Consider the following 144,179-nt stretch of genomic DNA (forward strand, 5'->3'; position numbering starts at 1 on the left):
GGCAGGCGTTCCCATGGGAACGCCTCCGTTTGGGCAGCCCCGCCCCCGGCACGCCCACCAAAGGGGGCGTGCTGTCACTCACCATCGACAGCACGCCCCTTTGGTGCGAGACCCATAACGACGGCTTGGCCGTCGTTATTTGGGTCTCGCGCATGCACACGACGGAGCCGCCTCCGTCGTGCGCATGCGCACTTGGCCAACATCAACCCGCTTGCTAGCGGGTCTGAATTAGGCCCAGATTACACATACCAAATACTGCAAGTATCCACCTAAATGAATCCAAGTGACTAGCAACATTTTTACATTTATATGTTACTGTGCAATATTGTGAATTATTTGTTCTGTTGCTGCCTTTATGTATTGCTTTATATTTTAATATATATATTTTTTTCTCATGGCAACATCTTATTTTAGTGGTTAATAAACATTTCTACTTTTCATTTACATTCATATATATTTTATATTATTATTATTCTATATATTTTTGTTGTCTGATAATATAGAGGTAGTGCGAACTATCAATTTTTTACATTGTTTCTGTAGTACATATTTACACAGAGTTTGTTTTTGTCTGCTGCAACCCTATATTACATCTAAACTAGATTGTCTATGGGCACAGGTGCCAGAATTAGTTTTTACTAGGGGTGTGCACCGCCCGCTTTTCGTGTTTTGTGTTTTGGTTTTGGATCTGGATCTTTCTTCGTGTTTTGGATCTGGATTGGTTTTGCCAAAACCACCCTTCCATGTTTTGGGTTCTGGGTTTTGTGTTTTGGATCTGTATTTTTTTTTAAAAAAAGCATAAAAACAGCTAAAATCACAGAATGTGTTGGTTTTTCTGCTCCTATGCTATTATTAACCTCAATAACCTTAATTTCCACTAATTTCCAGTCTATTCTGAACACCTCATACCTCACAATAGTGTTTTTATGTCCAAAAGGTTGCACCGAGGTAGCTGGATGACTGTGCTAAGCGACACAAACACGTGACCCATCTAGGAGTGATACTGCAGTGGCAGACAGGATGGCAGTTTGAAAAACTAGGCTCCAAACTGTACATAATGCAAAGAAAAAAAAGGGGTGCAAGATGGAATTGTCCTTGGGCCCTCCCACCCACCCTTATGTTGTATAAACAGGACATGCACACTTTAACAAAGCAATCATGTCAGCGCCAGGGTCTACCACACGACTGTGGCTGAAATGATTGGTTCGTTTGGGCCCCCACAAAACAAGCTGGCAATTAATTTGTCCCTGCACAAACTGGCTCTACGGAGGCAAGATGTCGTCCTCATCCTCCTCATCCACCAATTCCTCACCCTCTTCAGTGTTGTGTACATCCTCATCCTCACAGAGTATTAACTCGTCCCCACTGGAATCCACCACCACAGGTCCCTCTGTACGTTCTGGAGGCTGGTCTCCCTGGAAGAGTTGATAATTCATTTTTATGAACATCATCTTCTCCACATTTTGTGGAAGCAACCTCCTATGCCTTTCGCTGACAAGGTTCCCGGCTGCACTAAACACTCGTTCGGAGTACACACTGGAGGGGGGGAAACTCAGGTAAAATAGAGCCAGTTTGTACAGGGGCCTCCAAATTGCCTCTTTTTCCTGCCAGTACAGGTCTGGACTGTCTGACAAGCCTACTTGGATGCTGTCACCGATGTAATCCTCCACCATTCTATCAATGGTGACAGTATCATATGTAGTGACAGTAGACACGTCAGAAATTGTTGCCAGGTCCTTCAGTCTGGACCAGATGTCAAAACTTGGTCCTGCCTGCCCTGCATCACCGCCAGCGGGTTGCTTAGGATACCTAAGTTTTTTCCTGGCAGCCCCAGTTGCGGGAGAAAATGAAGAAGGAGCTGTTGACGTGTCACGTTCCGCTTCAGCTGACAGTGTGTTCACCAGCAGGTCTTTCCACCTCTGCAGGCTTGTGTCGGCCGGAAAGAGAGACACCACATAGGCTTTAAACCTAGGATCGAGCACGGTGGCCAAAATGTAGTGGTCTGATTTCAACAGATTGACCACCCTGGAATCCTGGCAAAGCGAATGAAGGGCTTCATCCACAAGTCCCACATGCCGAGCGGAATCGCTCCGTCTTAGCTCCTCCTTCACTTTCTCCAGCTGCTTCTGCAAAAGCCTGATGAGGGGAATGACCTGACTCAAGCTGGCAGTGTCTGAACTGACTTCACGTGTGGCAAGTTCGAAGGGCTGGAGAACCTTGCACAACACGGAAATCATTATCCACTGCGCTTGAGTCAGGTGCATACCCCCTCCTTTGCCTATGTCATAGGTGGATGTATAGGCTTGAATGACCTTTTGCTGCTCCTCCATCCTCTGAAGCATATAGAGGGTTGAGTTCCACCGCATCACAACCTCTTGCTTCAGGTGATGGCGGGGCAGGTTCAAGAGTGTTTGTTGGTGCTCCAGTTTTCGGCTCGCAGTCGCTGAATGGCGAAAGTGGCCAGAAATTTTTCGGGCCACCCAAAGCGTCTCCTGCACGCCCCTGTCGCTTTTCAGAAAATTCTGCACCACCAAGTTTATTGTGTGAGCAAAACATGGGACGTGCTGGAATTTGGCCAGATGTAATGTCCGCACAATATTGGTGGCGTTGTCAGATATCACAAATCCCCAGGAGAGTCTAAGTGGGGTAAGCCACTGGGCGATGATTTCCCTCAGTTTCTCTAAGAGGTTGTCGGCGGTGTGCCTCTTACTGAAACCGGTGATAAGCAGCGTAGCCTGCCTTGGAACGAGCTGGCGTTTCTGAGATGCTGCTACTGGTGATGCTGCTGCTGTTGCTGCGTAAGGTGATACATCTACCCAGTGGGCTGTCACAGTCATATAGTCCTTAGTCTGCCCTGTTCCACTTGTCCACATGTCCGTGGTTAAGTGGACATTGGGTACAACTGCATTTTTCAGGACACTGAGGACACTTTTTCTGATGTTTCTGTACAGTCTTGGTATCGCCTGCCTAGTGAAGTGGAATCTAGACGGGATTTGGAACCGGGGACACACTACCTCCATCAATTGTCTAAATCCCACTGCACTAATGGCGGATACCAGACGCACGTCTAACACCAACATAGCAGTCAAGGCCTCAGTTATACGTTTTGCTTCAGGATGACTGCTGTCGTACTTCATCCTCCTCGCTAAGGACTGTTGGAGGCTCAATTGTTTAGTAAAAGTAGTGGTGTTCCTACTTCCTCTCTGGGATGATGAACGACTCCCAGCAGCAGCAACAGCAGCAACGGCAGCAGTAGGCGTAGCAATGCAGGATCCTCCGAAGGAATCCTGGATAGGAGAGTCAGTCATGCCAGTGACATGGCCTGCAGGACTACTTCCGATCCTGACTAAGAAGGAAATTGACGAGGAGGGAGTTGACGGTGTGGTTTGCAGGCGCTTGGATACAACAGGACAACGGGATTTAGGTGTCCCTGGACTGCTTACGGTCAAAGTTTCTGATCTTGACAGTAACTTTTTATGAACGCGCTGCAGGTGCCGTATAAGGGAGGATGTTCCTAAGTGGTTAACGTCCCTACCCCTACTTATTCCACCTTTACATATGGTACATATGGCAAGACAGTTGTTATCCGGATTTGGATAGAAATATTGCCAGACCAAAGTTTGGTCTTCTGCCCAGGCATGACCGTGATGGGCTTTTTCATCCCACGGACAACAACTGTCTCCCCCGGAGCCTGATTTAAACAAACCACATCACCATCAGAATCCTCCTCGCCAACTTCCTCCTCAGCGCCAGCTACACCAATATCCTCATCCTGTTGTACTTCAACAGTGACATCTTCAATTTGCATATCAGCAAGTGGACTGTGGGTGCTCCTTTCAGCACTTGCAGGGGGCGTGCAAATGGTGGAAAGAGCCACCTCTTCCCGTCCAGTGCTGGGAAGGTTAGGCATCGCAACCACCACCACACTTGGACTCTCCTTGGGGATTTGTGATATCTTCTTAGAATGCACAGTTCTTCGCTGTGCTTTTGCCAGCTTAACTCGTTTGATTTTTTTAGTGGGAGGAGGGCTTCCATCGTCATGTGAAGCTGAACCACTAGTCATGAACATAGGGAAAGACCTTAGCCATTCCTTGCCACTCCGAGTCATAAATGGCATATTGGCAAGTTTACGTTTCTCTTCAGATGATTTAAATGTTTTTTTCAAGGTCATTTTCCTGAACTTTGTCATTTGGGATTGTATGTGCCCTCTACTATGACATTGGGCAACGGCTTAGGCAGACGACGTTGATGGCATGTTATCGTCTATGTCATGACTAGTGGCAGCAGCTTCAGCACTAGGAGGAAGTGGTTCTTGATCTTTCCCTATTTTATTTTTATCGGAGAAAGTTTGGTCCTCCATTTATGTTATATTGATATATACGTGCGGCTAAGGCGCACACAAACACAGAAAATAATTTTTTATTTTTGTTGGAGACTAGTGCACTTTGTGGGTTATACCACCCTTTAAGAAATGAGCCAGCCGGCCCTTTACTTATGGGACACAGGCGCACGCTTGGCGCTGCTCCTTTGTTGATGCACGTGCAGCCACAGTGCACACAATTCACAAACACAGAAATTTATTTTTAATTTTGTTTGGACTGTACTTTGGGGGTTACAGCACCCTTTAACGGTCAAGCCAGCCCGCCCTTTACTTATGACACAGGCGCACGCTTGGCACTACTTTGTTGATGCACGTGCGGCTACTGCGCACACAATTCACAAACAGAAAATATTTTTTTATTTTGTTTGGAGTGTACTTTGGGGGTTACAGCACCCTTTAACGGTCAAGCCAGCTGGCCCTTTACTTATGACACAGGCGCACGCTTGGCACTACTTTGTTGATGCATGTGCGGCTACTGCGCACACAATTCACAAACACAAAAAAAAATATTTTTTTATTTTGTTTGGAGTGCCCTTTGGGGGTTACAGCACCCTTTAACGGACAAGCCAGCCGGCCTTTTACTTATGGGACACAGGTGCAGGCTTGGTGCTGCTCCATCGTTGATGCACGTGCAGCCACAGTGCACACAATTCACAAACACAGAAATTTTTTTCAAATTTTGTTTGGAGTGCCCTTTGGGGGTTACAGCACCCTTTAGCGGTCAATCCTGCCGGCCCTTTACTCATGACACAGGCACACGCTTGGCACTACTTTGTTGATGCACGTGCGGCTACTGTGCACACAATTCACAAACACAAAAAAATATAGTTTTTTATTTTGTTTGGAGTGCCCTTTGGGGGTTACAGCACCCTTTAACAGACAAGCCAGCCGGCCTTTTACTTATGGGACACAGGCGCACGCTTGGTACTACTTTGTTGATGCACGTGCGGCTACTGCGCACACAATTCACAAACACAGAAAATATTTTTTTATTTTGTTTGGAGTGTACTTTGGGGGTTACAGCACCCTTTAACGGACAAGCCAGCCGGCCCTTTACTTATGACACAGGTGCACGCTTGGCACTACTTTGTTGATGCACGTGCGGCTACTGCGCACACAATTCACAAACACAGAAAATATTTTTTTAGTTTGTTTGGAGTGTACTTTGGGGGTTACAGCACCCTTTAACGGTCAAGCCAGCTGGCCCTTTACTCATGACACAGGCACACGCTTGGCACTACTTTGTTGATGCACGTGCGGCTACTGTGCACACAATTCACAAACACAAAAAAATATATTTTTTTATTTTGTTTGGAGTGCCCTTTGGGGGTTACAGCACCCTTTAACGGACAAGCCAGCCAGCCTTTTACTTATGGGACACAGGCGCACGCTTGGTACTACTTTGTTGATGCACGTGCGGCTACTGCGCACACAATTCACAAACACAAAAAAATATATATTTTTATTTTGTTTGGAGTGCCCTTTGGGGGTTACAGCACCCTTTAACGGACAAGCCAGCCAGCCCTTTACTTATGACACAGGTGCACGCTTGGCACTACTTTGTTGATGTACGTGCGGCTACTGCGCACACAATTCACAAACACAGAATATATTTTTTTATTTTGTTTGGAGTGTACTTTGGGGGTTACAGCACCCTTTAACGGTCAAGCCAGCTGGCCCTTTACTTATGACACAGGCACACGCTTGGCACTACTTTGTTGATGCACGTGCGGCTACTGTGCACACAATTCACAAACACAAAAAAATTATATTTTTTTATTTTGTTTGGAGTGCCCTTTGGGGGTTACAGCACCCTTTAACGGACAAGCCAACCGGCCTTTTACTTATGGGACACAGGCGCACGCTTGGTACTACTTTGTTGATGCACGTGCGGCTACTGCGCACACAATTCACAAACACAAAAAAATATATATTTTTATTTTGTTTGGAGTGCCCTTTGGGGGTTACAGCACCCTTTAACGGACAAGCCAGCCAGCCCTTTACTTATGACACAGGTGCACGCTTGGCACTACTTTGTTGATGTACGTGCGGCTACTGCGCACACAATTCACAAACACACAAAAAAATATTTTTTTATTTTGTTTGGAGTGCCCTTTGGGGGTTACAGCACCCTTTAACAGATAAGCCAGCCGGCTTTATACTTATGGGACACAGGCGCACGCTTGGCGCTGCTCCTTTGTTTATGCACGTGCAGCCACAGTTCACACAATTTACAAACACAGAAAATATATATATATTTTTAGCACTTGGGGGGAGCACCCCTGACGGACAGAGCAGCCCCTGGACAACACTACAGCACCCCTTTAGGATTGGGACACTGCACAGGACTTTGGAGTGGACACAGCCCCTATGGACAACTGACTGCACAACACAGTCCAGCCAGCCCCTATGGACTTTGAAGTAGTGGACACAGCCCCTATGGACAACAGCAGCACAGCACAGCACTACACTACACTGCACTACACTACAACACTACACTACACTACACAGCCCAGCCAGCCCTAACTCCCACCCTCCCTCTTCGCTGTCCACAGCCGAGTGAGAAAATGGTGCCGACGCAGGTACCTTATATAGGATCCAAAACCCGCGAGACCCGAAAGGCGGGATGATGATGTTTTGCCTCGATTTCAGATCCGAGTCAGGCGGGAAAAGTCGAGCCTGACTCGGATCGGGGGGGCTCGGGGGGGGGGTTCGGATTTCAGAAATTCGAACCCGCTCACCCCTAGTTTTTACTATTAAGTGCCTCCACCCAAGCTTTATTCTACCTTTCAGTGTAGATTTGGGAATGCTGGGGAAACCCAATGTCAATGTAATATTATACCACTGTCTACAACGTGTGAGTTTGATATATATATTATATAATGGTCAGTAATACTATTCTCTTTATCTTCCTTACAGATCTGTACGGTGTCATAGGCCACCGAAGGGGAGATGGGGGGGGGGGATTGCCTTCTAAGTATCACAAATGAAATGATTAGCACCACCTGTGGATCTTTTAACATGTGTCAGCCAGTAATAAATGCACCTGTGCACCAGCTAGAAGATCTGGAAAACATGCACTGTTGGGGGTGCACTGCTATAGACCATCAATAGGGTTAATAATTAATGCCATATAATAATGCATTATCCAGTGCATGATGAGACCAATATGTACATATATGTCCAGGGCAGTGCTAGGTTCTTCTACTGCTCCCCCAGACTTGCTCCAGTGCTCTGGAATGGAGCCCACATCTGAAACAATAACATTCAGCTCAGGCAGGATGGCCCGCTACTGCCGTATTTAATGGCTTACTGTGATCACTGGTCTTGTATACGCTGGAATTACACTTATACTTTGTATGACGCATATTAAAGCTGGTTAAGTGCTAATTTTGCCCTCTTCATGGACTGGCCGCACTCGCTCTAAAATCAAGCATTTGGAAACCCCCTCTAGAAATCCTGCGGTTGCCACTGGGTTTTATAGTGAATCTTTATTCCCCAACGTTAAGGTAATTATACACTTAAGTCACAAAAAGACAACACTGGCGCTCAACCTAACAGATAAATGATATTAGTCTAATATATTAAGACTGCAGCCTAAGAAACCAATGTGGAAATTCTACCTCCCCCACTATACCAGCAAATTAAAAAAACAAGTATTCAAGGCGCTGTCAATTAATACACATTTAATTAGCATATACTAGTAATCAGTGGTGTAACTAGGGTATTTGGAGCCCAGGGCAAGTAAAAAAACGAAGCCCCCCAACAAGTAGATGTGCACCACAAGTACTGATCCCCCCTATGCAGTGCCCCCAGTAGTAGTCCCCCTCTATGCAGTGACCCCAGTAGTGGTCCCCCCTATGCAGTGCCCCCAGCAGTAGTCCCCCCTATGCAGTGCCCCTAGTAGTGGTCCCCCCTATGCAGTGCCCCCAGTAGTAGTCCCCCCTATGCAGCGCCCCCAGTAGTAGTCCCCCTATGCAGTGCTCCTTATATAATGCTCCCAGTAGTAGTTCCTCCTATGCAATGCCCCCAGTAGTGGTCTCCCATATGCAGTGCCCCTTATACAAGTAAAAAAAAAACAACACTTACCTGAATCCCGCTCCTTTTTCTGTGCCCGCCGTCGTCGTTCGCTCCTCCGTCCTCCTGGGCTGGCCCGCTCTGCATTATGGGAAAGACGTCATGACGTCTCTCCCATCACCCACTGTGGGAGCCGGAAGATGGAGCTCATGAGTGACCTCCAGCCCGGCTCCGGCAGTGGGTGCCGCAGGCAATGAGAGTCTATCTGATTCTCATTGGCTGGCTGCCAAAACAAACACACTGCCACCGGGTAGTATGAGTGTACTACCTGGTGGCTGTGATTGTTACTGTGTAGCGTGGACTGCACTCCGTGCGGTCCGCACTACACTGACCACCCGTGTCCTGGACCTGAAGATGAGAAATTACGGCTTTTACATGTCCATTGGGCTTTTTCAAATTTTTACGAATGCCACAGATGTCAGTGGGGCTCCTGCCACTTTCTAGAGAAGTATGGAGAGGACTGTAGGGGACATGAACCTCCGGGAAGTGGTAGTATATCTGGACTTGATCGCTGGATGGAGCATGGGTTTAAGCTTTTTCTTGAAAAGTGTAAGCTATGCCAAAAGTCTGTGAAGTACATTGGATACATAGTTAGAATGGGATTTAGGCTGATGCCTCAAAAGTTGAGGCCGTAAAGGGATGGCCCAGACAAAAAATTAAAGGAGTTGCGCTCTTTTCTGGGTTTCTGTGATTACTATAGGCGGTTTCCCAAATTGCTAAACTACTTAACAAACTTACAAAGGGGTACCCCCCTTCCAAAAAGGTGATGCAAACTATGCCTACCGTAAATTCACAGAGCTGTAGAGAAAGGGTGGGGATGTCCACCACTAAGTAGAGGTAATATTAAAGCCGGGTTTCTCTGCAGAAAGTACCAAAGATTATGTACAAAGGCTGGGATTTTATACAGGAAAGCTACAAATAAGATTGGTAAGAATAGATTACAAATGGTCTTGCCTGAAAAATTCCACTTCACAGTCCATAAGTTTTTTCATGATGATCATGGCCTTTTTGGGTTTGATAAAACTGTTGGTCTGATTTCTGATCAGTTTTACTGGCCTAGAATGGCAGAGGAATTGCATACTAAGGAAGACTTTACCCAGTAAGGGTGCTCCTTTGAAGAACATCTACACCAATGGACCAATAGAACTGTTGTGTGTAGATTTCCTTAGCATTGATTCAGAAGAAGGGAGAAAGCAAAACATTTTGGTGGTCACTGACCATTTTACTCGTTACTCTCAGGCCTTTTTGACCCGAGATCAGAGAGCTATCACTGTTAATCAGTTAAATCAGGAACTGTGTGAGGTTTGTGATATTCAAAAATCATGGGCAGCCCTTACCATCCACAAGGGGACCCACAGCCTGAAAGATTCAACCATACACTCCTTGGTATGCTGGGCACTTTGGACCCTGTACATAAGGCTCAATGGGGTCGGTACATCTGTAGTTTAGTCCATGTGTAGAATTGTGCAAAAAAATTAGTCCAAGGGATTCTCCCCTTACTTCCTGATGTTTGGTAGAGAAGCTTGGCTACCCATAGATATCAGTATGGGTCTAACATTGCCAGATTCTAATTATATCCCTCATTCCAAGTATGTAGAACAATTACGTACTGACCTTCATACAGCTCATCAACTGGCCAAAGCAACGACTGGGAGAAAAAAAATACAGCCAGATATGATATAAAGGTAAGCGACCACATGCTACTTCTTGGAGACAAAGTGTTTGTCTGAAATTTAGGGCCTCCGCAATGATATAAATTAAGTAACAGATGGAAACCTGAGCTCTTTGTAGTAGTGGAACAGCTTCCTGGAATCCCCCTTATAAAATTAAACCAGAAGGAGCACCAGGTCCTATTAAGATCTACCACCGACAACACCTACTTCATTTAGGAAGAGAAATTAGGATTCCTCCTGGATCTCGGACTGTAGAATCCCCTAAAGGTAGAGCTCAAGGAAAGTCGAAAGAGAACCAAATTTCGAAGGGTGAGAGGGTGGTTTTAACAGCCAGGGACAAGTCATATAACAAGTTAAGAACCAAGAGGCATCAAACAGCAAAAGTTTGCTCAGGATGAATATGGAGGGGGATGTTACTTCTGAGAGACTTTGGCATCTGATGGCACAATTATTGGAGAGGGTTTAGGGCAGGGTTTTCCAACCATGGTCCTCACGGTACACTAACAGTCCAGGTTTTAATGATAGCCATACTTGAGCACATGTGACTTAATTAGTACCTCAGTTATGATTTAACCATCTGTGCTTAAGCATGGATATCACTAAACCAGGACTGTTAGTGTGCCTTCAGGACCAAGGTTGGGAATCACTGGTTTAGTTTGGAAATTAAATTGAGGATAACATAATAGAAAGTATTATAAGTCCTGAGTTGTCTACTCGTGAGTTTAGCGAACAATATGAGAATTTCATAGAAAAAAATCCCAGACCAAGAATGAATATCAGACCGCCACCCCATACTAACTTATAATCCTCCAGGGGAACCCACTGACAAACTGCGACTAATTCATCCCGATATAGTATTTTCTTGACCTTATTTTGGGTGGGTTCCTGGGGATTGAGAGGCCATTATGGTGTGGAAAAATATTGTAAAGCAGGGAAACTATTAGTTACAGTGGCAAGGGTTTTCCTTTTCCCTTTAAGCCCTCTGCCTGTACACCAGGGGGGGAGTGTAACCCCTGGTTATTGCTAAGGTAACAATAGTAGACTTTTCTAGAAGCCCCTTGTGCTTCAGGATACATATAGGGCTGCAGTGGCATGAGAGCAGGAGAGGACAGATCCAGAACACTGGAAGGCACCACATAACTGTCAGCCCCATACTCCCTGTCAGAGTAGAGTCAACTGAGAGTGGCCAAGGTACCTGTCATTGACAGCTGTGGAGAGAGCTGCATCATTACCTAAGAACCCTGCTGAGCTCCATTTTCACCCAGCTCCCTAGGTGTGAAGAATCCCTGCTGCTGTGTATGTGAGAGCTGCAGCCATGAGGGTGGTGGACCCTGCCTTCAACAGAGCTGCCATGATCTGAATCCCGCCTCCTTCATGAGGTCACCACTGACAGAGGAGGGAGGACGACCCTGTAGGCTGAACATCTCTCTGAGAGACAGCTGGGGGTGTGTAATCAGGCAGCTGCAGTGATTGGAGAAACCCTGCTGGAAGCCTGTAAGTACCAGAGGTAAAGTCAGCACAGCATACCCCACACACAGAGCAAAACGGAGTGATCAGTTATAGCACAGGCAGTAATAGTTATACCAATAGCCTATCTACAGTATCAGAACTGTACAAAAAAATGTCACTTCAGCAACTAAAGCTATAGAAGCCTCACAGCTCTCCACACAAAGCCCCTTCTATTAAACCTTACTATAGACTACTACATAAGAGGTGCTGGAGAGGGTCCTATCCTTACCAGGGGATCTAAACAAATTAAACTACAGACAGTATTACAAAGTAGACCAGCTCAGTCTTACTACTTCAAGTGGCGGTCAGATAAGGAGCGGGATATCGCAGCGCAGGAGCTTATATTTAGTGCGCTCAAGTAAATGTGCAGTTTCTTCAGCCAGAAGCTAACTGAGGGCCTGATACAGCACGGAACGCAAGTGAGAGAACGCATGCTCTCGGCCGATGTTTTTGTTCTGCGCATGCGTGAACTAGCCAGTGCGATGGGGTAAGCGTACGCAGACTACACGCAGCGTGTATGCAGACCCCTTCCAATAATGATTGACAGGAAGTGCCGTTTGTGGGGGGTGACGGGGGGGGTTGTCTGGCAAACGCAGGCGTGCCTATGCATTGGGACGCCATTTTAGGGGCATCCATAATTAAGCCAGTGCGGCGCCGGACGCAGCGATGAGACTCTGTGCACACAGGAAGTTGCCAAGATCCCGTGCGAGGTCTGGCCACCCACTATTATGCAAATGTGGTCGATGGTTATCGATGTTTACGCTAGCTTGCATACTGATCAGGCTGTGAGTAAATGGGGGATGGGCGGCTTACTATGGGGCTGGGCTTCTACATCTTGTGCTGCGGTCTCCGTGCGTATGTATTGATTAGCATATTCTCGCAGCGGCCGGGTGCGTGCGTTCTCTCCTGTGCTTTCCTTGCTGAATCAGGCCCTGAGTGATTACTTATATTTATTTTAAACTGCAGCCTGTCACTTTGGTGATATTAACCCTTTCCGGAGCATAACTTTCTTGGAACCCACTAAACAAGCAGTAAGTGCAAATAAACCAAAACAGCTGATAGTAATAACAAATAAAGCAGACTAAAAGCAGGATTTCAACCACTATGTTCAGTGCTGTTGTTGTTACAAGTCTAAGGGGTCTATTTACTAAGCAGTGTTAGGAGACAGAGTGAAAAGTGATAAGAAAGTGATAAGGTGCCAGCCAATCAGCTGCCATCTGTCATTTTTCAAGCACAGCCTGTGAGATGACAGTTGGGAGCTGATTGGCTGGCACCTTATCACATCACTTTTCACGCTGTCTCTTATCACTGCTTAGTACATAGGGCTCTATTTACTACAATCCGCATATTGAATGCGGATTGTAGTGTGATATTACCGAGTGAATTCGCATTGCGAATTCAGGCAATATCACAGGGATTTACTATAAATCCCTTGCAGGGACAGAGCTTGCGATAAAGCTCTGTCCCTGCGGATCCCATCCGCACTCTAGTCGCAGTATTTTCGGAAAAAATACCGCGACTTAGAGCCCGCGCATGCGCCGACCCACCGTCACTGCTACCCCCCCAATGACGCTAAGCCCCGCCCCCTGGCACTAAGCCCCGCCCCTCCCTTCATTACACTTACCTGCATCCTCCTGGCCTCCAGTGATCTTCTCCGGGCTTCCCGATCAGGTGATCTCCCATACTGCACTGGGGCCCGATCACCTGATGACCGGGCAGCAGTGCACTGTGGGAGACCAGCTGACCGGAGAGGAGCCATCACCGGAGGCCCGATCACCGGTCCCTGGATTCAGGTAAGTAAAAAAAAATGTTTCATTTTTTTTTTCTTTTTTTTTACAGCAATCAGCTTGCGGTCTATTTAGACCACATAGCTGATTACAGGGACCGACTCCCGCCTCTGCTCTCCCCGTTAGAGCAGAGTGGGAGCCCGGTAACCGGGGGAGACCCTGGATAACGCCACCTCCAGGTGGCGTTATTATCACAGGGCTTCCCCGGGTATTTTTTTACAATTTATTTTTAGTAACTATGGTCGGATCACATTTCCTATTACAATTATGGGAAATGCTATCTGCTTTACTAAAAATAAGTGATAATTAGGGGTTGGAGTATTATTTTACTAATTCTACTCCAATTGCCCTATAGTAACTACAGGTGAAACTAAAATAATGTGAAAAGTGTGTGAAAACACCCTTTTTCACTTTATTTTAGTAAAAATAATGTTAATAAATAGAGCCCATAGACCCCTTAAACTCTAAATCGTCCAGGATTCCAGGGGCTTATACTGCAGTATAAGAAGTGGTTTAGGGAGTAACCTATTTAAATGCACGTAGCTTCATAAATCCCAAAAGGATATTCAGCCTGCAACGAGCCTGAGGCAACCAGTTATTGGGTATAGGGGAAGTGAAGGATATTTTCATTGTATATTGGTAATTGAATGCATATCTTTAAACATCCTGCGATGAATGGAACAGTGAACTCTATTATTTCCTGTGAAATAAATATTGTTTTGTAGCCAGAGTGTCGTTTATTGGTAAACTAATTTGCATGTCCTAACTGGAGTGACCTATATAGTCTGGGGGTTACTGCAATAGTCATGGCTTACACAAGCAAACCCGCAACAAGATACATCTCCAACACAGCTGGGGTGGAGGCACTAATTAGCATATCCCAACGTGACCCACCTGGATGAGAGAGTAAAGGTGGGCTACACAAGAGCATGCGCAGATATACAAAGCTTGGTCGGCAGGATGGACGTGTGTACTCCTCTGTACCAGCCACGCGGTATATGGCTATCACAGTACCTAATGCAATATCGGTTTAAGTACATATATGCACGCAGGGGCATGCATAAATTAGCTACTGCGATGCCGTATGCAGTCTGAGGACTCACAGCGTGCAAAGAAGTTAGCAATTTTTGAGTAAGGTCTGACCTCGCGCAAGTGTGATTGTACCGATGGTTTTGCAGTCTTGCTAAACATTACGGCTGTGTGTAAGGTAAAATGGGGGTTCTTATGTAGTCTGCGATGGCATAGTGATCGCAATGGATTAGCATACTATCGCAGTTGCGTAATCGCTTTTGCAAACGCAGTTGCGTTCCGTCATGAATCAGGCCCAGTATCTTCTATAACAGAGTCTGGTTGTAAACACATCTTCTTTCTACCTTCTTCTTTCATCTAACGTTATCCATACTTGCCGATTTTTGGGCTGCAGCTCTGGACGGGGAGAGTTGAATGCTCTTCCAGGCAGCCGAGAGCACCGCCTGAGATTTGGGAGCCTCACGGCTGTTCCTGGAGACTAGGCGAGTATGACTTTATCAGCAGATGAACACTGACGGGAAGCAATCGGGAAGCCATCGGGAAGCCAACTGCCTAAATACCGGCAGCCGGCTTCCCGACTGTCATTTCCCGGCAAGGGTGAAATGCCGGGCGTCTAGATGTAGACGCCCGCATTTCCCCGACGCCGGGAGACCAGCGCCCGTCATCCCGATCGTAGTGATGCCGGGTGCCGCGAGCGGACAGCCATGGGGGGGGGAGGGTTAGGTTTAGGGCTCCCGGGGGGGACTTAGGGTTAGGCACCCCCCCGGGAGGGTTAGGGTTAGGCTAGGGGGAGGGAGGGTTAGGGTTAGGCATCCCCAGGGGGGACTTAGGGTTAGGCACCCCCCCGGGGGACTTAGGTTTAGGCAGTGGGGAAGGGGGTGGTTAGGGTTAGGCTCTTGGGGGGGAAGTTAGGGTTAGGCACCCCTAAGGAGGGTTAGGGGGGTTAGGTTAGAAGATACTTACCTTAGGGACGATCGGAATTTCCAGCGCTGTTGGGCTTCCGCTGCTTCGAACTCTGCTCCTGTCGGGCTGCCGCTGACGGGAATCGAACCGCCGACCAAGCGGCCGGTGGTATTTCATACCCATTCCACACTGACGACATCTGCATGTACAATAATAATAATAATAATAATAATAATCACAGCTGAGAACGGTGGTTGCAATTATAATGGTACATGTCAAACAATGTTATGTAACCTTAATAAAAGTGTCACTGGGTCTCTTGAGATTTATCATGTGCATTTACCAATCACAGGGAAACTCCTGGGAACTGGAGAAAAATTCTTCATCGAAGTATCAGATGTAAAACATTTAAAAAAGTATAAAAGAGCCATAAAGAATATCACATATATGGCTAATGGTGCATACACACGGTCAGATTTGACAGTTGAACGATTGAACAATTTTACAAATGATTTGAACGATTTTTTACTGCATTAAAATGACTGAAATCGACCAAAACTGACTGCAAACACATCAAATGTCAGATATCGTTATCTGACCATCGGGAACGCGCATCGTTCATCGTTGAAGGCTCACATGTCAGATTTTCCTTCAGATATGAATGATTGAACGATTTTTAAAATCGTTATCGTTCAGATCTGAAGGAAAATCTGACCGTGTGTATGCACCGTAAGGCAGAACTCTGACAACCCATCGCTTTTGTTTTTGGAACAAGTAAAATGTGATTCTCGCTGGGAGGAGATCTCTGTACCATATGACACAGATCGATTGCACTGTCACATTTATGACAGTATTAGCAAACCCCCAGATAAAACAGGATAAAATCCACACATGACTAACCTGTCACCTGTAGTAATCTCTGTAACTGGAAACAGAGGGGAAACTATTCTCTCCTAAATATCTCCAATGCTACATTTAATCAGCTTCTAGATTGGAAAGGAAACGTCCGCAGATGCTCTGGTGCAGACCTGCATGTATCTGACACTCAGGTCACAATGGGGGAGGGAAGGGGCAGTCTGTCGCCGACTAAAGGAATATTTATGCAAATGCTGCTCCTGTAGACTCAGACATCAATATAATAAGCGAGAAAGCATGTCTCTCTGTCTGTCCGTCTGTTTGTCCGTTATGCACGGCCAGTGTTTTGGACCTAGCTCCGCCAAATTTGGCATGGTGGTGTAGTTTGACCAGGATTAGGTTTCTGCCTAAGTTTGAATATTGTCAGGGCCAGACACTGTCACACAATCCCCAAAAATGAGAACATTATAAATATACACAAGTCACGGGGATGGCTCCAGTGGAAATTGGCAGTCTGCAAAAACCTGTGGGAAGGCTACATAAGCATAATTTTAACCAGTGGTGGCTCTGGCTGCAGCGCATTTCAGGATGAATGGAATGGGGTTATAAGTGAGGACCATGTAAACAAACAAAGGCTGCAGGTGTACTTCAGGGTCCAGTCTTCAACCCAGGCAACGTTGGGTATCCCAGCTAGTACTATATACGTATGATCGGAGGAATGTCTATAGTATGTTGCAAATACATGATGATGATGATTTGTGTAAACCATGCACATGTGCTGCTTGATGTGTAGGCAGGCACATTTTTTGGTGGATCTGCATATGTGAGGAAATTTTTTAGTTTTTTTTTTTTTTATTGTATAAAAATTTGCACCCAACTCTGCAGCTGCCCCTCTGTGTCTAACCATCTAACCAAAAAGTTACTGATATAACTAACTTGTCATATGGGAAAGAGAACAGATAAAGTAAAAAAAAATTTTTTTTTTTTTACTTTGATACAGCACTGTATGTGTGGGTAACAAGATCTGGCCTTGGAAGTGTATTTAACACATACTGATTCTGTTGAATTTGTGTGTACTATTTAGTGATGATAATAGGATACACCAGCTGGTCCACTGTCACCAAACAGTCCAGTGCTTAACCAGCAGTATGGTTTATTGAGCAGTGGAATGTCTGTACAGCTGTACTCACTGTTACATACACTCAGTATCTGGAAAATGAAGCGGAGATTGAAGGGAATATACAGAACACCAGCCAGTAATGTTTGAGGATAGCCGTGCATATGCAAGAGGTAGCAGAATGCAGCAGTAACATGTATCTCAGGATGACGTTGGGTCTTTGAGAGCTAAGTGGAACACATAGGGGTCCCCCTCTCCAGGGAACCCCAGGCCTGGGTTGACTAGCGGTCAGGGCTAATGCTTTGGCCGGGGGACCCAGTGAAAGGGTTCCCGTGGCTGTGGCATTGCCAGGGCCGGATTGAGGGCAACATGGGCCTGGAGCTGAAAATGACCAAGGGCCTAGTATGAGAAGCAGAGGAGGTGTAACCAGTGCTGTGTGGCTGTGGCCAGTGCCATGTGGGCTTGTACATCCCTATACTCTCGGCCCCAATGTCTCCCTAAATATGTAAAGGAAAAACAATGCTTAATTTTGTGAGGTAAACATAAATACCATTTCACTACTTATGATTTATGTGGAGAGCAGATGGCCAGTCATCATCATGTTGTCATGACAATGGGCCTATTTTTATGTGGAGGCCTGGAGCTGTAGCTCCATCCGCCCCATTGTTAATCTGGCCCTGGGCATTGCCCCCCCTCCCCTGCTAGAAAGAGTCTGGTGCTGGTTATGGTAAATACAAGTGACCTGTACTAATTTTGTCCCCTGTATTTCCAAAACCAGGACGGCTCGCTGATCCCAGTGCTGGTTGTGCTAAATACAGGGGACCCCTATGTCTTTTGTCCACTGTATTTTTACAACCAGGACTGGCTCTGAAACGTCCAGGGGCTGGATATGCGCTAGGGGGGCCACGTCAGGTTTTTTATTTTTTATTTACTTGACATTAATTTTTTAATACACAGATGCATACACAGATCTCACTGATCTGTGCATGCATCTGTGTCATTAGGGAAATGCCTGTCAAGTGATGTCGGTGTTCAGGTCATAACCACATATCGTTAGTGCCTAAACACTGAACGAAATGCCGCGACCCGTGTATGAGATTGCCAGATCTTACCTACTGTAGGTAAGATCTGAGGATACGGTGGATGACCCGCAGGTACGTGCATCGGCATCGCTGTCGTTCATGGACACTACACGATTTGCACATATTTGCGCAATATGTCGGTCCGATGCATCGAAATCGGCCAAATCATGCATGCACCTTTAAGAGATGTTAAAAATAAATATGTGTACATTTGTATATTATACTCTAGTACGCAGTCATATTTATTCCAGAACAACGTGTTGTTAAAAAAAAAGAGCAATTTTTAGATGCTTGCACAGCATTAAATTCGAATTGTGAATGCCGAGACTAAATATTATATCAGCAGCACCTACTCCAAATGTGAGATTGAGTAAAGCCAAAATGGAACCTCATAATAAAAAAATAAAAATAAAACACAAGATGGCGCTGGAAAAAAAGGAATTAATACTGTCCAGAAATTGATGGTTTGGATCTTAACTTCCAAAATGGAACCTAATGAGTTAACTAGAAAGGTCTAATTAACCAATGGAAAAAGAACTCTGCTATTTAACCTGACTCGGAAAAATAGGAGCAATCCAGCTTGAAAAAAGCCATTGCCGAAACGCGTTGCTGCTCCTACGACTGACTAAAGGGTCCGGAGGTGTTACACCTATCTATAGGACTTATATCGCTACCGATTGCAAAAGCCGCTTTGCTTCTTATAGGAAATCCGGCCAGCAGATTCTGCATTCCAGTGGCTGCTACTACTAGCAGAGAGAACACAGCTAAAAGTCCTCTAGCCCGGAGATTTGCAGCCAGCTACTCCTCCCAAGTAAGAAATCTGGGAATCCGCTGCACCGCTAATCAATTGTTGTGTCAGTTTGCACCAACCAACTGCATACCCAGTCCAGAGTCTTACATATGAGAGACGGACTGGATTACTACTGGTGACAGCTTGTGGGTAATTATAGCCACCAATTTATGGAGATATTGAATTGCTGGTTTATTAAACCATTGACTGCATACTCGACTGTAATATACTGTAGCTGCTCCATGTGTGATATTTATTTTTTACATCAATCCAGGTACTAAAAATATGGTCACTCTCGTATAATAGAGCGTGCTAACTGGATTCATTAAAGCAACATAGTATACTTACCGGAGAGTTACAATTATTGACTACCAGTTCATTGCAATACTTGGATTATCAGTCTGCTATCTGTAATCTATGGTTTATTATCATATAATGAAATACAAACTCTGCTGATTTTTTTAACGTATACATGTTTGCTCTAATAAATATGTCTATTCGTTTGTGAAAGTTGCATTGTTCTGACTAAGGCCGGGATGTACTAAGGTTGCGGTGACCATTCCGCCAGTCACTGCAACCTTGCTAATCGCATATGTACTAACATTTGCAATTAGTATCGCAAAGGACAGCTCTTGCGATAAGAGCTGCCCTTTACGAACCCGACGCCGGATGAGGGGGTCTCAGTGGGACCCCGCCTCCTCCTACCCCCAGGAACTTCCTGTTGGTGACCTGTGCAGGAAGTTCCGGGCTCCTTCTCCTCTTCCCTGCACCCGGAAGAAGATTAGGAGGAGAAGGAGGCGGAGGACCCAGGAGGAGCGCGGGCCGGTGACCAGGACACTAAGGCGTTACTGAATTTGACTTGGTAATTGGTAATGTAATCAATTAAAAATTGGTAAAGGATTTTTCACTCACTCGAGATAGCTTTTTTTTTAAACATGTTTTATTGATGTTAATGAGAAAATCTGGATTAGCTGGAAACAAACTGTGAATAATAATTAAATTTTCTTTTCTGTTTACATACATTAACATAACTATCATGTATATTTAAAGCTCTTGTTATCCAAATACTCCACCTTGAGTACTTTCCTCTGGACACTATGTTATCCGTCTCTCAGCACAACCATAGAGAAGGGGGGGGGGGAACTTATACACACCTGGGCCGGCTCAATGGCCATTCAAGTAGAGTGGCCAAACGCCCAAGATCCTTGAATGTGACATCACTGACTGTAAGCCGAGAGCTGTGCTCCTGTACCTATGGCAGTATGTCATCAGAGGCTGAAGCAATAGAGGTGAGGCACAGTGTGGCATATTGGGGGCACTGTGTGGCATAGTTAGGGGGCACATTGTGGCATGGTAATGGGGCACTGTGGTGGCCAATATGTGTTTTTTTGTTACTGTTGGGAATGGGTGTAGTTGGTTGGGGGGGGGGCTCCAACAATTCTCACACAGGGTGCTAGCAGACCTGGGGTCGGTCCTGATACACACTTTGTAAGGGCAGGGTATGAAATAGAGCCTCACTTTTCCAGAACTCCTTAAATATGATGGCAACTTAACCAATAACATCTGTTGACACTTTGACAGACCTATATGAGGATTCCATTTACATAATAACGACACATATATTTAAACTGCATCTTAAACACTATTTCTAAAGCTTTACTGAAATCACCATGATTGAATTTACTTTATTCAGGTAGAGAAAGGAAATGTCACAGCCAGAGAGCTCATTTGTAACTTGTTCTGTGTCTCATGGACTGAACAGGACAGAAAAGCGACAATGCAGCCAATGATAAAAGCAATCAGATTCCACCTCTCTGGACTTCTCTGTCCGATTTCACTTTTAAGAGCCATACTGTACGTATATAGTAACCAAGGTGCAGCCCACAATATTACCACTGATCGCAGTACACGGCTCCTGGAACGTGGCTGAGATATGTTACACGCATGGTACATTAAACCTTTCTTGCTGCCCCGCACTCCGCTGACAATTATAATTTATTATATTATACAGTATGGTCTAAGACAAAGATGCCAAACTCCTCCCATTTCTCAGCGGCTCTTGTCTTGCTGTATTGTCCATAATCACAATATATAGCAAATTCTGCAATGAAGGCAGCTGTTTCTTCTTTCTACTCGGTCCTGAAATATACCATATACATATTATGGAGTCACATAATATAATGTGTTTGGATTATATGTCCGTGAATGTGGCTGCATTCTTAGAGGCAGAGCTCCAACCACAGAGACCAGGTTCAGAGCAGATTCAGAAGGAGCCTGTCAGATCTTGGTGGGTTTGTGTCACAGATGAGGTGGGGGTAGCAGTGGGGTAGTCTCTAGCAGATGGGGGTAAACGAGGAGGTGGTATATAGTTTCTCCTCATGTACTAGCTGTGTGTATGGAGTATGAATTAGAAACTGGACATCACGGGTAGCAGGTGAGTATGGAACCAGGATACGAGATATTAGATGCTGTTAGGATCAGGTGAGTATAAGAGCTGTAGAGTATCCTACAGTAGATGGAGAAGTTCTCTAGATTCACTGCATGTTTGACAAAGTGTTGTACTAGATATGATGCTGGAATGTGGAGCTTTACCAGCTATACAGGGTGTGCTGGGTTGTGGAACAAAACCAGCTATACAGGATATGCCTGGATGTGGAGTAAAACCAGCTATTCGGGATGTGCTGGGATGCAGAACCAGCTATACAGGATGTAACCAGACTGAACGTGAACAGCAGGGGTAAACAATAGGATCAACAACACTGGCAAAAGGAGGACCGCAACTCAACCTTGTACTGGCAGAGCACAACACCAACAACCACGGGGCACTAGGACAGAACTAACAACTGCAGCAGGTAGCACAGTAACAAGCAGCTTACAGGAGTAGTGACTTGTTGCACTGGCAATTCCACACTGGGCCAGACTGGCTTTATAGGCATAGCAGCGCACTGATTGGCCCAGGAACTCTCTCTGGCTGACCATTGGATTACTGATAGTCAGCTGATGATCTCCAACATGGCGGCACCCACTATGCAGACACACAGGTACACACACACACCAAACTACCCCCGATTTCCAGCCACTGATACACCAGCCAGTGCTGCCAGCCGTCATGGTCGAGATCTCTGCTGTCTCACCTGCCCTTATACTGCCCCTACAGGTGCACCTCTGAATCAGGCCCATTATGATTCACTAGTATACTGTAATTAATAAAATACCATGGAATAGGACAAATAGTACAAGTAACTGGATATCTCCCTTTATTTATTCACTTTACATTGCAACTGTTGTATAATATCAGAGTGCTCTGCTTGGCAATGGTTTTCCTTATCTCTTATTGTGAGCGCAGCATGCAGCTGATTTTGTCAGTGATTGGGGGAATTGTCAGCCCCACAGACGGTCTCACGTAGAAGTGAGTGACATTGGGTGGAGGGTGAAACGTGAATCTCTGCATAAGGCTGGTAAAGAACAGGAACAGCTCCATCTTTGCAAGTGTCTCTCCGATACAGACCCGCTTTCCTGAGGGGAAAAGGAGAACAAGGTAAGGACTCAATCAAGTTTATGTACTGTCATATTTAATGAAGCACAAACCAAAGCTAATATTGAAATTGGTAAATGAGGGTTTATTAAGCATAGGTGAAACTTGCATTACTTTATTTTTCACTAAATAAAATATTGTGTATTGTAGATTATAAGACTGGAGTTAATAAAGGATTTTATATTATCCTGCATACACACCTATGCAGCTATCATCTAACTCTCCTACATACACACCTATGCAATAATCATGTAACGTTCCTACATACACACCTATGCAATTATCATATAATGCTCCTACATACACATCTATCCAATTATCATGTAACTCTCTTACATACACACCTATCCAATTATCATGTAACTCTCCTACATACACACCTATGCAATAATCAGGTAACTCTCCTACATACACACCTACGCAATAATCAGGTAACTCTTCTACATACACACCTATGCAACTATCATCTAACTCTCCTACATACACACCTATGCAATAATCAGGTAACTCTCCTACATACACACCTATCCAGCTATCATGTAACTCTCCTACATACACACCTATGCAACTATCATCTAACTCTCCTACATACACACCTATGCAATAATCAGGTAACTCTCCTACATAAACACCTATGCAATAATCAGGTAACTCACCTTCATACACACCTATCATGTAACGCTCCTACATACACACCTATGCAACTATCATCTAACTCTCCAACATACACACCTATGCAATAATCAGGTAACTCTCCTACATAAACACCTATGCAATAATCAGGTAACTCTCCTACATACACACCTATCCAGCTATCATGTAACTCTCCTACATACACACCTATGCAACTATCATCTAACTCTCCTACATACACACCTATGCAATAATCAGGTAACTCTCCTACATAAACACCTATGCAATAATCAGGTAAATCACCTTTATACACACCTATGCAACTATCATGTAACTCTTCTGCATACACACCTATTAAATAATCAGGTAACTCTCCTACATACACACCTATGCAATAATCAGGTAACTCTCCTACATAAACACCTATGCAATAATCAGGTAACTCACCTTTATACACACCTATGCAACTATCATGTAACTCTTCTGCATACACACCTATTGAATAATCAGGTAACTCTCCTACATACACACCTATGCAATTATCAGGTAACTGTCCTACATACACACCTATGCAATAATCAGCTAACCGTCCTACATACACACCTATGCAATTATCAGGTAACTCTCCTACATACACACCTATGCAATTATCAGGTAACTCTCCTACATACACACCTACGCAACTATCATCTAACTCTCCTACATACACACCTATGCAATAATCAGGTAACTCACCTTCATACACACCTATGCAACTATCATGTAACTCTTCTGCATACACACCTATTGAATAATCAGGTAACTCTCCTACATACACACCTATGCAATTATCAGGTAACTGTCCTACATACACACCTATGCAATAATCAGCTAACTCTCCTACATACACACCTATGCAATTATCAGGAAACTGTCCTACATACACACCTATGCAATAATCAGGTAACTCTTCTACATACACACCTATGCAACTATCATCTAACTCTCCTACATACACACCTATGCAATAATCATATAACTCACCTTCATACACACCTATGCAACTATCATGTAACTCTTCTGCATACACACCTATTGAATAATCAGGTAACTCTCCTACATACACACCTATGCAATTATCAGGTAACTGTCCTTCATACACACCTATGCAATAATCAGCTAACTTACCTACATACACACCTATGCAATTATCAGGTAACTGTCCTACATACACACCTACGCAATAATCAGGTAACTCTTCTACATACACACCTACGCAATAATCAGGTAACTCTCCTACATACACACCTATGCAACTATCATCTAACTCTCCTACATACACACCTATGCAATAATCATATAACTCACCTTCATACACACCTATGCAACTATCATGTAACTCTTCTGCATACACACCTATTGAATAATCAGGTAACTCTCCTACATACACACCTATGCAATTATCAGGTAACTGTCCTTCATACACACCTATGCAATAATCAGCTAACTTACCTACATACACACCTATGCAATTATCAGGTAACTCTCCTACATACACACCTACGCAATAATCAGGTAACTCTTCTACATACACACCTACGCAATAATCAGGTAACTCTTCTACATACACACCTATGCAATTATCATCTAACTCTCCTACATACACACCTATGCAATAATCAGGTAACTCTCCTACATACACACCTATGCAACTATCATCTAACTCTCCTACTTACACACCTATGCAATAATCAGGTAACTCTCCTACATAAACACCTATGCAATAAACAGGTAACTCACCTTCATACACACCTATCATGTAACTCTCCTACATACACACCTATGCAACTATCATCTAACTCTCCTACATACACACCTATGCAATTATCAGGTAACTCTCCTACATAAACACCTATGCAATAATCAGGTAACTCACCTTCATACACACCTATCATGTAACTCTCCTACATACACACCTATGCAACTATCATGTAACTCTTCTGCATACACACCTATTGAATAATCAGGTAACTCTCCTACATACACACCTATGCAATTATCAGGTAACTGTCCTACATACACACCTATGCAATAATCAGCCACCTCTCCTACATACACACCTATGCAATTATCAGGTAACTGTCCTACATACACACCTATGCAATAATCAGCTAACTCTCCTACATACACACCTATGCAACTATCATCTAACTCTCCTACATACACACCTATGCAACTATCATCTAACTCTCCTACATACACACCTATGCAATAATCAGGTAACTCTCCTGCATACACACCTATGCAACTATCATGTAACGCTCCTACATACACACCTATGCAACTATCATCTAACTCTCCTGCATACACACCTATGCAATAATCAGGTAACTCTCCTGCATACACACCTATGCAACTATCATGTAACGCTCCTACATACACACCTATGCAATAATCAGGTAACTCTCCTACATAAACACCTATGCAATAATCAGGTAACTCACCTTCATACACACCTATCATGTAACTCTCCTACATACACACCTATGCAATTATCATCTAACTCTCCTACATACACACCTATGCAATAATCAGGTAACTCTCCTACATAAACACCTATGCAATAATCAGGTAACTTACCTTCAAACACACCTATCATGTAACTCTCCTACATACACACCTATGCAACTATCATGTAACTCTTCTGCATACACACCTATTGAATAATGAGGTAACTCTCCTACATACACACCTATGCAATTATCAGGTAACTGTCCTACATACACACCTATGCAATAATCAGGTAACTCTCCTACATACACACCTATGCAATTATCAGGTAACTGTCCTACATACACACCTATGCAATAATCAGCTAACTCTCCTACATACACACCTATGCAATTATCAGCTAACTCTCCTACATACACACCTATGCAATTATCATGTAACGCTCCTACATACACACCTATGCAACTATCATGTAACGCTCCTACATACACACCTATCCAGCTATCTTGTAACTCTTCTACATACACACCTATGCAACTATCATCTAACTCTCCTACATACACACCTATGCAATAATCAGGTAACTCTCCTGCATACACACCTATGCAACTATCATGTAACGCTCCTACATACACACCTATGCAACTATCATGTAACTCTTCTGCATACACACCTATTGAATAATCAGGTAACTCTCCTACATACACACCTATGCAATTATCAGGTAACTGTCCTTCATACACACCTATGCAATAATCAGCTAACTTACCTACATACACACCTATGCAATTATCAGGTAACTCTCCTACATACACACCTACGCAATAATCAGGTAACTCTTCTACATACACACCTACGCAATAATCAGGTAACTCTTCTACATACACACCTATGCAATTATCATCTAACTCTCCTACATACACACCTATGCAATAATCAGATAACTCTCCTACATAAACACCTATGCAATAATCAGGTAACTCACCTTCATACACACCTATCATGTAACTCTCCTACATACACACCTATTGAATAATCAGGTAACTCTCCTACATACACACCTATTGAATAATCAGGTAACTCACCTTCATACACACCTATCATGTAACTCTCCTACATACACACCTATGCAATGATCAGGTAACTCTCCTACATTTATACCTATGCAAAAATCAGGTAACTCTCCTGCATACACACCTATGTAGATATAAGACTGGAGTTAATAAAATATTTTATATTATCCTACATACACACCTATGCAACTATCATCTAACTCTCCTACATACACACCTATGCAATAATCAGGTAACTCTCCTACATACACACCTATGCAATAATCAGGTAACTCTCCTACATACACACCTATGCAATTATCATCTAACTCTCCTACATACACACCTATGCAATAATCAGATAACTCTCCTACATAAACACCTATGCAATAATCAGGTAACTCACCTTCATACACACCTATCATGTAACTCTCCTACATACACACCTATTGAATAATCAGGTAACTCTCCTACATACACACCTATTGAATAATCAGGTAACTCACCTTCATACACACCTATCATGTAACTCTCCTACATACACACCTATGCAATAATCAGGTAACTCTCCTACATAAACACCTATGCAATAATCAGGTAACTCACCTTCATACACACCTATCATGTAACTCTCCTACATACACACCTATGCAACTATCATGTAACTCTCCTACATACACACCTATTGGATAATCAGGTAACTGTCCTACATACACACCTATGCAATTATCAGGTAACTGTCCTACATACAAACCTATGCAATAATCAGGTAACTCTCCTGCATACACACCTATGCAATAATCAGGTAACTCACCTTCATACACACCTATCATGTAACTCTCCTACATACACACCTATTGAATAATCAGGTAACTCTCCTACATACACACCTATGCAACTATCATGTAACTCTTCTGCATACACACCTATTGAATAATCAGGTAACTGTCCTACATACACACCTATGCAACTATCATCTAACTCTCCTACATACACACCTATGCAACTATCATGTAACTCTTCTGCATACACACCTATTGAATAATCAGGTAACTGTCCTACATCCACACCTATGCAACTATCATGTAACTCTCCTACATACACACCTATGCAATAATCAGGTAACTCTCCTACATACACACCTATGCAATAATCAGGTAACTCTCCTACATACACACCTATGCAATAATCAGGTAACTCACCTTTATACACACCTATGCAACTATCATGTAACTCTCCTACATACACACCTATGCAATAATCAGGTAACTCTCCTACATTCACACCTATGCAATAATCAGGTAACTCTCCTGCATACACACCTATGCAACTATCATGTAACTCTTCTACATACACACCTATGCAATAATCAGGTAACTCACCTTCATACACACCTATTATGTAACTCTCCTACATACACACCTATGCAATGATCAGGTAACTCTCCTACATTTATACTAGGGGTGTGCACCGGCCACTTTTCGTGTTTTGTGTTTTGGTTTTGGATCTGGATCTTTCTTCGTGTTTTGGATCTGGATTGGTTTTGCCAAAGCCACCCTTCCGTGTTTTGGGTTCTGGGTTTTGTGTTTTGGATCTGTATTTTTTTTTTAAAAAGCATAAAAACAGCTAAAATCACAGAATTTGTTGGTTTCTCTGCTCCTATGCTATTATTAACCTCAATAACCTTAATTTCCACTCATTTCCAGTCTATTCTGAACACCTCACACCTCACAATAGTGTTTTCATGTCCAAAAGGTTGCACCGAGGTAGCTGGATGACTATGCTAAGCGACACGAGTGGGCGGCACAAACACGTGACCCATCTAGGAGTGACACTGCAGTGGCAGACAGGATGGCAGTTAGAAAAACTAGGCCCCAAACTGTACATAATGCAAAGAAAAAAAAGAAGTGCAAGATGGAATTGTCCTTGGGCCCTCCCACCTACCCTTATGTTGTATAAACAGGACATGCACACTTTAACTAATCAATCATTTCAGCGCCAGGGTCTGCCACACAACTGTGGCTGAAATGATTGGTTCGTTTGGGCCCCCACAAAACAAGCTGGCAATTAATGTGTCCCTGCACAAACTGGCTCTACGGAGGCAAGATGTCATCCTCATCCTCCTCATCCACCGATTCCTCACCCTCTTCAGTGTGTACATCCTCATCCTCACAAAGTATTAACTCGTCCCCACTTGAATCCACCACCACAGGTCCCTCTGTACCTTCTGGAGGCTGGTCTCCCTGGAAGAGCTGATAATTCATTTTGATGAACATCATCTTCTCCACATTCTGTGGAAGCAACCTCCTACGCCTTTCGCTGACAAGGTTCCCGGCTGCACTAAACACTCTTTTGGAGTACACACTGGAGGGGGGGCAACTCAGGTAAAATAGAGCCAGCTTGTACAGGGGCCTCCAAATTGCCTCTTTTTCCTGCCAGTACAGGTATGGACTGTCTGACATGCCTACTTGGATGCTGTCACCGATGTAATCCTCCACCATTCTGTCAATGGTGACAGTATCATATGCAGTGACAGTAGACATGTCAGAAATTGTTGCCAGGTCCTTCAGTCCGGACCAGATGTCCAAACTTGGTCCTGCCTGCCCTGCATCACCGCCAGCGGGTTGCTTAGGATACCTAAGTTTTTTCCTGGCAGCCCCAGTTGCGGGAGAAAATGAAGAAGGAGCCGTTGACGTGTCACGTTCCGCTTCAGCTGACAGTGTGTTCACCAGCAGGTCTTTGCACCTCTGCAGGCTTGTGTCGGCCGGAAAGAGAGACACCACATAGGCTTTAAACCTAGGATCAAGCACGGTGGCCAAAATGTAGTGGTCTGATTTCAACAGATTGACCACCCTGGAATCCTGGCAAAGCGAATGAAGGGCTTCATCCACAAGTCCCACATGCCGAGCGGAATCGCTACGTCTTAGCTCCTCCTTCACTTTCTCCAGCTGCTTCTGCAAAAGCCTGATGAGGGGAATGACCTGACTCAAGCTGGCTGTGTCTGAACTGACTTCACGTGTGGCAAGTTCGAAGGGCTGGAGAACCTTGCACAACACGGAAATCATTCTCCACTGCGCTTGAGTCAGGTGCATACCCCCTCCTTTGCCTATGTCATAGGTGGATGTATAGGCTTGTATGGCCTTTTGCTGCTCCTCCATCCTCTGAAGCATATAGAGGGTTGAGTTCCACCGCGTCACAACCTCTTGCTTCAGGTGATGGCGGGGCAGGTTCAAGAGTGTTTGCTGGCGCTCCAGTCTTCGGCACGCAGTCGCTGAATGGCGAAAGTGGCCAGAAATTTTTCGGGCCACCCAAAGCGTCTCCTGCACGCCCCTGTCGCTTTTCAGAAAATTCTGCACCACCAAGTTTATTGTGTGAGCAAAACATGGGACGTGCTGGAATTTGCCCAGATGTAATGCCCGCACAATATTGGTGGCGTTGTCAGATATCACAAATCCCCAGGAGAGTCTAAGTGGGGTAAGCCACTGGGCGATGATTTCCCTCAGTTTCTCTAAGAGGTTGTCGGCGGTGTGCCTCTTACTGAAACCGGTGATACACAGCGTAGCCTGCCTTGTAACGAGCTGGCGTTTCTGAGATGCTGCTACTGGTGACGCTGCTGCTGTTGCTGCGTAAGGTGATACATCTACCCAGTGGGCTGTCACAGTCATATAGTCCTTAGTCTGCCCTGTTCCACTTGTCCACATGTCCGTGGTTAAGTGGACATTGTGTACAACGGCATTTTTCAGGACACTGAGGACACTTTTTCTGACGTTTCTGTACAGTCTCGGTATCGCCTGCCTAGTGAAGTGGAATCTAGATGGGATTTGGAACCGGGGACACACTACCTCCATCAATTGTCTAAATCCCACTGCACTAATGGCGGATACCGGACGCATGTCTAACACCAACATAGCAGTCAAGGCCTCAGTTATACGTTTTGCTTCAGGATGACTGCTGTCGTACTTCATCCTCCTCGCTAAGGACTGTTGGAGGGTCAATTGTTTAGTAAAAGTAGTGGTGTTCCTACTTCCTCTCTGGGATGATGAACAACTCCCAGCAGCAGCAACAGCAGCAGCGGCAGCAGTAGGCGTAGCAATGCAGGATCCTCCAGAGGAATCCCGGATAGGAGAGTCAGTCATGCCAGTGACATGGCCTGCAGGACTACTTCTGATCCTGACTAAGGAGGAAATTGACGAGGAGGGAGTTGACGGTGTGGTTTGCAGGCGCTTGGATACAACAGGACAATGGGATTTAGGTGTCCCTGGACTGCTTACGGTCTTAGCCAAAGTTTCTGAACTTGACAGTAACTTTTTATGAACGCGCTGCAGGTGCCGTATAAGGGAGGATGTTCCTAGGTGGTTGACGTCCCTACCCCTACTTATTTCACCTTTACATATGGTACATATGGCAAGACAGTTGTTGTCCGGATTTGGATAGAAATATTGCCAGACCAAAGAGGTGGAATGTTTGGTCTTCTGCCCAGGCATGACCGTGATGGGCTTTTTCATCCCACGGACAACAACTGTCTCCCCCGGAGCCTGATTTAAACAAACCACATCACCATCAGAATCCTCCTCGCCAACTTCCTCCTCAGCGCCAGCTACACCAGTATCCTCATCCTGTTGTACTTCAACAGTGACATCTTCAATTTGCATATCAGCAAGTGGACTGTGGGTGCTCCTTTCAGCACTTGCAGGGGGCGTGCAAATGGTGGAAAGAGCCACCTCTTCCCGTCCAGTGCTGGGAAGGTCAGGCATCGCAACCACCACCACACTTGGACTCTCCTTGGGGATTTGTGATATCTTCTTAGAAAGCACAGTTCTTCGCTGTGCTTTTGCCAGCTTAACTCTTTTGATTTTTTTAGTGGGAGGAGGGCTTCCATCGTCATGTGAAGCTGAACCACTAGTCATGAACATACTAGGGATCGACCTTAGCCGTTCCTTGCCACTCCGTGTCGTAAATGGCATATTGGCAAGTTTACGTTTCTCTTCAGCTGATTTAAATGTCTTTTTCAAGGTCATTTTCCTGAACTTTGCCATTTGGGATTGTATGTGCCCTCTACTATGACATTGGGCATCGGCCTTGGCAGACGACGTTGATGGCATGTTATCGTCTATGTCATGACTAGTGGCAGCAGCTTCAGCACTAGGAGGAAGTGGTTCTTGATCTTTCTCTATTTTATTTTTATCGGAGAAAGTTTGGTCCTCCATTTATGTTATATCGATTTGATATATACGTGCGGCTAAACACAGAAAAAAATTTTTTTTTTGGTTTGGACTGGAGTGTACTTTGTGGATTACAGCACCCTTTAACGGTCAAGCCAGCCGGCCCTTTACTTATGACACAGGCGCACTCTTGGCACTACTTTGTTGATGCACGTGCGGCTACTGCGCACACAAGTCACAAGCACAGAAAATAATTTTTTTTTGGTTTGGACTGGAGTGTACTTTCGGGGGTTACAGCACCCTTTAACGGTCAAGCCAGCCGGCCCTTTACTTATGACACAGGCGCACGCTTGGCACTACTTTGTTGATGCACGTGCGGCTACTGCGCACACAATTCACAAACACAGAAAATAATTTTTTTTGGGTTTGGACTGGAGTGTACTTTCGGGGGTTACAGCACCCTTTAACGGTCAAGCCAGCCGGCCCTTTACTTATGACACAGGCGCACGCTTGGCACTACTTTGTTGATGCACGTGCGGCTACTGCGCACACAATTCACAAACACAGAAAATAATTTTTTTTTGGTTTGGACTGGAGTGTACTTTCGGGGGTTACAGCACCCTTTAACGGTCAAGCCAGCCGGCCCTTTACTTATGACACAGGCGCACGCTTGGCACTACTTTGTTGATGCACGTGTGGCTACTGTGCACACAATTTACAAACACAGAAAATATATAATTTTTTTAGCACTTGGGGGGAGCACCCCTGATGGACAGAGCACCCCCTGGACAACACTACAGCACTCCTTTAGGACTGGGACACTGCACAGGACTTTGGAGTGGACACAGCCCCTATGGAGAACTGACTGCACAACACAGTCCAGCCAGCCTCTATGGACTTTGAAGTAGTGGACACAGCCCCTATTAACAACAGCAGCACAGCACAACACAGCCAGCCCCTATGGACTTTGAAGTAGTGGACAACAGCAGCACTACACTACACTACACAGCCCTAACTCCCACCCTCCCTCTTCACTGTCCACAGCCGAGTGAGAAAATGGCGCCGACGCGGGTACCTTATATAGGATCCAAAACCCGCGAGACTCGGAAGGCGGGATGATGACGTTTTGCCTCGATGTCAGATCCGAGTCAGGCGGGAAAAGTCGAGCCTGACTCGGATCGGACTCGGATCGGGGGGGCTCGGGGGGGTTCGGATTTCAGAAATCCGAACCCGCTCACCCCTAATTTATACCTATGCAAAAATCAGGTAACTCTCCTGCATACACACCTATGTAGATATAAGACTGGAGTTAATAAAATATTTTATATTATCCTACATACACACCTATGCAACTATCATCTAACTCTCCTACATACACACCTATGCAATAATCTCCTACATACACACCTATGCAATAATCAGGTAACTCTCCTACATACACACCTATGCAATAATCAGGTAACTCACCTTTATACACACCTATGCAACTATCATGTAACTCTCCTACATACACACCTATGCAATAATCAGGTAACTCTCCTACATACACACCTATGCAATAATCAGGTAACTCTCCTGCATACACACCTATGCAACTATCATGTAACTCTTCTACATACACACCTATGCAATAATCAGGTAACTCACCTTCATACACACCTATTATGTAACTCTCCTACATACACACCTATGCAATGATCAGGTAACTCTCCTACATTTATACTAGGGGTGTGCACCGGCCACTTTTCGTGTTTTGTGTTTTGGTTTTGGATCTGGATCTTTCTGCGTTTTTTGTATCTGGATTGGTTTTGCCAAAACCACCCTTCCGTGTTTTGGGTTCTGGGTTTTGTGTTTTGGATCTGTATTTTTTTGAAAAAAAGCATAAAAACAGCTAAAATCACAGAATTTGTAGGTTTTTCTGCTCCTATGCTATTATTAACCTCAATAACCTTAATTTCCACTCATTTCCAGTCTATTCTGAACACCTCACACCTCACAATAGTGTTTTTATGTCCAAAAGGTTGCACCGAGGTAGCTGGATGACTATGCTAAGCGACACGAGTGGGCGGCACAAACACGTGACCCATCTAGGAGTGACACTGCAGTGGCAGGCAGGATGGCAGTTAGAAAAACTAGGCCCCAAACTGTACATAATGCAAAGAAAAAAAGAGGTGCAAGATGGAATTGTCCTTGGGCCCTCCCACCCACCCTTATGTTGTATAAACAGGACATGCACACTTTAACAAATCAATCATTTCAGCGCCAGGGTCTGCCACACAACTGTGGCTGAAATGATTGGTTCGTTTGGGCCCCCACAAAACAAGCTGGCAATTAATGTGTCCCTGCACAAACTGGCTCTACGGAGGCAAGATGTCATCCTCATCCTCCTCATCCACCGATTCCTCACCCTCTTCAGTGTGTACATCCTCATCCTCACAAAGTATTAACTCGTCCCCACTTGAATCCACCACCACAGGTCCCTCTGTACCTTCTGGAGGCTGGTCTCCCTGGAAGAGCTGATAATTCATTTTGATGAACATCATCTTCTCCACATTCTGTGGAAGCAACCTCCTACGCCTTTCGCTGACAAGGTTCCCGGCTGCACTAAACACTCTTTCGGAGTACACACTGGAGGGGGGGCAACTCAGGTAAAATAGAGCCAGTTTGTACAGGGGCCTCCAAATTGCCTCTTTTTCCTGCCAGTACAGGTATGGACTGTCTGACATGCCTACTTGGATGCTGTCACCGATGTAATCCTCCACCATTCTGTCAATGGTGACAGTATCATATGCAGTGACAGTAGACATGTCAGAAATTGTTGCCAGGTCCTTCAGTCCGGACCAGATGTCCAAACTTGGTCCTGCCTGCCCTGCATCACCGCCAGCGGGTTGCTTAGGATACCTAAGTTTTTTCCTGGCAGCCCCAGTTGCGGGAGAAAATGAAGAAGGAGCCGTTGACGTGTCACGTTCCGCTTCAGCTGACAGTGTGTTCACCAGCAGGTCTTTGCACCTCTGCAGGCTTGTGTCGGCCGGAAAGAGAGACACCACATAGGCTTTAAACCTAGGATCGAGCACGGTGGCCAAAATGTAGTGGTCTGATTTCAACAGATTGACCACCCTGGAATCCTGGCAAAGCGAATGAAGGGCTTCATCCACAAGTCCCACATGCCGAGCGGAATCGCTCCGTCTTAGCTCCTCCTTCACTTTCTCCAGCTGCTTCTGCAAAAGCCTGATGAGGGGAATGACCTGACTCAAGCTGGCAGTGTCTGAACTGACTTCACGTGTGGCAAGTTCGAAGGGCTGAAGAACCTTGCACAACACGGAAATCATTCTCCACTGCGCTTGAGTCAGGTGCATACCCCCTCCTTTGCCTATGTCATAGGTGGATGTATAGGCTTGTATGGCCTTTTGCTGCTCCTCCATCCTCTGAAGCATATAGAGGGTTGAGTTCCACCGCGTCACAACCTCTTGCTTCAGGTGATGGCGGGGCAGGTTCAAGAGTGTTTGCTGGCGCTCCAGTCTTCGGCACGCAGTCGCTGAATGGCGAAAGTGGCCAGAAATTTTTCGGGCCACCCAAAGCGTCTCCTGCACGCCCCTGTCGCTTTTCAGAAAATTCTGCACCACCAAGTTTATTGTGTGAGCAAAACATGGGACGTGCTGGAATTTGCCCAGATGTAATGCCCGCACAATATTGGTGGCGTTGTCAGATATCACAAATCCCCAGGAGAGTCTAAGTGGGGTAAGCCACTGGGCGATGATTTCCCTCAGTTTCTCTAAGAGGTTGTCGGCGGTGTGCCTCTTACTGAAACCGGTGATACACAGCGTAGCCTGCCTTGTAACGAGCTGGCGTTTCTGAGATGCTGCTACTGGTGACGCTGCTGCTGTTGCTGCGTAAGGTGATACATCTACCCAGTGGGCTGTCACAGTCATATAGTCCTTAGTCTGCCCTGTTCCACTTGTCCACATGTCCGTGGTTAAGTGGACATTGTGTACAATGGCATTTTTCAGGACACTGAGGACACTTTTTCTGACGTTTCTGTACAGTCTCGGTATCGCCTGCCTAGTGAAGTGGAATCTAGACGGGATTTGGAACCGGGGACACACTACCTCCATCAATTGTCTAAATCCCACTGCACTAATGGCGGATACCGGACGCACGTCTAACACCAACATAACAGTCAAGGCCTCAGTTATACGTTTTGCTTCAGGATGACTGCTGTCGTACTTCATCCTCCTCGCTAAGGACTGTTGGAGGGTCAATTGTTTAGTAAAAGTAGTGGTGTTCCTACTTCCTCTCTGGGATGATGAACGACTCCCAGCAGCAGCAGCAACAGCAGCAGCGGCAGCAGTAGGCGTAGCAATGCAGGATCCTCCGGAGGAATCCCGGATAGGAGAGTCAGTCATGCCAGTGATATGGCCTGCAGGACTACTTCCGATCCTGACTAAGGAGGAAATTGACGAGGAGGGAGTTGACGGTGTGGTTTGCAGGCGCTTGGATACAACAGGACAACGGGATTTAGGTGTCCCTGGACTGCTTACGGTCTGAGCCAAAGTTTCTGAACTTGACAGTAACTTTTTATGAACGCGCTGCAGGTGCCGTATAAGGGAGGATGTTCCTAGGTGGTTGACGTCCCTACCCCTACTTATTTCACCTTTACATATGGTACATATGGCAAGACAGTTGTTGTCCGGATTTGGATAGAAATATTGCCAGACCAAAGAGGTGGAATGTTTGGTCTTCTGCCCAGGCATGACCGTGATGGGCTTTTTCATCCCACGGACAACAACTGTCTCCCCCGGAGCCTGATTTAAACAAACCACATCACCATCAGAATCCTCCTCGCCAACTTCCTCCTCAGCGCCAGCTACACCAGTATCCTCATCCTGTTGTACTTCAACAGTGACATCTTCAATTTGCATATCAGCAAGTGGACTGTGGGTGCTCCTTTCAGCACTTGCAGGGGGCGTGCAAATGGTGGAAAGAGCCACCTCTTCCCGTCCAGTGCTGGGAAGGTCAGGCATCGCAACCACCACCACACTTGGACTCTCTTTGGGGATTTGTGATATCTTCTTAGAAAGCACAGTTCTTCGCTGTGCTTTTGCCAGCTTAACTCTTTTGATTTTTTTAGTGGGAGGAGTGCTTCCATCGTCATGTGAAGCTGAACCACTAGTCATGAACATACTAGGGATCGACCTTAGCCGTTCCTTGCCACTCCGTGTCGTAAATGGCATATTGGCAAGTTTACGTTTCTCTTCAGCTGATTTAAATGTCTTTTTCAAGGTCATTTTCCTGAACTTTGCCATTTGGGATTGTATGTGCCCTCTACTATGACATTGGGCATCGGCCTTGGCAGACGACGTTGATGGCATGTTATCGTCTATGTCATGACTAGTGGCAGCAGCTTCAGCACTAGGAGGAAGTGGTTCTTGATCTTTCTCTATTTTATTTTTATCGGAGAAAGTTTGGTCCTCCATTTATGTTATATCGATTTGATATATACGTGCGGCTAAACACAGAAAATAATTTTTTTTTTGGTTTGGACTGGAGTGTACTTTGTGGGTTACAGCACCCTTTAACGGTCAAGCCAGCCGGCCCTTTACTTATGACACAGGCGCACGCTTGGCACTACTTTGTTGATGCACGTGCGGCTACTGCGCACACAATTCACAAACACAGAAAATAATTTTTTTGGGGTTTGGACTGGAGTGTACTTTCGGGGGTTACAGCACCCTTAACGGTCAAGCCAGCCGGCCCTTTACTTATGACACAGGTGCACGCTTGGCACTACTTTGTTGATGCACGTGCGGCTACTGCGCACACAATTCACAAACACAGAAAATAATTTTTTTGGGGTTTGGACTGGAGTGTACTTTCGGGGGTTACAGCACCCTTTAACGGTCAAGCCAGCCGGCCCTTTACTTATGACACAGGCGCACGCTTGGCACTACTTTGTTGATGCACGTGCGGCTACTGCGCACACAATTCACAAACACAGAAAATAATTTTTTTTTAGGTTTGGACTGGAGTGTACTTTCGGGGGTTACAGCACCCTTAACGGTCAAGCCAGCCGGCCCTTTACTTATGACACAGGCGCACGCTTGGCACTACTTTGTTGATGCACGTGCGGCTACTGCGCACACAATTCACAAACACAGAAAATAATTTTTTTTTTGGTTTGGACTGGAGTGTACTTTCGGGGGTTACAGCACCCTTAACGGTCAAGCCAGCCGGCCCATTACTTATGACACAGGCGCACGCTTGGCACTACTTTGTTGATGCACGTGCGGCTACTGCGCACACAATTCACAAACACAGAAAATCATTTTTTTTTTGGTTTGGACTGGAGTGTACTTTCGGGAGTTACAGCACCCTTAACGGTCAAGCCAGCCGGCCCTTTACTTATGACACAGGCGCACGCTTGGCACTACTTTGTTGATGCACGTGCGGCTACTGCGCACACAATTCACAAACACAGAAAATAATTTTTTTTTGGTTTGGACTGGAGTGTACTTTCAGGGGTTACAGCACCCTTTAACGGTCAAGCCAGCCGGCCCTTTACTTATGACACAGGCGCACGCTTGGCACTACTTTGTTGATGCACGTGCGGCTACTGCGCACACAATTCACAAACACAGAAAATAATTTTTTTTTGGTTTGGACTGGAGTGTACTTTCGGGGGTTACAGCACCCTTTAACGGTCAAGCCAGCCGGCCCTTTACTTATGACACAGGCGCACTCTTGGCACTACTTTGTTGATGCACGTGCGGCTACTGCGCACACAATTCACAAACACAGAAAATAATTTTTTTTTAGGTTTGGACTGGAGTGTACTTTCAGGGGTTACAGCACCCTTAACGGTCAAGCCAGCCGGCCCTTTACTTATGACACAGGCGCACGCTTGGCACTACTTTGTTGATGCACGTGCGGCTACTGCGCACACAATTCACAACCACAGAAAATAATTTTTTTTTGGTTTGGACTGGAGTGTACTTTCGGGGGTTACAGCACCCTTTAACGGTCAAGCCAGCCGGCCCTTTACTTATGACACAGGCGCACGCTTGGCACTACTTTGTTGATGCACGTGCGGCTACTGCGCACACAATTCACAAACACAGAAAATAATTTTTTTTTAGGTTTGGACTGGAGTGTACTTTCGGGGGTTACAGCACCCTTAACGGTCAAGCCAGCCGGCCCTTTACTTATGACACAGGCGCACGCTTGGCACTACTTTGTTGATGCACGTGCGGCTACTGCGCACACAATTCACAAACACAGAAAATAATTTTTTTTTTGGTTTGGACTGGAGTGTACTTTCGGGGGTTACAGCACCCTTAACGGTCAAGCCAGCCGGCCCTTTACTTATGACACAGGCGAACGCTTGACACTACTTTGTTGATGCACGTGCGGCTACTGCGCACACAATTCACAAACACAGAAAATAATTTTTTTTTGGTTTGGACTGGAGTGTACTTTCAGGGGTTACAGCACCCTTTAACGGTCAAGCCAGCCGGCCCTTTACTTATGACACAGGCGCACGCTTGGCACTACTTTGTTGATGCACGTGCGGCTACTGCGCACACAATTCACAAACACAGAAAATAATTTTTTTTTGGTTTGGACTGGAGTGTACTTTCGGGGGTTACAGCACCCTTTAACGGTCAAGCCAGCCGGCCCTTTACTTATGACACAGGGGCACTCTTGGCACTACTTTGTTGATGCACGTGCGGCTACTGCGCACACAATTCACAAACACAGAAAATAATTTTTTTTTAGGTTTGGACTGGAGTGTACTTTCGGGGGTTACAGCACCCTTAACGGTCAAGCCAGCCGGCCCTTTACTTATGACACAGGCGCACGCTTGGCACTACTTTGTTGATGCACGTGCGGCTACTGCGCACACAATTCACAAACACAGAAAATATTTTTTTTTTGGTTTGGACTGGAGTGTACTTTCGGGGGTTACAGCACCCTTTAACGGTCAAGCCAGCCGGCCCTTTACTTATGACACAGGCGCACGCTTGGCACTACTTTGTTGATGCACGTGCGGCTACTGCGCACACAATTCACAAACACAGAAAATAATTTTTTTTTAGGTTTGGACTGGAGTGTACTTTCGGGGGTTACAGCACCCTTAACGGTCAAGCCAGCCGGCCCTTTACTTATGACACAGGCGCACGCTTGGCACTACTTTGTTGATGCACGTGCGGCTACTGCGCACACAATTCACAAACACAGAAAATAATTTTTTTTTTGGTTTGGACTGGAGTGTACTTTCGGGGGTTACAGCACCCTTAACGGTCAAGCCAGCCGGCCCTTTACTTATGACACAGGCGCACGCTTGGCACTACTTTGTTGATGCACGTGCGGCTACTGCGCACACAATTCACAAACACAGAAAATATATTATTTTTTTAGCACTTGGGGGGAGCACCCCTGATGGACAGAGCACCCCCTGGACAACACTACAGCACCCCTTTAGGACTGGGACACTGCACAGGACTTTGGAACTGACTGCACAACACAGTCCAGCCAGCCCCTATGGACTTTGAAGTAGTGGACACAGCCCCTATTAACAACAGCAGCACAGCACAACACAGCCAGCCCCTATGGACTTTGAAGTAGTGGACAACAGCAGCACTACACTACACTACACTACACAGCACTAACTCCCACCCTCCCTCTTCACTGTCCACAGCCGAGTGAGAAAATGGCGCCGACGCGGGTACCTTATATAGGATCCAAAACCCGCGAGACTCGGAAGGCGGGATGATGACGTTTTGCCTTGATGTCAGATCCGAGTCAGGCGGGAAAAGTCGAGCCTGACTCGGATCGGACTCGGATCGGGGGGGCTCGGGGGGGTTCGGATTTCAGAAATCCGAACCCGCTCACCCCTAATTTATACCTATGCAAAAATCAGGTAACTCTCCTGCATACACACTTATGTAGATATAAGACTGGAGTTAATAAAATATTTTATATTATCCTACATACACACCTATGCAACTATCATCTAACTCTCCTACATACACACCTATGCAATAATCAGGTAACTCTCCTACATACACACCTATGCAATAATCAGGTAACTCTCCTACATACACACCTATGCAATAATCAGGTAACTCTCCTACATACACACCTATGCAATAATCAGGTAACTCTCCTACATAAAAACCTATGCAATTATCAGGTAACGTTCCTGCACACACATAGGCAAACGCAGGGGGGGTTTCCTTCTGTCCGTCTTCCAGCCCACACCATGACCATAATAGAAATAGTAATATAATGGAATTTTACTTCCGTTGCGTTCTTCTCAGTATCATAAATGAAATAATTAGCACCACCTGTTGATCTGTTAACAAGTATCTGCCAGTAATAAATAACCTGTGCACCAATTAGGGGATTTGGAAAACATGCACTGTTAGAGATGCACTGCTATAGAGCCCAATATGTACATATATGTACAGGGTAGTGCTAGGTTCTTCTGCTGCTCCCCCAGACTCCCGGATTTGCTCCAATAGTCTGGAATGGAGCCCACATCTATAATAAAAACATTCAGCTCAGGCAGGATGGCCTACTGCCGCATCTAATGGCTTACTGTGATCTCTGGTCCTGTATATGCTGGAATTATGACACACAATACACTTTGTATGACCCATATTAAAGCTGGATAAGTGGTAATTATTATGCCCTCTTCATGGACTGGCCACACTCACTCTAAAATCAAGCATTTGGAAACCCCCCTCTAGAAATCCTGCGTTTGCCATTGACACACACCTACTATATACACATTTATTGGCTAATGCTCCTGCATACACACCTATGCAATTATCAGTTTGATCGGCTGATAGAACTGATAATTGCAGAGGTGTGTATTTGCAGGAACAGTACCCAATATACGGGTACAGATGTTCCTGCAAGGGTCAGATCAAGAGGTCGGGATTTTTAGTCCTGCTTAAAAATTGTCATACCCGAAATCTCAATCCCCTTGAAGGAAGCTCACCCTGAGCTAAACATATTTAGTGGGTACAGAGTGCACACTGACTGGATTATCACTCTGTGGATCGAAGCATTTATCCAATCTGCATAGTGATCTGTACTGTTTGTACCCAGATTTGGGGGTATACTTATTCATTTATTCACTAAAATAATGTGAAAACAGGTGTTTTCATACCTTCTTCACATTATTTAAGTGTCACTTCACTTTCTATGAAAGAGCTTTTGGAGGAAAGTTTACAAAATTTTCTCCTTTATGCCCTAAAATTTGCATAGTTTAAGTATGCAGATGGCATTTCCTATACCGGTAACGGGTAATGTGATCTGTTCAGATGTACTTAAGAAAACTTGTAAAAAAAATACAGAAGTGAGCCTCACGAAATTAACGCCATATGTAGGTGGCGTTATAGAGGCTTCCCTCCATTCAGCAGGGTAGAGAGGGATGAGTTTCAGTGGTCTTTGTCAAAGCAAGATTCTTTGACAAAGACTACTGGAAGGTTGAAATGTGTCAACAGCTGAGTGTGTGTACTAGAGTTGACCAGACGTGATCCTGGAATTCTAAGTATTGGGAAAGATCTAAATATTCAGGGAACTAGGTCCAGGAACTGTAAGTGGAGCTATAGAAAAGCAATTATACTTAAATGTTATATATAAATATATATAGTATATAGAAAAGAAGGAACTTAATAAGGGCCTTTAAACTAAAACTTATCTAATGGAAAATACATTTTGGCTGAGGACAATTTGTCATAGTTAATGAGAGTTTCAGGAACGGAGTTCCTGCTGAAGAATAATACAGGTTGAGTCTCCCATATCTAAAATGCTTGGGACCAGGGATATTTTGGATAACGGAATATTCCGTATTTTGGAATATTTGCATATCATAATGAGATATCTTGGGAATGGGACCCCAATATACACACAATGCATTTATGTGTCATATACACCTTATACACACAGCCTGCAGGTCATTTTATACAATATATTCAATAATTTTGTGGCTCAAGCAAAGTTTGTGTACAGAAATGAAATTCATTTGTTTCATATACACAGCGCTTGAAGGTAATGTTAAACAATATTTTTAATAATTTGTGCCTTAGACAAAGTTTGTGCACATTGAACCATCAAAAATCAAAAGGTTTCATTATCTCAGTCATGCCAAAATTATTCCGTATTTCGGAATATTTGGATATGGGAGACTCAACCTGTACTGTTTAAGGGTAACATATATATATATATTTTTTAAAATTTATTTTAGGTTTGTAACATGGGGTGTAGAAATGAGGACTCTAGACATGCAGGTACTTGGTGAAGCTGTGTCTTTTTAATGGCAGCAAACACTGCACCTTAGCATATGTGAGCATAGGCCTGGATACACACAGGCACATAACAGAAAATAAGCAAATAAACATAAAAGTAAAGGTCTCGGCACTCCTTGTGCTTAACATTCAGCAGTTACATTATCTGTGGACCTTCCAGGTCCTGGCACCCTAATGCTAACCACCAACCTTGGCCTATCACCTGGCCAGCTTGTCCGGCATCAGGAGCAAGGAGCATCAGGTGTGTGAGAGTTTTTAAACCCTTCTTGTGCTCCAGTGATTATTCCAGCTGGGTCTGTGTAAATGTGAAAACCTGGAATTCCACACCTCTACTGCTAATGCAGAACGCACAGGTTTCACTCCAGCCTCCCCTGAAGTGAGATGATCCCACAGGAATGTGGGCAGTTCAGGTGAGAGACAACTCCTCTCACCACACATTTCTAAAGTGGGAGGTGTATGTACACGTGTAGGTGATTTTAGATAACAAGCCAGTTTACACAAATAAATATATCTCTTTCAGCAAAGCAGCTGTTATTCAAGTTTAACACAGAAAAAGAAAACACTGCATTTTCTTTTCCTTCAGCAATACAGGGGTTATACAGAACACAGACAAAAACAAACAGTTTGTTCCCTTTTCAGGAATGCAGTATGTGTGCTTTGCTCTGCTCAGTCAACAGGTGGAGTTAATTACACAGCTTGAACACTAGCTGGTGAACACACAAATCAACATTTTGATATGTCTTAGCACCTTAGTAAAAAAAAAAGTAACTTGGTTCTTTCAGGACACACACAACTTTTCTTTCAGTGCACAGCAAGTTACACAATGTCCTTAAAATAACCTGGAATTCCACACCTCTACTGCTAATGCAGAACACACAGGTTTCACTCTAGCCTCCCATGGTGTGAGCCAGGGCCGGACTGGGACTAAAAATCAGCCCTGGCATTGAAGCACACAGGCCCATCTGATGTGGACTTTATGCACAAAAAACATGCCGGTGCTAGTAAAAAGTGGGCTATCACTAGTGTTCACTCTAGGGCCGGCAGCAGGCAGGGCGCCAGACCTAGAGACAAGGCACTTCTGCGCGCTTCTAAAAAGGGGGCGTGACCAAAGAAAAAGGGGCGTGTCTTTATGACAGGCCCCCTTTTCATCTACTGGGGGTGTGCCCGGCACTTACGGACGTGCCGGGCAGCCCCCAAGCGCTGCGGTCACTGTGAATGGATGCCGGGCGCATGCACCCTGTGTGCGTGATTTATTTAAAGAGCACATATTTTATTACTCAGTCATGTTAGGGGGGTGTTATATTTAAAGAGCATATATTTTATCACTCTGCCATGTTAAATTATTTAACATGGCAGAGTGATAAAATATATGCTCTTTAAATATATCACCCCCCTTACATGACAGAATGATAAGTGGCAGGAGGAATATGGAAGACAATGAAGGTGCTGGGCGCCAGAACTAAAGGGGCTCCTCCTCAAATCGCCTACAATATATTCACCCCACTTAGGGCTGTAAATATGGGGGATGGGGAGGCACCAAATGCGGGCATCTGTGATGAACTAACGCCACTGGTGGGAGAAGCAGGGGACAGGAAGAGGCTGAAAGAGAGAGGCAGTGGGTGACATAGAGGATGACGGGGAGAGGCAGTGGGTAACATAGAGGATGACGGGGAGAGGCAGTGGGTGACATAGAGGATGACGGGGAGAGGCAGTGGGTGACATAGAAGATGACGGGGAGAGGCAGTGGGTGACATAGAGGATGACGGGGAGAGGCAGTGGGTGACATAGAGGATGAAGGGGAGAGGCAGTGGGTGACAGAGGATGATGGGGAGAGGCAGCGGGTGACATAGCGTATGACGGGGAGAGGCACTGGGTGACATAGCAGATGACGGGGAGAGGCAGTGGGTGACATAGAGGATGACGGGGAGAGGCAGTGGGTGACATAGAGGATGACGGGGAGAGGCAGTGGGTGACATAGAGGATGACGGGGAGAGGCAGTGGGTGACAGAGTATGACGGGGAGAGGCAGTGGGTGACATAGAGGATGACGGGGAGAGGCAGTGGGTGACATAGCAGATGACGGGGAGAGGCAGTGGGTGACATAGAGGATGACGGGGAGAGGCAGTGGGTGACATAGAGGATGACGGGGAGAGGCAGTGGGTGACAGAGTATGACGGGGAGAGGCAGTGGGTGACATAGAGGATGACGGGGAGAGGCAGTGGGTGACATAGCAGATGACGGGGAGAGGCAGTGGGTGACATAGAGGATGACGGGGAGAGGCAGTGGGTGACATAGAGGATGACGGGGATAGGCATTGGGTGACAGAGTATGACGTGGAGAGGCAGTGGGTGACAGAAGATGACGGGGAGAGGCAGTGGGTGACATAGAAGATGAAGGGGGGAAAGGCAGTGGGTGACATAGCGGATGACGGGGAGAGGCAGTGGGTGACATAGAGGATGACGGGGAGAGGCAGTGGGTGACATAGAGGATGACGGGGAGAGGCAGTGGGTGACATAGCGGATGACGGGGAGAGGCAGTGGGTGACATAGAGGATGACGGGGAGAGGCAGTGGGTGACATAGAGGATGACGGGGAGAGGCAGTGGGTGACATAGAGGATGACGGGGAGAGGCAGTGGGTGACATAGAGGATGACGGGGAGAGGCAGTGGGTGACATAGCGGATGACAGGGAGAGGCAGTGGGTGACATAGCGGATGACGGGGAGAGGCAGTGGGTGACAGGGAGAAGGTAACGGGTAGAGGCAGTGGTCGCTGTGGGGAGAGGCAAAGGGTGACAGGAAGAAGGTGATGGAGAGAGGCAATGGGCGACACCTTGGAGAGGCAGTGGGCGACAAAATGAAATGGGTGACAGAGGGGCGGCAATAGGTGACAGAGTATGATGGTGAAAGGCAGTGTGTGACAGGGAGCAGTAGTGGGTGATGCCTGGTAGAGGGTGAAAGGCTGTGGGTGATGGGGAAAGGCTGTGGGTGATATATAGGAGGGCACTGGGCTAGATGGAAAGGGGGCAGTGAGATGGTGGTGGTAAGAGGGGGACACTAGGCTGGAAAAGGGGGTACAGTGGACTGAATGAGGATGGGGGCACTGACTGGACTGTTTGGGTATTCTTGCTGAGGGGCAGTTAGATGGGACGGTGGGCTGATTGGGGAGCGAAGGGAAGAGACACTGGACTGGCAGGGTGGCAGTCACTGCAATGAGGTGTCAGTGAGATAGTGGGGAACACTGGGCTGGATGGGGGGTCACTGTGGATAGGTGGACAGGGCAGGATGGGAAAGGGCAGGAAGATGAGGTTGGTAGGTGGGAACACAAGGCTGAATGAGGGGGGGGTCACTGTGACTGGCTTGGGGGTTCTATGTTGGGGGCAGTGAGATGGGTGCAGTGGGATGGTTGGGGAGGGAATGTGGGAGACACTGGGATGGGGGGGTCAGTAATGGTTGGGAACACTTGGTTGGAGAAGGGGTAAACACTGGGATGGGAGCACTGACCTGCTGCTGTTCCATTTCTGCTGGCCCCGCACATTTGCTGTAGCACCGATCACTCACACAGCAGCCTCCTGAGCAGCCCTTCAGCTCCAGCCCCTGCTGCTGGGATGTGGGAGACTGGATCTCACCTGGAGTGCCCATGGCTTCCTTTCCCTTGCGGTGCGGTACATCCTCCCGCCGAGTACAGTGACAGAGGGGAGCTAATGGCGTTGATAACCCCAGGCCATGAGCCCCGTCCCTGCCGCGCATCCTCAAACCCGGCAGCCGCAGCGTCTAATAACGTCATAACGTCATTAAGGGGACAGCGTGATGACGTCCCCGCACATAGCACCGGGCAGTGTAGCAAGTTGCCAGCTCACAGGAGCTGGCTAAATAGCCACCAGCCGCACAGGTTCACATGACCGCATGCCGCGTAATGACATCATTACGCAGTGATGCAGCCGCGGTGAATGTGAAAACCGCAGTGCCGGCTGTAAGCCTGCACTCTGCCGCATCGGTCCATCTGCCCGTCGGCCCTTCTGGCATTTGCCAGAAGTGCCCGATGGCCAGTCCGGCCCTGGTGTGAGCTGATCCCTCAGGAATGTTTACATATTAAAATCCTGTTTTAATACCAAAATTATCAATTGTTCATAGAATTGTTACAAAACATACTGACCTATAAGAATAGAGAAAAGACGTACATTGTATATATCATCCCATGTCTTTACATCACTTTCACATAGCGCCAGGGAGGTTACCTATCTACTCTATTCTGCATATCACATTATAGTCCTTAGGTGATAGCACTGTGGTACCCGAAAGCTGCTTTGTCTGGCTATTTGCTCCCTAATTATCCCGACTCCTCCTTTTTACATTTGCCCAAAAGAACTTCAATCAAGGTCACTTGATGAAACACCTGCTGCCTTAGGCAAAAAAAAGGGGGATGTAAGACCCCTTTAAATAGGAACAGATACCTGGAAAATGATGCCGGGCGCTGGTGTGTCAAACAGGAAAACTTTGACATAGTATAAATATAACAATATATATATATATGTTACCTGCTGAAAAGGGCATGAAAGCTGCACTTTTAAGGAACCCTCCGTTTGAGTCGAGGAAATGTTCTGGATAAAAGGATTTTGGCCTTTGAAATTGGGTTTTATCATGTAAGACTGATTGCAGCAATGGGATGATGTAAGTTCCCTAAAAAAGATGAACATACTACTTAACAAGATTATTATTATTAGCATCTATTTACTATATATAGCGCACACATATTCCGCAGCGCGTTACCTAGAATATGTTGCCATTCATTCCAGTCCCTGCCCAAATGGAGCTTACAATGTATATTCCGCATGTTCACAAACACACACACACACACACACACACACACACACACACACACATGCACACTAGGGTTAATTTTTGTTGGGAGCCAATTAACCTACCTGTATATTTTTGGCATGTGGGAGGAAACCGGAGCACCCGGAGAAAATCACTGCAAGCTCGGGGAGAACATACAAACACAGGGTCTGATTCAGAGCCGGACGCTCTGAAAGAGCGCTCGCTCTGAATCAGTGCGTTTTTTGTTTTTGGTGCGGCCTCCGGGCTGCTCGCATAGCTGTGGGTGACCATCGTGGCTTGCGACGAGACCCTTGCGGTAGGGTCTCATTCCCGCAAGCCCCAGTGAGCTTCTGGCTCTTAATAGAGCCGGAAGCTCACCACTGACACACTCGTGATGTCAGTGGGGCCGCGCCCAAACGGCAGGCGTTCCGTCGGGAACGCCTCCATTTAGCCAGCCACCCCCCCTGCCCGCCTCCAAAACGGTGCGAGCTGTCGATCAAAATTGACCGCGGCCTCTCTTGGTGCGAGACCCGGAGCGACGGAGCGCCCGTCGCTAGCCGGGTCTCGCGCATGCCCACGTCGTAGCCGGCTCAGGCGTGCGCATGCGCAGTGGCCAAACATCGACCCGCTCGCGAGAGCATAGTGCTTGCGAGCGGGTCTGAATCAGGCCCACAGTTAGGACTATGGTGGGGATTGAACCCAAGACCTCAGTGCTGTGAGGCAGTAATGATAAACATTACACCATCAGTGTATTATTTATTATTATTTATTATTATTATTATTATTATTATTCATACATCTGTAATTCTCTCTCGTTTGAAGCATTAGTGCTCAGTCACATACTTGTTTAGGTGAGACTGCTTGGGGTAAGAATAGAAGGTAATTTCACAAAGTTTTGGGTAAAACTGCCCTTAGCAAAACTTAGCTGGCAGGCGATGAACACCTGCACGAAAGAGTCCCTTAACATAAAAATACTTTTAATACCATGTGTACGAAGCCGGACACACCTGAATATGTGTAGCGCTCTTCACCAGCAACATATACACCAGTTTTATGCCAGGAGTAACAAAAGTGAAAAGTTTTGTCTAGTAGTGTAGTCATCATAGGCAAATGCAGGGGGATTTCCAGTTGCCCAGATCTCCCCCTCCAGACCAACGTCTGAATTCAGGACCAGAACAGTTATATTGTATAATATGATTTTACTATAGCTGCGGCTACAACATGCAATATAAGGAACTGTGTGGAACTGAGCACACTATGGGCCCGATTCAGAGCCGCTCGTAAGCGCTGTGCACTCGCAAGCGGCCCGTTGTTAATGAACTGCGCATGCGCACGCTGGAGCGAGCCCCGCTGAATGACTGAAGTTCAGTCGCTACGGGGCTTGCAACAAGACGGGGCGGCTCTCGATGGTGATTGACAGCTCACCCCGTTTTGTGGGCGGTTGGGGGGGGTGCTGCACAAACGCAAGCGTTCTCTTAGGAACGCCTGGCATTTGTAGGGCGGACTAACTGACATCACTACTGAGCATCACTATCAGAGCAGGAAGTCCACTCGGCCTTGTGGAAGCTAGAACCTACCCCAGGGTCTCGTCGCAGGCCCGATGGTCTCGATTATCGTGACAGTCTCCTGGCTGCTTGCACAAGCTGTGGGTGGGCTCCCACAGCTTTGCAAGCGGCTGGAGAAAAAAAAAAACACATACAGTACGCCCACATTCCCTGCGACCGGCCGCCAGCAGCGAGCGGCTCTGAATCAGGGCCTCTGAACGCACCAGACCAGACTATAGCTCATTAAGTGCTCATTGTGCCCCCTCCATGGGTTGGCCACACTATAAATTATAGGATTCCCACATTATAAAATGAAACAAATAGAAACCCCCTCAAGAAATCCTGTGTTTGCCCCTGGTCATATTATTCAATTTGCACACAACATAACACTGTACTAATGTATCATAATAGGCTAGTATAATGTACAGTGCCAACTACAATGTATTACAGATACAAAATAAATTTTATTAGATACAAACATTCATTGCCTTCTCCTTTAGAGGTCTATTCAATATGTTAATTATCAGGGTCCACGATAATTAACGTTCCTTCTCGACGCGAGCGCTGGAGAAATTCATCATTGCTCTAGCGTGGAGACAGCTGATCCAAAAATCTCTTCACTGCTCCTTTTGGACCAGTGAGACAAGTGTGCAAGCATGACCTGCAGGTCACGCATGTGCACAAGAGCTCCGACATCTGGCGGAAGGAGCCTGACAGAGGCTGAAGGATCCGAAAGGATCCCTTTCTACGACCCAGGACTCCTTCCCATAGGGAAGGAGCGGGGAGCTGGAGCACTTGCCATCTGAAGATGACGAATGCTCCCGCAATCAAGCTCTAAAATATTGTATTTTTGAAGTTTGATGAATTCTGACCCCATACTAGTGTATGGGGACAACGGGATTATCTGTGATACCTCCTACTTTACACCTATGATAAATGGCTCGAAAACTTCAATTCTACAATTGCAGGTGAAAATGTTCATTGATGAATAGATCCCTTAGAAATTAAATGGGAATCTCCCTCTTGCCGCGGTCCAAATGCAAATTTCATATTATATAGCAGCCACACTAATGATCTATATACTATCAGTTAGAGTAGTCAAGGCACAGTCAGCCAATCAGAAGCAGCTGCTGATAATCATACTTATTGCACCGGGAATGGTGCACCTACAATACATAATCCTCATGACAGCCATTCCTGAGTCAAAATTGGCCATTGCTTGCCAGCCCCTTCCCCTACTCTGTTCCATCTCTCTAAACATGTTTCCTCATCCCTCATTTCTAGCTGCCCAGACAGACCATGTTTTCCAGAAACCCATCTAACTGACTTGCTAAGTAGCTGGTGCCACATATGCTCATACAGGGACAGCATTAGAACATGATCTGTTGAGGGTTGATGGAGAAGTGCTGAACAAGTGAGAGAAAAGTGACACTTCAAGCTCTCCAATATGTCAAATGTCCCCTTTATACTCCAAGCCAAACATAGGCCGTCATTCAGAGGTGATCGTTAGATGCAAGCGGTCGCACTGAATCAGGGCCGCCTCCTTGTCGATTGTTAAGCTGTGGGTTACCACCCACAGCTTAATGACCGACCAGGTTGATGGTCGTGATGGTGATCACCATCGTGATCATCGGGGCTTATGACCAGACCCTTAGGTTGGGTCTGGGCACTCGTAAGCCTCAGGAAGCTTTCTGCTCTGATGGAGCAGGAAGCTCCCCACTGACATCACTGATGATGTCAGTGCGGCCGCCCACAAAGCGATAAGCGTTCGTAAAGGAATGCCTCCGTTTTGGAAACCACCCCCCTGGCCCGTCCACCAAACAGGGGCAGCTGTCGATCAACATCGACAGCCGCCCCTTTGGTAGCGAGCTCCGGAGCAACAGAGTTTATCTGTCGCGCCGGGGCTTGCGCACGCGCAGGCCTAACCATCGAGTCGGTTACGAGCGCTCGCGACCGGCTCTGAATATGGTCCATAGTACCTTTAGGCCTGATTCAAATTTGGGAATAGAGTGAACCTGGCCATATACTAGACCAACTTTTATCTAACCATCCAACTAGTTGGTTGGTTGGAATGAAAATCTGGTAATGTATGGGGGCACATGACAATCAGCAATTTGCTCCCAAACACCAGAAAACAGACTAAAATGGTTGTTCAGACGAGTTGGTTAAATCCGTTTGATAAAACAATAACTTGTCTGATTGACAGTTGTTGTCCTTTTTGGGGGGTTTGGGAGCAAATGGCTGATTGTCATTTTCTCCCATACATTACCCGATTTTCATTCCAATCAACCAACTAGTTGGACGGTTGGATAAAAGTTGGTCTAATGTATGGCTAGTCTAAGACAGAGCAAGTAACTGTAATGGTGCGTATCCACTACACGATTAAACAGGACGATTGAGCGATAACGACATTGTTATTGTTCAATCGCTTGTTAATCGTCCACAAATCGGCCATGCAAATGTCAAAAACGACCAGCGATGCGCGCGCCCACAGGTCATTTTTTACATCTATCATCGCCTGAACATGCTGGTCAACCTGACGACGACGTCAGGTTGACCATGTTCGGGGATGATTGATGTGCCTACACTGCGATGTGTTCAGTGAAACACATCGCAGACTGTGAAATTGCTGCACGATTACAATGTCATAATCGTGCACTTGTTTCACAGTCGTCAGGTGGATACGCACCTTAACTGGGTACCTGGACAAACCACGTTGCAGTGCAAGGGGTGCAAATATCTTACGGTATTGCCAAATCTGCATCGGACCCATAGTACTAAAAGTAAATAACACATGGATAGAGGACTGTGGGTAAATGCCACGCAGAGGCAACTTTATTTGTATTGGCCGTAGCTACAGACAGTCCAACTAACAAAATGTCTGGCGCTAATTGCCTGTTGACTCCTATTGGGCAAAGAGCTTATGATTGGAGTTGCAGTTCTGAGACCATGGACCCCTAACTAAAGGCCCCTATACATCAGAGATTGATTGCAGCAATCGTGCAATTTGCAATCGATTGTGTAAAAAATCTTTCCCTTTTTCAATCGATTGCAGATTGCAGAATTGCCACAATCGATTGAAAAAGGGAAAGATTTTTATACACAATCGATTGCAAATTGCACGATTGCTGCAATCAATCTCTGATGTATGGGGGCCTTGAGACATTAATTGATACAAAGCCAACTGAAGACCAGATGGCAGGCAACTGTGACCTGCTGCCATATTCCTTAAGGGATGGATTGCAGGTCTCCTTCCTCAGCCCCAAACCAGCCAATAACACGTGTACTCTGACCATAGACCGTCGGTAGAAGATGTCCTGCGCTGGGCTCCACTCAGGGAGAGCACTTTGCTCACCTCTCTGCACAGCTTCATCTGCTGGCTCTTCCAATACTGAGACAGACATGGCAGCCCAGCGGTTATATAATGAAGGCCGCTGCCTAGGAACTATAAGGCGGTGTGAGGGCAGGGTGGATGTGCCTGCCCCCTATGTTGCCATGACAACCATGTCTAATTAATTCATCCATGAATATGTGGGAGCGTTTTACATATACTATATCATACAAAATGGGCATTATAAATAGAACACCACGTCTCCCAAATTTACTCCTAAGAGCCGTATTCAATTTGAAAGTAGGCGAAAACGGGACCCGGCGAAACCTAAACAGGCGGAAAGTCATGTCAGATTTGGGGAAATTAGCCTGACACCCCTAAATGATGCTCTGACATGGGGGTTAGCTATGGTACCCCCGATTTGGCTTGCTGAAGGTATTTGCTGTTTTTAAACGGGCTCAATAGCTGCTAAATAGCGTTTTTCTATACGTGGTGCAGAATAGTATTCAGGAGGTTTTTTTGCAGAAAATAACTTATCCCAGCAAATTTGGGGTCCTTGAAAATGGGGACCAGCATATTTTAAAGTTGCTAAAGTTAAGTTGAAAAAATCGTGAAAAATCCACCTGCCGCAAGCCCCTGTAATGAAAAAAACACCTGGGGCATACTTGGGGACCCCCCAGAGTCAAGTTCGCTAGTTTTTAACTTTGTCCCCCTACATTTTTCTTTGCGCCCCCAAATTCAAAGTGATTTTTTTGGGTGTCTTTAAGTGTGTTTATTTTTATTTTTGACGCAGTTTACCTTTGGGGGACTGTCTGAAGGCTGAAAGGGGGGTTCCCGCAATGTTGCACCCCAAAACCCCAATTCTGCACTTTTTTCCGCCTCCCATTCATAGGCGAAACTTTTCCCCCTATTACATTGCATTGACTTTCCGCCTAGGCAAAAAGTCTTCCAAATTGAATACGGAGGAAAGTCAAAACAGGTGAGAATTATGTCATCGGCGAAAAGTGTCCGCCAAAAACACGGAAAAATTGAATACGGCCTATATCTAAAACCTGCTAAAGGCCATAACAATAACAACCTTTGGTAGATAGTAGCCCTGGAATATAACATCTTTTGTAGTCTCCCGTGGCAGGTTCATGGGCAAAATATTGGCTAATCTCTGCGTCTCATGGATGACGGCGTTGGTGTACGGCATATCCTTACGGTGCTCGATGCGCGGCTGCGCTGAGCCAATCACTTTATCAATTTCTTCATGGACCCGTTCTAGCAGACATTGAAGGGAAAACAAAAAGAAAATCACTAGGGCATTTGGTTTTTCTATATAGAATGTGTACATTTATATACAATAATACATTCTACATAACATGATATACTGTACTGTATTGCGGTAATGAAATAGCCTATCCACTCATCTGTATAGGCTAATAATATTGATTTAGATTGTCTTCCACTCCGGAAATAAATTCAGCAGCTGCTGGAGAAACTTTTATGTTGCAGTCAGCAGAAATTCCGATATGTGTAACTAGGGCAGGGCCACCGGGGCTCATGCACTGGGCGGCGTGGGACCGGTGGCGCAGGGGGGGTAGGCGCTGCCAGCCATGGTACAGGCCCATCCTGGTTAGCCAGTGTAGAGCAGACCGCAGTGAGTTCGGTAGCACTACACATTTACACACATCGCTGCCGGCGCGGCGGCGATGTGTGGGTTTCAGCAGCCAATGAGTGTCAGACAGACTCTCATTGGCTGCTGCTGCGCCAACTGCAAGAGCCGGGCTGGAGCTCACTCATGAGCTCCATCTTCCGGCTCCTGCGGTGGGTGATGGGAGAGACGTCATGACGTCTTTCCCATAGAACCAAGCGCGATGACTGAGAAGGAGGAGTATCGGCAGGCACAGCAGGAGCGGGGATTCAGGTAAGTGTTTTTGTTTTGTGTGTTATCACTACCGGGGGCCTGCATAAGGCGGACCACTACTGGTGGGGGGGCACTATTAGGGGTCTGCATAACAGGGACCACTAATGACGGCCTGCATAACGGGGACCACTATTTGGGGGGGCACTGTATAAGGGGCACTAATGGAGGCTTGCATAAAGTGGACCACTACTGGGGGCACTGCATAGGGGGAACTGTATAAGGGGCACTGCATTAAGGTGCATATGGACTGGAAAAGAATGTTCCCAGAGTGACGAAAAAGGGCTGTGTGTCATGTTGACACGCCCCATTTTTCAGTGACCACACCCCTTATGGCATATTGCCACGCCCATTTTTCAGAGCATGCACATAGCAGGGAGGGGGCGGCTCCTTTTTTCATTTTGCCCTGGGCTCCAAATACCCTAGTTACACCACTGCTGAGTAGGTTGGAGTTCCACCCCCAAAATTACAATGACCACCCACAGCTATAGTGAGTGGCCAAAAAGATGGTCACGATGGTCAAGACCATCGCGACCATCTGGCTTGCGATGAGACCCTGCGGTAGGGTCTCGCTGCCGCAAGCCCAGGAGTGCTTTTGGCTCTATCAGAGCCAAAAGCACTCCCACTGACATCACTAGTGATGTCAGTGGGGCCGGCCCCAGACGGTAGGCGTTCCCAAGGGAATGCCTCCCTCTGGGCAGCAACGCCCCCGGCACGCCCACCAAAGGGGGCGTGCTGTCACTAACCATCGACAGCATGCCCCCTTTGGTGCGAGACCCATAGCGACAGCTTGGCTTTCGCTATGCGGGTCTCGTGCATGCGCACGACAGAGCTCCCTCCGTCGTGTGCATGCGCACTAGGGCACCATCGACCCGCTTGTGAGCGCTCAGCGCTCGCGAGCGGGTCTGAATTAGGCCCGTAGTCATTAAATACACATTAATAACTTCACACGTGACAATTGATGTAGAAATAATTTTTTTAGCATAATATTTTGTATATTATACACACAGAAATGGATATTTATATAGCCAGAATTTCAGAGCTGGTGCTGTTGGGGCACCATGGGTTAGCATTTCACAACTGGTTACATTCACTGTATCATTAAGATTGTAGGTTCTTTTTGCAACAATTATAAACTTTGCTAAATATTTCAAATTCTACAAAATATCCCTTATCGGGCTTAGGGGGGCGATTCAGACCCAGTCGCAATGCAGCGCAGTTTCGCAGCCATCAGCGGCAAGGTATGCAAATTCCACAATCGCCCTCTATGTCTTAGAGAGCGACGGCAGAGCGATCACACGCCGGTGTAATGACGCCCACTTTTCTTACTTAGCACACGTCATCTCCAGGAACTGTATGATTTCTCAGTAACATCGAGAGCCATCGGAGCTGCTCGCAGCCCTTGAGGTTGACCCTACCCTGCCGCAAACACTGCGTTCACTGCAGGCTGAAATACAAACAGGTGACGTGTACAATGACGCTTCCATGCAAATTATGCACACCCATAAAATGCTATTTTGACGCTCAGACACGTCTGCGTTCGCTCATCCACTTTCCATTTTCCTGGACCTTCCGCTGTTACCACCCACAAACGGCACTGTCACTCAAAGTGACAGTCTGTGTATTATGAGCGCACTATTCCCGATCGCAGTGATTGGTTCGCGCACACGCATACCCATACGCATGCACAGAATGCGAAAATCGGCCAGCTACGAACGAACGCAGCCTAGCGAGCGGGTCTGAATCAGCCCCTTAGTTCGTTCTCTTGCTTATTCCTAACAATATACAGTATATATAAAATCACATTATACTAACAACCCTAATTCAGAATATAAGTCAATTATTTCAATAACCTCCATTAGGGAGTTTACGCTTTATGGCCAAAGATTCTTGCATTGGTGCAGATATGTAGGTAGTTCATTTACCCGGGTTTATATTCCTGTAGTTCTCAGTCATTGGTGATAACTGTATACTAATGATGTTTCTTTTTAAAGTTTTACAGATGAAACTACATGAGGGATAATCACTGTCAAAATATGTATATACTTAGGTTTACTGCTCCACAATTCTGCCAGAAGCAGCCTAGCTTGTTATAAATGGTGCTGTTGGGTTCATTTATTTCTTAACTATGGATCTGATTCAGACCCGGACGCTATTTGCGGACGGTCATTCCAAAAAGGGGCCGGCTATTTAAATTGAGCGCTCACTCTTTGCGGTTTGTTGACGCCTCTATGTCTGAGCGAGGGAACGAAAAATGCGCTCGCTATTTTGTAAAGAAGCCCCTTTGCCGTTCGATTCACACGTCATCTCCGGTATTTATTCGATTAATCGGGAACATCGAAAGGCATCATAACTGCTCGCAGTGGTTGTGGTAGGATTTTCTTACCGCAATCACTGCGAGCGGTTCAGGCTAAAAGACAACCAAGTGACGTGGTCGATGACGCTCCTTTACTAATTATGCACTCCCATTAAACTCCCTTCTTACCGTTAGGCACGCCTGCGTTCGGATCTCCACTCCCCCGTTTTCAAGCACCTTCCCCTGTTACCACCCACAAACGGTACATTTTGACAATCAAATTAGCAGCCCCTCGCTGTTTTGCGAGCGCACGATTTCCGACCGCAATGACTGGTTTGCGCATGCGCATTATGACCCAAACGCATGCGCAGTTGTGCGAACATCGCTTAGAGCGAACGAGCGGCCGCTTACGAGCGGCTCTGAATCAGGCCCTATGTGCACAATAGTTACCATATTATGGGCTCTATGTACTACAATCCGCATTTGTAATGCAGATTGTAGTGTGATATTATCGACTGAATTCAGGCAATATCACAGGGATTTACTACAAATCCCTTGCAGGGACAGAGCTTGCGAGAAAGCTCTGTCCTTGTGAATCCCCTCCGCACTCTAGTCACGATATTTTCGCAAAAAAATACTGTGACTAGAGCCCTGCGCATGCGCCGACCGGCCACCGCTGCTACCCCCCCTGGTGCTAAGCCCCGCCCGACAGTAAGACCCGCCCCTGCGGACCCCCCCGCAACCCCCCCTCCCTTAATGGCTGATATCCCATACTGCACTGGGACCCGATCACCTGATGACCGGGCCGCAGTGCAGCATGGGAGACCAGCTGACCGGAGAGGAGTCATCACCGGAGCCCCGACCACCGGTCCATGGAGCCAGGTAAGTAAATTTTTTTTTTGACTATTTTTTTTTTACAGTAATCAGCTTGCGGTCTGTTTAGACCACACAGCTGATTACAGGGACCGACTCCCGGCTCTGCTCTCCCCGTTAGAGCAGGCCAGGAGTCCGGTAACCGGGGAGACCCTGGATAACTCCACCTCCAGGTGGCGTTATTATCACAGGGCTTTCCCCGGTATTTTTTTCACATTTTATTTTTAGTAACTTTGGGCCTGATTCAGACCCACTCGCGAGCGGCTGTCCGCTCGCAAGTGGGTCGATGGTCTGCACTGAGCATGCGCACGACGGAGGGAGCTCCGTCGTGCGCATGCGCCAGACACGACGAGCGAAGGACTTTCCTTCGCTCGTTGTGTCCGATCAAAGGGGGCGTGCTGTCAATGTTGATTGACAGCACGCCCCCTTTGGTGGGCGTGCCGGGGGCGTGCCTCCCTGACGGGGGCGTTCCCACGGGAACGCCTCCCGTCAGAAGCCGGCCCACTGACATCACTAGTGATGTCAGTGGGAGTGATTTTGGCTCTGATAGAGCCAAAATCACTCCGGAGCTTGCAGTTGAAAACCTCAACCGCAGGCTCCGGCTCGCAATTTCGATGGTCGCGATGGTCACGACCATCGCGGCCATCAAAATGCACGCTCGTATAGCCTGTGGGTGGTGACCCACAGCTATACGAGCGTCCAGGAGGACGCTCCATGAAAATGGAGCCCGGCCCTCATGCAGAGCGTACGCTCTGCTCAGAGCGTACGGCTCTGAATGAGGGCCTTTGGCCAGATCACATTTCCCATTACAGTTATGGGAAATGTGATCTGATTACTAAAAATAAGTGATACTTAGGGGTTGGAGTAGAATTTTACGAATTCTACTCCAATTGCCCTTTAGTAACTGTAGGTGATACTAAAATAATGTGAAAAGAGTGTGAAAACACAAAACAGCCATTATCACTTTATTTTAGTAAAAATAATGGCCCTCATTCAGAGCCACTCGCTAGCGGCAGTACGCTCGTTCCGAGCGATGTTCGCACAACTGCGCATGCGTACGGTTTTTAGTACGCATGCGCGAACCAGTCAGTGCGGCCGAAAATCATTTGTACGCAATATAGCGAGTGCCTGCTATTTTGAGTGACAGAATGAGGCGTATGTGGGTGGTAACAGGGGAAGGTGCTTGAAAACGGGGAGTGGAGATCCGTTCGCAGGCGTGCTTAAAGGTCAAAACGGGCGTTTTATGGGTGTGCATAATTAATATAGCAGCGTCAATGACCACGTCACTTGGTTTTTTTTAACTCAGAACTGCTCGCAAAATAGTGGTTGAAAAAACCAACCACAAGAATAGCGAGCAGTTCATATCCTGTTCGATGTACTCGATTAATCTAATAAATAGCGGACATGACGTATGGTGCGAGCGGCCAGGGGGTGTTTTTAAGAAATAAAAGAGCGTATGTTTTGCTCGCTCGTTCAGACTTAGAGGTGTGAACAGACTGCAATGTGCGAACGAATCATTTGCATAGCCACCCCTTGTTTTTGAACGAACGAACGCAAATAGCGAACGGCTCTGAATGAGGGCCTATGTCCCTAATAAACACAGTTCTTTCCCGATCCTTTCTGATCAAGGGTGTAAGTCTCTATATGCTGATGTGTAATGAACTCAGGAATGATGGACTTTCACTCGGCTTCTCCTGACATAGCGATTTCCTCTCTGTACTCTTTTTAGCTCAGCTGGTGTCAGTCTAACAGCGTCATCCGAGGGGCTTTATGTAATGTGTATTGCTACTCTCTGTTCTGCCTCTTCCTCAATGATAGGAGTCTTTATTTTACTCAAGGGTTAGGCTAGGGGAAGAGAGGGTTAGGGTTAGGCACCCATGGGGGAAGGTTAGGGTTAGGCAATTACCCCGGGAGACTTAGGGTTAGGCTGCGGGGAAGAGTGGGGTTAGGTTTAGGCACTTAGAAGGGGGTTAGGGTTAGGCACGAGGGGGGAGGTTAGGGTTAGGCACCCCTAAGGGAGGGTTAGAGGAAGGAATTAGGTTAGCAGTACTTACCTTAATTAACGATTGGGATCTTCACTCCATCGGGCTTCTGCTGCCGGGATTTGAACCGCCGCCCATGTGGCCGGCGGTAATACCTACTACACCCGTGTTTGTATATACTGTATCTGAGCATAGGTCTGTAGTGTGGATTGTTGGCGTGTACTCACTCAGGGCCTGATTCAGAGCTGCTCATAAGTGGCCGCTCATTCGCTCTGAGCGATGTTCGCACAACTGCGCATGCGCATGGGTCATAATGCGCATGCACCAACCAGTCATTGCGGTCAGAAATCTTGCGCTCGCAAAACAGCGAGGGGCTGCTAATTTGATTGTCAGAATGTACCATTTGTAGGTGGTAACAGGGGAAGGTGGTTGAAAACGGGGAAGTGGAGATCCGAACGCAGGCGTGCCTAACAGTCAAAAGGGTGTTTAATGGGAGTGCATAATTAGTAAAGGAGCGTCATCGACCACGTCACTTGGTTGTCTTTTAGCCTGAACTGCTCGCAGTGATAGCGGTAAGAAAAACCTACCACAAGCACTGCGAGCAGTTCTGATGCGCAGAAAGCAAACACTGATCGATGGCGTGCGTCTTTGCAACTGCGATCCAAGCTGAATCAGTCCCAGAGTTCAATAATCACCTTCTCCCGGGCCTTGTCTTTAGCTGCATATCTTCTCTAGATGTTAATCTAAAATGCTCTGCTACCTCCCCTGACCATTCTGCTCTGCTTCTCCGTAGGTCCCTATAGAGATGGAGCGCATTTGTTTGAGACAAAGGGTCTGGTTCAGATGGGGCGCTAATGAAGCTGCGATTTTGCTTTGTGCCACAGCGTGACTGTGTCTTTATGCCAAAGACGCAGCCAATGGGATGCAGAGACTCCCACCAGCTATGGTTCTAAATCATCGCTGTGCATATTATCGGCCACACCCCTAAACATTGCACCAGCCCTACAGACGCGCAGATTATGCGTCTGAACGTGGCTGCCGAAGTCAGTACAGCTGCACCAAAAGACGCAGTCGCTGATCTTGGCGTCTCGCTATCCACCCCCCCTATTAGTCATTAGCATATCTTCGCAAGTCCGCCGCATACGACGAACATTGCATGCACCTCTGAACCAGGCCCTCTGTGTCTAAATTCATTGTGCGGCTTTTGGCGGTAACTATTGAGACCAGGCTTGCCGACTCCGGGGCTGCCAATTCTGGGAGGGTGCAGCCAGGACGGCGCTGCGTGGAGCATGACATCGGCAATGATGGGTGGTGCAGGGGGCGTGGCAGCATAGTCATTTCATTGCCGCCCTATCCCCTGCTATACAATGCCAGAATTTCTGCCATTGTAAAGCAGGGGGCGGGGCTACAATGACGCATTATCAGACCCCTACGGGCCGACCACTTTGACAGGCAAGTGCAGGGGGAGGGGTACGGGAGGAAGTGGGGGGTTGCGGGGAGAAGTGGCTGTTTATATTATTATTATCATCATCTTTTATTGATAAGGTGTCAAAAGTATCCAGAGCGCCATACAAGTTGGGTAAACATAAAAATAACCAATGCAGTGCATTGGCGTATGTATAATGAAATGAAGGGGGTCCCACATCGCACCCATTGACATACCTCCCAACATGACCCTCTTCAGGAGGGACACAATGCTCTGGTCCTGGACTTCCCTGGTAAGAGGCGGGGCTGCAGCACAGTTCAAAATTCAAATAGGGGAGTTACACCAACTGTCATGTCACACACTGCCCAACATCACTGGCTGGGACTCACTGGCAGTTGGTGTGACTCCCCTATTTGAATTTTGGACTGTGCTGCAGCCCCACCTCTGGAGCCTCCACCAATCATAAATTACCAGGGAAGTCCAGGACCAGAGTATTGTGTCCCTCCTGGAGAGGGTCATGTTGGGAGGTATGTATTGAATTTACTCACCTTGTGGACACGACTGAAGAAATAATTTTCCCAGAGATATGCACAGTACACCCTGGCACAATGTCTGAGTCTTCACTGTTCATGTGTCAAGGCGGGAGGGGGAGGGGAAGGGGGCACACTTGCCTACTTTTGGAAAAGCATTTCAACGAGATTGTGAAAGCAGCACCTATGAGCGCGGCGGTAAAGTGGGCGTGTACTGCTACATCTGAGCGGCGTGTCCTAAATGTGATGGGCGTGTACTGCTACATCTGAGGGGCGTGTCCTACATGAGATGGGCGTGTACTGCTACATCTGAGGGGCGTGTCATAAAATTGCCTTCCATCCAAATGTAAGAGAGCCCCAAAGCAGTTAGTAAGATCTACTGTACTTGTATTGTGTTTTACTTGTGGTTCCATACAAGTGGCCTGAGAAATCTTATATGAAAATGCATGTAGCTGTAGGGATCACAGTGCCTTATAACCAATGCAGGGTAATCGCACTGATTATACCATTTGAATGTATATATCTCTGATTTCTTTTTTCCTCAAGTATATAACAGCTACATAATGGGTGTAAGGTGTAAGCATCAGGGAGATTGCTATACTCTTCAGGGAGTCAGGGAGATTGCTGCTATATCAGAGAGTCTCGCTGACAATTGGGGAGTGTTGGCAAGTATGGGGGGAAGCTGCATGGAGATTTCCCATGGGCACCCTCCACAGATAAAACACCTTAGAACTTAGCAGTTATGCCGAATAAGATGAAAGGATTCTTACTCTGAATTTCCGGGTTCTGTATCATGTACGTGATGGCCCAGCGTATAGTGACCGACGTTGTTTCTGTTCCAGCCATAAACAGACTCGTCACAACAGTCAGAAGATTAGTGTCATGAAAGTATGTCCCGGGATCAGATTTTTCCTAAAAAATAAAAGATATTGAGCCTAAAATTATTGTTTTACTTAAAATTTAAAAAAAAAATACAGAAATGTTTTCTTTATAGAGTGATGTATACAGTATACAGTATTTGGGGGAAATGAAAGATCTCTGTGATACTTTACCAGTTACGATATGCAAATTATAATAGATCAAGGCCAACAAAACCCAAATTCTAATTGTTTGTGAAGTTGTAGATCTCCTCTAATTACACTCACAGCTGTAACTAAATTTCAAATTTACTTTGTGCCAGTTTGGTATCGGCAGCATATAACGTTGTGTTTCTGTTAGCTACATTTCGCAGAAACACCGCCGTTCCGCGTCCCCAATGGCAATAGCGATCTTATGTCATTTCATTCAGCCTCAAATGCAGATCATGACAATATCCAGCTAAGGAAGAAGAGTATTAATGAATTCTAAGCCAATACTTATTGGTCGATACTAAAAAGGTCAACACGCAATAGATTGATGCCAGATGGTCGACAGTCAATAGGGGCAAAAGGTCGACAGATACAAATTGTCGACACACTAAGGTCAACATGGGTGTAGACCAATGGCTACAAACGGTCAACAAGAACAAAACGTCGACAAGGGAATGGGCGACACAAAAATGGTTGGCAAATGCTTTTTGTTTTTATTTAGGTTTAGGGTTAGGCACTAGGAGGCACCAAGGGGAGGGTTAGGGCTTGGCACTAGGAAAGACTGTTGGGGATAGGCACTGAGGGATGGTTAGGGTTAGGCATCAAGGGGAGGTGAAGATTAGGGTTACAGAAAAAATCAATGTGTCGAGTATTTTTGTGTTGACCATTCCCATGTTGACCTTTTGTCCCAGTTGACCATTTGAACCTGTCGACCTACATCCATGTTGACCTTTTGTGTGTTAACCTTTTGACCTTGTCGACCTATTGACTGTCGACCTATTGCTTGTCAACCTTTTTTACTGTCGATCTATTAATCCACACCCATACTTATCAGAGCCATTGCATGTAGTCTTAACACAAAGATGTCATTATTTAGTATTTGTATATTCTCATTACCTCCTGCTGCCTGACAAGAAACGCATCCAGAAAACCTCGCTGGTCATCTCTGTCCAGTCCCTTAAGATGATTCTGGATCTCAGAGGAGAGGAGAGCGTGCAATTCAGCGACGTTCTGCTTGATCTTAGTGTGTGCACCGGGCAGGTACCGGAAGATAGGAAGTACATTGTACATCTAAGCGAGAGAATAATAATTGTTAGTAGCTCATCTGCAGCTAATTAGCCATCCTCATACCATCACCCAGCCAGTCGTGTCCCCAGTCCTCAGGACACAATTGCAGTGCATGTTTTCCAGGTCTCCTTACTGGAGCACACAAATGTATTCATTACTGACTGAGACATTTTAAAAGATCCAAAGGTGGTTCTAATTATTTCACTTGCGACTCTGTGAGGACACCTGGAAAACATGCACTGTTAGTGGAGTGGATTTGAGAGGCGCTGCATTAGATGACAGCAATATTTACATTGTTTGATAATTTCCTGAAGTTATTTCATGTCTGCCTACTTGCTCGTGGCTTCTTCTGCAAGGTGTTCTGGAAAATGCTGAAAACCTCATTAATAACGATTATGAGCACAGACATGGTGCAAGCAAATGGTGCTGGGGACAAACCGCAAACGTGGAATCAGTGTTAGTAAATGTATCGCTATAGTTTGTGCGATACAGGTAAGATTGCTGCAAAAATTACCATACTGAGCAATCCTCCCAATATTGTGGTGTGTGTGGTCGTGGAATTCAGGAAGATCTGATGGATCAGCAGCTCATTATTGGGGAAGCTGGGAAATGTGGTCTTGCCATAATATCACTTTAATAGGGGACACATGAATTATACAGGTTATGTGGCTGGCTAAATTGAAGCCTGGATTTCACCTGGTTTTAATCAACCACAGAACCTGAGTAAATCATAGGTGTCCCGTATTAAAGTCTAACTAATACCCCTTTTCCACCAAAATCCCGGGTCTGACACGGGATTTGGAACAAGGGGGTCAATTCAGACCTGCTCGCAAAGCTGCATTCGCACGCAGCCATCAGCTGGTAATATATGCATAGGAAACAATCGCATGGCCAGGCAAGAGAAAGCCCACTAACAGGGGTATTCAACATGGGAGCGAAAAGTCCGTGCTGGACTTTTCGCTCCACATCGGAGATTTTCCTGGGATAAAGTATCCGAGTTGGCTCAGTTCCGAGTTGGCTCAGGTTTTCCCGCCTGACTCGGATCTCAAATCAAGGCAAAACATCAGCATCCCGCTGTCGGATTCTCGCGGGTTTTGGATTGTATTAAAGGTCCCGCGATCGCCGCCTATTTCATTCTAGCTTTGGAGAGTGAAGTGGGAGGGAGCTGGGAGCTGTGCTGTGCATAGGGGCTGGCTACAGTTGTGTTGTCATTGACAGTCACTCAGGGGCTGACTGCTTACTGTCCATAGAGGCTGGCTGGCCCATAATCCATATAGGGGCTGGCTGTTGTCCTGTCCATAGGGGCTGGCTGGCTGTTGTCCATAGGGGCTCGCTGGCTGTTCTGCTGTGTTGTCCAGGTGGTGCTCTGTCCATCAGGGGTGCTCTTCACCCCCAGTGAGAAAAAATTAAAATAAATTTTTTAATTTCTGTCTGTGCATTAGCCACACTTATTATCAGCAATGTAGGTGCGCTGCCTGTGTCATTTATCAAAGGGCTACTGCCTAATTCAGGGGACCTCTCCTTCCCCAAGTGACCCAAAAAATAAAAATAATAATAATTGTTCTTTCTGTGTGTGTGCGTGTTAACAATCCGCACTTATACGCAATGTAGCCGCACTAAGGGTGTTGCCTGTGTCATTTATCAAGGGGCTGCTGCATCTTTCAGGGGTGCTCTTCACCCCCAGTGTGAAAAAAATAAGATGTCATCATCCCGCTGTTGGATTCTCGCGGGTTTTGGAGTGTATAAAAGGTCCCGTGATCGCTGCCATTTTTTATTCCGGCTGTGGAGAGTGATGAGGGAGGGGGCTGTGAATGTGCTGTTGCTGATGCTGTGCATAAGGGCTGGCTACTATTGTCATTGTCACTCAGGGGCTGGCTGTTTATGTCCATAGGGTGCGGGGCTGCCTGTTGTCCATATATAGGGGCTGGCTGGCTGTTGTCCTGTCCACTCCATAGGGGCTGGCTGGCTGTTGTCCATATAGCGGCTGGCTGGCTGTTGTCCTGTCCATAGGGGCTGGCTGGCTGTTGTCCATAGGGGCTGGCTGGCTGTGCTGCTGTGTTGTCCAGGGAGTGCTCTGTCCATCAGGGGTGCTCTTCACCAGGGCAGTTTCTAGGGTCTGAGGCTCCCAGTGCGAGCAGTCAAAATGCGCCCCCCCCCCCTCGAAGCAGTAATATTGTGGAGTGGGCATGGCGTCATCGTGAAGGGGTGTGGTATCACTGTAAGGGAGTGTGATCTCGAAAGACCACAGAATGACAGCCACTGTGACTACTGAGTACAGGGGTGTCTAACCTGTCAGAGGCAAAGCACTGAAAAATATATGTAGCCAAACAAAAGACAGACAGCATGCGCGAGCCTGAGGCGCGGGCTCAAAAATGGGGTGTGGCCTAGCTGTCACAAGCTCACGCCGCATTTCTGTGTGCATGCCTTTGGTGTGACATTTGCATGACCTTGTATCACACCCGGTTTTAGTCGCGTTGGGTGCGAGCCCAGCACATTGAAAATACAAGCCAGATCCACATAAAATACACTGCAACAAACCACTTCCACATAAAATATATTGGAAAAGCCAGAGGCACATAAACTACGTTTTAAAACCACATCCACCTCAAACACACTATTAAATCCAGAACCACATAAAACACATTGAAAAAACATGATTCACATAATACACACTTCATTCCAGCCCCCTCCCTTGCCATTCCATCCTGACAGGTCTTAGGCTTCCCCCCCACTGGCTCTCAGGCAAAAGTGCCCATTATGCAGTGCCCCCTGTAGTTGTCCCCATATGCAGTGTCCCCTGTATTTATGCCCCTTATGCAGTGCCCACAGTGGTAGTGTAACTTATGCAGAGTCCCCATTAGTAGTGCCCCCTGTAGTCATGTCCCCTGTAGTCATGACCCCAATAGTAATGGTCCATGTTGTAGTGCCCCAGTAGTAGTGTCCCCAGTTGTATTGCCCACAATAGTAATGCCCCCTGTAGTAGTGTCCCCTTTATAAATTCCCCAGTATTAATGCCCCTGTATTAGTGCCCCCAATAGTAATGCTCCCTGGCCCCTGAGTAATGCACCCAGTAGTGGTGCCTCCTAAGCAATGACCCCAGCAGAAGTGCCCCCCTTATAATGTCCCTAGTAGTAGTGCCCGGTTGCCCCCAGTAGTAGTGTCTCCCCAGTAGAAGTGCCCCCCTTGTAATGTCCCTAGTAGCTTTGCCCAGGTGCCCCCAGTAGTGGTGGCTCCCCCAGCAGAAGTGCCCCCAGAGTAATGTCCCCAGTAGTAGTGCCCGGGTGCCCCCAGTGGTAGTGCCTCCCCCCAAGTATTGTCCAGGCTGCCTGCACACAAAAAAAACAAAAAAACAAAACAGTAATACTTACCTTCAGCCCCGCTCTGGCGTCCGCTCCGCTCGGCTGCTCCTCTCTCTGCACTATGGGAAAGACGTCATGACGTCCTCCCATAGTGCACATTGTGGGAGCCGGAGCCGGAAGCAGGAGCCTCCGTCTCCATCTCCGTCTCCGGCTGCTCTGTTCTGCCGGGCGCCCGCTGGTAATTGAATCTCAGCGGGCGCCCGGCAGTTAACAGACTGTTTCTGAGCAGGGGTAGGAGGCGGCGCGCCCCGTGCGATTGCACGGGTCGCCTGCCCTTAGAAACGGCCCTGCTCTTCACCCCCAGTGTGAAAAAATATTTTATTTCTGTGTATGTGTGCGTGTTAGCCACACTTATCAGCAATGTAGGGGTCCTGCCTGTGTCAATAATCAAGTGGTTGGTGCCTCATTCAGGGGTGCCCCCCCAGTGTGAAAAAAATAATAATATTTTGTGTGTGCATGTTAGCCACACTTATCAGCAACGTAGGTGCGCAGGGGTGCTGTGCTGCCTGCCTCATTTATCAAGGGGCTTCTGCCTCATTCAGGGGTGCCCCCCCAGTGTGAAAAAAATAATAATATTTTGTGTGTGCATGTTAGCCACACTTATCAGCAACGTAGGTGCGCAGGGGTGCTGTGCTGCCTGCCTCATTTATCAAGGGGCTGCTGCCTCATTCAGGGGTGCTCTCCCCCAGTGTGAAAAAATAAAACCAATTTTTTGTATGTGTGGTTGGCTGTGTGCATTAGCTGCAAATCATCTGCACTATAATTGCTTGGTGACACTGCTGTAAGACCGCAGTAAGTATGGTGGACAGTTACATGACAGGAGAGCAGGATCCACATACCAGTCTTATAGCTGCCGAAAGCAGTCATGATGACGATGCAAGGCCGTCAACATCATCTATGAAGGCCGATGCACCAGGGCTTAAGTCAGGCTATCAAGTTTTACCCTGTTAAAGAAAAAAAATCTAAAGCTAAGTTGGCTTTAGAGAAACAAAAAAATTTTAATATGCCATTCATTACACGAAGTGGCAAGGAAAGGATAAGGCCTTGGCCTTTATTTATGACCGGTGGTTCTAGTGATGATTTAAGCCCATCTGCTTGTAGGAGAGGTACAAAAAAAATTTAAATTGTTAAGACGAGTAAGACACCGGAACCAACTGTGTGCTCTGAAAAATCACAAATCCCAGAGGAGAGTCCAAGTGTGTCCGCGGTTGCCATCTGTGTGCCTGACCTTTCTAATACTGTACTTGAAGAGGATCCTCCTTCCAACATTTGTGTTGCCTCTGAAAATGTGGGGATGAGCAGCACAAGTCAACATGCTGACTTAGAAATCGAGGATGCTTCTGTGGAATTGCACGAGGAGGATGAGGAGGATATTTATGTTTATGTAGTTGGCGATAACAACAAGGATGATGAGGATGTTGATGCCAAGGATGTTTGTGTAAAAACTGTAAATCAATCAACAGTTGCTGCCCATGGTGGTAAAAAAATCCCATTGTTGGCATGCCTGGGCAAAGGACCAAAAAATCCACATCTGATGTGTGGAATAATTTTCACCCAAATCTGGAAAACCTTTGCCAAGTCATTTGTAACTGTTGCCATGTAACAGTGAATAGAGGTAAGGCCCTTAACCATCTTGGAACCTCCTCCCTGTTACGTCACTTGCAGCACATATTGGAAAGGGTATTGAAACTTGGGGACACAATACTGAACAACAATCAGTCCAGCATCACCTAGCTGCTCCCTTCTATCTGGATCAAAGCGCCTGCAATATCCACCACCAACACCTGCATCATCATCAACATCCTCATTCGTGTTAGAAAAGTAGTCCTACATCCAATATCATAAGGACTGACTCCTCTCCTATCTGTTGTTCAACAGAAGGATCCTTGATAGTTATGCCTGCTGCTGCTGCTGCTGCTTTTGCTATGAGTGGATCTTCATCCCAGAAGGGGACCAGGAAGAAGACTAATTTTAGTAGTTCAAGTTCAACCAAACAATTGATTGTCACACAATCCTTTACATTGGCGAACAAGTATGACAGCAAACACCCAGTTGCACAGCGTATTACTGATGCCATAACAGCTATGCTGGTATTAGATGTGCGTCCAGTATCCGCCATTAATTCAGTGGTTTTACACAGTTGAGGTCCTGTGTCCCCGCGACCCTGTCCCTTCTAGATTCCACTTCTCTAGAATAGCAATTCCCAATCTGTACAAGGACATGTCCTCCAAAATGCTGTTGTACCCACTGTCCACTAAAACACAGATATGTGGACAAGTGGGACAGTGGGACAGGGCAAACTAAAGATTACATGACTGTGACAGCCCACTGGGTAGGTGTATTGCCTCCAACAGTGCAAACAGCAGCAGCATCTAACACATGCCAGCTCATTCAGAGGCAGGCTACTCTGTGTATCACCGGTTTCACTAAGAGGCATACTGCTGAGAATCACTTAGAAAAACTCAGGGAAATCATTGCAAAATGGCTTACCCCACTTGGACTCTCCTTGGGATTTGTGATTTATGACAATGCCAGCAATATATTATATGTGGGCAAATTGGAACACATCCCATGTTTTCCTCACACAATTAATCTGGTGGTGCAACATTTTAAAAAAAATTACAGTGGCGTGCAGGAGATGCTCTCGGTGGCCTGAAAGATTTCTGGACATTTTCGACATTCAGCAGCTGCATGTCGAAGATTGCAGCACCAGCAAGAACTGTTGAATTTGCCCTGCCATCAGCTGAAGTAAGAGGTAGTAACTAGGTGGAATTCTACCCTTTATATGCTTCAGCGGATGGAGGAGCAGAAAAAGGCCGTCCAAGGCTACACTATGGCCTATGACATAGGGAAAGGAGCGGGAATGCACCTTAGTCAAGTGCAGTGGAGAATAATTCTGTGTTGTGCAAGGTTCTCAAACCCTTTGAACTTGCCACATGTGAACTTAGTTCAGACACTGCCAGCTTGAGTCAGGTCATTCGCCTAATCAGACTTTTGCAAAAGCAGCTGGAGAAACTGAAAGAGGAGCTAAAATGGAGTGATTCCACTAAGTATGTCGAACTTGTAGAACTAGCCCTTCATTCGCTTCGACAGGATCCAAGGGTCGTCAATCTCTTGAAATCAGATCACTATATTTTGGCGAGCATACTTGATCCTAGGTTTAAGTCATACCTTGTGTCTTCAAACGGGCATAAATCTGAAAAGATGCAAAGAGCTGGTGGTGAAAAAATTGTCAGCTCAAGTGGAATGTGACACGGCAGCATCTCCTCCTTCATTTTCTACAGCTGCCAGGAAAAGACTAAATTTTCCTAAGAGACCCACTGCTGGTAGTGATGCAGATCAGTCAGCAAAACCTAATGACATCTGGTTGGGTCTGAAAGAACTGGCTACAATGAGTGACCTGTCTACCGTGACTTTGTCTGATATGGTCACCATTCAGAGAATGGTGGATGATTATTTTAGGGATAGCATCCAAATAGGCATGTCAGACAGTCTGTTTCACTACTGTCAGAAAAAGAGGCAATTTGGAGTCCCTTACACAAACTGGCTTTGCTGTACTTAAGTTGCCCATCCTCCAGTGTGTACTCTGAAAGAGTTTTCAGCGCAGCCGGGAACCTTGTCAGTGATTGTTGTAGGAGGTTACTTCCCCAAAATGTGGAAAAGATGATGTTCATCAAAATGAATTACAAATTCCACGAGAAAGACCTTTACCAGCACTTAAGTCCAAAAAATACAGAAGCATTTGTAATGGTGGATTCCAGCGGGGACGAATTCATATTGTGTGAAGAAGAGGAGGATGCACACACTGATGGGGTTGATGATGACGACATCTAATCTAATGTATTGTAAAGCCATTATGTATATGGGATCATTGCCACCAATGTCCACTGCGCATTGGCAGCTTGTTTGGTGGGGGGTCCAAACAAACCAATCATTTCAGCCAAGTGGCAGTCCCTGTCGCTGAAGTGATTGGTTTGTTAAACTGTGAATGTCCTCTTTCATATATACAACATAAGGGTGGGTTGGAGGGCCCAAAGACAATTCCATCTTGCACCTTTTTCCTTTCCATTATGTGCTGTTTGGGGCACTGCTGCCTGACATTTTTAATGTTATGGTTTATGAATGTCCAGTAATTGTAATGGCCACAGACAGCATCTCCTGCATGCCCCTTTCATTTTTTTTAAAGAAAATTCTGAACTAACTGCTGCTTGTTTTGTCAACCCGGCAGCACAAGTTGCACAGCAGTGACATTCTGCCAAGGGTTCGCAGCCCTCAAGGCTGCTACATGGGACAAAAGGCCGCATCCTGCTTCACGGCCCAAAGGCAACCTGTCGTCACTCCTCACCAGCCCTCAAGGCTGTAACGGCCACAACTTGCCAAAAGTTCCAGCCCTCAAGGCTGTTGCAGGACTGGTTCCTTCCTAATCATAGCCTGTATTCCACTACTACTCAGCCCGGAGGCTGCATCAACAATTAACTATCAACTACAGATGTGTCCACATACACCTTTCCTAAAATCGAGCAGTGTCACCAAATTTGCCATGCCTTTTAATCTGTGTATTATCCATGTCTTGTGATTTTTCTTAAAATTTGCTACTTTATCTGATAGTTTATTTGAGTACTTTTGCAGGAAAAAAAAAAATTGGGATCCATCTAATTGCTACTCGTCGTGGTGCATCTTAGCCATGACGGCATCTTGTGCTAAATGAAGAAAAAAAGGAAAGGTGTATGAGGACACATCTGTATCAATTCTTCAGCCGGTGGCTGCCCAAATAATCAAGTATCAACTATTCTTACTTCAGCCAGTGTCTGCACCAATTATCAAGTATCAACTATTCTTACTTCAGCCAGTGTCTGCGCCAACTATCAATTCTTCAGCCAGTGGCTGCACCAATTATCAAGTATCAACTCTTCTTACTTCAGCCAGTGGCTGTGCCAACTATCAACTATCAATTCTTCAATCCTCAAGGGGTACCCCAACCATCATCTTTGCACAGTCCTCAACTCTATTTATCACTCAGTTTTGAGTCAGCTAGCTGGATGAAACCTTTTGGCCCTTAACTAAATTAAAAAATCAATATTGCTAGCTGTGAGGTGGTCAAAATTGACTGGAAATGAGTGGAAATAAAAGTTATTGAGGTTAATAATACTGTAGGAACAAAAACAGGCCAATTTTATGTGATTTTTGCTGCTTTTATGTTTTTTTAAGAAAAAATCCACATCCACAACCAAAACCGAAAAACAAAACACAGAGGTGAGGTTTTGGCAAAACCAATCCAGATCTAAAACCAGGGGAGATCCAGATCCAAAACCAAAACATGGCGGTCGGCGCACATCTCAAGTTTCCAGTCAATTTTGACCACCTCGCAGCTCGCAATATTGTTTTCATCCAGTTTAGGCCTAAAATTTGCACCAAGCTAGCTGGCTGACTAAGCTAAGCGGCAGCAGTGGGCGGCACAAACACATGGCAGTTCAACTTCCAACATGGCACATAAGGAAACATATTTTTTCATTAATCAAGAGGCCTGAGGTAGTTGGAGTATGTATGTAGTTTAAGGCAGGGACAGGAAAGGTTGATTGGTAGTAAATGTATTTCATTTTTTGATTCAGAAGCAAATTTATCAGGGAGGAGGGTAGAGCATGGGTGAACAATATGTCCCATGTTTTGCCCACAAAATCAACTTGGTGGTTCAGAATATTTTTTACAATTACAAGGGGCATGCAGGAGATGTTGTCTGTGGCCATACACATTTATGGACATATTTGGCATTCAGCAACTGCATGCCAAAGATTGCAGCAGCAGTGGCAGTTCAACTTCCAACATGTCATGTTAGTAAACAAATGTTTTTATTATTCAAGAGGCCTGATGGAGTTGGAGTATGTATGTAGTTGAAGGCAGGGAAAGCAAGATTTGATTAGTAGTAAATTAAATTTTTTGATTCCGAAGCAAATTTATGAGGGAGGAAGGGAAGCATTTACAAAAATATTTTACTCATTCACATCAGTCCTTGCCCCAGAAGTATCCTTGAGTGCTATGCCTGCTGCTACTGGGAGTGGAAGAAGGGGACTAGGAAGACTACTGGTAGTACTTTAAAAAACAATTGACTGTTGAACAAACAGCAGTCAACCAGTTGCATAGCGGCTCACTGACGCCATAACATCTATGCTGGTATTAGATGTGCATCCAATATCCATCAATAATGCAGTGGGTTTTAGACAGTTAATTGAGGTCCTGTGTCCCCACTACCAAATCCCATCAAGATTCCACTTCACTAGAAAAGCAATTCCCAACCTGTACAGTGAGATTAAAAAAAACTTCATTAGTGGCCTCCAAAATGCAGTTGTACCCACTGTCCGCTTAACCAGCGATGGCTTCTCCTTCAGTTTCTCCAGCAAGTGCATGTGCCAAGAAAAAGTAAAACTTTCCCAAAAGACCCACTGGTGATGCAGATGAGTCAACACAAAAACTTTTTGGATGAATGCGCTGCAGGTTACGTACAGTAACATGGAGGAGATTCCTATATGGTTAAGGTTCCTATCTCTACTTACTCTGGCTTTACAAAGGGTACAGATGACTTGACAACTGTTGTCCGGATATGGGTAGAAATTACTCCACACAAAAGAAGTGGATATTTTTGTCTTATGCCCAGGCATGATGATGGGTTTTTCCTTATCATGGGCTATAACTGTTTCTTCCACTGGTGCCTGATTTACACAAACAACATCCTCATCAACAACATCCTTATTAGTGTCAGCTACACAAATATCCTGCGCATCCTGGTGCACTTCCACAGAAGCATCCTCGATTTCTATTTCAGAATGTTCACTTGTGCTTACATCATCATAAGATAACCACCAGTCATAAATAATAATATCATAGTCATAAAAAATATGCATTTCCTTACCACATCATGTGGTGAAAGGCATATTGACAATGTTATGTCTTTCTTCAGCTAACTTTCCCTTTGATGTTTTTTTCTTTACCACTGTATTGATTGGTTCTTGATTTTAGATGCCCTGACTTAAGCACTGTATGCCCTTGGGCATGGGCTTTAGTAGATGATGTAGATGGACTAGTATCATCATGACTGGTGGCACTGGCAGTAGCTCCAGCACTAGTATGTGGTTCCTGCTCTCCTCTTAACTGATCGTTCTCCATATCAATGAAGTGGGGTACAGCACACATGTCAATTTGTACCAATTTTAAATATTACACTGCGGTATCAATGACCTACAGTGTCACAAGCTTATTCATGAATAAGAAAAGAATAACACACTGCGCTGCCACTTACATTGTCACAAGATTTTTTATGAATAAGAAAAGAATAACACACTGCGCTACGACTCAGTGTCACAGGATTATTTATGAATAAGAATAACATCACGCTACCACTTAGTATCACAAGAACACCCCGGAATGAGGCAGCAGCCCCCTTGATGAACAACACAGACAGCACACCTTTTTTATGGACAACAAAGCACCCCTGCAGAGTGCGGACAGACCACCTGCAGAGTCACAAATCATAGACGATAAACTGCGGCAGTGTCACCGAACAATAATAGAGCAGCTAAGTTGCTAACGCACACACATACACACACAAAAAAAGCACTTTTATTTTTTTTTTTTACACTGGGGAAGAGCATGTCTAATTGACAGAGCACCCCCCCTGGACAACACAGAACCCCTTTATGGACTGCATCCCTAGCCTAATAGATAGGACAACAACACAGCAGCAGCCACAGGTAATTGACAGGACAAGTGACACAGCAGCTGCAGGACCCACTGAAGGAAGCCCCCTTTTATATACTGTAGCCTAAGCCCCTTTATGGACAACACAGCAGAAGCCTTCAGCCCAAGACCCCGACTGGACACACACTGAGTGACTGACAGTGACTGACTTCACATCTGTTAGCTTCTCTCTCTACAGCCAGAGTGAAAATGGCGCCGGTCGCGGGGACCTTTATATAATCCAAAGACCGCGAGAATCCGACAGCAGGTGATGATGCGTTTTCCCTCGTTTTCGGATCCGAGTAAGGTGGGAAACCCCGAGCCAGCCTCGGATTTCGCCTCGGAACACGAAGTTCGGGTGGGTCCGGTTCTTGGAGAATTGGAACAGCTCATCTCTACTAAATTGCAGTGTAAAAATAAAGCTGGGCTACATGCAACAGAAGCCAGTATTTACCCTGCACGCAAAAACAATAAATTTAAATATTTGCACCCCTTGCATAGCAACATGGTTTATTCCAGATACAAAGGTACATTGCTTTGCCTCCACCTCAATATCAGACCCATAATCTGTTCATCCACATCCAAAATATCAAACAATATAACTGTTTTTTTTATGGTAGGTTTTAATGTTAGCATATATAGTAGTGAAATTAATTTGATGCATTTTTTAACTATAATACAGATAAACAAAATGTATATTTTTTCTTGAAACTGTAAAATATTACCGCAGTTGAAGGACTCCCAAAAAGTCTAAAATTTTCATCTACAAGCGTCATGATTTTGAGTAAAAGCGGATGTTTGTAATCCAAACGTTGTCCCCAAACAATGGATATAATTATATTTCCGATTGCAAAGTTTGTGCTCAATGTCAGGTCAGCTGGTTCACCTGTTGAAGAATAAAAGTGTGAAACAGTGTGAGTAGTATAGGTGGGAGTAGGGTAGCTGTGAGAGTGTACAGTGTCAGTAATATATTTGGAAGTAGGGTAGGTGTGAGGGTGTACAGTGTCAGTAATATAGGCGGGAGTAGGGTAGGTGTGAGAGTGTACAGTGTCAGTAATATAGGTGGGAGTAGGGTAGGTGTGAGGGTGTATCCAGTGGCATCACAAGGGGGGTGCGGGGGTTGCGGGCCAAAACCAGGTGTCACCCGCCAAGGGGCAGGTTCCCCCTTAGTGACAGGAGCTGGGTGCTGCAATGTAGCATTAAGTGCAGAACTCTGCTCCTGTCACAGTGAGGGAGCCTGCACTGACCTCACCTCCGCCTCCCCCCACCACCCCATAGATAACCACGGGCCGGGGACCATGTTTGGGTCGCAAGACCACGCCCCTTCCTGAGGCCACGCCCCATCTCTGAGGCCACACCCCCTTTTCGCACAAGGCATCCCTCCCCACAACGAGTTTCACAGAGGGAGGGACTCCACTGGGTGTATCAATGTGAGTAATATACTGTAGGTGGGAGTAGGATAGGTGTGAGGAAGTATTAGTGTGGGTAGTACAAGTGGGAATAGGGTAGGTATGAGGGTGTACCAGTGTGAGTAGTATAGGTAGGAGTAGGGTAGGTTTGAGGGTGTACCAGTGTGAGCAGTACAGGTGGGAGTAGGGTAGGTGTGAGGGTGTACCAGTGTCAGTAGTATAGGTGGGAGTAGGGTAGGTGTGAGGGTGTACCAGTGTGAGCAGTATAGGTGGGAGTAGGATAGGTGTGAGGGTGTACCAGTGTGAGCAGTACAGGTGGGAGTAGGGTAGGTGTGAGGTGTGTACCAGTATGAGCAGTAGAGGTGGGAGTAGGGTAGGTGTGAGGGTGTACCAGTGTGAGTAATATAGGTGGGAGTAGGGTATGTGAGCAGACTACAGAAATTGTGATATCATTGAAGGTAAGGATGATATGAGCTCTCTGGTGTGAGATCTCTCTTTTTCTGTTTTATACATGTTGATAGTCATGTAGAGTAGCATTGGGGCATTCATTTAGTAGTAGCAGAGAGACTGTTGGTCACACAGGTAGTATAGAAGGAATGATGTCACCGGGGTAGAGGTCGATTTCTGTGAATTCAGTACTGATCGTGTAATGAGCAAATCAACCCACCAAGAGAAAATGTGTATAGTAAGTTAGCAGAAGGCCAAGGACACACTTCCAGTAGGTAATGGGAGCATTGGATGTGTCAAAGGTACTGTAGGGACAATGAAAGTGAGGCTGGACAGGTAGGAGGTGACACACAAGAAATGCAACATCTGAAAACCTTAGTGCTGCCAACTTAGCTGTTGGTCCACTCAGCCATCTGTTCCATTTGTTTTGCTCTGCGATTTCTCTCTCTCTCTCTTTCTCTCTCTCTCTCTATATATATATATATTGTGGCAGGGACAGCAGGATTTCACTGGTTTAAATGTGGAACAGCTGTTGAACATCGATTCAGTCCAAATTCAGTCAGAGATGAACTGCAGCTAGGCTTATTAGTAGCACCTGTTAGCTAGCTTTAAAAATGTTGTTTGTGCACTGGGATGATGATCCAGATGGTGAATTAGTCGCCCAGGTTATAGGCCCAGGGGTGACTAGTGTTAGGGATCCTGGATCTGTGAGTCCACTAAAGAACTGTATTGCTGTTTGGAAGGTCCTGTGTACCAGCCTGTAACATCTTGCCTATGAACACTGCACTGTCATGTATACCTGCCTGTGGTGAGAAAATAAACGTCTGTTAGATTTTATACAGTCTATGTGATTCTTGTCACATTTGGTGCCTGAACAGGGACCTTGCTGGATACTACTACGCAGCAAGAGCCTAGATACAGTGACTGGATCCACCCACAGAGGCAGTCAGACGCATTGCAGGATGCTACCCACTGCGCAGCAGCATGGTGAGTCTGAGTAGCATTAGTACCAGCTAGATAGGTGAGTGTGGCAGGCCAGCCATATAACAGCTGTTCACAGCATATAACAGTTGTTCACAGTGATAATCTGACCATGGGTATATTCAAATTGTGCACAATATAAAACTGCTTAGTTCCTGTGTATAGGGCTGGGAGCCCAGGGAATTCTATGCAACTTTGGGCATACTGCTGCACGTTTAAAATGGCCTGAGGAGGAGTGGGCTGCCAGACTTGCTCCCTGTCTCACAGGGGAACCTCAGAGAGCATATGTTGATTTAAATGTGATTCAGGCAAGCTCCTATACTCACTTGAAAAAGGCCATACTCAACAGGGTTGGACTGGCTCCAGCAAAGCTCGAGAGTTTCAAGAATGATGGCTGAACTTGTCTGAGCCTCCAAGGGTCCAGCTGGTCAAATTAGCCAGGCTGACTAAGGCATGGTTGTAGCCAGATAAAAACTCTGCTCAGCGTATAGTAGAGGTGGTGGCTTGGACAATGCTGTGCATGTACTAGGCCGTATGGTGCAACATTGGGTCTTACCGGCTGATCCTCAAATGTTTGAGGAGTTAAGGGTAGTGATTGAATTGTTCCTGACTCTTGGAAATTTGAACAAACTCAAGCAGGGGTTCCAGCCAGTACCCAAGCCTAGAACCCAAGTCTCAGTCGTTAAAGCCAACAACTTACCTCCAGCTGTGTGTTTTGACTGCAGCTAGCCCGGTCATTTGCACCAGGACTGCCCAAAGCAGGGCGAGCTGATGGACTGCAGTGCTGGAAAAACAACTTGACCAGTGGTCAGCATGGCTGCTGGAAGCACTTCTCCAGTGCAAACCACCTTGTTTCATTTGATGGTGCAAGTGGAAGGCCAGGAGGTCTGGGCCTTAGTGGATACTAGCAGTGAATTAACCATTATCTCTGCCAACCTGGTTCCAACTGGGGCTGATCAGGTGCAACCTCTGGTAAAGATTATATGTGTACATGGGGATGTAGAAGAATGCCCCCGAGTGCACCTCCCTATAGTGATTAAAGGGCGATCTCTGAAGGTGGTAGCTGCAGTAGCCGCCAGACCACCCGACCCTTTCATCCTAGGTCAGGACTTTCCATTATTACAAGAGGTGGTTATATGGCATGATGATAGCAGATGGTCTATGTCAGAGGTGTCCAAAGAGCCAAGCTCTGCTGTGTCCCCAAGTTTGGTGGCTGTAACACCCTCCTTAGCCAGTGAGCAGCAGGAGGGGAGTGAGATTGAGGCACAGTAGTTTCCCATTGGCAAGGAAGTACTTTGGCCAAGACCAACAGAATGATGGGAACTTGATAAATGCATTTGAAAATATTGTACAGATAAATGGTAGAATACTCACGGCTTTACCAGCAGAAGGTGTACCATACTTTGCATTGAAAAATTATTTGTTATATCGTGTAACATAATTGCAGGGTAAGAGAGTAGACCAATTGTTGATTCCCCAGAAACATGAGCAGTTGGTGTTGAGTGCGACTCATACACACCTGTGGGGTGGCCATTTGTTGGAGGAGAAAACTCTCCAGCGTATTCAGTTATGATTCTTCTGGCCCGGCATTCATGCAGCAGTAAAAAAGTATTGTCAGGAATGTCCAGTGTGTCAGAAGACAGCACCCCGGCCTGGGTTTCGGCCACGCTTGGTTCCCCTCCCTGTCATTTCTGTACCTTTTGAGAGAATTGGTATGGATCTGATAGGGCCGGTGGAAAAATCTGCTTGTGGGCATCAATACCTATTAGTGGTAGTAGATTATGCCACAAGGTACTCGGAGGCCATCCCGCTACGCAACATGAAATATAGCGCTATTGCCCGGGGAGTTATTGATGCTATATACCCATCTGGGAATACCAAAAGAGGTTCTGACAGATGAAGGTACCCCTTTTGTATCTAAATTGATGAAAGATTTGTGCTGACTGTTAAGGGTAGATAGGATTACTACCTCAGTTCATCACCCGCAAATGGATGGCCTAGTGGAATGCCTTAACCAGACCCTTAAACAGATAATAAAGAGGGAGGTGTCACAAGAAAAGCGAGATTGGGATCTACTCCTGCCTTATTTGATGTTTGTAGTTTGTGAGGTGCCCCAATCCTCCACGGGGTTCAGTCCCTTCGAACTTCTCTATGGGAGGCAACCTAGAGGTATTTTAGATGAGTTAAAAGAAGGGTGGGAGCAACAGCCATGCCAATATCCTAATATCATTCAGTTTGTGTCCCAATTGTATGGCCGGTTAAGGCAGATTGCACCACTGCTGAATGAACATATGGACAGAGGTCAACAGCGTCAGAAACGCAATTATGACGTTACCACAGTTGACCAATCTTTCAAACCAGGAGACAAGGTACTAGTGCTTGTGCGCAGTACTGAAAGCAAACTGTATGCTCAATGGCGAGGCCCTTATGAGATTGTAGAGGCGGTGGGACCTGTCAACTACAGAGTCCGACAGGAGGGTAGAAGGAAGGAGGCACAAATTTATCATGTAAATCTAGTAAAACCTTGGAAAGAAAGTGCCAGTCAGCCCTCTTTAGTGGCAAAGAAAACCCCAGACTGTCACGTACCCATGGAAGTCTCCCTCAGTCTTAGCCAAAAACAGGAAGTGGTGATCTTAGTAGCTCGAAACCAAGATGTGTTCTCTGCTATTGCGGAAAAGACCCAAATCGTACAGCATGATATTGTTGCTCCTCCCGGGGTGATAATAAAGCAGAGATCCTATCGCATAAACGAGGCAAAACGGGCAGCTGTAAAACGAGAGGTGGAGCAGATGCTGCACTTAGGGGTCATAGAGGAGTCAAACAGCGAATGGAATAACCCCATTGTCTTAGTGCCTAAGCCTTCAGGGGCTTTAAGATTCTGTAATGACTTTAGCAAGTTAAATAAAATTTCTCAGTTTGACTCCTACCCTATGCCCCGGGTTGATGAGCTGGTGAAGAATCTAGCAAAAATCCAGTATCTCACCACTATCGATTTGACAAAAAGGGTATTGGCAGATTCCTTTGACTGAAGCTGCTAAAGCAAGACCAGTCTTCTCTACCCCAGAGGGCTTGTACCAGTAGAAAATGCTGCCTTTTAGTTTACATGGAGCCTCAGCAACTTTCCAGAGGGCTATGCATAAGTTACTTTGGTCCCACAGGGAGTACGCAGCTGCATATTTAGACAACATCGTCATCTTTATTTCTGACTCTATGTCACACCTTCCAAAGGTAGAGGCAGTGTTACAGTCTTTACGGGCACATGGGTTTACCACTAACCCTGAGAAATGTGCCATTGGAATGGTGGAGGTGAAATACTTGGGATATATCGTAGGCAGAGGGCAGGTTAGATCTAAGCACAGTAAGGTGGAAGCAGTCCTCACCTAGCCTAAACCCAAATGTAAATCACAACTCAGAACATTCCTTGGTCTGGTGGGTTATTACCGCAGATTCATACATGATTTTGCCACCAGGATGGCTCAACTGACTGAGGTGCCTATTCATCAACACTAAAATAACGTTTGTAAGGACATTTTCCTTAAATATCATTATTTTAGTATTCATGAAGTATCTTAACACAGGAGATATTACTGATATCTCCTGGATAAGTCCTCCTGCATTAATTTCCACACACACCATACATTAGTACATTAGTATGGGAATGTGGAAATTATGGTATTCATCAAATTCCGAAAATTATTAGGACTAAGGCCCTCATTCAGAGCCGTACGCTCTGAGCAGAGCGCACGCTCTGAATGAGGGCCGCCCTCCATAAAAATGGAGCGTCCTCCTGGACGCTCGTATAGCTGTGGGTCACCACCCACAGCCTATACAAGCGTGCAGTTTGTTGGCCGCGATGGTCGTGACCATCGCGACCATCGAAACTGCGAGCCGGAGCCTGCGGTTGAGGTTTTCAACCGCAAGGCCCGGAGTGATTTTGGCTCTATCAGAGCCAAAATCACTCCCACTGACATCACTAGTGATGTCAGTGGGCCGGCTTCTGATGGTAGGCGTTCCCTTGGGAATGCCCCCGTCAGGGAGGCACGCCCCCGGCACGCCCACCAATGGGGGCGTGCTGTCAATCAACATCGATAGCACGCCACCTTTGATCAGACACAACGAGCGAAGGACTTTCCTTCGCTCGTCGCATCTGGCGCATGCGCACGACGGAGCTCCCTCCATCGTGTGCATGCTCAGTGCAGACCATCGACCCACTTGCGAGCGGACAGCCGCTTGCGAGTGGGTCTGAATCAGGGCCTAGGTTTCCTTGTAGGTTGCAGCTTGCAACTTATATTTTAGTTAAACTCAAAACAATACTATGGAATTGCTATCATCTACAATTTCAAACCATTTGCACTTTTACCACCCATAAATTTTGGAGTGGTTCCCAAAGTCATTTCTCAAGGCACCCTAATAGGCCAGCTTTTAAGGGTAACCATTAAGCAACCTGTACTCAAGCATTGATATCCTGTAAACCTGGACTGTTAGGGTGTTTTGAGGGGATGTAGTTATAATCCTGACGTGCAGCATCCCGGCTGAAGAAATCCCGGTGCTGGAATGCCACTACCCGGCTAGAACACCGGCGCCGGAACCCCGACAGTCAGGTTGCCGAACGTAAGTATAGCAGGGGTTAGGACTTAGCTGTGGGGGGGAGGGTTAGGTTTAGGCATTTAGGCATCATGGGGGGGTCAGGGTTAGGCTAGGGGAGGGGGAGGATAGGGTTAGGTACCCCCGGGGATCAGTTAGGCACCACTGGAAGTGGGCTAGAGGGTGGTTAGATTTAAGCAGTAAGTTGGGATGGTTAGGTATAGGCACCAAGGGGTGAGGGTTAGGTTTAGCACTAACGGGGCGGGTTAGGGTTAGGATTGGGTAGGGGGAGAGTTAGTGTTAGGATGTAGAAACAAGATTACATACCCATTCCATTTTGAGGAGTGAGTTTGGGAACCACTGAATTATGGTAATGCCTACTCACTAAATTTCTCAGATGGCTGCCCACATGCCAGGTACTGTAGATCAGGAGATGGATGCAGCGCAGGTGAGATAGTGAAAACAGCACTTTAATCATTTGTACCTTCCAGAGACTCCAATAGCTTAATCAGATATCCGCATTCCTCAATAATCCGGTCCTCTATTGTTCTCTTCCCCATGCCGAAGTCCCGTAATGTGGAGAGGGTGAATCTTCTCATGGCCTTCCAGTTCTCGCCGTGTGCAAATGGGAGTCCTATGACATAATGTAGAATACAATGACACATTCCACCAAACATTGTCCAATAATAATATCTGTTACATTATATGATTGTATTAGCAGCTAAAAATATTATTTATTATTAACAGTTATATAGCGCCAGCATATTTCATTGTGCTTTACAATTGAAAATCGATAACAAGACTGGGTAATAAGAGGCAGACATAGAGGTAAGAGGGCCCTGCTCAGCTTACACTCTAAAGGGAAACAGACATTGATACACAAGGGTAAGTGCTACCTATTGTCTAATGGCCCAGCCAGATTGCAGAGGTTATTGGTGGGCTGCATGATCCAGTCACACAGCAATGGTGGCCTAGTGCCAGGAGAGTGTAAAAGTGAAGAAATAGAAAATATGTAAAGTTATGTGTAGGCTCTATAGAGGGGATGTAATTTGGTAGGATAGCTTATGGATGTTGTGTGGGTGGTTCCAGAATTTTATAAGCTTGTTTGAAGAGGTGAGTTTTTAGGGAATGCTTAAAGGTTTGGAGACTAGAGGAAAGTCTTATTGTATGTGGGGAAGGGGGGGGGAAAGGATTTGGGACCTTGTTTGGGAACTTCTGGCTTATATAACAAAGAATATTATGGATTAGTCAACCATGTGAATTTCCGCTATAATAAAGGTTAAATTGTAAAAGTGGTAAATGAGAGAATTGAGCCGAGGACTTTGTTCAAGCTATTGCTGTGATCTGGCCCACTAGGCTATGGGACCAGTTGCGTAAAGGTGCCTACTCACTAGGTGATGTGCTCACGATGCGATATCGTGTCTGATTTCCCTTGGACTCTCCCCGGCAGTCCTGGACATGATTTGGTGCATCGTGTCCGATGTCCAATTCATGCGATCGTGCACTATAAATCATTGGCTTGCCAAACACCTCATGATGATCTGCAAGTATTCAACTAAATTTAAATAATGGGCGGGCTTAACTAGGGGGTATATAATGCAGGAGCCATTTTAGGTCTGTGCACTTCTGCTGTGTGACTAGTGAGGCTTGGTGTACACCTGCTGAATGCTATACATTGCTCTTGTGCTCTGCTTTGTTTTGCCTGGCTCAACAAAGTGTGTTTTACCTGCATTATATCCTGTATTTTATCCAGCATTCTATGCTGATGGATCCCTATCGGTATATTCTGCTCGCCTATGCTGGGGTTAAGGTGTTGAAGGAGAGGGTCCAGCAAAAGAGGAGAGCATGCTGGACCAAGGAGTGGGAGTGGCTGCTGCAGAGGGATACTAGCTCTCACACGTCCCTGCTGATGGAGAATCGGGAGAATAATCGGATGACTATCGCAACCGCCTGCGCATGGATGACGACACCTTCCAGGAGTTGCTGCGTCTGGTGATCCCCTACATCCGGAAGCAGGATAATAAGCTACGGGGGGCTATCCCTGCTGAGGAGAGGCTGGTGGCTACCCTGAGGTACCTGGCTACAGGAAGGTCACTGGAAGACCTGAAGTTTTGGACCCTCATATACCCTCAGGCTTTGGGGCGTCACCATCCCGGAGACCTGTACGGCTATTGTCAAAGTGCTGCAGTACCAGTTTTGTAAGGTAACAAAAAACTCTCCAAACATTTATTTCTTGTGAAAGAAATTTATTTTATTTTTTTTTTAAATGTAGAAAACTGCTGTATAAACACTTTAAAACAGTGTAAACATTTTCTGCCGATATGGCTGTAAGTAATAAAACTGTGCTGTGAGTAATAAAACTGTCTTTATGACAACAGTATAACATTTGCATTCCAAACATGTATTGAAAATTTTTTCTTTTTTTTTTAGTCTCCTATAGGCATTTATAATGTAAAACTGCATTTTCACCACATGGTATATGGTGGGTCAGACGCTGGATTGAATAGGCCAAGAAACACATGGCGCAAGTACAGATTGTGGTCCCGGCTTCCAGCAATCTGTCCTTGCGCGCCATGTGTGTAGTGACCGTGTCCAATCAGCGTCGTCAACACCATACACCACAGAGTAGGTATTGGGAGAGATATAATTTGGTGATACTTCAGGCAACAACAACAATAAAACTTTAGATGTCCTAAAACTCCGTAATATCCTCCTCTGCTTCTAAAAGGGCACTATATATAGCCGGGTTTGCGGTGGTCTGGTTAGTGTGTGGGGGAGTAGGCTAAAACTAGAATGGAGGCATCACAGAGGCGGTTGGGGCAGGTGGGCAGGGCAGATTGTCACCAATATAGGTCAATGGATGTAAATTATTACGCATTGCCCTGATGAGCAACTCATATACCAGGCGCTGGAATTCTGTTTGGGTTTCAGCATTCATTTGCCACATGATGCTATTTATATGAGAGGTGAAGTGTTCTAGGTGGTCTGGGTGCCTTTTTAAAACCTCTTTCACCTGCCGTAAAAAAATCGTCTACGGGCTCCGTGCTTTGGTGTTTTTTTCCTGGGTGCTTTCTCTTTCGCTGGGAAAGTGCGGTAGGTGCTGGGGGTGGTGCGGTTGGTGGTGGGCATGGGGAAATTGATACATCCCCCTCACTGTCACCAGGGATGCTAAAATCAGGCGTAGATGCTAATTCCAGTTCTTGGGTTGGAGTCTGTATTGAAAAAAATAAAATAAAATTAATGTTCATGTTTTAACCACTTTTTTATTTTTTTTTCTAGTTTCCACCAACTGTTGATGAGTGGAAAACCATCGCTGAAGACTATGAACGGCGTTGGAATTTCCCTAACTGCAGGGAAGCCATACTGTAGATGGGAAATATATCTGCATCACCCCACCTGCCAACAGCGGATCCTACTATTACAACTACAAGGGGTACTTCAGCATCTTTCTAATGGAGGTGGTGAATGCCAATTACAAGTTTGTCTTTGTGGATTTTGGCAAGAATGGCAATGCTTCGGATGGGGGGTCCTTCAAACAGACGGCATTCTACAAGAGGCTCACCTCCAAGACCCTCAACTTGTCCGTGTAGGAGACAAAGCACGGCCTAAAGTACGTTTTTGTGGCTGATGAGGCTTTCACGTTACACGAAAATGTGATGAAACCATATGCTCAAAGGGGCTTAACCAGAGAAAAGCGCATCTACAACTATCAGCTTTCTAGGGCATGCCGTATTGTGGAAAATGCATTTGGAATTCTGAGCAACCGGTTCCGCATTTTCCACACCACCATAAACCTGCATGTGGAAGACTGGGTCGTGTTGGCATGCTGTGTTCTGCATAACTTTCTACCGTGCAAAACAACCCAACAAAGGGCATCAGGCACAGCTATGCCAGAAGACCCAGATCATCCGGAGGAGATTGCACAGTTTTCATCAGTGGCGGCACCTCCAATGCAAACCACAGGGACTGCATGGGCCAAACAGGTGAGGGAGGAGTATATGGCCTATTTTAATGGCCCAGGTGCAGTGCCATGGCAGGAGGAGTGTTTGAGATAATTGACAATAAAGTGGACATTTGTGGAACATTATAAAAGGAATATTTAAAAAAAAAAACATATTGTGTATGCACTGTGGTCTTCATTCAGAGGCGGTTGCAAGAAGCGAGCGCTCGTTCTGAATGAGGGCGGCCGCGTGACTGTCCAAGTGCGGCCTCCTGGTTGCTAGATAAGCTGTGGGTTACCACCCACAGTTTTAGCGACCGACCAGGTTGATGGTCGCGATGGTCAAGACCATCGCGACCATCGGGGCTTGCGAAGAGACCCTAAGGTTGGGTCTCGGCAACTGCAAGCCCCAGGGAGCTTCCTGCTTTGATTGAGCAGGAAGCTCCCCACTGACATCACTGCTGATGTCAGTGCGGCCGCCCACAAAACGGTTTGTGAAACCACCGCCCCGCCACGCCTACAAAACGGGTTGAGCTGTCGATCAACATCGACAGCCGTCCCTTTTGTAGTGAGCTGCGGAGCGAGAGAATTTCTCTCTCGCTCCGGGGCTTGCAAACGCACAGTGCGGCCGCTGCGTGTGCTCAGGACCAAAACATCGACCCGGTTGCGAGCGCTCTGCGCTTGCGACCGGGTCTGAATGAGGGCCTGTGTCTCTACTTACCAAACCTGCCTCAGACGCTACACTGTGAAGTTCAGCCACCTCATCTTCTCCCTCTCGCTCGGCTGACTGATGCTGTGGTTTTTGGTCCATGATAAAGGACATAAGAGGATAGCACCAAAGGGTGGTCCGATACACGTCATCAGTGAACGCTCCTGAACGTTTCGTCTCCTCTCCACCTTCTTCCGTTCTTTGACAAAGACTGTACGGAGATTTGGGATTCTATTTCTCACCCATTTCACGGATGTATCACTACAGTATTGACGGCTATATTCCACCAATTCCAATAGTTTTTCTGGATTTATTGGATTAGTCGCGACAGCTGACCCTCCAGAGACACTCCTTTGCCTCCAAACGCTCCAGGAAGCCGTGATAAATTCACGGTCCTTATCCAAAGACATAGCTAAGGGGAAATAAAACATAATAAAAATATGGACGCATACAATGTTATCATAATTTTTAATAGTTTGGTTATTTTTAATGTTCATATGTTTGGTTGTTAGTAATGTTGTGTATAGTTTAAATAATTTTAAAGTTGCTTTTGGTTTGGTTCTTATAGTGTTTTAATGTTGAGGTTAATTTTAATACAGATTGCATTTTTCTAATTTTTTTTAGATTCATTCAATTATTTTATTATGTTCAAAATATGATTTAAATATATAACATATAGACACAGTACACTTGGGTGTTCAGTGGGTGGGTGGGTCATGCATTGTACACATAGGTGATCAGTGGGTGGGTGGGTGATGCTTTATACACATAGGTGGTCAGTGGGGGTGGCTGGGAGGGTCATGCATTGTACACATAGGTGGTCAGTGGGTGGGTGGGTCATGCACTGTACACATAGGTGGTCAGTGGGTGGGTGATGTTTTATACACATAGGTGGTCAGTGGGGGTGGGTGGGTCATGCATTGTACACATAGGTGGTCAGTGGGTGGGTGGCTCATGCATTGTACACATAGGTGGTCGGTGGGTGGGTCAAGCATTGTACACATAGGTGGTCAGTGGGTGGGTGGGTCATGCATTGTATACATAGGTGGTCAGAGGGTGGGTGGGTCATGCATTGTACACATAGGTGGTCAGTGGGTGGGTGGGTCATGTATTATACACATAGGTGGTCGGTGGGTGGGTGGGTCATACATTATACACATAGGTGGTCAGTGGGTCAGGCATATTCATTGGTGGACAGGGTTTGCATATACATTGTTGCTCAGCAGCACTATCATCATAAATACTCACCAAAAAATCGGTCAGGTCGGGGCGATCAGGTGTGCCAGCTGAAGGAATCGCGTCCGTCTTCATCCAAGTCATGATGCTGCACAAAATGGAAATTGGGCATGTACAGGGATATTTCAGTCAAGTGACGGAATGGACGATAGATCGTGAGTGCAAACACACGTATGATCTGTACCACATCGTGTCTGAGATTGGCAGATCTTACCGGCAGCAGGCAAGATCTGAAGATGCGATGTACGACCAGCGAGTACGCGGATTGACATTGTGAATATATATATATAGAATTTTTTTTTCCTTTTTATATACTCCTTATTATAATTATGTAGGGAAAACTATTATGACTAAAGGTAATGTTTACATGAACTTCATGAAATAGGGAGCTGGTACAGGTGCTACTAATTAATGAATTCACAGACTTTAACTTGGATTAGTTGCTGGAAATTTAAATACAGATCATTGTTTTATATCGCTTACTCTGCTCCTCAGTTTCTGCAAATACACTCTCTCATGAAGTGGCGTGGGAAGCTGATTTGGGTCCTCCTCCTAGTGAGGAATCATGGGAAATCATTAGAAGTAATGTGACAAAATCTTCCATCTCCACTCTGATAAAAGAGAACTCTTAGAAAATTTCTACGAGATGGTACTTGGTTCCCACTAGATTGTGTAAGATTTTCCCATCCTCTCCCCCACTGTGCTGGAGAGCAGGGTGCTTTTTATGCATATCTGGTGGACATGTCCCAAAATCACTAATTACTTGAATGAGATAAAATCCTTATTGAACAATGTGCTTCATATCTCGGTCCCTTTAAGCCTATGGACTGCCCTATTGGGGCTACCAGTATCTGGGCTGAATTCCCCCTCAAATAAACTAGTTCTCCAAGTATTACATGCTGCAAGGTGTACTTTGGCCAAGTCTTGGAAACAACCATCCGCCCCTGCACTACACTTAGTGCACTCCAGGATTTGGTTTATTGCTAATATGGAGAAAATCACCCTTGCTCATAGGGATCAGCCAGATTAATTTAATAAGATATGGGACCCATGATTTAATTACTCAACTACTACTGTCTCTAGGATTTGATGCCTTGTCTGTCCAAATAATATATTTTAGAATTGCTATGGTGGTACTATTTATATAGGATGAGTTCTAATGTGATATTATTATATATTGCCCCCCCCTATTTTTGTTTTCTTCTGAGTTTTTTTTTGTGTGTTTTTTTGTTTTATTTTATTTTATTCATTTAAAAATGTATATGAAAATGTAAGGTGAATATTTATGTTGTTTTATACGATATGGATATGACTTCAATTGTATTGATGGTCTTCTATATTTAACAATTTGTTGTGAATGTCATTGCATTCTCGTTTTCTTTGAATAAAAACTATGGTTAAAAAAAAAATACAGATCATTGTGACTCCCTTTTTTTATCCACTGATGAAACTGGCAATCCACAAGGACATGGAAACTAGTTAGGACTTTCAATATCCCTCTGGGACTCTGCTTTAGTAATTGCCCACCATGCCTTGATCGCTGGCTTCAAAAGTCTAATGGACTAGCTGGGTGTCTGTCCCATTACAAAGGGATCCAAGAAGTAGGACGGAGTGCATTTTATATTCAGGGAGGTAATTAAACACCCGAGCCTGTGGGTGTCGGCCTCTGGACAAGAAGGGGCTAGTTGTTTAGTGAGGTAGAGTTGTGGGGTGGGGTTAGGTTTGTTTACCCTATAGGATAGGGCAGGGGGTGGGGTTAGGTTTGGTTAGCCTATAGGATTGGCAGGGGGTGGGTCATTGCTATATCAGAGTTGCTGCTTGGCAGCCATTTCATAGAAATTTCTCTGGTTGGCTGTTTCCCGCCCTCCCTCCCTAATTCATTGAGTTGTTTGGTGTCGGCTTTTCTTGTGGCGGGAAAGAAAGGTAGCAGTCGCCATCTGTCTTTGGAGCTTGAGGTGCTCTCCCTTCCAATACATGGCTTAGGCTGATTCTACCCTACTGGAGTCAGCGGCAACCACCTAACCAGGTGGGCCTCACGTCGTGTCATTGGGGTGTGAGGTGGATACCTTGGGCGTGGTAATGGGCTGGCTGCTCGTCGCCCATGTAGAAGATTGATGTGAGTATGCAGTTGGTGATCTTGCATTGTGGGGCCGTTCTTTCTGCGCCACCATACTTTATCTGTCTTTCTTTATTCTTCTATTAGTTAGTTCAGTTATACATTAGATAGTTTAATTAGTTTAAAAATAAATAAAGATGACCTTCCTTTCCCCTTATACAGGTCTCTGTGTCGTTATTTCATTATGATTATGGCTGATGATTTACCCTGCACTGTTAGGAGGCAACACTCATCAAGCGATGGGGAGTTTAGCTGCTGGGGTAAGAGTATACTGTATGGTCTTCACCCATATGCTGCTTGTACTAATATCAAATGAATGGGATCAGTGAGGTTGAGCCATTTGCCAGCTACTGGTAACAATCTCCCTCTTTTTTTTTTTTCCCCAGCACCCATTCAGCTTGTACAGTATATACTAAGGAGCATTGTGACTAATGGGTATAACACAGTACTATTACATTGGAAATGAGTCTGTGCTCTCCCCTGCATGATCATCACCTGTACAACGACTTTCCAACCAGGCCATGACAATTGTTGTGGCGGAAATGTATTTCCAACAATCACAACCAGCTGTACCAACAAAAGTGTCTCTCAAAGCTATAAGAAAACCTGATGGTGCACAATTGTCAGCCTTCAAGTCACTGACTTTCAGTTATACTGTATCACTCCATTCAGCGATGATTAAATTCAAGACTTGTTTTAGTGGGCATTGTTCAACAGAGGTATTGGTTCTGAATCAGGGCCGTCCCTCCTTCTTTTTGGAGCGGCCTCCCGGCCGCTCGCATAGCTGTGGGTGACCACCCACAGCTATAGCGAGCGGCCAAAATGATGGTCGTGACGAGACCCTTGCGGTAGGGTCTCGCTGCCGCAAGCCCTGGAGTGCTTTTGGCTCTTTCAGAGCCAAAAGCACTCCCACTGACATCACTAGTGATGTCAGTGGGGCCGGCCCCAGATGGTAGGCGTTCCCATGGGAACGCCTCTGTCTGGCCAGCCACGCCCCCGGCACGCCCAACAAAGGGGGCGTGCTGTCAATCACCATTGACAGCACGGCTTGGCCGTTGTTATTCGGGTCTCGCGGACGATGGAGCCGCCTCTGTCGTGCGCATGCGCACTTGGGCAACATCGACCCGCATGCGAGCGCTCAGCGCTCGCGAGCGGGTCTGAATCAGGCCCTATATGCGCCAGTTATCTCTGCTGAATCAGACATTGCACATTGTAACTGCTTCTCTGATGCCTAACGAAGCATGCTAGTTTTCCCCTTAAACATAATAGCTGCATACAAAATTATATCGATGTATTATGGAAGTACCGCATCCAAAGTGAACGTCTTCAAATATAGGGACTTGAGGTCTTTCGCCAAACTCATCAGCGTAATCCACAAGAGCGCTCTTTACGGTCTCATATCCAGCCAGCACCACCATATTTACATTGCCCATTTTAACATTAAATACTGAGCCATATTGTTTCGAGAGCTGAAATACAGTAAAGAGAAGAAAAAATACAGAATTTTAAATACTATAACACATCACTGGTATTACTAACAGCAAAGATACAACCTTTTGGTATATAATATTTCTGTTTTAGTTATTTGTTTTCAAAGTCGCAAAAGAAATGACATAACCAAGTATGAAATCTGCAAAACAACCGATACCACATAGCGAAGATTTAGCTGTACCATCATTCAGTTCTTTGTGTGAAGTTGAATGTGATGATGTGGAAATGTTAATTTCTTTTCTTTTTTTTTTTTTTTTTTAAGTATTGTTTTTATTGAGCAAATCACAATAAAATAGAACAGACAAATATTCAAACATAGATTACAGCCCAAAATATGCATATGGAATATAAGCTGTAACTATATATAACAATAATATATTAATAACTTTTTTTAATTATAAAATAAAATATAGATGCAAGAAAAATATCTCACAGCAACGGTGTGGCAAACCGTCAAAAAGTAGTAGAGAAAAAAAAGAAGAGAAAAAGCTATAAAAAAAACAAAAGTAGATAAAAGGAGATAAGGGTGGGTGGATTCTAAACGGGAAGGCATTCCTACAATCTAGATGCAAAAGAGAGAAAAAAAAAGGCTTAAATATTGAATGGAGAGAGAATTTTTTGGTGTGTCAACCAAGAGCCCCACACCTTATTAAAAGATTTTGATGAGTTATGTAATATAGCAGTCATATATTCCATCTTGTAGATGTACCAAACCCGTGATAGTATTACCTGCATAGGAGAAGGATCAGGGTTTTTCCAATCTGCTGCTATCTGGCAGGTCATAGCGGACACTATGTGTCGGAATAACTTATTCTGATATCGTGGTAGGGAGGGCAGATATAAGGGGAGAAGAAAATGCTGAGGATCAGAGGGAATAGTGGTCTCAAAGAGGCACGAGAGAAGATCATGCAAAATAGAAAGTTATGTATATATGATTCTGCGCTTCTTATTTCCACATGTAAACCAATAATGGTAGTCCAAAGGAAGTCCTTCTTTATCAGTTAGTCCACCTTATAAGTGAAAAGTTTCCACTGTTCTTTAAATCCTAGGATCTGAAACAATAATAGTATCTCCCAATATTGGGTGGATACAAGAACAGAAAAAGAAGATAGTGCAAAACCTTATGGTAAAGGTAAATTTAATAGAAAAATTTGCACTTACAAGCTTGGCTTTTTGTGGCATTAAGAGATCATCGTTATTTCACCACCTTCTTCAATTGGAGAGAAACAGTCCGGACCTGTATCTATAACTCCAGCCTGTATGATATCAGGAGGATCGTGGAAGCGGTGCTGCTCGGCCACTAACAGATTCATGTTATATGCTGTTTAATTCATTTGATCTTGTAAGTGCAAATTTTTCTATTAAATTTACCTTTACCATAAGGTTTTGCACTATCTTCTTTTTCTGTTCTTGTATCCACCCAATATTGGGAGATACTATTATTGATTCAGATCCTAGGATTTAAAGAACAGTGGAAACTTTTCACTTATAAGGTGGACTAACTGGTAAAGAAGGACTTCCTTTGGACTACCATTATTGGTTTACATGTGGAAATAAGAAGCGCAGAATCATATATACATAACTTTCTATTTTGCATGTTTTTGTGGGTTGCGGATGTACATCCCGTTGTATATTGGCTGCTAGCAGATTTTATTTCCTTACAGCGCACTATTTATCAGCCATTTTATTTCCAATGAGAGAAGATCAACAACCCCCTGCTATATACTAGTGAGTTTGGGACAAGTCCACCAGATGTGCAAAAAAGTGCCCTCGCCACTACAGTTCCTCCAGCACCTATCCGAAACATCGGGAAACATTACTTGCAGGCGCGAAGGCACATAATACCATCGATACAGCAATTTATAGATATTTTCCTTAATTTGACGCAGATAGCACTGGCAGCGGCGTTGTCCCAAATTTCCGTCCAATCCTCAGCATCTATAGTGTGCCCCAGATCACGCTCCCACGCCAATTCATGAGAGTCCCGATCAGGACTGACCTCCTCCCCCAATAAAGAATAAATAGTAGAGATAAGACCCCTAGTGGAAGGACTTCTCCAACATATAGACTCAAAACAGGTCAAAGGTCTACTAATCAAAATTGAACTAATTTTAGAATGGAAGTGTCTAATTTGTAAAAAGTGAAAAAAATCTTTGGATGGAATAGCTACTCTATCTAGAATTTCAGAAAATTGTGGAAAATTATTATCTATAGTGATGTCATTTAAATAGTAAATATCACCCAATGACCAAGCAGTAAAGGATGATTTGTGTAAGCCTGGAGGGAAAATGGGATTGTGGAGTAATGGTATCAAAGGGGATGGGCTTGGAGCTAACTTAAACCGTCTGTTAACCAAGTCCCAAATTGCTAAAGAACGGGAAATTACAGGGTGGGAAGAAACTAACCGGGGGCGATGAATCCTAGATAGCCATAACAGGGAAGATACAGTGGTCAGTCCCAATTCCTCGGCTTCGATAGCAACCCAGACCTTCCTTGCATTAAAGTTACACCACTGAGCACAGTGAGAGAGCTGCGCAGCATAATAATATTTTTTAAAATCAGGAATGCCCAACCCTCCTCCCCTGGAGGGACGCTGAAGCAGCTTTAATCTGATCCGCGGGCGTTTCCGGTTCCATATGAAATATGAAGTCTGATACTGAAGGAATATGAAAACGTAGGGGGGAATATAAATCGGGAGGGTCTGAAATAAATACAAGAGTCGGGGAAGAACACTCATCTTAACAGAATGAATTCTGCCTATCCAAGAGATAAAATTATTGGACCAGTCATGCAAATCAGACTTAATACTATCTAGCAGGCGAGGAAAGTTTGCCTGAAATAGCTGATGATAGTGATCGGTTAAGAAAACACCAAGGTATTTGATCTTCTTTTTATGCCAGGTACAAGGGAGAATAGCTTCAAGGGTTTGTTTTAGGGTAGCAGGGATATAGAAATCGAGAACTTCAGTCTTGGAAACATTAATTTTATAACCCAAGTGTTGAGAATATAAATTTATTTCCTCTAGAAGTGAATTTAGGGATTGGGCTCGGTGAGTGAGAGAAACTAAGACATCATCGGCATATAATGCAATTTTATATTCAGAGGTGCCTGTGGATATTCCAGAAATAGAGCTATTACAACGGATCCTTGTAGCCAATGGTTCCATAACAAGTGCAAATATTAAGGGAGAGAGGGGGCAACCCTGCCGAGTACCGTTAGTGATCCCAAAACTAGAAGAGTAAACACCATTAACCGAGACCCGTGCCGTGGGGGAACGATAGAGCGCCGAGACACCATCTAAAAATTTGCCCGAGAAGCCCATTTTGTCTAGGACAGCAAATATAAAGGGCCAAGAAATGCGGTCGAAAGCCTTCTCCGCATCTAGAGCTAAAATCAAGGAGGAGAGTTTCCTCTTATGAATAGAGTGTATCAAATCGATAGCCCGTCTAGTGTTATCTGATGCCTGACATCCAGGTATAAAGCCAACCTGATCCGGATCTATCAAATAAGATAGGAATGGAGCTAACTACGTCGCTAAGATTTTAGCATAAATTTTCAGGTCAACGTTCAGTAATGAAATCGGCCTATAGTTAATACATTGAGTAGGATCACGATGCGGTTTGGGGATCACCACGATATCGGCCCGGGTCGTATCAGGAGCAAAAGAAGTGCCCTCTAAAACATCATTCAATAAAGATGTAAGATGTGGGGCAAGTTCCTTTGCAAATAGTTTATAATATTGGGCTGTAAACCCATCGGGTCCAGGGGCGGCAGAGGAACGCATTGATCTAATGGCAGCTACTGTCTCTTCATCTGAAATACGGTCATTAAGAATATTTAATTAGGATTCTAAAAGACTAGGCAGGGAGGTAGAGGACAAATATGAGCGTACCCCCTCGGCTCCAGCAGAAGTGGGAAGAGGAGAATCTAATAAATTATAAAGGGAGCTATAAAAGGTCAGAAATTCCTCAGCCATAACTTTGGGATCATAGGTAAGAGAATCAGAAGATGGGGAGTGCAGTTTGTCTATCGCACTCAATGCCTGCCTGCGACACAATTTATTGGCTAATAGTGAATCAATTTTGTCAGCTTTATCATAAAAGCATTGACAAAGTTTTTGCAAGATAAGCGCAGCGCGTCGAGACAGAAGGGCATTAAGCTGACCTCGTAGTTTCTCTATTTGGGTTAGCACAGAGGCGCTAGGGGATGTCTTATGTTGAATCAAAAGTACTGAGATTTGTGACTCAAGGGAATGAATTTCTTGTGCAGATGCTTTCCTGACCACTGAGGTTTTAGAGATAAGAAAATCACGTATAGTAGCCTTATGGGCTTCCCAAAGGATACTGGGAGTGATATCAGGAGAGGTAGCGGGTCACTGCCAATTTTATTTCTAGCAAAGCGGAGGGATGTTGTAAGAGGGAGTCATCAACGCGCCAATTATACTTCCTACGAGGAGAACGATATACATCTAAGAGAATATAGACACCTGCATGGTCTGTCCATGTAAAGGGGGAAATACCGGCTTATGTAACAAGGGAGGTAATAGAGGAGGAAATATGGATCATATCGTTCCTGGAATAATGTTGATGTGGAGCTGAAAAATGAGTATAGTCCTTGGCATGGGGATGTTTAACACGCCAGGTATCACAAAGGCCATAATGTTTAAGGGAGGCCAGTAGAGTGCGAGAAGCTCTAGGAAGAGACATCCCGGGGGAATTTGCAGGGGGATTAGATCTATCCAACAAGGGATCAAGAATGGTATTAAAATCCCCAGCCATAATAATATGGCCTTGTGCCACTCTACTAATATGCCGAAACAATGAGTCGAAAAATTGGGGCTGGTCTTGGTTAGGAGCGTAAACTGACACCAGAGTGAAAATCTCAGTACGGAGGGAACCAATCACTATAAGGAATCGACCCTCTGGGTCTATCACAGTTTTTATATGGACAAAAGGGACATTACGTCGAATTAAAATAGCCACCCCACCTTTTTTGCAGTTCGCTGAAGCAAAGAAGGTCTGGGCGAACCAACTACCTCGAAGCTGGGAATGCAGGCCTGTAAGATGCATCTCTTGTAAGAATACAATATCAGCTTTCTCTCTCCTACAAGCCCGCAAGAAAACAGTGCACTTCCTGGGAGAGTTAAGACCATTCACATTAATAGATAGCAATTTAAAAGACATGGAAAAAGATGTAAAGAGATGCTACACACATAACACATAGATGTAGTATATCAGAAATTCGGCCCAAATAGAGCCAACCTTGAGGACAGAAAAAAGGTGGGAAAAAAAATAAAAATAAATAAATAAATAAAAATAGGAGAGAAATACAGGATAGAGCCACGGACGGAAAAAAACATAGAAAAGCCACAGAAAAAAAATAACAAGAAGAAAAGAGAGAAACAGAAAACCCATTTGGGTAGAAACCCTGGTAAATTGGGTCCCAAATAAGAACCGCAATATAATCAATCAACAAAACATTTAGCAAAAATATTGAAGGGAGCATGGGGGTAGTGGAAAGACCGTCTAAAAGAGTCAGAACTGTCCGGACCATTGCCTATAAGATCGGCTATAACCAGATCGAACAAAGATCCCTGTATTACAGGGATCATAAACCTGTGTCAATATATAAAAAGAAAAATAAATGGGAGAAACATTGAGGGGAAGATGGGGAAAAAGAAAAGGAGAGGGATAAGTAAGGGCAGGGGGGAGAAGAAGAAGAAAAAAATTATAATATTATAACATAACATAACATATGGTCGCAAAGAACCAAAAAATGCGAGGACTATTCCTCCCAAGTAACCTGAAAAAATTACAGTGCAGTGGTATTAAACCCTATCATAAAGAAAGTGATCAATCATGGAGTAACCACACATTTCAAGTGATATCAGAGTCCTTAGGTTAATGACGAGAAACCCTTGTCCAATTCGGCAACGGAGGTTGAGAGCATTGTGGCTTGGGAGAGAGTGTAGTAGTTACTGGAAAAGAAGTTGGCGTCGGGAGGGGCTTAAGCTTGGCTAATAATTCTTGACCTTGAGTAAGAGTCTTAACATTATGCATAGAGTTATTTGCTGAAACCTGGAGCATAAAGGGGAATCCCCAGCGATAACAGATATGATGCTGTCGCAGAATCTTAGTAACTTAAACTTAAACTCTGTTATAGCTTTAGATAATTCTTGCTTAAATGCAGATTGGACTCCCTCCAACAAACCCGTCATAACTGCTTGAATTTGGGGATCAATACCTGCATCAGACAAGCATGGAGAGGAGGGAGACTCTGGAAGTCCCGAAGAATTCTGAGAGCTCTTGGACTTAGATCCGAAAAAATTTGCAGTGGACGGTGGAGGTTTTTTACCTCTCTGCGACATAGTGAAACAACAATAAAAATAAAAAAATACGCACAGCAAAAAAAAAAAAAGGGGAAAAGGATTCGGTGTGATGAAAAAAAGCACAGGGTTCTACATTATCGATCCAGGCAAACTGAATGGTAATACTAAGTGTACATCTTTAGCTTGTGCACCTAGGGAGGAGCGTTAGAGACAAAGAGAAAAAAAAAAATATATATGTATATTTATATATATATGGTGGCAGGTGCCTCTTTAAGAGCTTAATGTAATAATTGCCACGGGTCACAAGAGGGGGCCAGTGTGTAATAAGTTGCAGATACCAGTACCACAGTAAACAATATATCAGGGAGAAAACAAACAAAATAAGTGATATATATTAACCCTATGAAGCATATGTGAAAGGGCATGTACTGATAGATATGCTGGTTACCAGATGCTGAGAAAGGGTCAGCAGTTCTCAGTATCTGAATTCAGTACCAAGGCAGAGGAGGGCTGACAAAACAGGGCTATATAGAGAGGGGGGTAACACACTCTCTCCGCAGGGACTCACCACCCCTCTATCACTCCAGGCTCTCCAGAGTGTCCCACAACAAGGAGGCTCCGCTGTCAGCTTACAGGGCTCTGAGGCCAGTAGCCTGGCTGATACTTGCTAACAGCAGGGAAGAGATCCAAGATGGCCGCCGGATGCAGAAATGTCCGTCTGGGGCCGTCTCCGCAATTAGGATCTCCGGACCCGGTTCAGCAGCAGGGAGACAGGGATTGAAGCCAGTTAGCGGTGGTGAGCTGGGAGCGGTCAGCCGGATGCCCATGAGTGAGGCGTCTCCGACCAGACAACACCAGAGGTCCGCCGCGACCAGTCTCCAGACTACAGTCCCCAGCTCAGGGGGAGACAGGTAGGCTGCAATCCGCAGGTGCGCCTAGCGCACCCCGATTCTGCAGACCTGTACCCGCTTAGACGTTTTGAGGTGCAGGGGAGGGCAGTTAGCTGGTACTGCTGGCCGCAATAAGTATTTAGAGGCTCGCTGGGTCTATAAAGGGCTGGAGCTTGAGGAAGATGCGGCTGCTTCCATTGGCAGTCAGGCCACGCCCTGGAAATGTTAATTTCATTGAGTTTGAAGAAAGTTCATCTACTCCAAACACATTTTCTGAAACGGAACTAAATGATTTAATTTGTGACTTGAATTTATCGAAAAAAGGAGCTGAGCTTTTAGCATCCAGACTTCAAGAAAAGCACGGTCTTGAGCCGGATGTTACAATAACGTCATATCGAAATAGAGAGCAAGCCATACTGCAGTTCTTTAGCCTTGATAACAATCCTGTATATTGCAACAATATTCTGGAACTTCTCCAGATGATGGGCTTACCAGAATATTGAGCAGAAGACTGGCGGCTCTTTTTGTATAGTTCTAATAGGAGCTTAAAATGCGTATTACTGCACAATAGGAATAAAGTTACATCGATTCCTATTGGTCATTCAACAAAACTTAAAGAACAGTATGAAAATATCAAGTTAGTCTTAGAAAAAAATGCTTATTCTCAGCATCAATGGTCTTTTTGTTTCGATGTAAAAATGGTAAACTTTCTTCTTGGACAGCAAAACGAATATACAAAGTATCCTTGTCACATATGCTTATGGGATAGTCGTGCAAAACAAAAGCACTGGCAGCAAACCGTATGGCCTCCAAGAGAAGTTATAACTGTAGGAGAAGCCAACATCATTCATGAGCCCTTAATCGACAGGAAAAAAATCCTACTGTCGCCTCTCCATATCAAACTGGGTTTAATAAAACAATTTCTAAAAGAATTGGACAAGTCAGGCGATTGCTTCACGTATATTTGTAGAACATTTCCATCTCTTAGTACTGAAAAATTAAAGGCAGGAATTTTTGACGGCTCACAGATACGGAAACTGGTGAAGGTTCCAAATTTTACCACATCTATGACTAAAACAGAATCTGAAGCATGGCTGAGTTATGTGTCTGTCATTCAAAATTTTTTAGGCAATCGTAGCAGACAACTATCATGAATTAGTCCACAACATGCTAAAATGTTTTGCGAAAGTAGGTGCCAACATGAGTATTAAAGTACATTTTTTGTACAGCCATTTAGACCACTTCCCGTTCAATCTAGGAGATTTAAATGAAGAACAGGGTGAACGGTTCCACCAGGATATTCAGGTAATGGAAGAAATATATCAAGGAAGGTGGGATCGTCACATGTTGGCCGATTCCTGTTGGAGTCTGCAGAGGGACTGCCCGCAACAAGAATACAAAAGAAAATCCTACAAAAAACGGTTCTCATAGCTTCCTAACACTTATGTACAGTATGTAATTATCCTGTCTTTTTATTAAAAATTTTTACGAATCAAATTTAATCAGAATAAAAAAAATATCTCAAACTATTTTTAACATGGTTTAATTTAGTGTTTCATAAATATTAAAGACATACGCATATCTCAAAAACTAGAGCCAGTTGAAAAATAAGCATGGCATATTCATGACCAGGAGCACAACATTTATCGAAATCGACTCTTAAATTCCTGGCAACAGATTAAATGTTCCCCAGTGTAATAGAATGATACATTTATATTGGTTTGGTGTTACAATAGAAATAAAGGGGGACTGCACACCCTAATTCTGAACATAAGAGGTGCTGCCATGCTAAGACTCTTAGGTGTGCCAGCTCTTAGGTGTTTTATTTTAGTACTGTATGGGTCCTTGCATTTCAAACTACACATTGAAATGGGCTCTATTAAAGGTAAGTTCTAGATAAATTGACGTGGCAGGTGGGCATGCATTTGGCCAAACGTGCTAAGAAATCTCATTTATACTCCATGAAACTTGTAGAGTTTATTATAATTGTTTTGATCATCTGTATTCTTAGTGCTATGAGTGTGCACCTGCATTTTCTTTTTTTCTGCATTATTACAATAATCAATGAATATTGAACGCTTAATAAATTGTTATTGCCCCATAATTAATAAGACAATGTATACTGTCTAATCAGAGCCGGACTTAGGACTGTGGGGGCCCTTCAGAACAGGAGCAACGTGAACTGACTTGATGCAGAAAGAGGAATGTTACTCATTACACGTGTTTTGTCACCCGGAATGTGTTTTGTCATCCAGATAGAATTGAGAAAAGGAGAAATTATTGACTTTGATCATTTGTTATCTCTTGAATGTTGCATTAATTTGTAGATATTATTCATTTGTAAAAAGAATTTAAAAAGGAGACTATTTATTTATGAATAGTTCTCTATTTCTACTACAGCCCCCTAATCATGCCCCATTATACTGTATGCCACTCAGAGCCCCCTAATATGCCATGATCCGTGCCTCCTTGTCATGCCTCTTATATACCAGAGGCAGTGCCCCTTCATATGTCATCATCAGCCCCCTCATCATGCCCCCTTATACTGAATGCCACTCACAGCCCCCTAATATGCCATGATCCGTGCCTTCTTGTCATGCCTCTTATATACCAGAGGCAGTGCCCCTTCATATGTCATCATCAGCCCCCTCATCATGCCCCCTTATACTGTATGCCACTCAGAGCCCCCTAATATGCCATGATCCTAGCCTCCTTGTCATGCTTCTTATATATTAGAGGGCTCTGAGTGGCATACAGTATAAGGGGGCATGATGAGGGGACTGATGATGACATATGAAGGGGCTCTGCCTCTGGTATATAAGAGGCATGACAAGGAGGCTCTGATCATGGCATATTAGGGGGCTCTGAGTGGCATACAGTATAAGGGGGCATGATGAGGGGACTGATGATGACATATGAAGGGGCTCTGCCTCTGGTATATAAGAGGCATGACAAGGAGGCACGGATCATGGCATATTAGGGGGCTGTGAGTGGCATACAGTATAAGGTGGCATGATGAGGGGACTGATGATGACATATGAAGGGGCTCTGCCTCTGGTATATAAGAGGCATGACAAGGAGGCATGGATCATGGCATATATCAGTCCCCTCAACATGCCCCTTTATATTATATGCCACTCAGAACCCCCTAATATGCCATGATCAGAGCCTCCTTGTCATGCCTCTTAGAAAGGACGGCCCTTCGGACCAGGAGCAACGTGAACTGACTGGATGCAGAAAGAGGAATGTTACTCATTACACGTGTTTTGTCACCCAGAATGTGTTTTGTCACCCAGATAGAATTGAGAAAAGGAGAAATTATTGACTTTGATCATTTGTTATCTCTTGAATGTTGCATTAATTTGTAGATATTATTCATTTGTAAAAAGAATTTAAAAAGGAGACTATTTATTTATGAATAGTTCTCTATTTCTACTACAGTCCCCTAATCATGCCCCATTATACTGTATGCCACTCAGAGACCCCTAACATGCCATGATCAGAGCCTCCTTGTCATGCCTCTTATATACCAGAGGCAGTGCCCCTTCATATGTCATCATCAGCCCCCTCATCATGCCCCCTTATACTGTATGCCACTCAGAGCCCCCTAATATGCCATGATCAGAGCCTCCTTGTCATGCCTCTTATATACCAGAGGCAGAGCCCCTTCATAAGTCATCATCAGCCCCCTCATCATGCCCCCTTACACTGTATGCCACTCACAGCCCCCTAATATGCCATGATCCGTGCCTCCTTGTCATTCCTCTTATATACCAGAGGCAGAGCCCCTTTATATGTCACCATCAGTCCCCTTGTCATGCCCCCTTGAGCTGAAGACATGTGCAGAATAAGAGGCGTGTGCCCTCATGAAGATGGGGCATTGCCTTGCATCACGCCTCCATTTCTGCTACTCTGGGTTCATGCCCAGTGTTCCCCGAGCTTCACCCCCGCACTGTTTAGATGGTGCAGGTAGGCACAGGGCATTTATCATTCACTGCTCTTCAGTGCAGAGCAACAAACCAACTCCAGCGGGACACTGCAGCCAGCTGGTGGGGCGGTGGGACAGTGCCCAAAAAGTGGGATAGTTGGGGGGGTATGAAACCAATTCCTTTTCTTTTTAAATAATAGTGCAGATTGCATAAAATAAAAAAATATATAATATGGAACGATAGCTTCTGACTAGTAGATAAAAATGTACTAGCCAATCAGTTCCTGTCACTTTACAAGCTGTGTTTGAAAAAGATGACAGGAGCTGATTGCTTGGTACTTTATCTCTCCAAGCTTTGATACCTCTTCCTCATTGCCCTCAACTGACTCCGCTAATCACCAAATAGGTCTGCACCCTAAAGGCCTGAGAAGTTGCCGTATTGTACAGTATGAATGACTTTGTGTTAAGCTGTGTACAAACTAGACGACATATTGGCCGATTTGTTATTTTGAGGCAAATCAGAACGACAAATCGGCCACATCGTCTAGCGTGTACGCAGTACTACGCGCTCCCGTGCATTGCTCGTCGCATCTTCAGATCTCTCAAGATCCGCCAAATGACACCATGCTTCAGGATGTAGCAGGGGAACGATATATCGGGTGTGCGTACACCAGATCGCGCAGTGTGTACGTCACTGGGTACACACATCGTCTAGTTTGTACCCATCACAAGAGTCCTACAAGTAGCCACAACTGGTAACACATACAAAACAGTAATGCACAATTCAACCGTTGCGTTACAGTATTGCATTTTAAAAATGTAACTTGGGAACGACATGAGTACTGTAGTTCAAATAACGACGAGTCAGTTGCTATTTAAGGCTTGCTACTATATATTTGAAGGAAAATAGCTATTTAATGACTGTACCCCATAGAAGAAGAATATATAACCTCGATTAGGTAAAATAAAATATTAGCCATGACAACAAATTTAACAAAGTTCCATTAGCGGCAAAATTATCATAGAAAATATACGAACATCATTTGACAAATTACGTTACCTTCATATACGTTTCATTAGGTCTCTTGAGATTTACGGCGTGGAGGTTTCCGATTACTGGCAAGCCGCGGGGACCTGGCGGGAAATTCTTCATTGAAACATTTGATGTAAAACGTTTAGCAATGTACAGAAGCACCAGAAATAAAAACCCGTATAGTGTGAACGAAGAGAACTGAAGATCCATTACTGTTAATTTTTTGGTGGGGGAAATGTTAGAGATTTAAAGAAAAAATTACTCTCGCTGTCTGCTGTCTGCTTTATTATAGTACCGACAAGCCTACTGGACAGATAAAGCAAAAGGGACTCCACAAATAACTAAGCTGTGTTAATAAACTCCAGTCTTAGGTTATACATTTACTAAATCCAGTAAATCAGATCTCTCCTACTGATGCCCATGCCAGGGCTTGCTCAGAGAGTAGAGAACTAAAGTAGGCAATCTTGGTGCTTGCTGTAGAAAAGTTCCCAGGTTGCAGTTCAAAGTGGATACTGCATTGATTGAGAAATCCTCTGCAAGTTTTAGGACTTCCGTCATATTTAGCTGCATGAATTGGCCTTGATTAGCTTCTTGTGTTTCCAGGCTTCTAGCCAAATATTGGACTAGGCCCATCTTTGGGGTTGGTCTCCCTGTCACGGCACTAGGGGTTTGTTGATATGGGTTGGGGCCCCTTGGGCTAGCTGTATCTGCTGGAATATGAATGAAGCTGAGGGACCTAATAATGCTACTCCTCATGTAGACCACTAGGGTTAGCAGGATTATTTATGATGCTGCAGAATGTGTAGGATAGATATTGAGAACAGGTGCAGGATAGCCTGTGTCTGTAGCAGTATGTAGAATATCTTAGAGCAGACTGCAATATATTGTTACGGGTTCCTGGGAGCACAACTGAAGCTGGCTGCAAGAAACACTGAAACTGTGTGCCCGGAAACACAACTGAAGCAGACTGCAGGAAACACTGGAACTGAGTGCTGGAGCAATAATGAAGCAGGCTGCAGTGAGATTTGTTGTAAAGCAATACTGAAGCTGTATGCTGAATGCTGTGAAGCAATACTGAAGCATGCTGAAACCAACTGAGGAAGAATGCTATGATGCAAACACTGAAGCAGGCTTGGTGGTATACACTGAGGCAGAATGCTGTGATGCAAATACTGAAGCAGGCTTGCTGGTATACACTGAGGCAGAATGCTGTGATGCAATTACTGAAGCAGGCTTGCTGGTATACACTGAGGCAGAATGCTTTGATGCAAATACTGAAGCAGGCTTGCTGGTATACACTGAGGCCGAATGCTGTGATGCAAATACTGAAGCAGGCTTGCTGGTATGCACTGAGGCAGAATGCTGTGATTCAAATACTGAAGCAGGCTTGCTGGTATACACTGAGGCAGAATGCTGTGACTCAATTATTGAAGTAGGTTTGGCCAATTTATCTGCAGCAGAATGCTGTGATGCAAATACTGAAGCAGGTACTAAACCAGGAGTACCCATTATGCAGAACAGCGGGGTGAAACAATTTGGTGTGCCGTAGGCTGCCAGCGGGTACATGACTGGTGGTTTCATTTTGATTTATGCTTCAGAGCGAATGTCGTCTGATTAAATCGCATATTTGTTTAATAGTACATGAAAAATAAGCTAAAATGTGTGATGCATGGGCGTTTTACTTATGTAACAAATATTGCAGCTGAGAACACTGTGACACTACTTAAGGAAGAGTCTTGCGGAAGGAAATTAACATTTTGAATACTGTAAGTGGGGGAGATGTACTGAGCCTTGGAGAGTGATAAAGTGGAGAGAGAGATAAAGTACCAACTAGTCAGCTCCTAACTGTCATGTTACAGGCTATGTTTGAACAGTGGTAGCTAAGAGCTGATTTGTACATTAACTCTCTCCACTATATCTCTCGCCAAGGCTTGGTACATCTTTCCTAGTGTCTTATAACAGACATGAAACGCGTCCCTGTGCCATCAGACCGCAGCATGCAGCACGCAACACGCTGCACTCAGCACGCAGCCCCTACCAGCATCTGCACATAGTGTGTTTGCACAACATTGGCCATGAGCACTACAGCGGAGTTCTTCTCTTCTCTGTCTCTGTCCCAGGTGGTCAACAGATGGGTAACTAGCCTACGGGTTCTGCTCATTTAATTGGAGACCTAGGGCCAAATGTAATAGGGTGAGAGTTTAGAAAACGTGAGAGCTGTCTCACACTTTTTAAACTCACCCAATGTATTAGAGTCCAAGAACAAAGCAACAGAGCAAACTCGCATGTTTTTCAGACTCAAAGAACGCTCGCCATTAGAGTTACTGCTAAACTCTGACATTGTATGTACAGTACTGTATGTACTGTAATAACTAAGCTGAGCTTGACTTACTAATAATCAGTAACTTGATTGTGATGCAACAAGAATTTGGTTACTGATTACATGATAAACTCCACTTACTAACTCTAGGCCTGATACATATTTGGGAATAGAGTAAATGTAGCAAGTTCTGTGCACCTGGACAAATGCAAGGGGTGCAAATACGGGATGTAGCCAGGAAGCCAGCGGTCGGCATTTCGACAGTGAAATCCCGGCATGGAACTAATGATAGGCGTGTAAATACTGATGCCTATTTTTAGCCCCATGCTGAAATTCCGACGACCGGCATACTGAACGTTGGTATGCCGGGTGTCGGGAGTGCTTACCCGCGGGGGGGGGGGGTTAGTTTTAGGGACTCCCAGAGGGACTTAGGGTTAGGCACCCCCTCCCAGAAGTGTTAGGTTCAGGCTAGGGAAAGGGGGGGTTATGGTCAGGCACCACCGGGGGAAGGTTAGGTTTAGGCAGCCCCCCCTGGGAGGGTTAGGTTTAGGGTGTGGGGAGGGGGATTAGGTTTAGACACCCCTGGGGAGAGGTTATAGTTACACACCCATAAGGGAGAGTTAGGGGGGGAGAGGGGAGGGTTAGAGCTGTTACTTACCTGAGTTGGGATCTTCACCCTCCAGCCTTCTGGTGTCTGTATTTCATCCGCCGGGCTTAGTTGGTGATTTATACCGATTCCACAAATACATACATTTTTTATGCATGTGGGGTAAATACTGGCTGCTTTTGCATGTAGCCCTCAAATGCAGGACATCTTTATTTTTACACTACAATTTAGATCTCCGTTTGGACGCACGCCTCCCAAATCTAACTGTTTCTGCACATGTTACATCTGTCCCCCCTGCAGTGCAGCATGGTTTTACCAAGATGCACAGTTACTTGCTCTTTCTTACTCTTCTCCCAAATCTGAATTAGGCCCTCTGTTTACTTTGGAGTTATAGGGTGGGATGTACTAAGCATTGCATCCCCGATGCCATGCATACCGCCACTTATTGGGTACATGCCGAGGATGGCCGGTATGTACCTATAAAATCACAAAGGGCAGATCTCCCGGTAAGAGCGGTTCTTTGCGATAGAGGGACTTCTGGGTTTATGACCCAAGAGAAGTGATGCACGTGCCACGCGGGAGGGGGGGAACTGGAAAGGATCAGAATGGATCCCTCTTAGAGGGCGCCCCGAAAGGAATCCCACAGGCTTCTATTGGGTAATACCATCTAAAGATGGCGGTACCCATCGGGTGCTTGGTACATTGTAAGAGAAATTCTTTAAAACCCCTGAAAACGGCATTTGTGTGTTTGCCTATTACACTATTAGATGTACTAATGTCTTACATTAACAATTTATCCACATTAACTTATACACATGAATCTGTGGAGTGATATGAGTCACATTAGAGGTGCCAGGGAGGGATTAGTTATGTTTTTTTTGTTTATGTTTTTTTTTTATATATTTACATTTGAATATTTTGTTATTATTGATATAGATTCATCATATTTTCCTTACATTTTTTGATTTGCACTGTATGATCTGTTATTCTTAGCGTGTCTTGTATCTATCTACACTATGTAGACAAAAGTGATTGGACACTGACAGCAAATAGATCAATGAGATTATATTGACGTCAGTACTTTGTAGATCCACCAGGTGCTGTGATTACTGCAGACGCCCTTTTTGGCAAACTGTTCACAAGTCCCTGGACAGCAGCAGGCGGTATGTTTTGCCATTCCGCCTTATGTACAGTGACCAACTGTGACACTGAAGAAGGTCGGGTTGGCCTAGACGCACCCGTCGCTCCAATTCATCCCAGAGATTCTCGTTGGGGTTAAGATCTGAACTCTGAACTGGCCAGTCCATCCAGGTTACCAAATTTTCTGTATACCAGTCCAGCGTCACTCTGGAAACAGGACAGGTGGTATAGTCATCCTGTTAAATACATTTCTTGTTTCCATAGAACTGCAAGTGCATGGGCCTCCCTACCAAGTGGTCTTGTCAAAACCGCCACAATAGTGATCATTTAGAACTTGTGGGTCTCATTCATACCCGCTCACGAGCGCAGGACGCTCGCAAGCGGGTCGATGGTACCCCAATGTGCATGCGTACAACGGAGGCTGCTCCGTCGTGCGCATGCGCAAGACCCGGCGAGCGATGGGGAAGCCTTCGCTTGGGGTCTCGCACCAAAGGGGGCGTGCTGTCATTGCTAATTGACAGCACGCCCCCTTTGGTGGGCGTGCCGGGGCGTGGCTGCCCAGATGGAGGCGTTCCCATGGGAACGCCTACCGTCTGGGACCGGCCCAACTGACATCACTAGTGATGTCAGTGGGAGTGATTTGGGCTCTGATAGAGCCAAAATCACTCCTGGGGCTTGCGGCAGCGAGACCCTACTGCAGGGTCTTGTCGCAAGCCCGATGGTCGTGATGGTCTTGACCATCGCGACCATCATCATGGACGCTCGCATAAGCTGTGGGTGGCAACCCACAGCTTAGCAAGTGTCCAAAAGGCCGCTCCAATATTAGATAGGAAGGCCCTGTGTGTGATAAAGTGAGGAATAATTTTAAAGCATGACTATTTTGTGTTCAAATGCTAAGAAGAAATGATTTTCTGAGTGAGACATTTGTGCCTGAGAAAGGCCACATTCCTTATCTATCTATTCTAGCTCTTAGGAATGTATTCATATAGAAATAACTTATGTTAGACAATTAAGACTATAGTAGAGTGTGTTCATCCTTTGTATTCAAGTCGACAGGAAAGGTAAGAGATTATATGGTCCTATTGAGAACAATGGTGTATGTTGTCAAGAGAAAGCCTTATATCAATGATCAATGATGTATTGTCTCTAAGATTAGACATAGCTAAAAAATTCCTTGAGAGAGGTCATACATTTATAGATATAGGGGGTCATTCAGACCCACTCGCAAGTGGAAGTACGCTCGCAAGTGGGTCGATGTTCCCCACTGCGCGCATGCGCACGACGGAGGGAGCTCCAACGCGCGCATGCGCGAGACCCGGACTGCGACAGCCAAGCTGTCGCTCCGGGTCTCGCACCAAAGGGGGCGTGCTGTCGATGGTGACTGACAGCACGCCCCCTTTGGTGGGCGTGCCGGGGGCGTGCCTGCCAGACGGAGGCGTTCCCATGGGAACGCCTACCGTCTGAAGCCGGCCCCACTAACATCACTAGTGATGTCAGTGGGAGTGATTTTGGCTCTGATAGAGCCAAAATCACTCCAGGGCTTGTGGCAGGGAGACCCGACCGCAGGGTCTCCGTCGCAAGTCCGATGGTCGCGATGGTCAAGACCATCGCGACCATCTTTTTGGATGCTCGTATATGCTGTGGGTGGTGACCCACAGCTATACGAGCGTCCAGGAGGATGCTCCATTTTAATGGAGGAGGGCCCTGATTCAGAGCGAGCGCTCTGGTCAGAGCGTCCGGGTCTGAATCAGGCCCATAGATAGTAGAACTAATATTCAGTTATTGATAAGTTAGGCAATACTGCCATTTACTGACGATGTATGTAATGCTTGGAATATGCTAAATATTCATATATACATTAATTAGGTAGATAAGAAAATTTGTTGCACATGTGCAGAATACATTTCTTTGTCTCTATGTTACTTTGAGTGCTATAAAATAATCTGTCTGTCCAAAATAAAGGCAGAGGGGTTTTGGAAACACACAGGTCTTGTTGTTTCCCATTATTCTCCGGCCGTAAAATGCATTGTGTTAACTGGTGGCTGACCGCTGTATGTGAGTTGTGGAGGATAAAGGGTCTATTAAGATCAGTGTTATCATGTGCAATGGTATGCATGGTAAGTATTTCACTTGCGCGGGGGTGTCCAACCACTTTTGTCTACATAGTGTGTTTACTCAATGTAGTCATATTAACATATGGCTAATATAGTCTTTGTATCTAAGGATCTAATCGATGTAGTAATTCATATATTGACATCTAAAGGGAATTAATTATTTAACGTTAATAAATAATATGTAACATATCTGTAATAATTTATGTATAATTGTACTTAAAAAGTTAACTACAGTGATATATATATATATATTGAAAACAAAAAGTGAATACTAGCGCACAAATTTCAAATTCCCTGTGTAGATAGAGTTATGAAATATAATGGTGATGATGCATCGTAAAGAAGACTTTGAACTGGGGTCCTTTGGAGTTACTGTTGGCTAGCGCAGTGGTTTCCCTTTCCCCCTCTTTTCCTTGAATTTGCATGTCCGTGAGCAGAAAGAGACAGGCTACAGCTGTTCGGATCAATTACTGTAAGTCAGTGAACCTGGGGACAAGTTGACAGAAGCAGTAGCGCCCTGTCTGTAGTGCTTTGCTTCCTTACACAGCATTTACTATAGGAGTTAAAGGTCAGGTTACTGACACTGACATTGTTGTTATTATTCAGCCAAGTCAGCCCCAGTGATGATTTAGGATAGCTGGGAGGCTCAAGTGCTTGCATGTAGGGGGAGATAACCATAGGAGCTTTTTGAGTATAGATTTTGCATACTACATATTACTGTACTAAAGGAGAAGATCGGGGAAGTAGTTACCCTCCCATCACAGCTCCAATTTCAGTTGTAAGATAAGCATTCCTTCTACTAATAGTCACTGTAACAAAGGCATTCCTTCTACTAATAGTCACTGTAACATAAGCATTCTTTCTACTAATAGTCACTGTAACATAAGCATTCCTTCTACTAATAGTCACTATAACATAAGCATTCCTTCTACTAATAGTCACTGTAACATAGGCATTCCTTCTACTAATAGTCACTGTAACATAAGAATTCTTTCTACTAATAGTCACTGTAACATAAGCATTCCTTCTACTAATAGTCACTGTAACATAGGCATTCCTTCTACTAATAGTCACTATAACATAAGCATTCCTTCTACTAATAGTCACTGTAACATAAGCATTCCTTCTACTAATAGTCACTGTAACATAAGCATTATTTCTACTAATAGTCACTATAACATAAGCATTCCTTCTACTAATAGTCACTGTAACATAAGCATTCCTTCTCCTATTAATAGTCACTGTAACATAAGCATTCCTTCTACTAAAAGTCACTGTAATATAAGCATTCTTTCTACTAATAGCCACTGTAATATAAGCATTCTTTCAACTAATAGTCACTGTAATATATGCATTCCTTCTACTAATAGTCACTGTAACATAAACATTCCTTCTACTAAATAGTCACTGTAACATAAGCATTTCTTCTACTAATAGTCACTGTAATATAAGCATTCCTTCTACTAAATAGTCACTGCAATATAAGCATTCCTTCTACTAAATAGTCATTGTAACATTGGCATTCCTTCTACTAACAGTCACTATAATATAAGCATTCCTTCTACTAATAGTCACTGTAACATAGGCATTCCTTCTACTAACAGTCACTATAACATAAGCATTCCTTCTACTAATAGTCACTGTAACATAGGCATTCCTTCTACTAACAGTCACTATAACATAAGCATTCTTTCTACTAATAGTCACTGTAACATAAGCATTCTTTCTACTAATAATCACAGTAACATAGGCATTCCTTCTACTAACAGTCACTATAACATAAGCATTCTTTCTACTAATAGTCACTGTAACATAAGCATTCCTTCTACTAACAGTCACTGTAACATAAGCATTCCTTCTATTAATAGTCACTGTAACATAAGCATTCTTTCTACTAATAGTCACTGTAACATAAGCATTCCTACTACTAATAGTTACTGTAACATAGGCATTCCTTCTACTAATAGTCACTATAGCATAAGCATTCCTTCTACTAATAGTCACTGTAACATAAGCATTCCTTCTACTAATAGTCACTGTAACATAAGCATTATTTCTACTAATAGTCATTGTAACATAAGCATTCCTTCTACTAATAGTCACTGTAATATAAGCATTCTTTCTACTAATAGTCACTGTAATATAAGCATTCTTTCTACTAATAGTCACTGTAATATAAGCATTCCTTCTACTAATAGTCACTGTAATATAAGCATTCCGTCTACTAAATAGTCACTGTAACATAAGCATTCCTTCTCCTACTAATAGTCACTGTAACATAAGCATTCCGTCTACTAATAGTCACTGTATTATAAGCATTCTTTCTACTAATAGTCACTGTAATATAAGCATTCTTTCTACAAATAGTCACTGTAATATAAGCATTCCTTCTACAAATAGTCACTGTAACATAAGCATTCCTTCTCCTTCTAATAGTCACTGTAATATAAGCATTCCTTCTACTAATAGTCACTGTAACATAAGCATTCCTTCTACTAATAGTCACTGTAACATAAGCATTCCTTCTACTAATAGTCACTGTAACATAAACATTCCTTCTACTAAAAGTCACTATAACATAAACATTCCTTCTACTAAATAGTCACTGTAATATAAGCATTCCTTCTACTAGTCACTGTAATATAAGCATTCCTTCTACTAAATAGTCACTGTAATATAAGCATTCCATCTACTAATAGTCACTGTAATAAGCATTCATCCTACTAATAGTCACTGTAACATAAGCATTCATCCTACTAATAGTCACTGTAACATAAGCATTCATCGTACTAATAGTCACTGTAACATAAGCATTCCTTCTACTAATAGTCACTGTAACATAAGCATTTCTTCTACTAAATAGTCACTGTAACATAAGCATTTCTTCTACTAATAGTCAGTGTAATATAAGCATTCCTTCTACTAAATAGTAACTGTAATATAAGCATTCCTTCTACTAAATAGTCACTGTAACATAAGCATTCCATCTACTAATAGTCACTGTAATAAGCATTCATCCTACTAATAGTCACTGTAAGATAAGCATTCATCCTACTAATAGTCACTGTAACATAAGCATTCATCGTACTAATAGTCACTGTAACATAAGCATTCCTTCTACTAATAGTCACTGTAACATAAGCATTTCTTCTACTAAATAGTCACTGTAACATAAGCATTTCTTCTACTAATAGTCAGTGTAATATAAGCATTCCTTCTACTAAATAGTAACTGTAATATAAGCATTCCTTCTACTAAATAGTCACTGTAACATAAGCATTCATCCTACTAATAGTCACAGTAACATAAGCATTCATCGTAATAATAGTCACTGTAACATAAGCATTCATCCTACTAATAGTCACTGTAATATAAGCAATCCTTCTAATAATAGTCACTGTAACATAAGCATTTCTTCTACTAAATAGTCACTGTAACATAAGCATTTCTTCTACTAATAGTCAGTATAATATAAGCATTCCTTCTACTAACAGTCACTGTAACATAAGCATTCCTTCTATTACTAGTCACTGTAAAATAAGCATTCTTTCTACTAATAGTCACTGTAATATAAGCATTTTTCCTACTAATAGTCACTGTAACATAGGCATTCCTTCTACTAACAGTCACTATAATATAAGCATTCCTTCTACTAATAGTCACTGTAACATAGGCATTCCTTCTACTAACAGTCACTATAACATAAGCATTCCTTCTACTAATAGTCACTGTAACATAAGCATTCTTTCTACTAATAGTCACTGTAACATAGGCATTCCTTCTACTAACAGTCACTATTACATAAGCATTCCTTCTACTAATAGTCACTGTATCATAAGCATTCCTTCTACTAATAGTCACTGTAACATAAGCATTCCTTCTACTAATAGTCATTGTAACATAAGCATTCCTTCTACTTATAGTCACTGTAATATAAGCATTCTTTCTACTACTAGTCACTGTAATATAAGCATTCCTTCTTCTAAAAGTCACTGTAACAGAAGCATTCCTTCTACTAAATAGTCACTGTAACATAAGCATTCCTTCTCCTACTAATATTCACTGTAATATAAGCATTCCTTTTACTAATAGTCACTGTAACATAAGCATTCCTTCTACTAATAGTCACTGTAACATAGGCATTCCTTCTACTAATAGTCACTGTAACATAAGCATTCCTTCTACTAATAGTCACTGTAACAAAAGCATTCCTTCTACTAATAGTCACTGTAACATAAACATTCCTTCTACTAACAGTCACTATAACATAAACATTTCTTCTACTAAATAGTCACTGTAATATAAGCATTCCTTCTACTAGTCACTGTAATATAAGCATTCCTTCTACTAAATAGTCACTGTAATATAAGCATTCCTTCTACTAATAGTCACTGTAACATAAGCATTCATCCTACTAATAGTCACTGTAACATAAGCATTCCTTCTACTAAATAGTCACTGTAACATAAGCATTTCTTCTACTAATAGTCAGTGTAATATAAGCATTCCTTCTACTAAATAGTAACTGTATTATAAGCATTCCTTCTACTAAATAGTCACTGTAACATAACCATTCCTTCTACTAATAGTCACTGTAACATAAGCATTCATCCTACTAATAGTCACTGTAACATAAGCATTCATCCTACTAATAGTCACTGTAACATAAGCATTCATCGTACTAATAGTCACTGTAATATAAGCATTCTTTCTACTAATAGTCACTGTAATATAAGCATTCTTTCTACTAATAGTCACTGTAATATAAGCATTCCTTCTACTAATAGTCACTGTAACATAAGCATTCCTTCTACTAAATAGTCACTGTAACAAAAGCATTTCTTCTACTAATAGTCACTGTAACATAAGCATGCCTTCTACTAATAGTCACTGTAACATAAACATTCCTTCTACTAATAGTCACTGTAACATAAGCATTCCTTCTACTAACAGTCACAATAACATAAACATTCCTTCTACTAAATAGTCACTGTAATATAAGCATTCCTTCTACTAGTCACTGTAATATAAGCATTCCTTCTACTAAATAGTCACTGTAATATAAGCATTCCTTCTACTAATAGTCACTGTAACATAAGCATTCATCCTACTAATAGTCACTGTAACATAAGCATTCCTTCTACTAAATAGTCACTGTAACATAAGCATTTCTTCTACTAATAGTCAGTGTAATATAAGCATTCCTTCTACTAAATAGTAACTGTATTATAAGCATTCCTTCTACTAAATAGTCACTGTAACATAACCATTCCTTCTACTAATAGTCACTGTAACATAAGCATTCATCCTACTAATAGTCACTGTAACATAAGCATTCATTGTATTAATAGTCACTGTAACATAAGCATTCATCCTACTAATAGTCACTGTAACATAAGCATTCCTTCTACTAATAGTCACTGTAACATAAACATTCCTTCTACTAAAAGTCACTATAACATAAACATTCCTTCTACTAAATAGTCACTGTAATATAAGCATTCCTTCTACTAGTCACTGTAATATAAGCATTCCTTCTACTAAATAGTCACTGTAATATAAGCATTCCATCTACTAATAGTCACTGTAATAAGCATTCATCCTACTAATAGTCACTGTAACATAAGCATTCATCCTACTAATAGTCACTGTAACATAAGCATTCATCGTACTAATAGTCACTGTAACATAAGCATTCCTTCTATTAATAGTCACTGTAACATAAGCATTTCTTCTACTAAATAGTCACTGTAACATAAGCATTTCTTCTACTAATAGTCAGTGTAATATAAGCATTCCTTCTACTAAATAGTAACTGTAATATAAGCATTCCTTCTACTAAATAGTCACTGTAACATAAGCATTCATCCTACTAATAGTCACAGTAACATAAGCATATATCGTAATAATAGTCACTGTAACATAAGCATTCTTCCTACTAATAGTCACTGTAATATAAGCAATCCTTCTAATAATAGTCACTGTAACATAAGCATTTCTTCTACTAAATAGTCACTGTAACATAAGCATTTCTTCTACTAATAGTCAGTGTAATATAAGCATTCCTTCTACTAACAGTCACTGTAACATAAGCATTCCTTCTATTAATAGTCACTGTAACATAAGCATTCTTTCTACTAATAGTCACTGTAACATAAGCATTTTTCCTACTAATAGTCACTGTAACATAGGCATTCCTTCTACTAACAGTCACTATAATATAAGCATTCCTTCTACTAATAGTCACTGTAACATAGGCATTCCTTCTACTAACAGTCACTATAACATAAGCATTCCTTCTACTAATAGTCACTGTAACATAAGCATTCTTTCTACTAATAGTCACTGTAACATAGGCATTCCTTCTACTAACAGTCACTATTACATAAGCATTCCTTCTACTAATAGTCACTGTATCATAAGCATTCCTTCTACTAATAGTCACTGTAACATAAGCATTCCTTCTACTAATAGTCATTGTAACATAAGCATTCCTTCTACTTATAGTCACTGTAATATAAGCATTCTTTCTACTACTAGTCACTGTAATATAAGCATTCCTTCTTCTAAAAGTCACTGTAACAGAAGCATTCCTTCTACTAAATAGTCACTGTAACATAAGCATTCCTTCTCCTACTAATATTCACTGTAATATAAGCATTCCTTTTACTAATAGTCACTGTAACATAAGCATTCCTTCTACTAATAGTCACTGTAACATAGGAATTCCTTCTACTAATAGTCACTGTAACATAAGCATTCCTTCTACTAATAGTCACTGTAACAAAAGCATACCTTCTACTAATAGTCACTGTAACATAAACATTCCTTCTACTAACAGTCACTATAACATAAACATTTCTTCTACTAAATAGTCACTGTAATATAAGCATTCCTTCTACTAGTCACTGTAATATAAGCATTCCTTCTACTAAATAGTCACTGTAATATAAGCATTCCATCTACTAATAGTCACTGTAATAAGCATTCATCCTACTAATAGTCACTGTAACATAAGCATTCATCCTACTAATAGTCACTGTAACATAAGCATTCATCGTACTAATAGTCACTGTAATATAAGCATTCTTTCTACTAATAGTCACTGTAATATAAGCATTCTTTCTACTAATAGTCACTGTAATATAAGCATTCCTTCTACTAATAGTCACTGTAACATAAGCATTCCTTCTACTAAATAGTCACTGTAACAAAAGCATTTCTTCTACTAATAGTCACTGTAACATAAGCATGCCTTCTACTAATAGTCACTGTAACAAAAACATTCCTTCTACTAATAGTCACTGTAACATAAGCATTCCTTCTACTAACAGTCACAATAACATAAACATTCCTTCTACTAAATGGTCACTGTAATATAAGCATTCCTTCTACTAGTCACTGTAATATAAGCATTCCTTCTACTAAATAGTCACTGTAATATAAGCATTCCTTCTACTAATAGTCACTGTAACATAAGCATTCATCCTACTAATAGTCACTGTAACATAAGCATTCCTTCTACTAAATAGTCACTGTAACATAAGCATTTCTTCTACTAATAGTCAGTGTAATATAAGCATTCCTTCTACTAAATAGTCACTGTAATATAAGCATTCCTTCTACTAAATAGTCACTGTAACATAACCATTCCTTCTACTAATAGTCACTGTAACATAAGCATTCATCCTACTAATAGTCACTGTAACATAAGCATTCATTGTATTAATAGTCACTGTAACATAAGCATTCATCCTACTAATAGTCACTGTAATATAAGCATTCCTTCTAATAATAATCACTGTAATATAAGCATTTTTCCTACTAATAGTCACTGTAACATAGGCATTCCTTCTACTAACAGTCACTATAACATAAGCATTCCTTCTACTAATAGTCACTGTAACATAAGCATTCCTTCTACTAACAGTCACTATAACAAAAGCATTCCTTCTACTAATAGTCACTGTAACATAGGCATTCCTTCTACTAACAGTCATTATAACATAAGCATTCCTTCTACTAATAGTCACTGTAACATAGGCATTCCTTCTACTAACAGTCACTATAACAAAAGCATTCCTTCTACTAATAGTCACTGTTACATAAGCATTCTTTCTACTAATAGTCACTGTAACATAGGCATTCCTTATACTAACAGTCACTATAACATAACAATTCCTTCTACTAATAGTCACTGTAACATAAGCATTCCTTCTACTAATAGTCACTGTAACATAAGCATTCCTTCTACTAATAGTCATTGTAACATAAGCATTCCTTCTACTAATAGTCACTGTAATATAAGCATTCTTTCTACTAATAGTCACTGTAATATAATCATTCCTTCTACTAATAGTCACTGTAACATAAGCATTCCTTCTACTTAATAGTCACTGTAACATAAGCATTCCTTCTCTAACTAATAGTCACTATAATATAAGCATTCCTTCTACTAATAGTCACTGTAACATAAGCATTCCTTCTACTAATAGTCACTGTAACATAAGCATTCCTTCTACTAATAGTCACTGTAACATAAGCATTCCTTCTACTAATAGTCACTGTAACATAAACATTCCTTCTACTAATAGTCACTATAACATAAGCATTCCTTCTACTAATACTCACTGTAACATAAGCATTCCTTGTACTAATAGTCACTGTAATATAAGCATTCCATCTACTAATAGTCACTGTAACATAAGCATTCATCCTACTAATAGTCACTGTAATATAAGCATTCCTTCTACTAAATAGTAACTGTAATATAAGCATTCCTTCTACTAAATAGTCACTGTAACATAAGCATTCCTTCTACTAATAGTCACTGTAACATAAGCATTCATCCTACTAATAGTCACTGTAACATAAGCATTAATCCTACTAATAGTCACTGTAACATAAGCATTCATTGTACTAATAGTCACTGTAACATAAGCATTCATCCTACTAATAGTCACTGTAACATAAGCATTTCTTCTACTAATAGTCACTGTAATATAAGCATTCCTTCTACTTATAGTCACTGTAACATAAGCATTCTTTCTACTAATAGTCACTGTAACATAAGCATTCCTTCTACTAATAGTCACTGTAATATATGCATTCCTTCTGCTAAATAGTCACTGTAACATAAGCATTCCTTCTACTAATAGTTACTGTAACATAGGCATTCCTTCTACTAATAGTCACTATAGCATAAGCATTCCTTCTACTAATAGTCACTGTAACATAAGCATTCCTTCTACTAATAGTCACTGTAACATAAGCATTATTTCTACTAATAGTCATTGTAACATAAGCATTCCTTCTACTAATAGTCACTGTAATGTAAGCATTCTTTCTACTAATAGTCACTGTAATATAAGCATTCTTTCTACTAATAGTCACTGTAATATAAGCATTCCTTCTACTAATAGTCACTGTAACATAAGCATTCCTTCTACTAAATAGTCACTGTAACATAAGCATTCCTTCTCCTACTAATAGTCACTGTAACATAAGCATTCCTTCTACTAATAGTCACTGTAATATAAGCATTCTTTCTACTAATAGTCACTGTAATATAAGCATTCTTTCTACTAATAGTCACTGTAATATAAGCATTCCTTCTACTAATAGTCACTGTAACATAAGCATTCCTTCTACTAAATAGTCACTGTAACATAAGCATTCCTTCTCCTACTAATAGTCACTATAACATAAGCATTCCTTCTACTAATAGTCACTGTAACATAAGCATTCCTTCTACTAATAGTCACTGTAACATAAACATTCCTTCTACTAACAGTCACTATAACATAAACATTCCTTCTACTAAATAGTCACTGTAATATAAGCATTCCTTCTACTAGTCACTTTAATATAAGCATTCCTTCTACTAAATAGTCACTGTAATATAAGCATTCCATCTACTAATAGTCACTGTAATAAGCATTCATCCTACTAATAGTCACTGTAACATAAGCATTCATCCTACTAATAGTCACGGTAACATAAGCATTCATCGTACTAATAGTCACTGTAACATAAGCATTCCTTCTACTAATAGTCACTGTAACATAAGCATTCCTTCTACTAATAGTCACTGTAACATAAGCATTCCTTCTACTAATAGTCACTGTAATATATGCATTCCTTCTGCTAAATAGTCACTGTAACATAAGCATTCCTTCTACTAATAGTTACTGTAACATAGGCATTCCTTCTACTAATAGTCACTATAGCATAAGCATTCCTTCTACTAATAGTCACTGTAACATAAGCATTCCTTCTACTAATAGTCACTGTAACATAAGCATTATTTCTACTAATAGTCATTGTAACATAAGCATTCCTTCTACTAATAGTCACTGTAATGTAAGCATTCTTTCTAATAATAGTCACTGTAATATAAGCATTCTTTCTACTAATAGTCACTGTAATATAAGCATTCCTTCTACTAATAGTCACTGTAACATAAGCATTCCTTCTACTAAATAGTCACTGTAACATAAGCATTCCTTCTCCTACTAATAGTCACTGTAACATAAGCATTCCTTCTACTAATAGTCACTGTAATATAAGCATTCTTTCTACTAATAGTCACTGTAATATAAGCATTCTTTCTACTAATAGTCACTGTAATATAAGCATTCCTTCTACTAATAGTCACTGTAACATAAGCATTCCTTCTACTAAATAGTCACTGTAACATAAGCATTCCTTCTCCTACTAATAGTCACTATAACATAAGCATTCCTTCTACTAATAGTCACTGTAACATAAGCATTCCTTCTACTAATAGTCACTGTAACATAAACATTCCTTCTACTAACAGTCACTATAACATAAACATTCCTTCTACTAAATAGTCACTGTAATATAAGCATTCCTTCTACTAGTCACTTTAATATAAGCATTCCTTCTACTAAATAGTCACTGTAATATAAGCATTCCATCTACTAATAGTCACTGTAATAAGCATTCATCCTACTAATAGTCACTGTAACATAAGCATTCATCCTACTAATAGTCACGGTAACATAAGCATTCATCGTACTAATAGTCACTGTAACATAAGCATTCCTTCTACTAATAGTCACTGTAACATAAGCATTTCTTCTACTAAATAGTCACTGTAACATAAGCATTTCTTCTACTAATAGTCAGTGTAATATAAGCATTCCTTCTACTAAATAGTAACTGTAATATAAGCATTCCTTCTACTAAATAGTCACTGTAACATAAGCATTCCTTCTACTAATAGTCACTGTAACATAAGCATTCATCCTACTAATAGTCACAGTACCATAAGCATTCATCGTACTAATAGTCACTGTAACATAAGCATTCATCCTACTAATAGTCACTGTAATATAAGCAATCCTTCTAATAATAATCTCTGTAACATAAGCATTTTTCCTACTCATAGTCACTGTAACATAGGCATTCCTTCTACTAACAGTCACTATAATATAAGCATTCCTTCTACTAATAGTCACTGTAACATAGGCATTCCTTCTACTAACAGTCACTATAACATAAGCATTCCATCTACTAATAGTCACTGTATCATAAGCATTCTTTCTACTAATAGTCACTGTAACATAAGCATTCCTTCTACTAATAGTCATTGTAAAATAAGCATTCCTTCTACTTATAGTCACTGTAATATAAGCATTCTTTCTACTAATAGTCACTGTAATATAAGCATTCCTTCTTCTAAAAGTCACTGTGACAGAAGCATTCCTTCTACTAAATAGTCACTGTAACATAGGCATTCCTTCTCCTACTAATATTCACTGTAATATAAGCATTCCTTCTACTAATAGTCAATGTAACATAAGCATTCCTTCTACTAATAGTCACTGTAACATAAGCATTCCTACTACTAATAGTGACTGTAACATAAGCATTCCTTCTACTAATAGTCACTGTAACATAAACATTCCGTCTACTAATAGTCACTGTAACATAAGCATTCCTTCTACTAATAGTCACTGTAACATAAGCATTCCTTCTACTAATAGTCACTGTAACATAAGCATTTCTTCTACTAATAGTCACAGTAACATAAACATTCCTTCTACTAACAGTCACTATAACATAAACATTTCTTCTACTAAATAGTCACTGTAATATAAGCATTCCTTCTACTAGTCACTGTAATATAAGCATTCCTTCTACTAAATAGTCAGTGTAATATAAGCATTCCATCTACTAATAGTCACTGTAATAAGCATTCATCCTACTAATAGTCACTGTAATATAAGCATTCATCCTACTAATATTCACTGTAATAAGCATTCATCCTACTAATAGTCACTGTAACATAAGCATTCATCCTACTAATAGTCACTGTAACATAAGCATTCATCGTACTAATAGTCACTGTAATATAAACATTCTTTCTACTAATAATCACTGTAATATAAGCATTCTTTCTACTAATAGTCACTGTAATATAAGCATTCCTTCTACTAATAGTCACTGTAACATAAGCATTCCTTCTACTAAATAGTTACTGTAACATAAGCATTTCTTCTACTAATAGTCACTGTAACATAAGCATGCCTTCTACTAATAGTCACTGTAACATAAACATTCCTTCTACTAATAGTCACTGTAACATAAGCATTCCTTCTACTAACAGTCACTATAACATAAACATTCCTTCTACTAAATAGTCACTGTAATATAAGCATTCCTTCTACTAGTCACTGTAATATAAGCATTCCTTCTACTAAATAGTCACTGTAATATAAGCATTCCTTCTACTAATAGTCACTGTAATATAAGCATTCATCCTACTAATAGTCACTGTAACATAAGCATTCCTTCTACTAAATAGTCACTGTAACATAAGCATTTCTTCTACTAATTGTCAGTGTAATATAAGCATTCCTTCTGCTAAATAGTAACTGTAATATAAGCATTCCTTCTACTAAATAGTCACTGTAACATAACCATTCCTTCTACTAATAGTCACTGTAACATAAGCATTCATCCTACTAATAGTCACTGTAACATAAGCATTCATCGTATTAATAGTCACTGTAACATAAGCATTCATCATACTAATAGTCACTGTAATATAAGCATTCCTTCTAATAATAATCACTGTAATATAAGCATTTCTCCTACTAATAGTCACTGTAACATAGGCATTCCTTCTACTAACAGTCACTATAACATAAGCATTCCTTCTACTAATAGTCACTGTAACATAAGCATTCCTTCTACTAACAGTCACTATAACATAAGCATTCCTTCTACTAATAGTCACTGTAACATAGGCATTCCTTCTACTAACAGTCATTATAACATAGGCATTCCTTCTACTAATAGTCACTGTAACATAGGCATTCCTTCTACTAACAGTCACTATAACAAAAGCATTCCTTCTACTAATAGTCACTGTAACATAAGCATTCTTTCTACTAATAGTCACTGTAACATAGGCATTCCTTATACTAACAGTCACTATAACATAAGCATTCCTTCTACTAATAGCCACTGTAATATAAGCATTCATCCTACTAATAGTCACTGTAACATAAGCATTCCTTCTACTAAATAGTCACTGTAACATAAGCATTTCTTCTACTAATTGTCAGTGTAATATAAGCATTCCTTCTGCTAAATAGTAACTGTAATATAAGCATTCCTTCTACTAAATAGTCACTGTAACATAACCATTCCTTCTACTAATAGTCACTGTAACATAAGCATTCATCCTACTAATAGTCACTGTAACATAAGCATTCATCGTATTAATAGTCACTGTAACATAAGCATTCATCATACTAATAGTCACTGTAATATAAGCATTCCTTCTAATAATAATCACTGTAATATAAGCATTTCTCCTACTAATAGTCACTGTAACATAGGCATTCCTTCTACTAACAGTCACTATAACATAAGCATTCCTTCTACTAATAGTCACTGTAACATAAGCATTCCTTCTACTAACAGTCACTATAACATAAGCATTCCTTCTACTAATAGTCACTGTAACATAGGCATTCCTTCTACTAACAGTCATTATAACATAGGCATTCCTTCTACTAATAGTCACTGTAACATAGGCATTCCTTCTACTAACAGTCACTATAACAAAAGCATTCCTTCTACTAATAGTCACTGTAACATAAGCATTCTTTCTACTAATAGTCACTGTAACATAGGCATTCCTTATACTAACAGTCACTATAACATAAGCATTCCTTCTACTAATAGCCACTGTAATATAAGCATTCTTTCTATTAATAGTCACTGTAATATAAGCATTCCTTCTACTAATAGTCACTGTAACATAAGCATTCCTTCTACTTAATAGTCACTGTAACATAAGCATTCCTTCTCCTACTAATAGTCACTATAATATAAGCATTCCTTCTACTAATAGTCACTGTAACATAAGCATTCCTTCTACTAATAGTCACTGTAACATAAGCATTCCTTCTACTAATAGTCACTGTAACATAAACATTCCTTCTACTAATAGTCACTATAACATAAGCATTCCTTCTACTAATAGTCACTGTAACATAAGCATTCCTTGTACTAATATTCACTGTAATATAAGCATTCCATCTACTAATAGTCACTGTAACATAAACATTCCTTCTACTAAATAGTCACTGTAACATAAGCATTCCTTCAACTAAATAGTAACTGTAATATAAGCATTCCTTCTACTAATAGTAACTGTAACATAAGCATTCATCCTACTAATAGTCACTGTAATAAGCATTCATCCTACTAATAGTCACTGTAACATAAGCATTCATCCTACTAATAGTCACTGTAACATAAGCATTCATCGTACTAATAGTCACTGTAATATAAACATTCTTTCTACTAATAATCACTGTAATATAAGCATTCTTTCTACTAATAGTCACTGTAATATAAGCATTCCTTCTACTAATAGTCACTGTAACATAAGCATTCCTTCTACTAAATAGTCACTGTAACATAAGCATTTCTTCTACTAATAGTCACTGTAACATAAGCATGCCTTCAACTAATAGTCACTGTAACATAAACATTCCTTCTACTAATAGTCACTGTAACATAAGCATTCTTTCTACTAACAGTCACTATAACATAAACATTCCTTCTACTAAATAGTCACTGTAATATAAGCATTCCTTCTACTAGTCACTGTAATATAAGCATTCCTTCTACTAAATAGTCACTGTAATATAAGCATTCCTTCTACTAATAGTCACTGTAATATAAGCATTCATCCTACTAATAGTCACTGTAACATAAGCATTCCTTCTACTAAATAGTCACTGTAACATAAGCATTTCTTCTACTAATTGTCAGTGTAATATAAGCATTCCTTCTGCTAAATAGTAACTGTAATATAAGCATTCCTTCTACTAAATAGTCACTGTAACATAACCATTCCTTCTACTAATAGTCACTGTAACATAAGCATTCATCCTACTAATAGTCACTGTAACATAAGCATTCATCGTATTAATAGTCACTGTAACATAAGCATTCATCATACTAATAGTCACTGTAATATAAGCATTCCTTCTAATAATAATCACTGTAATATAAGCATTTCTCCTACTAATAGTCACTGTAACATAGGCATTCCTTCTACTAACAGTCACTATAACATAAGCATTCCTTCTACTAATAGTCACTGTAACATAAGCATTCCTTCTACTAACAGTCACTATAACATAAGCATTCCTTCTACTAATAGTCACTGTAACATAGGCATTCCTTCTACTAACAGTCATTATAACATAGGCATTCCTTCTACTAATAGTCACTGTAACATAGGCATTCCTTCTACTAACAGTCACTATAACAAAAGCATTCCTTCTACTAATAGTCACTGTAACATAAGCATTCTTTCTACTAATAGTCACTGTAACATAGGCATTCCTTATACTAACAGTCACTATAACATAAGCATTCCTTCTACTAATAGCCACTGTAATATAAGCATTCTTTCTATTAATAGTCACTGTAATATAAGCATTCCTTCTACTAATAGTCACTGTAACATAAGCATTCCTTCTACTTAATAGTCACTGTAACATAAGCATTCCTTCTCCTACTAATAGTCACTATAATATAAGCATTCCTTCTACTAATAGTCACTGTAACATAAGCATTCCTTCTACTAATAGTCACTGTAACATAAGCATTCCTTCTACTAATAGTCACTGTAACATAAACATTCCTTCTACTAATAGTCACTATAACATAAGCATTCCTTCTACTAATAGTCACTGTAACATAAGCATTCCTTGTACTAATATTCACTGTAATATAAGCATTCCATCTACTAATAGTCACTGTAACATAAACATTCCTTCTACTAAATAGTCACTGTAACATAAGCATTCCTTCAACTAAATAGTCACTGTAATATAAGCATTCCTTCTACTAATAGTAACTGTAACATAAGCATTCATCCTACTAATAGTCACTGTAACATAAGCATTCATCCTACTAATAGTCACTGTAATATAAGCATTCCTTCTACTAAATAGTAACTGTAATATAAGCATTCCTTCTACTAATAGTCACTGTAACATAAGCATTCATCCTACTAATAGTCACTGTAACATAAGCATTAATCCTACTAATAGTCACTGTAACATAAGCATTCATTGTACTAATAGTCACTGTAACATAAGCATTCATCCTACTAATAGTCACTGTAATATAAGCATTCCATCTACTAATAGTCACTGTAACATAAGCATTTCTTCTACTAATAGTCACTGTAATATAAGCATTCCTTCTACTTATAGTCACTGTAACATAAGCATTCCTTCTACTAATAGTCACTGTAACATAAGCATTCCTTCTACTAATAGTCACTGTAATATATGCATTCCTTCTACTAAATAGTCACTGTAACATAAGCATTCCTTCTACTAATAGTTACTGTAACATAGGCATTCCTTCTACTAATAGTCACTATAGCATAAGCATTCCTTCTACTAATAGTCACTGTAACATAAGCATTCCTTCTACTAATAGTCACTGTAACATAAGCATTATTTGTACTAATAGTCATTGTAACATAAGCATTCCTTCTACTAATAGTCACTGTAATATAAGCATTCTTTCTACTAATAGTCACTGTAATATAAGCATTCTTTCTACTAATAGTCACTGTAATATAAGCATTCTTTCTACTAATAGTCACTGTAACATAAGCATGCCTTCTACTAATAGTCACTGTAACATAAACATTCCTTCTACTAATAGTCACTGTAACATAAGCATTCCTTCTACTAACAGTCACTATAACATAAACATTCCTTCTACTAAATAGTCACTGTAATATAAGCATTCCTTCTACTAGTCACTGTAATATAAGCATTCCTTCTACTAAATAGTCACTGTAATATAAGCATTCCTTCTACTAATAGTCACTGTAATATAAGCATTCATCCTACTAATAGTCACTGTAACATAAGCATTCCTTCTACTAAATAGTCACTGTAACATAAGCATTTCTTCTACTAATTGTCAGTGTAATATAAGCATTCCTTCTGCTAAATAGTAACTGTAATATAAGCATTCCTTCTACTAAATAGTCACTGTAACATAACCATTCCTTCTACTAATAGTCACTGTAACATAAGCATTCATCCTACTAATAGTCACTGTAACATAAGCATTCATCGTATTAATAGTCACTGTAACATAAGCATTCATCATACTAATAGTCACTGTAATATAAGCATTCCTTCTAATAATAATCACTGTAATATAAGCATTTCTCCTACTAATAGTCACTGTAACATAGGCATTCCTTCTACTAACAGTCACTATAACATAAGCATTCCTTCTACTAATAGTCACTGTAACATAAGCATTCCTTCTACTAACAGTCACTATAACATAAGCATTCCTTCTACTAATAGTCACTGTAACATAGGCATTCCTTCTACTAACAGTCATTATAACATAGGCATTCCTTCTACTAATAGTCACTGTAACATAGGCATTCCTTCTACTAACAGTCACTATAACAAAAGCATTCCTTCTACTAATAGTCACTGTAACATAAGCATTCTTTCTACTAATAGTCACTGTAACATAGGCATTCCTTATACTAACAGTCACTATAACATAAGCATTCCTTCTACTAATAGCCACTGTAATATAAGCATTCTTTCTATTAATAGTCACTGTAATATAAGCATTCCTTCTACTAATAGTCACTGTAACATAAGCATTCCTTCTACTTAATAGTCACTGTAACATAAGCATTCCTTCTCCTACTAATAGTCACTATAATATAAGCATTCCTTCTACTAATAGTCACTGTAACATAAGCATTCCTTCTACTAATAGTCACTGTAACATAAGCATTCCTTCTACTAATAGTCACTGTAACATAAACATTCCTTCTACTAATAGTCACTATAACATAAGCATTCCTTCTACTAATAGTCACTGTAACATAAGCATTCCTTGTACTAATATTCACTGTAATATAAGCATTCCATCTACTAATAGTCACTGTAACATAAACATTCCTTCTACTAAATAGTCACTGTAACATAAGCATTCCTTCAACTAAATAGTAACTGTAATATAAGCATTCCTTCTACTAATAGTAACTGTAACATAAGCATTCATCCTACTAATAGTCACTGTAATAAGCATTCATCCTACTAATAGTCACTGTAACATAAGCATTCATCCTACTAATAGTCACTGTAACATAAGCATTCATCGTACTAATAGTCACTGTAATATAAACATTCTTTCTACTAATAATCACTGTAATATAAGCATTCTTTCTACTAATAGTCACTGTAATATAAGCATTCCTTCTACTAATAGTCACTGTAACATAAGCATTCCTTCTACTAAATAGTCACTGTAACATAAGCATTTCTTCTACTAATAGTCACTGTAACATAAGCATGCCTTCAACTAATAGTCACTGTAACATAAACATTCCTTCTACTAATAGTCACTGTAACATAAGCATTCTTTCTACTAACAGTCACTATAACATAAACATTCCTTCTACTAAATAGTCACTGTAATATAAGCATTCCTTCTACTAGTCACTGTAATATAAGCATTCCTTCTACTAAATAGTCACTGTAATATAAGCATTCCTTCTACTAATAGTCACTGTAATATAAGCATTCATCCTACTAATAGTCACTGTAACATAAGCATTCCTTCTACTAAATAGTCACTGTAACATAAGCATTTCTTCTACTAATTGTCAGTGTAATATAAGCATTCCTTCTGCTAAATAGTAACTGTAATATAAGCATTCCTTCTACTAAATAGTCACTGTAACATAACCATTCCTTCTACTAATAGTCACTGTAACATAAGCATTCATCCTACTAATAGTCACTGTAACATAAGCATTCATCGTATTAATAGTCACTGTAACATAAGCATTCATCATACTAATAGTCACTGTAATATAAGCATTCCTTCTAATAATAATCACTGTAATATAAGCATTTCTCCTACTAATAGTCACTGTAACATAGGCATTCCTTCTACTAACAGTCACTATAACATAAGCATTCCTTCTACTAATAGTCACTGTAACATAAGCATTCCTTCTACTAACAGTCACTATAACATAAGCATTCCTTCTACTAATAGTCACTGTAACATAGGCATTCCTTCTACTAAAAGTCATTATAACATAGGCATTCCTTCTACTAATAGTCACTGTAACATAGGCATTCCTTCTACTAACAGTCACTATAACAAAAGCATTCCTTCTACTAATAGTCACTGTAACATAAGCATTCTTTCTACTAATAGTCACTGTAACATAGGCATTCCTTATACTAACAGTCACTATAACATAAGCATTCCTTCTACTAATAGCCACTGTAATATAAGCATTCTTTCTATTAATAGTCACTGTAATATAAGCATTCCTTCTACTAATAGTCACTGTAACATAAGCATTCCTTCTACTTAATAGTCACTGTAACATAAGCATTCCTTCTCCTACTAATAGTCACTATAATATAAGCATTCCTTCTACTAATAGTCACTGTAACATAAGCATTCCTTCTACTAATAGTCACTGTAACATAAGCATTCCTTCTACTAATAGTCACTGTAACATAAACATTCCTTCTACTAATAGTCACTATAACATAAGCATTCCTTCTACTAATAGTCACCGTAACATAAGCATTCCTTGTACTAATATTCACTGTAATATAAGCATTCCATCTACTAATAGTCACTGTAACATAAACATTCCTTCTACTAAATAGTCACTGTAACATAAGCATTCCTTCAACTAAATAGTCACTGTAATATAAGCATTCCTTCTACTAATAGTAACTGTAACATAAGCATTCATCCTACTAATAGTCACTGTAACATAAGCATTCATCCTACTAATAGTCACTGTAATATAAGCATTCCTTCTACTAAATAGTAACTGTAATATAAGCATTCCTTCTACTAATAGTCACTGTAACATAAGCATTCATCCTACTAATAGTCACTGTAACATAAGCATTAATCCTACTAATAGTCACTGTAACATAAGCATTCATTGTACTAATAGTCACTGTAACATAAGCATTCATCCTACTAATAGTCACTGTAATATAAGCATTCCATCTACTAATAGTCACTGTAACATAAGCATTTCTTCTACTAATAGTCACTGTAATATAAGCATTCCTTCTACTTATAGTCACTGTAACATAAGCATTCCTTCTACTAATAGTCACTGTAACATAAGCATTCCTTCTACTAATAGTCACTGTAATATATGCATTCCTTCTACTAAATAGTCACTGTAACATAAGCATTCCTTCTACTAATAGTTACTGTAACATAGGCATTCCTTCTACTAATAGTCACTATAGCATAAGCATTCCTTCTACTAATAGTCACTGTAACATAAGCATTCCTTCTACTAATAGTCACTGTAACATAAGCATTATTTGTACTAATAGTCATTGTAACATAAGCATTCCTTCTACTAATAGTCACTGTAATATAAGCATTCCTTCTACTAATAGTCACTGTAACATAAGCATTCCTTCTACTAAATAGTCACTGTAACATAAGCATTTCTTCTACTAATAGTCACTGTAACATAAGCATGCCTTCAACTAATAGTCACTGTAACATAAACATTCCTACTACTAATAGTCACTGTAACATAAGCATTCTTTCTACTAACAGTCACTATAACATAAACATTCCTTCTACTAAATAGTCACTGTAATATAAGCATTCCTTCTACTAGTCACTGTAATATAAGCATTCCTTCTACTAAATAGTCACTGTAATATAAGCATTCCTTCTACTAATAGTCACTGTAATATAAGCATTCATCCTACTAATAGTCACTGTAACATAAGCATTCCTTCTACTAAATAGTCACTGTAACATAAGCATTTCTTCTACTAATTGTCAGTGTAATATAAGCATTCCTTCTGCTAAATAGTAACTGTAATATAAGCATTCCTTCTACTAAATAGTCACTGTAACATAACCATTCCTTCTACTAATAGTCACTGTAACATAAGCATTCATCCTACTAATAGTCACTGTAACATAAGCATTCATCGTATTAATAGTCACTGTAACATAAGCATTCATCATACTAATAGTCACTGTAATATAAGCATTCCTTCTAATAATAATCACTGTAATATAAGCATTTCTCCTACTAATAGTCACTGTAACATAGGCATTCCTTCTACTAACAGTCACTATAACATAAGCATTCCTTCTACTAATAGTCACTGTAACATAAGCATTCCTTCTACTAACAGTCACTATAACATAAGCATTCCTTCTACTAATAGTCACTGTAACATAGGCATTCCTTCTACTAAAAGTCATTATAACATAGGCATTCCTTCTACTAATAGTCACTGTAACATAGGCATTCCTTCTACTAACAGTCACTATAACAAAAGCATTCCTTCTACTAATAGTCACTGTAACATAAGCATTCTTTCTACTAATAGTCACTGTAACATAGGCATTCCTTATACTAACAGTCACTATAACATAAGCATTCCTTCTACTAATAGCCACTGTAATATAAGCATTCTTTCTATTAATAGTCACTGTAATATAAGCATTCCTTCTACTAATAGTCACTGTAACATAAGCATTCCTTCTACTTAATAGTCACTGTAACATAAGCATTCCTTCTCCTACTAATAGTCACTATAATATAAGCATTCCTTCTACTAATAGTCACTGTAACATAAGCATTCCTTCTACTAATAGTCACTGTAACATAAGCATTCCTTCTACTAATAGTCACTGTAACATAAACATTCCTTCTACTAATAGTCACTATAACATAAGCATTCCTTCTACTAATAGTCACCGTAACATAAGCATTCCTTGTACTAATATTCACTGTAATATAAGCATTCCATCTACTAATAGTCACTGTAACATAAACATTCCTTCTACTAAATAGTCACTGTAACATAAGCATTCCTTCAACTAAATAGTCACTGTAATATAAGCATTCCTTCTACTAATAGTAACTGTAACATAAGCATTCATCCTACTAATAGTCACTGTAACATAAGCATTCATCCTACTAATAGTCACTGTAATATAAGCATTCCTTCTACTAAATAGTAACTGTAATATAAGCATTCCTTCTACTAATAGTCACTGTAACATAAGCATTCATCCTACTAATAGTCACTGTAACATAAGCATTAATCCTACTAATAGTCACTGTAACATAAGCATTCATTGTACTAATAGTCACTGTAACATAAGCATTCATCCTACTAATAGTCACTGTAATATAAGCATTCCATCTACTAATAGTCACTGTAACATAAGCATTTCTTCTACTAATAGTCACTGTAATATAAGCATTCCTTCTACTTATAGTCACTGTAACATAAGCATTCCTTCTACTAATAGTCACTGTAACATAAGCATTCCTTCTACTAATAGTCACTGTAATATATGCATTCCTTCTACTAAATAGTCACTGTAACATAAGCATTCCTTCTACTAATAGTTACTGTAACATAGGCATTCCTTCTACTAATAGTCACTATAGCATAAGCATTCCTTCTACTAATAGTCACTGTAACATAAGCATTCCTTCTACTAATAGTCACTGTAACATAAGCATTATTTGTACTAATAGTCATTGTAACATAAGCATTCCTTCTACTAATAGTCACTGTAATATAAGCATTCTTTCTACTAATAGTCACTGTAATATAAGCATTCTTTCTACTAATAGTCACTGTAATATAAGCATTCTTTCTACTAATAGTCACTGTAATATAAGCATTCCTTCTACTAAATAGTCACTGTAATATAAGCATTCCATCTACTAATAGTCACTGTAATAAGCATTCATCCTACTAATAGTCACTGTAACATAAGCATTCATCCTACTAATAGTCACTGTAACATAAGCATTCATCGTACTAATAGTCACTGTAACATAAGCATTCCTTCTACTAATAGTCACTGTAACATAAGCATTTCTTCTACTAAATAGTCACTGTAACATAAGCATTTCTTCTACTAATAGTCAGTGTAATATAAGCATTCCTTCTACTAAATAGTAACTGTAATATAAGCATTCCTTCTACTAAATAGTCACTGTAACATAAGCATTCCTTCTACTAATAGTCACTGTAACATAAGCATTCATCCTACTAATAGTCACAGTAACATAAGCATTCATCGTACTAATAGTCACTGTAACATAAGCATTCATCCTACTAATAGTCACTGTAATATAAGCATTCCATCTACTAATAGTCACTGTAATAAGCATTCATCCTACTAATAGTCACTGTAACATAAGCATTCATCCTACTAATAGTCACTGTAACATAAGCATTCATCGTACTAATAGTCACTGTAACATAAGCATTCCTTCTACTAATAGTCACTGTAACATAAGCATTTCTTCTACTAAATAGTCACTGTAACATAAGCATTTCTTCTACTAATAGTCAGTGTAATATAAGCATTCCTTCTACTAAATAGTAACTGTAATATAAGCATTCCTTCTACTAAATAGTCACTGTAACATAAGCATTCCTTCTACTAATAGTCACTGTAACATAAGCATTCATCCTACTAATAGTCACAGTAACATAAGCATTCATCGTACTAATAGTCACTGTAACATAAGCATTCATCCTACTAATAGTCACTGTAATATAAGCAATCCTTCTAATAATAATCACTGTAACATAAGCATTTTTCCTACTAATAGTCACTGTAACATAGGCATTCCTTCTACTAACAGTCACTATAACATAAGCATTCCTTCTACTAATAGTCACTGTAACATAAGTATTCCTACTACTAATAGTGACTGTAACATAAGCATTCCTTCTACTAATAGTCACTGTAACATAAACATTCCGTCTACTAATAGTCACTGTAACATAAGCATTCCTTCTACTAATAGTCACTGTAACATAAGCATTTCTTCTACTAATAGTCACAGTAACATAAACATTCCTTCTACTAACAGTCACTATAACATAAACATTTCTTCTACTAAATAGTCACTGTAATATAAGCATTCCTTCTACTAGTCACTGTAATATAAGCATTCCTTCTACTAAATAGTCAATGTAATATAAGCATTCCATCTACTAATAGTCACTGTAATAAGCATTCATCCTACTAATAGTCACTGTAACATAAGCATTCATCCTACTAATAGTCACTGTAACATAAGCATTCATCGTACTAATAGTCACTGTAATATAAACATTCTTTCTACTAATAATCACTGTAATATAAGCATTCTTTCTACTAATAGTCACTGTAATATAAGCATTCCTTCTACTAATAGTCACTGTAACATAAGCATTCCTTCTACTAAATAGTCACTGTAACATAAGCATTTCTTCTACTAATAGTCACTGTAACATAAGCATGCCTTCTACTAATAGTCACTGTAACATAAACATTCCTTCTACTAATAGTCACTGTAACATAAGCATTCCTTCTACTAACAGTCACTATAACATAAACATTCCTTCTACTAAATAGTCACTGTAATATAAGCATTCCTTCTACTAGTCACTGTAATATAAGCATTCCTTCTACTAAATAGTCACTGTAACATAAGCATTTCTTCTACTAATTGTCAGTGTAATATAAGCATTCCTTCTGCTAAATAGTCACTGTAATATAAGCATTCCTTCTAATAATAATCACTGTAATATAAGCATTTCTCCTACTAATAGTCACTGTAACATAGGCATTCCTTCTACTAACAGTCACTAAAACATAAGCATTCCTTCTACTAATAGTCACTGTAACATAGGCATTCCTTCTACTAACAGTCATTATAACATAGGCATTCCTTCTACTAATAGTCACTGTAACATAGGCATTCCTTCTACTAACAGTCACTATAACAAAAGCATTCCTTCTACTAATAGTCACTGTAACATAAGCATTCTTTCTACTAATAGTCACTGTAACATAGGCATTCCTTATACTAACAGTCACTATAACATAAGCATTCCTTCTACTAATAGCCACTGTAATATAAGCATTCTTTCTATTAATAGTCACTGTAATATAAGCATTCCTTCTACTAATAGTCACTGTAACATAAGCATTCCTTCTACTTAATAGTCACTGTAACATAAGCATTCCTTCTCCTACTAATAGTCACTATAATATAAGCATTCCTTCTACTAATAGTCACTGTAACATAAGCATTCCTTCTACTAATAGTCACTGTAACATAAGCATTCCTTCTACTAATAGTCACTGTAACATAAACATTCCTTCTACTAATAGTCACTATAACATAAGCATTCCTTCTACTAATAGTCACTGTAACATAAGCATTCCTTGTACTAATATTCACTGTAATATAAGCATTCCATCTACTAATAGTCACTGTAACATAATCATTCCTTCTACTAAATAGTCACTGTAACATAAGCATTCCTTCAACTAAATAGTCACTGTAATATAAGCATTCCTTCTACTAATAGTAACTGTAACATAAGCATTCATCCTACTAATAGTCACTGTAACATAAGCATTCATCCTACTAATAGTCACTGTAATATAAGCATTCCTTCTACTAAATAGTAACTGTAATATAAGCATTCCTTCTACTAATAGTCACTGTAACATAAGCATTCATCCTACTAATAGTCACTGTAACATAAGCATTAATCCTACTAATAGTCACTGTAACATAAGCATTCATTGTACTAATAGTCACTGTAACATAAGCATTCATCCTACTAATAGTCACTGTAATATAAGCATTCCATCTACTAATAGTCACTGTAACATAAGCATTTCTTCTACTAATAGTCACTGTAATATAAGCATTCCTTCTACTTATAGTCACTGTAACATAAACATTCCTTCTACTAATAGTCACTGTAATATAAGCATTGCTTCTACTAAATAGTCACTGTATCATAAGCATTCCTTCTACTAATAGTCACTGTAATATAAGCATTCATCCTACTAATAGTCACAGTAACATAAGCATTCATTGTACTAATAGTCACTGTAACATAAGCATTCATCCTACTAATAGTCACTGTAATATAAGCAATCCTTCTAATAATAATCACTGTAACATAAGCATTTTTCCTACTAATAGTCACTGTAACATAGGCATTCCTTCTACTAACAGTCACTATAACATAAGCATTCCTTCTACTAATAGTCACTGTAACATAAGCATTCTTTCTACTAATAGTCACTGTAACATAGGCATTCCTTCTACTAACAGTCACTATTACATAAGCATTCCTTCTACTAATAGTCACTGTATCATAAGCATTCCTTCTACTAATAGTCACTGTAACATAAGCATTCCTTCTACTTATAGTCACTGTAATATAAGCATTCTTTCTACTAATAGTCACTGTAATATAAGTATTCCTTCTTCTAAAAGTCACTGTAACAGAAGCATTCCTTCTACTAAATAGTCACTGTAACATAAGCATTCCTTCTCCTACTAATATTCACTGTAATATAAGCATTCCTTCTACTAATAGTCACTGTAACATAAGCATTCCTTCTACTAATAGTCACTGTAACATAAGCATTCCTTCTACTAATAGTCACTGTAACATAAACATTCCTTCTACTAACAGTCACTATAACATAAACATTTCTTCTACTAAATAGTCACTGTAATATAAGCATTCCTTCTACTAGTCACTGTAATATAAGCATTCCTTCTACTAAATAGTCACTGTAATATAAGCATTCCATCTACTAATAGTCACTGTAATTAGCATTCATCCTACTAATAGTCACTGTAACATAAGCATTCATCGTACTAATAGTCACTGTAATATAAGCATTCTTTCTACTAATAGTCACTGTAATATAAGCATTCTTTATACTAATAGTCACTGTAATATAAGCATTCCTTCTACTAATAGTCACTGTAACATAAGCATTTCTTCTACTAATAGTCACTGTAACATAAGCATGCCTTCTACTAATAGTCACTGTAACATAAGCATTCCTTCTACTAATAGTCACTGTAACATAAGCATTCCTTCTACTAATAGTCACAGTAACATAAACATTCCTTCTACTAACAGTCACTATAACATAAACAGTTCTTCTACTAAATAGTCACTGTAATATAAGCATTCCTTCTACTAGTCACTGTAATATAAGCATTCCTTCTACTAAATAGTCAATGTAATATAAGCATTCCATCTACTAATAATCACTGTAATAAGCCTTCATCCTACTAATATCACTGTAACATAAGCATTCATCCTACTAATAGTCACTGTAACATAAGCATTCATCGTACTAATAGTCACAGTAATATAAGCATTCTTTCTACTAATAGTCACTGTAATATAAGCATTCTTTCTACTAATAGTCACTGTAATATAAGCATTCCTTCTACTAATAGTCACTGTAACGTAAGCATTCCTTCTACTAAATAGTCACTGTAACATAAGCATTTCTTCTACTAATAGTCACTGTAACATAAGCATGCCTTCTACTAATAGTCACTGTAACATAAACATTCCTTCTACTAATAGTCACTGTAACATAAGCATTCCTTCTACTAACAGTCACTATAACATAAACATTCCTTCTACTAAATAGTCACTGTAATATAAGCATTCCCTCTACTAGTCACTGTAATATAAGCATTCCTTCTACTAAATAGTCACTGTAATATAAGCATTCCTTCTTCTAATAGTCAATGTATCATAAGCATTCCTTCTACTAATAGTCACTGTAACATAAGCATTCCTTCTACTAATAGTCATTGTAACATAAGCATTCCTTCTACTTATAGTCACTGTAATATAAGCATTCTTTCTACTATTAGTCACTGTAATATAAGCATTCCTTCTTCTAAAAGTCACTGTAACAGAAGCATTCCTTCTACTAAATAGTCACTGTAACATAAGCATTCCTTCTCCTACTAATATTCACTGTAATATAAGCATTCCTTCTACTAATAGTCACTGTAACATAAGCATTCCTTCTACTAATAGTCACTGTAACATAAGCATTCCTTCTACTAATAGTGGCTGTAACATAAGCATTCCTTCTACTAATAGTCACTGTAACATAAACATTCTTTCTACTAATAGTCACTGTAACATAGGCATTCCTTCTACTAATAGTCACTGTAACATAAGCATTCCTTCTACTAATAGTCACTGTAACATAAGCATTCCTTCTACTAATAGTCACTGTAACATAAACATTCCTTCTACTAACAGTCACTGTAATAAGCATTCATCCTACTAATAGTCACTGTAACATAAGCATTCATCCTACTAATAGTCACTGTAACATAAGCATTCATCGTACTAATAGTCACTGTAATATAAGCATTCTTTCTACTAATAGTCACTGTAATATAAGCATTCTTTCTACTAATAGTCACTGTAATATAAGCATTCCTTCTACTAATAGTCACTGTAACATAAGCATTTCTTCTACTAATAGTCACTGTAACATAAGCATGCCTTCTACTAATAGTCACTGTAACATAAGCATTCCTTCTACTAATAGTCACTGTAACATAAGCATTCCTTCTACTAATAGTCACAGTAACATAAACATTCCTTCTACTAACAGTCACTATAACATAAACATTTCTTCTACTAAATAGTCAATGTAATATAAGCATTCCATCTACTAATAATCACTGTAATAAGCCTTCATCCTACTAATATCACTGTAACATAAGCATTCATCCTACTAATAGTCACTGTAACATAAGCATTCATCGTACTAATAGTCACAGTAATATAAGCATTCTTTCTACTAATAGTCACTGTAATATAAGCATTCTTTCTACTAATAGTCACTGTAATATAAGCATTCCTTCTACTAATAGTCACTGTAACATAAGCATGCCTTCTACTAATAGTCACTGTAACATAAACATTCCTTCTACTAATAGTCACTGTAACATAAGCATTCCTTCTACTAACAGTCACTATAACATAAACATTCCTTCTACTAAATAGTCACTGTAATATAAGCATTCCCTCTACTAGTCACTGTAATATAAGCATTCCTTCTACTAAATAGTCACTGTAATATAAGCATTCCTTCTACTAATAGTCACTGTAACATAAGCATTCATCCTACTAATAGTCACTGTAACATAGGCATTCCTTCTACTAACAGTCACTATAATATAAGCATTCCTTCTACTAATAGTCACTGTAACATAGGCATTCCTTCTACTAACAGTCACTATAACATAAGCATTCCTTCTACTAATAGTCACTGTAACATAAGCATTCTTTCTACTAATAGTCACTGTAACATAGGCATTCCTTCTACTAACAGTCACTATTACATAAGCATTCCTTCTTCTAATAGTCACTGTATCATAAGCATTCCTTCTACTAATAGTCACTGTAACATAAGCATTCCTTCTACTAATAGTCATTGTAACATAAGCATTCCTTCTACTTATAGTCACTGTAATATAAGCATTCTTTCTACTATTAGTCACTGTAATATAAGCATTCCTTCTTCTAAAAGTCACTGTAACATAAGCATTCCTTCTACTAAATAGTCACTGTAACATAAGCATTCCTTCTCCTACTAATATTCACTGTAATATAAGCATTCCTTCTACTAATAGTCACTGTAACATAAGCATTCCCTCTACTAGTCACTGTAATATAAGCATTCCTTCTACTAAATAGTCACTGTAATATAAGCATTCCTTCTTCTAATAGTCAATGTATCATAAGCATTCCTTCTACTAATAGTCACTGTAACATAAGCATTCCTTCTACTAATAGTCATTGTAACATAAGCATGCCTTCTACTAATAGTCACTGTAACATAAACATTCCTTCTACTAATAGTCACTGTAACATAAGCATTCCTTCTACTAACAGTCACTATAACATAAACATTCCTTCTACTAAATAGTCACTGTAATATAAGCATTCCTTCTACTAGTCACTGTAATATAAGCATTCCTTCTACTAAATAGTCACTGTAACATAAGCATTTCTTCTACTAATTGTCAGTGTAATATAAGCATTCCTTCTGCTAAATAGTAACTGTAATATAAGCATTCCTTCTACTAAATAGTCACTGTAACATAACCATTCCTTCTACTAATAGTCACTGTAACATAAGCATTCATCCTACTAATAGTCACTGTAACATAAGCATTCATCGTATTAATAGTCACTGTAACATAAGCATTCATCCTACTAATAGTCACTGTAATATAAGCATTCCTTCTAATAATAATCACTGTAATATAAGCATTTCTCCTACTAATAGTCACTGTAACATAGGCATTCCTTCTACTAACAGTCACTAAAACATAAGCATTCCTTCTACTAATAGTCACTGTAACATAGGCATTCCTTCTACTAACAGTCATTATAACATAGGCATTCCTTCTACTAATAGTCACTGTAACATAGGCATTCCTTCTACTAACAGTCACTATAACAAAAGCATTCCTTCTACTAATAGTCACTGTAACATAAGCATTCTTTCTACTAATAGTCACTGTAACATAGGCATTCCTTATACTAACAGTCACTATAACATAAGCATTCCTTCTACTAATAGCCACTGTAATATAAGCATTCTTTCTATTAATAGTCACTGTAATATAAGCATTCCTTCTACTAATAGTCACTGTAACATAAGCATTCCTTCTACTTAATAGTCACTGTAACATAAGCATTCCTTCTCCTACTAATAGTCACTATAATATAAGCATTCCTTCTACTAATAGTCACTGTAACATAAGCATTCCTTCTACTAATAGTCACTGTAACATAAGCATTCCTTCTACTAATAGTCACTGTAACATAAACATTCCTTCTACTAATAGTCACTATAACATAAGCATTCCTTCTACTAATAGTCACTGTAACATAAGCATTCCTTGTACTAATATTCACTGTAATATAAGCATTCCATCTACTAATAGTCACTGTAACATAATCATTCCTTCTACTAAATAGTCACTGTAACATAAGCATTCCTTCAACTAAATAGTCACTGTAATATAAGCATTCCTTCTACTAATAGTAACTGTAACATAAGCATTCATCCTACTAATAGTCACTGTAACATAAGCATTCATCCTACTAATAGTCACTGTAATATAAGCATTCCTTCTACTAAATAGTAACTGTAATATAAGCATTCCTTCTACTAATAGTCACTGTAACATAAGCATTCATACTACTAATAGTCACTGTAACATAAGCATTAATCCTACTAATAGTCACTGTAACATAAGCATTCATTGTACTAATAGTCACTGTAACATAAGCATTCATCCTACTAATAGTCACTGTAATATAAGCATTCCATCTACTAATAGTCACTGTAACATAAGCATTTCTTCTACTAATAGTCACTGTAATATAAGCATTCCTTCTACTTATAGTCACTGTAACATAAACATTCCTTCTACTAATAGTCACTGTAATATAAGCATTGCTTCTACTAAATAGTCACTGTATCATAAGCATTCCTTCTACTAATAGTCACTGTAATATAAGCATTCATCCTACTAATAGTCACAGTAACATAAGCATTCATTGTACTAATAGTCACTGTAACATAAGCATTCATCCTACTAATAGTCACTGTAATATAAGCAATCCTTCTAATAATAATCACTGTAACATAAGCATTTTTCCTACTAATAGTCACTGTAACATAGGCATTCCTTCTACTAACAGTCACTATAACATAAGCATTCCTTCTACTAATAGTCACTGTAACATAAGCATTCTTTCTACTAATAGTCACTGTAACATAGGCATTCCTTCTACTAACAGTCACTATTACATAAGCATTCCTTCTACTAATAGTCACTGTATCATAAGCATTCCTTCTACTAATAGTCACTGTAACATAAGCATTCCTTCTACTTATAGTCACTGTAATATAAGCATTCTTTCTACTAATAGTCACTGTAATATAAGTATTCCTTCTTCTAAAAGTCACTGTAACAGAAGCATTCCTTCTACTAAATAGTCACTGTAACATAAGCATTCCTTCTCCTACTAATATTCACTGTAATATAAGCATTCCTTCTACTAATAGTCACTGTAACATAAGCATTCCTTCTACTAATAGTCACTGTAACATAAGCATTCCTTCTACTAATAGTCACTGTAACATAAACATTCCTTCTACTAACAGTCACTATAACATAAACATTTCTTCTACTAAATAGTCACTGTAATATAAGCATTCCTTCTACTAGTCACTGTAATATAAGCATTCCTTCTACTAAATAGTCACTGTAATATAAGCATTCCATCTACTAATAGTCACTGTAATTAGCATTCATCCTACTAATAGTCACTGTAACATAAGCATTCATCGTACTAATAGTCACTGTAATATAAGCATTCTTTCTACTAATAGTCACTGTAATATAAGCATTCTTTATACTAATAGTCACTGTAATATAAGCATTCCTTCTACTAATAGTCACTGTAACATAAGCATTTCTTCTACTAATAGTCACTGTAACATAAGCATGCCTTCTACTAATAGTCACTGTAACATAAGCATTCCTTCTACTAATAGTCACTGTAACATAAGCATTCCTTCTACTAATAGTCACAGTAACATAAACATTCCTTCTACTAACAGTCACTATAACATAAACAGTTCTTCTACTAAATAGTCACTGTAATATAAGCATTCCTTCTACTAGTCACTGTAATATAAGCATTCCTTCTACTAAATAGTCAATGTAATATAAGCATTCCATCTACTAATAATCACTGTAATAAGCCTTCATCCTACTAATATCACTGTAACATAAGCATTCATCCTACTAATAGTCACTGTAACATAAGCATTCATCGTACTAATAGTCACAGTAATATAAGCATTCTTTCTACTAATAGTCACTGTAATATAAGCATTCTTTCTACTAATAGTCACTGTAATATAAGCATTCCTTCTACTAATAGTCACTGTAACGTAAGCATTCCTTCTACTAAATAGTCACTGTAACATAAGCATTTCTTCTACTAATAGTCACTGTAACATAAGCATGCCTTCTACTAATAGTCACTGTAACATAAACATTCCTTCTACTAATAGTC

General features: G+C 42.2%; 1 protein-coding gene across 1 annotated transcript; it reads right to left on the minus strand.

Moving 5' to 3' along the window:
* Window positions 1-21,072: 21,072 nt before the first annotated feature.
* LOC148533727 (cytochrome P450 2K4-like) lies at window positions 21,073-104,697 on the minus strand. The gene is made up of 9 exons (XM_088467319.1): window positions 104,436-104,697; window positions 92,045-92,207; window positions 83,222-83,371; window positions 76,042-76,202; window positions 64,059-64,232; window positions 62,865-63,006; window positions 54,160-54,344; window positions 47,924-48,065; window positions 21,073-22,719 (listed from the first exon to the last, which is right to left on the minus strand). Exons 1-9 carry the CDS (start codon window positions 104,616-104,618, stop codon window positions 22,535-22,537), a joined length of 1,485 nt encoding a protein of 494 aa, XP_088323445.1. The 5' UTR covers window positions 104,619-104,697; the 3' UTR covers window positions 21,073-22,534.
* Window positions 104,698-144,179: the final 39,482 nt, after the last annotated feature.

The sequence above is a fragment of the Taudactylus pleione genome, unplaced genomic scaffold (assembly GCF_031769625.1).
Source record: "Taudactylus pleione unplaced genomic scaffold, aTauple2 ptg000070l, whole genome shotgun sequence".
NCBI classification, from domain to species: domain Eukaryota; kingdom Metazoa; phylum Chordata; class Amphibia; order Anura; family Myobatrachidae; genus Taudactylus; species Taudactylus pleione.

Excerpts from the sequence above, each read along its gene's own strand:
- LOC148533727 (XM_088467319.1), bottom strand. The coding sequence starts at position 104,618 with ATGGATCTTCAGTTCTCTTCGTTCACACTATACGGGTTTTTATTTCTG. Across the intron at positions 54,345-62,864 it reads ACAGAACCCGGAAATTCAGA|AACGGGTCCATGAAGAAATT; the intron begins GTAAGAATCCTT and ends AATGTCTGCTAG. Across the intron at positions 48,066-54,159 it reads AGGGCTACTATCTACCAAAG|GGAACTTACATCATCCCATT; the intron begins GTTGTTATTGTT and ends CATCTTTTTTAG.